This window comes from Morchella importuna, assembly GCF_003444635.1.
Source record: "Morchella importuna strain M04M26 chromosome Unknown Morimp01GS013, whole genome shotgun sequence".
NCBI lineage: Eukaryota > Fungi > Ascomycota > Pezizomycetes > Pezizales > Morchellaceae > Morchella > Morchella importuna.
In genome coordinates this window covers 973976-1096648 of record NW_025763410.1, presented here as the reverse complement: position 1 = coordinate 1096648, position 122673 = coordinate 973976, and the positions used below count along the sequence as shown (strand labels likewise).

The following is a 122673-nucleotide window of genomic DNA, read 5'->3' as shown; positions in this document are numbered from 1 at the left end:
TACAATCAGAGCAGATAAACCCGGGTCCAAGGAGATAAAAAGATGGATTGATCGACAAAAGCTATCCTTACTCAATGAACCAGGCGAATTCACACACTTCCCCAGAAATAATAACAGATCGACTATCATCGATCTGACACTAGTCAAAGGACCAATCCTGGACCATGACGTCCGCTGGAACATCGACCGACATGGAGCAGGATCCGACCACGGGAAAACCATCCTACAACTACGAATAGAGAAGCCCCCTCACATCCCCAGGAGACTATGGCACCGAACGAATTGGGAAAAATTGGAAGAAAATATCTCAGGCCTCCACTTTCCCCCAGAAGCATGGGAAAGCCAGAACCACACAAAGCAATCAGTTGACTTCATACTCGAACATATAGACAACTTGATAGACCAAATAACCCCATGGAGCCAAGGACACCCTAAATCTAAGAAATGATGGACCCCAGAGCTGAAGGAAATTAAATCAACCCTCAACACACTAGAAAGGAAAGCCAGGAACACCCAAAAGGACGAAAACAGGGAATCTTTCAGGAAGACCAGCAGGAAATGGACGGCAGCAATCCGAAAAGCCAAGGCAGAACAAAGGGAAAAAGAACTCATGGAAGCCAAGGGAAGCGCCATTTGGAAACTAATCAACACGGGGAAAAGAAGGGACTCTACAATCCCAACTATACAAGGTGAAGAAACGTTTGCGGGGAAGTGCCAAGCTCTAAGAGCCCAACTCTTCCCCACAAATTGGACGTCCCCCGACAACCCCCCACTCCAAATCAGACCCCCCTCTTTTGACCTTAGTGACGATTTCCAGGAAGTAACAACAGAAGAAATTAAATCAGCAATCAGATCATGCCCGACACACTCGGCCACCGGACCCGATAACATCCCATACCCGTTTATACAGGCAACAATCAAGGCAAACACCCAACTCTTCCAAGACATGTTCTCGGCCATGCTCCGACATGGAGTCCAGCCGGATCGATGGAAAGCGGCAAAATGCATACCGATACCGAAACCAGGAAAATCCGACTATTCGTCAGCCAAAGCCTACCGACCCATCTCCCTATTACAATGCTTCAGCAAAGTACTGGAAAAGATAGTGGCAACAAGACTATGCACCGCCGGATCCATCCTGGAGACCCTCAGCAAAGACCAGTTCGGAGGAAGACCAACAATTTCAGCGAGCGATGCCCTACTACGGACCCTCACGCCCATACAACAAAACCACCTAATCAAACGAACCACAGGAACCACCCCAGACAGACCAGCCCTTCTCACAAACGATATACAGGGAGCCTTCAATTGCGTCAACCACCTCCTACTCGCAGAAATCATGACCCAACAAAAATTCCCGACCTACCTAACCAACTGGTGCAAGGAATTCAACACCAACCGAACACTCCAATTCCAATTTAACCACGAACTGGAACCACCACAACCATATGCCTCAGGACTACCTCAAGGCTCCCCCCTCTCCCCAGTATTATTTATGATATATGCTGGGGTGATAACAGACCCCACCAACTCTCCCAAAGAAACCAACACCACCTATATCGACGATGATGCACTCGTACAACTCGCAAAGACCCCCCTCTATATCACCAAAAGACTCAACGAAAGAATGGCAGAAAGAGTCAAGAAAGCAGCACCCCTCAACATCAAATACGAACCCCAGAAATCCGACCTGGTCTTCTTCAAACCCACATCGTCGAACACTCCAACTCCCAGAAACTCGGTAACAATCGCAAAAGAAGAAATCCAACCTAAAGATAGACTCAAATACGTTGGAGTCTGGCTGGACTCAAACCTCTCCTTCCGACCCCACATCGAAGAAATCATCGCCAAAGGCCTGAAAGCTCTAAGCAGAATCAGAAACATCGCACACCTCCCTGGGACAACGGTAAAATCCATCCACCACCTCATCGTCCAAGGCTTCCTCCCTACCATCCTATGGGATCAGAGGCATGGTGGACGGGAGCCGACCACAACCTCCGATCACTATCCCCACTCTATAACGAAGCTGCCAGAATAATAACAGGCCTACCCCGCTGGACAAAAACCGAAAGACTGCTGAAAGAGGCAGCACTTCCCCCACTTGAACACCTCCTCAACCACAAATCACGAAAATACGGGACGCGCATCCTTTGCCATCCTGCCGACCACCCACTCAACGAAGGACTTATACAGCTCCTCCCCACCAGAATAAAAAACATAAAAGGCACAGGCCTACACCGGATAGCATCACTCATGCTACCCTTCCAAGAACCAGGCAACCGCAGAGAGCGATGGGTCCAAAACGACACCCTCACCAAACGCATGCTGGAAGAATGGAACTCCATCCCATGCACCAATTACCACGAGCCAGGAACCCTTAAGATTCACCCCAAACGAGCAAAACTCCCTCGATCCAAAGCGAAACTCATACATCGCATACGATGCCAAGTCACCAGAATAGACAGACACGCAGCATTCACGGAACCCGAACCCTGCCAATGTGGCTCGGAACAATCCTCCAAACACACAATGATCGACTGCCCGCGATGGGCTCAAATACGAAGGCCACTCATGGATAAAATCCCAGGACCGCACACCTGGGAAAACTGGCTATTCACCAACCTCAACGTAGACCTGATTCTACAATTCGCATCAAAAACCAACCTACTCGACTGGTACGAAATGGACGAGGAGGACCCGGAGGAATGACGATAGGTTTCTTTGTTTTCTCTTTCCTTTTCTGTACCTTCCTTTGACATTCGTTGCTTTCCGTCTTCTTTTCTTTTCTGTTCTGTTCGGTCTCCTTTGTTTTTCCTATGTTTATGGCGGTGGATCCGGCGTGCGATAAGTCTTGTACTTCAAAGCAATATAAAACTATCTATCTATCTTCTGTACTCTCCTTACTACAAACACTTGTTCATACCTGTCATACCATACCAGATTGAACCACTTCGAACTATACGCTATTGCTTCTCTTCTCCACGAAGACCTTCGCACCTCGCTCGACTTCGCTTGACTAACCCGACAGCCACTATTGTCGCACATCGTACCCTGCGGAATATCTGCCATCGCCGCCCCTTCAGAGGTAGCAAGGTCCCTCCATACAGTGTAATGGCCTTGACCATCCAGCTTGCATGGGAGTGCGGGAATTTTGATGCTCCTCTCAGACATGATTGAAAGTGAAACGAGAAAGTGTACTTTGTGGTAAAAATGGTGAAGAGTGTATAAGCGTGAGTGGTCTCCGGGCTCATAACCTAGAGTAAGTGTGTAGGAGAAGTAAAGTAATTGATCGTGTTGATTGTGCTAGCTAAGGGGGAATGCCCCGTATTTATACTAATGAAAGGTAGTACAAAAGAGATACAATGAGTCATGGACGTGTGAGTAATAGAATGACTAATAGGAAAGTGAGTCATACGCCGATGACGAATACTATAATGAAATGATGAGAATCTTCCAGAACTATGAAACGTGCCGAGCGCCCTATTTCAAGAGTGTCGTCATCCCATTCTCTAAGATATTTTGCCACCTCCTCCACTATTATGTTCTTTTCCACGTCTCTTCTTCTCATATGCGTGAAGTCATCATTTACATGGCTGGTTATAATTATGGCTCGTGATGTGCATCCGATTTTCAGTTTTCCCGAAAAAGCAGCCCATTTCTTCTCTTCAAATCCTTATGCTCAGATACACATTTAACTCTATATATTTTATAAAAAGAGAGCGAAAAACCAACTGATCACTACAGTTGTCTTTTTAGTAAACTGTTTAGCACCCCCGGGGTGAACCAAACACAGTGAGGACCTGTAAACAATTTCCAATCGAATCGCAATGTATTCCAGACTTGTACTGGAGTTTTTATCTTTCTTGCAACCAAAGTCAACACACGGTAACTATCACCGTGTGTTCCATAATTGACAACGTGTAGCAGTTGGTGTAACATGCTGAGTCATTCAACATCCTTGTTTTCTGGGGGCCTAACCGAGTACTGACAGTAACCCCATCCTAGCACTCTACAGTTGAATTCACTGCTAAATCTACAACTACAGAAATAACGCTATCAACATGTCAGAACCCGACCTAACCCTGGAAGCCTCAAGCGCAGATGCTCTTCCTCCATCATTGGATGCCGAACTCGACTCGCTCCACTCCCAGGAAACCCTCATTCTCGAGCTCCAGTCAGGCAAAATCTACCGCTACAAGACCCTCGCGACTGACATGCGTCTACTGTGGCAGCATCTCCGGAGTATGCATCTCACGCTCGGACGGCGGCAGTATGTATCCCATCTAATGCTCAGTAGGAAGCGACACAGGTACCGCTGCGGAGGCTACACTCTCGGACCAGAGTTACATAACGGCAACGGCGAAACGGCTATCCGAAGACTTCGCGCGTCTCAGCGAGGAATTAGTGCAGGAAGAGAAGCTGGCCGCGGATCTGGGGCGGCTGAGGGAAGTGATACTCCAGAGGGAGAGGGAACGGCTCACCGAGGAGATACTGAACGAGAGGGAGCAGCTGCGTGCGGATGTGCGGAGGGAGGAGGAGCTTCACCTGGCGACTATGACGGAGGTGGAAGCGCTCCGGAGGCAGCTGGATGAGGAGAAGAAGCTCCATGAGGAGACACGATTGATGAGAGACCAGCAGACCTCTAAGCAGAATGAGAAGGAGAAGGAGCTTCGCGCGGTGACTTCGGAAGGGTTATGGCTTCGCGAGAGACTGAGTGAGGAGAAGAGGCTCCATGTGGAGACGGGACGGGCGAGAGACCAGCTTTCTGAGCAGAATAATAAACAGAAGGAACTCTGTGAGGAATTGCAAACGGAAAATAAAGCATTACATGAGGAAATATTCAACGGCAGGGAGGGCCGCGAAGCGATGGAGAGCGAGATCGAGGAGCTCCGTGCGGAGCTTCTAAAGAAGAGAGAACAACTTCGTGAAGAGATAATGGTCGAAATGAAGCTAGAAGAGGCAGAGCAGGAAAGATCCAGACGGGCGCTACTGGAGCAGCAAGGGAGGGAAATGCGAAGTTTCGAGAAGACAATCGCGCGCGATTGATGAGAATGATGGGGACAACCCGATCCTCCACCCTCCAAATGTCATCCAACTATCTCTCCAAATCCCACCCAACTATCTCTCCAAATCCCACCCAACTATCTCTCCAAACGACCCGGGCCCTGCTTGAATATTCCATATATTACACAGTCATTTTCGATGGTCACTTGCGACGACATTCCCACAGGCGATGCGGCTAAGAAGTGTTGTATTTAACAGCGATGTGCTGCAGTAAAACACATACCATACCATGAGGAAAAGACCCGTGCGTCCTGAACTACATTCTTTGTTTGAAACCTTTCTAGCGATTATCTGGACAGCGCACAAATTGATGTGCTGTCCTTTTACACATGCATGTAGAACTTCCCCGACTCTCTAATTCTTTTGTAGCCTGCTAATTAAACCGCAGAGCCCTGTATAGAAAGTGTTTGAAAGAATTTAGATTTACGAGAATTAATCTAATTGTAGAGTTTATTCGAGTCTAGAGCCTTAGAAAGGAAAGGGAAGAGCCCCTCCCCCCCTTCCTCCTAATTTATTCTCCTCACTTAAAGCCACCTAATCGTTGTCATCCCATCCGATCCCCCAAGATACGCTGCCACTGCGTCCACTACCAGTGTTTTCTTTTCAACTTTTCTTCTTCCATACGACATGTATTACTAGAGTCGATTGATACAGCTACATGCACTCTACATTAAGTAGATAACTGTCGAGTTAAAGTAAGGTAGATTAGAGATGACGTGATCTCTTATCTGTTATACCTGCAGACCCCGCAATGGGTGAACCCGGATTGGATTGAGGCCTCACCCAACCCAACCTGCCATACCCGAGTTACCCACAGTGGATAAATCGGTACAAAAATTTCCCTAGTGATGGATGGAGAGGGCTTTTTTATGTAATGGTTTAGGGTTATGATACCTCTCTTTTGGCGAAATCATCTTTATTCTTCCCTTCTATATGTGATCATAGCGTATCACTCAGCCCATGGGTTACCCAGGTAAGGATCTGCTTGCACCCAACCCAACCCACTCGCCATTTTGGCCTCACCCAACCAAACCCAAGTTAATTCACCCGGGTACACCCGAATAACCCATCGCCCGTTGCGGGGTCTGTATACCTGCAGCTGCAGCGGGCCGGCCCCAGCCGAGTCCAATCATGGCATGAAATTTCTTGGCTCTGATATGTAAGTTCTACTGTCGTTCACGGGGTGTCGGTGGATGCTGGGTATTGGCGAATTGCAGGTAAAGGTTGGCTTAGCTGTCTCTTTTTTGCCCTATCCACCATCACCCAGTATCCGCCATATGCTCGACACCCTTGCCCCTACCCGACTGGTGAGACCATGGCACATAGAAAGCTTATTCCAACCTTATCTGGAAGGGCGCGTTCACAGACCAAACTCAGTACTCGTTGTGAATCCATAATTCATGGTTCCAATAGGGCTACCAAGGACATAAAGGTCATCAGTAAATAGGTCAATAAGGTATTACGTGTCGGAGGTACAATTAAACAAGCAAATCTAGATAGCCTACAACAACCGAATTTTGAAATCTCCACCCTTGAGGAATTGAAACAAAAGACTCCCCTATGGCGGTAACCTCCTGAACGCTGGTACATCACTTAAAAAATTTCAGCGGAAACAAGCATTTTTTCCAAATCCCTATCGTCGGATACACTCCGGATTCTATACGCTTTGGGGAACTGTTCGGCACCCCCGAGGTGAACCGCAATGAGTTCAAATTCAGTGAATACATGTAGTTCAAATTCAGTGAATACATGTAGTTGCGAAAAACCTCCAATGAACGCGCCGTACATTGTAGAGCCATACTGAAATCTCTATGCTTCTTGCGGTCAAAGTCGACAAAAGTAGTACATGCTAGATATCAGGGACGTCGATGGGCCGTGGGTTGAGATGGGCCGCCCGGGCTATTTTTGGGCGGGCCAGGCCGGGCCCTAGATTTTATTTGATGGGCCGGGCCGGGCGGAGGCTAATATTTAGCACGGGCTAAATAGGCAGGCCCGGGCTTCAAGGTGTCCATACAATCTTAGGAGTTGTTCCTTGATATATAGTCATTTTCTACTAGAAGAGGCAAGGTAAATAACATCATATATTTTCTACCATAAGAGGAAGGTTAAATTGTGTTATTTCGATCCTATCTACGATAATCTCAAGAACATATATTCGCATTGTGACGAACACCTCCATTTGCGGGAGCCTGGGCCATAAATATTTAGCCCAGGCCAGCACGGGCTATTTAGCTTGGGCCAGGCCATGATTTGGATAGTATGGGCCGGGCCAGGCCTACCTATTTTCCAGCCCGGGCTAGCCCCTTGGCGTCCTTGCTAGATATTACTGCGTTCCATACCTGACACCACCTGGTGTAACATGCTGAGTCATTCAACATCGTTGTTTTCTGGGGGCCTAACCTATCTCCAAACTGAATCCAGTACTACATCTACAACTATCGCCGACCTCACCGGAAATAACGCTATCAGCATGTCTGACGCCGAATCAACCTGGGAAGCCTCAAGCGCAACAAGCATAGCAACCCCAGATGTCGTCGTTCCCCCGCACTTCCGTGCTGAACTTGAGTCGCTGTCCGCCCAAGAAACACTCATGCTCAAACTCCAGTCGGACAAAACCGATTCCCTACGGGCTCTCCACAACGAAACGGACACACTCCTCACGAATACCAATGGTATGTATCCCACGGTCAGACGGTGCCATTTCAGCTAACCTCGCAGTGAACCGGAGCTCTGCTGTGGACATTTTGCGGTGGGAAGTCTTGAGGGAACGAGAGTTCGACTACGCGACGCGTCTAATGGAGGAATCAGTGCTGCTTGGGAAGATGACAGAAGTTGTGCGAGAGTCGCGGCAGATGAGAGTGGTAATGCTGCGGAGGGAGATGGACCTGCTCACCGAGCAGACACTGAACGAGAGGAACCAGTTGCGTGTGGATGTGCGGAAGGAGAAGGCACTCCACAAGGTGACTATGGCTAAGGTGGAAGCGCTCCAGAGGCAGCTGGATGAGGAGAAGAATCTCCATGAGGAGACACGATTGATGAGGGACCAGCAGATTTCTGAGCGGAATGATAAGGAGAAGGAGTTGACTTTAGAGGTCGTACACCTCCGGGCGCAGCTGAGTGAGGAGAAGAGGCTTCATGTGGAGGCGGGATTGGTGAGAAAGCAGCAGATCTCTGAGCAGAATGACAAGGCAATTCGCGAGGTGACTTTGGAGGTCGTATCGCTCCGGGCGCAGTTGAGTGAGGAGAAGAAGCTCCGTGAGGAGGCCCGACTAGCGAGAGACCAGTTTTCTCAGCAGAATAATGTACTGGGGGGACTCACTGGGGAGTCGCACAGTGAGAATAATGAATTACTTGAAAAAATAAGTAGGGAGAGGGAGATCCGCGAGGAGATGAAGAGCGAGATCCGCGAGGAGATGAAGAGCGAAATCCGCGAGGGGATGAAGAGCGAGATCGAGAAGCTCCATGCGGAGCTTCTGAAGACGAGAGAACATCTTCGTGAAGAAATAAAGGGCGAGATAAAACTGGAACAGGCAGAGCAGGAAAAATCTAGACGGGTGCTACTGGAGCAGCGAGCGAGGGAAATGCGAGACTTGCAGCAGACAACCGCGCGCGATTGAGGAGAACGATGAGAGGGCCCAGTCCCCCACCCCCCAAATCCCACCCAACTATCTCTCCAGACGATCCGGGTCCTGCTTGACTACTCCATATTACGCAATCATTTTCGATGGTCACTTGCGACGACCTTTCCACGTACAGGCGATGCGGGCGCTAAGAAGTGTTGTTTTAACAGCGATGTGCTGCAGTAAAAGACATACCATGAGGAAAAGACCGTCCTAATCTACGTTTTTGTTTATTACCTTTCTAGCGATTATCTAGCCAGCGCACAAATTAATGTGCTGTCCTTTGGCACATGCATGTGAAAATTAAGCCCTGTATAGAAAGTGTTTGAGAAAATTTAGGTGTAAGAGAATCGAATCGTAGAGTTTATTCGGGTCTAGAGCCTTCCTTTCCTCCTGATTTATTCTCCTCGCTTAGAGCCACCTAACCGTACAATGTGTCCCCAAGATACGTTGCCACTGCGTCCACTTCCAGTTTATTCTTTTCAACTTCTCTTCTTCCACACGACATGTATTACTAGAGTCGATTGATATAGCTACATCTATGATAGCTGTCGAGTTGAAGTAAAGTACGACGTGATCTCTTATCTGTTATCCCTGCAGCTGCAGCGGGCCGACCCGAGTCGAGTCCAATCATGGCATGACATTCTTAGCTCAACATTAAGCGCAAGACCGTTCAGATATGTAACTACATGTATACACCTTACCCCTACCCGCCTGGTGGGGACCATGCGCATAGAAGCTTATTCCAACCTTACCTGCAAGGGCACGCGAGAGACGAAACTCAGCGATCATTGTTCCATGATTCATATATCCTCGGATACACTTCGGATTCTATAAACTTTGAAGAAAACTGTTAGCACCCCCGAGGTGGACTGCAATCAACAGAAACACAGTGAGTACGTGCAGTTGCAAAAAATATCCAATGGACGTGCCGTACATAATTGCAGAGCTGTGCTGCGTTCGGAGTTCCACACCTGACACCACTTGGTGTAACATGCTGGCTGAGTCATTCAACATTGTTGTTTTCTGGGGGGCCTAACCTGAATCCAGTACTACATCTACAACTATCGCCGACCTCACCGGAAATAACGCTATCAGCATGTCTGACGCCGACCCAACCTCAGAAGCCTCAAGCGCAGCAAGCCCAGATGTCGTTTCCCCGCCCTTCCTTGCTGAACTCGACTCGCTCATCTCCCAACAAACGCTCATACTCAAACTCCAGTCGGACAAAGAAGATTCCTTACGGAACCTCTACGACGATATGTTTCCAGTCTTCGATAAGCTCAGAAGTGTGTATCTCACGCTCAGACGGTAGCATCTAAACTAATTCTCGCAGGTGAGGTGGGGAGTACGCATGGGGAGTGGAATTGTATGTTAAAACGGCAGTCCGAATGCTCGGCGCGTATAACGGAAGAGCAAGCGCTGCATAGGAAGATGTCAGATCTTGTACGTGATTCGCAGCGGCTGAGAGCGACAATGCTGCGGAGAGAGAGCCAAGAGGACACTGAGCAGATACGGAAAGAGAGGGATCAGCTACGTGAAGATGTGTGGAAGGAGAAGGAACTTCATCATGTGACTATGCTAGAGGTAGAAGCGCTCCGGAGGCAGCTGGACGAGGAAAAGGAGCTCCATGAGGAGACACGGTTGATGAGAGGCAACCCCACCGGAAATAACGCCATCAGCATGGAAGTCTCAAGCGCAGCAAGCCCAGATGTCGTTTCCCCGCCCTTCCTTGCTGAACTCGACTCACTCATCTCCCAGCAAACGCTCATGCTCGAACTCCAGTCAGACAAAAACGATTCCGTACGGACCCTCTACGACGATATGTATCCAGTCTTCGATAAGCTCAGAAGTATGTATCTTATGCTCAGACCGTATCTCAGCTAACCCTCGCAGGTGACTGGAAAGGCTCTAAGGCGGAGAGTGCGCAGTGGAACTGCTTGTTAAAACGGCAGTCCGACTACTCGGCGCGTATAACGGAGGGGCAAGCGCTGCATAGGAAGATGTCAGATCTTGTACGTGATTCTCAGCGGCTGAGAACGGCAATGCTGCGGAGAGAGATGGAACAGGGCACTGAGCAGACACGGAAAGAGAGGGGCCGGCTGCGTGACGATGTGCGGAAGGAGAAGGACAATCACCATGTGACTATGTTCGAGGTGGAAGCGCTCCGGAGGCAGCTGGATGAGGAGAAGAAGCTCCATGAGGAGACACGATTGATGAGAGAGCAACAGATTTCTAAACAGAATGATAAGGAGAAGGAAATTCGCGAGTTGACTTTAGAGGTCGGACGGCTCCGGGCGCAGTTGAGTGAGGAGAGGAAGCTCCATAAGGAGACACGATTGATGGGGGAACAGTTGATTTCTAAGCAGAACAATAAGGACAAGGGACTTCGTGAGGTGACTTTGGAGGTCGTGGAGCTCCGGGCGCAGTTGAGTGAGGAGAAGAAGCACCATGAGGAGACGCGACTGGCAAGAGACCAGTTGTCTGAGCAGAAAAAACAACAGAACCAACTCCTCGAGGTGTGGCGCAAGAAGAATAGAGCATTACTTGAGGAGATATGGGAGTGGAGGGACCGGGGGTTCCGTGCGGGGCTTCTGAGCCGTGAGGGGGTGGGGGGCGGGGTCGAGAAGCTCAGTGCGGAGCTTCTGAATAGTGAAGAGATGAAGAACGAGATCAAGAAGCGTGAAGACATGGAAGGCCAGGTCGAGAAGCTCCGCGCGGAGCTTCTGAACCGTGAAGAGATGAAGAGCGAGATCGAGAGGCTCCGTGTGGAGCTTCTGAAGAAGAGAGAAGATATTCGTGAAGAGATAAATGGCGAGATAAAACTGGAACAGGCAGAGCAGGAAAAACCTAGACGGGTGCTGCTGGAGCAGCAAGCGATGGAAATGCGAAATTCCGAGCAGACAACCGCGCGAGATTGAGGAGAACGATGAGAGGACCCAGTCCCCCACCCTCCAAATCCCAGCCAACTATCTCTCCAAATAATCCGGGTCCCACTTGACTATTCCATATTACGCAGTCATTTTGACCTCTTTGACGGGAGATGTACCTAGTATCTAATGTGATCTCGAACCACTATGAGCGCGCACCATTGAATCAGAGAAGAGTAGTTTCTAGTAGTTAAATAAATGCCTAATTTCTCGTAATTCTTTAGTCTCGTGCGATGTGTACCCAAGTACATGGTGAGTCCTCCTCCTCCTCCCACAAGCTAGGCCCATAGCCGTACTTATAAGTATGGATATTCGGATGCTTGTATGATTCCAACTGTGAATACCGCCGGCGTTCACAGCTTTTGAGGAGAACCAAGTAGCGGAGATAAGGTTAAGGTGCCAGCACAACGCACAGATATTACCACTCGCTAGAGGACCGGAGTGAGTGATGTCTATGCGTGTTAGCTTATTAAAACCCTAAACCAGCCTATCTCCTCGTAAGCGGCATAGTTGAGTACACATATGCGACTGTACTACCCCCCAGACCTCCAAAGAAATCTCACCAAAGCAATTCCTTTCAATTCTAACACAACAAGCAGAAGAATCATAGCAGATCACCATGCGCCTAAACGAAGCTGAGATTCTCAATATTTCAACACCAACCCGAGCTCATCGCCGAACACAAAGGCCACCAGATCGCGCAGCAAAACCACAGCGTGTCTAGCCTACAGAGCCAAAAGTCCACCTTGTGACATGAGACAAATATAAATTTGTTGGTATATATCCCCCAGGCTCCCCTCTATCCGCCATAAACAAGGGAATCACCGTGGGCAGCTTCCCTTATCAGCACACCCATAGCTACTAGCGAGCTCTAGCCTCCGTTGAGTAGGCCCGAAAGATGGAGGAGAAACGATGGATGTCTCTTGATGAAAGGGAGTTGAAGATTTATAGCCGGAGTGAAGGGTACTGGCCGATCCGAGATAGCTACAAGAGCTCATGTGATGTGTTATTTCCTTCCATATCGGTCAACCCTATCCACCGATTGTTCCTTATGCATGCTGAAGGTTGATGATTGGTAGGCCATCCTTCTTGCCCATCCAGCGCGCCTGATGCAACAGAATTACCTAATGTGCCTTATAGCTATATGCTGCCCAGTATTTATACCAATAGTTTGTGCAGCCTACCGTCGACAAGGTACCACTTGGAAGCATGTGTGAGGAACGGAAGATGTAATCATACCGCACAGATGGGCAATTTAAGATGGGCAATTTAAGACAGTACGTATTGGACACCACACAGAAACGCAAGAAACAATGAAGTGAACTAATGAATACTTTCCTAATAAAGGAAATAGTTTTCGGGGAAGAATGTGCCATTCGGGCTTCTCGTCATCCTCGCAAATGCTGTTATCACACTTCCGAGAATGCCTAGAATACAGTAAGAAAAAAGGAGTAACTAGGTGCGGATGAGCGGGACAACAAAAATTAGCAGCATGACCCTTAAACCCACTAAGAAGATACCCTCTATATCCCTCAGCGGCTGATTTTGTATAATTGACAGGCTTCGCTCCCAGGCGCGAATTGACAACGATATACCAGTAATCGGATTCCCGATGTTTACAAATTTTTATATAACGGTACGACAGGTAGCATGCTAACAATCAACTTTTAGTGTCTGAAACGATCGGCAGATTGGACACTCCACCTGACAAGCTTTACGGACAAGGGTTGTTGGCGAAGGGGGAACATCACGATTGTTGACGAAAGACAAGTCCTCCGGAAACAATAAAAGAGCGCACAACCGAGCACTCTGATCTACAACTATTAGACCACTCAAAAAGACTTAGTCCATCTCCTTCATTGCCAGATTTCCCGAAAGACAGTACGATGCCCATTCCCGTTGGTGATATTTAGCAACGTTGCTGAGTACTTTTCGGAAAAACTATGTAATTGTTTCTTCCCATTTACGTTTGGTAATACATTGTTCAAGCTACCCGCATACTGGCTGAGAGACATAGCACACCGCCCCTTAGAATGCGAAATGAAGTAATACGTCTCCTTTGGTATATCCAACGGCAGTAAACTCACAACTGGAACTCTACCTTATTGCGCAAGAGCGCTCTCTCACTTCTACAACAAATATAGTTATCATTTACCAATGTTCCAGCTCAGCAACCCCGACGAGCAATGGCTGGTATAATGGTGACTGCTCTGTGCGAGCCCCCGGCATTTCTCTCAAAACTACATACCCATGTAAACCAAGTCTTACCCACTAGCAAGTCTGTACTAGTTTCCTCATCGCACGCAACTTCGCCCTCTACTTCAAGGACTACCCAGGATATACGGGGACACGTTTACCGGATGATGATCTGAGTTAACACCAAACAAATCAAAGGTATCCTACCACCTACATATACTAAACATAAACATATAGCCCTATCCCACCTTTACGGCCCTAAAGAGCTGACTAAGCTCCTGGATACAATAAACAAACGATTTATCAATTTTCTTCGATGTTTATGATCGAGTGATAGTTCATGAAGCGGTAGTCCGCCAAGAAATCGCCACAAAAGCTATAGTGGGTCTACCCGAAGTCCCTTGACACCAATTTATGTATCCCTTGAGCTGGCAAGAAATGCTGACCCCTCTGTGTGCGTGGCAAGACGGTATGGCGGGTAGTGGTTGCAACCCCTTCAACTATATCTAAACCAATCTCTCTCAAAATTACATGCCTCAATCCACTAGTACACCCGTGTCTAGAAAATTTCCGGATCCCGCACCATAGTAACCAGACCACGACCAAACACCACCACGAAACCCATGGGGTTTGAATAAATCTAAGTTGTGGAAAAGGTAGCACAAGAGGTAGAGAAGGCCTCATAGTATAGATGAGTTATGGAGAGCTTTTTTTTTTTTTTTTTTTTTTGTTTAATTCATTAATTACATGCAACTTTACAGTTATGGAGAGCTTCCATTGAGGAGTGGGGATATTTTCCCCCAAGAGACCTTTGATGCGCTTTGAGCTCATAGTATGCCAAGGGTGAATCAGGGTTATGAGGCAAATGGGGGCCACACAAAATATTTCATTTCTTTACTATCTAATTATGCCACAATTTCAATTTCATGTCTATTCAATCTGTAGTTGTTGAGATATTCGGTGGGTCGCGGTTTGGGTTTGGTTGCTGTGGAGTGGGATCCGGGAATTTTCTAGACACGGGTGTACAATAGTCCCGGCAAAATTGGTCAAATAGGTTTACCACACGACGCACCACCCGCTACAGATCCCACCACCAAAGAAACACCAAATCCTACGACTAGAAAGTCGAATCGATTATACGAATCAAACAATGAATCAAATAACCTAATCAAACCCACGCCTTGATCTAGTGCTCTCATTTGCCTCTAGTAGGTGGGTAAATGCGTCAATGTTAATATTTCCCATATACAAATGTTTGTAAAAGGCATTATTTGATGCGTTAACCGACCTACTCTCTGTTAAAGATATTCCTGTCTCATTACCGATGCGTTTACAAATGTCTTTACCTATTAAAGGCATCTGTAAACAATTTTACTAATACTTTTTCCCTTTCAAAGGCATGTTAAACGCAATAAAATAACTGGTTTCCGATGTTTCCCGTTTTCCACCTGAAAATCAATGTTTTCCGATGAACCTTTTCCTTTGGATCTCGAGATAGTTGAGTCCCCATATAAAATATATATTTCGGTGGAGTCATCAGATCGTATCTGGCATCAACGGGCTTGTAACAGTTGGAGAATACAATTTAATTTTGTGGATCTATTGTTTGGCATATACCTAATGGGTGCGGTCACAAACCGTCACCCATACACCCACAGTTCCTACCATTATTTCACAGCCTTTTTAGTATTTAAGGGTCATTTTCTGTATTTAAAAACAAGCAAGCAAGTTTATTTATTAGACGAACACCACAAATCACCTTGTGACTATAACTATGAAAAAAACATGAACGTATAACTATGAAAACAACATGAACGTCGAGTTTTTCAATGAGCCATCTCAATCATCATTTTCATGTATTTCAGCCTCTTATGAACCATACTTATCTTATCAACCTCTATCCAGCCGGCAAACGTCGTGCCTGGGGGAACGAGTACCACAGACGTCCCCCGGTCATCGACCTGAAGAAAGGTTACCTCACTGTTGGAGGCGACAATGGTGAATCTGACATTCGAAAGTCGCGCATAGAATGTGGCCTGTTCGATGGCATCCGCCTTTGAGATGCCCCATGGCCACAGTCAATGCCTCTTCCCTTCAAAGAGCAGTTTATTCCTTCCGTTTCGGTCGCACACGACAAGATAGGCAAAGCTGACATTAGCCCTTCCGACGCTTGCGACCCTGCTCACCGGCTTGATGGTATAATTGGGATACGGAAAATAATAATGACCAAGGATTGAATTCCAAAGACCATTGACATATTCGTCGTTCGCCAGGCCGGCGAGATCGTCCGGAAGTTCATAGGCCATCTTTAACTAACAAGTGATCAGCAACCAAATTTAGGCTGATAGCAGCAATTATTTCGTCGTTACCTCTCATATCACAGAACGCTAAATAGACCGGAGTGATTGAACGCTTTTCACAAGCAGCGACAGAGGGGCAAAGTATTTAGCTTTGTACTTTAGTCGATTAGCTTCAGGTACATAAGCTAGCTGGTTGTTATTCCACGTACTGTTTATATTTTCGGCTTGTTCGTCATTAGCCTCCATGAAATCAGTTCACACTTGCGTCGGGGAAAGGGATCGAAGACTCATAATTCTTTAGGTTCGATAAGGTCGGTGGTGAGGTTCAGCGGTTAAGGTGGGCGCCGTGTGAACGGAGGGTTGGTGTAATGGCCTGCTAGGTCACAAAGACTATGGCAATACGTAATAGCAGAGAAATATGATTCTATTAAGGTCTCGAAGGTTCGGGAGGGTGAGGGTTAGGGTAATCCGGCTAGCTGTGCCGGCCCTAGACAAAACCCTAAGACCGCAAGCGGTCTCTATGGCGTATTCAATCTCATGTACCTCCGCGGCGCTGCGTCACTCAAGTACCGGGTTTGGGTAGGGCCACTCTGCCATGTATTTTTTTAAAAGAAGATGGGAGTGACTTTCAGTGTGGACAGATAGATGTATGTAACTTTTTACTATCACGTGACTGGAAGTACTAATATTTCCAGCCCCTAACTATGTAGTCGTTTGGCGCATCATATTAAAGAGTGACCTCCGCTACCTCCCACAAATTCCAACAATGTAGAATTAGCGGTGCATACATATTTGGAATAAGGGAAGGAGATGGGCCTACCCGGTGGCCAAACCCCCTGGTTCGATCAATGTTCATCGAACAAGATCCTGAGTTCCCTTTTCTCTCTATATTCCCTAGTCTTATAAGTTATGTACGTAACCCTGAATGTGTCGTGTTCTCATTTGTTCTGTTCTTCCTGTCCCAGCCATCATTTACTTTCTATATATCTACATTTCCATTAAATTATTATATACAAAAGTACATAGACCTGCCGTACATATACGTAATTATGTAAACTAACCTGGATTCAAAGCTATTTCCAATCCCAAGCTCTTCTACTGTAATTCATGTCTACCCTATTCTGGCCTCGATGGAGCCGGCTCGCCCCCTGCTACCCTGTCCTTATTCCTACTCGTGGCGCCAGATTTCCGACGTAGAAGCATAGTAATGATTACGAGCAGTAGGGGCAACGCTGATACCCCTATTGTGATTCCGAGGATTGGTGCCATCCCCAGCGTAGTTGTAGGTGTATCCTTATCGCCGGATACTGCCGCTGTTGTGTAGGCCGGCGTGGTTACTAATTCGACGGTAGTCTCGGAGGTGAAAGGCACCTCAGTACTGGCAGAATTCGTTCAGTCTCTTCGATTGATTGTAGACGCCCACGCCGCTTCTGCACAGATGGCACTGGTCAAGGTGCGGTAACTGTCGATGTAGACTATTTCCGCGCATGATTTGAAGACATCAGACAGGCTGGCGCGATAATGATTAGCATGTTTTCAGAGTGTTCAATCAAAACAAGATTGCTCACCAATAGATGCAGTCATCGTTCTCGCAGTTCGGCTTCCCACTCGGAACGCAAGTCTTTTCATTCGTCGGTCGTTGGCTGGCGGATCTGTGGGATTGTGAGCCCAGGTAACTTGAACATGGGGAAATGCCCTGATGTACGAATAACATCCAACGGTGCTGTCGATGGTATAACAGGCTTTGTTATCTTTACAGCTCCCTACAGTTGATGTTAAGATAGACGATCCCACCGGTGGAAAGATAAAGACTCAAAGCCGGCGTCAGCTAAGCAGCATCGTGCCGATGGTAAACACTGCGCGCCGCAGAGAAAATACCCAGGGGTTTCGCAGGACTTGGTGGTAGTTGTCATCCTTCAAAGTAAGTAGTCACAGTTGATGTGTTGGAGATTCAGCCTCCGGAGGAGAAGGATGTTTAACGGGGGAGGGCCTGGAAGATATATGCGGCAGCGAGCACAGCTAATAGCTCTGGGCATAATTCCTCCAATTGCAGGTACGTACTAACTGTGGTGGGGACCAGCCAGTTCATTCTTCTCTCCGGCTGAGCACATGCACAGCAGCCCGGAGCCTTCCCTTGAATTGCGTTCAGCCACGTTTTCTGCGTTCTTACACTCCATGAATTGACCTTGTGGCTCTATTATAGAGCTTCGGTTTCCTCTGTACACACATATACTATGGCCTTGCACATCATATCATCGCCTTATTAACACCTTGCAAGAGCGTCGCGAAAGTAACTTTGATGAGAGCAAGAGTCTGTACTTTGAAGCTTAAGCCAAAATGCATCACTGTAAATGTATTGCATAAAAAGTAACAAACACGAGTCTATTCGAATTTACCTTGGTCAAATGCGAGCTGTTCTCAAAATAGAGTTGTCGAAAAAGTGCAGTTTTGCAGTCTAGTTGAATCCGTAGTTTTAAAGCTTTGCGATATCACACCTCGACAACGAGGGTTCCGGCAAATCATTGGATCTATAAATTTGCCTTGACTGGTCACGGCGCAAAGACGGTTTCTGAACTACATAAGAGATCCTGAAACTCCGTCAGTCTATAATACACAATTGTTACGTCTAAGCATCTAGTCACAGCCTGCAGGTTTACATAGATCTACTCTAGAAACCTCAATCCATTGCCCTCCCCCGCATGCGAGTGGAAGTAACCTTACTATGATTATTTCTTTACGGTAGCCTTAGGAAGCTGAGGTTATAAGGCACTAATATGCAATACTGGGGATCAAGTATAAAGTAGCCTAAAGCTAGCTGTATATTAGTATTTTTATCATATCGCATATGCGCCAAGGCTGTAAATGCCTGTAATTCACATCTTGATTAGGAAAGGCGTAATTATATCTTGATCTTATCGAATCTAAGAAGATGGGCAATTGGCTACTAACCCAAACAAGGGAAGATCGTGAATCAATAGGTATTCATCCAAGATTTATGCAGAGTGTTCGTATTGAGGGTGCGGCTGTGGTTAGACAGCCTTGGCATTTTAGCAGTGGCTTTCTTCGAAGTTTCGATTGCGTGGCGGAAACGCCACAAACATATCTGTGATAGATCAATTCAGATCAAATAATTAATACAAACCTGTAGCTCCAACTCCGGCGCGTAATAACAGGGTCATTATTTCGGCCATAGAGGAATGCATACCAGGTTTGTTTATAACAATGCTACTTACATTAATTTCAACAAAAAGTACTGTGCCCCGTACTGCACTATTCCCACCCCCTATTCGAACCCAGGTCCTAGGATCAAATACTCGGTGTCTAACCAGGCGAGCGGTCTCAGTGTATTACCCACCGGACCACTCGCCGATGTTTTTTCGTTGCGGGAACCGATACTTGGGGGCAGGGGGGCTAGCGCGGAGACTACTGTATGAGCGGAACGGGTACTATAAGTGTTTGGGGAAATGGCCAGTGCTAAGCGATAATTCTGTAGCGTTTAAACTGATGATATTGTAAACCGGATTCCCTTGACTTGATGGTTGATACCCTCAAGTCTTCGGAGAATCCTACCCTATTTATACAGACTGGAACCTATGCCAAGGCCCGCTTTCTAATACTAACTGATACAACGATAATAGAATAAGATAACGCTCCCGAAGATAACCCAGATAGAAAAAGCGTCCCCACATAGTTCCGTCCTCCATTCTAATTCCGACACGTAACCAGGAACCTTGCAATTGCCAGTCATCGGGTTGTATCATACTATTGTCCTAGACCTACTTCCCTAAGTAGAACAGCCTGCAGCCGTAAGCCCCGCTTCCTATTCTATTTCGGGTGAGACACCCAATAGTAAGCGTGCCGTCACAATAGTATAATTTTAACGGCAATAGTACCGGTCGGTTAGAATGATTGATTGGATCGTGAAGAGAAGGTATTGTGCAGTTGAATTAGGATTTGTAATGGGGTTTCTGTTATGTTCTTTTGGTTTCCGTTACGCGAGGTATGAGTCATTAGCGGACTGGAGGCTGGATATATAAGGGGGTGTTGTCTCGTGCCTTTTCATGTTTTCCTTCCTTTCCTCTTCTCTTCACGCAACTTCTTGTATTTATTCCACAAATACTACTTTGTTCTACGTCTCGTCATAGGCCTCAACTAGTTAGTCATACTAGGCAGAGTCACTCCATAGCCCATAGTCTCGGATACCTATTGCTACGCCTTCGCCTCGGTTGTATTCCTTGGCACCATAGTCCCTACGTCCATAGACCCCCGTTACAATAATACTAGTGTAGTAACACCGCGTACCCCCACACTACCCAATACCTTTCTATGCTTGCCCCTTCGTTACCCGACCATACTTGCATCACAACCCGTCACTCGTATTCCTCACTGTCCTAAGCCTCTAGGACAGCGCTCCGTAGTTCCTATAACAATAAGCCTTTGAGGCGCATATATTAGGTTCTATTAAGGCCCTTTGCAGTAGTGAGACTTCGCAATATGGAAGAAATAGACGTCTACAAAGCGAGAAATGAGAGGACTACTTAAGTAGGGGGGCATAATGTTTGTGGGTTAGCGTTACGATGTAGGCACCTACCTAGCAAATATCAAGCCGTATTCTTGTATCGTTCCTCCACACCCTCTGCATACCACCTCCATTCCCTCTACCAACCCCGTTCCCTCTACTATCCCACCCCTCTACCAAAATACGGGCTAATCAACGAGTTGAGCAGCAAATCTAGAACCGAAACCAATGCATTCAGTCAAGCCAGCAAACCCAACGAACCCAGCAGCAAACCCGAAGCCACCACCGGATCCATCACCGAATCCACAAGCAGTTACGAGTAAACTAGTAGGGAGTTTACTATCTAATTAAGTAGCACCGAACCCACTGCTAAACCCAACGAATCTACTACTGAACCTATCAAAAAACCTGTTTCTGCACCCTGTTAATTCAGCGAATTTGGTCTATAGGTACATGTATGTACGTAGGATGAAAATCGCGCAGACAGGTGAGCGGTAGCATTACCCTTCTAGATTAATATATGTCTATTACCTACTCGCAATTCCAGGAACTGATCGCCCAGCAGATTTCCGTGACAACGGGAATGTGAACCCTCACGCGCCCAACGCCCGCCCGCGCGCCCATTCACCAAAACCCAGTACTATTCGTGCCTGTATATTCAATAGCTTGTAGGTAATTAATTATTCTTATTCCAATTGGACATGGTTTGATAATAGTATGACGTTAGTATGCTACATGACATCTAAAAAAGCCCCCCCAAATCCATGCCAGTGCCAGGGTCTATGCGAGGGCCCATGAGAGGGCGACCAACAGACCCCGTTAAGGTTGGCGCTGTGCTTGCCCTTTACAAGCAAGGCCTTTCGTACAAGGGAATTCAAAAAGAGACTGGAGTTAAACGGCGTACAGCTATTGATCTGGTTCATAGGGCAAAGGCAAATGCGGGGGAGAAAGTTGGGCTGAAAAAACTACTTGATAAAGAAAATGTCAATCCGAAACAAAAATTAGGTTGTCCAGAGACTGTTTCAGCTAGGGAAAAGAGATATCTTATTCATACAGCAGAATAACCTGAGAACTTGAACCGCCGTTCTACTTTAGCCACTCTTGTTGAAGAGGCAGGTCTCAACATTTCGATAGAGACGGCCCGCAAATATCTCAATAAATCCGGCCTGCCAGTGCACTTGTGAGAACCTCGGCGGAAACCTATCTTTACCCGTGTTCAGAAAAGGAATAAATTAAAGTGGTGCAGGGAACATAAAGAGACTGATTGGTCCATTTTGATTTTCATGCATCAGCAAAAAACGAGTTTAGCAACCGGTGTTCGAAAAGCTAAAATAGGCTTTGTAGCCCGCTTTGACTAAAGCAACTTGAATCCAGCCCATATAAAGCGCCGTTCCTTTATAGATTATCGATGGTCACGGTATAACCGCCCCCCCTGCTGAAATAGTTTCAATCACCGTTATCAACTCTCTAACACCATCTTGGACTTTAAAATTTCGCTTTTTCCCACGCCTACAAATTACCTTTACACTTGCAGACCGGCCCATCAGAAAACCCTCTCATCCATGTTGTATAGTATATTATGTGGTAGGATCTTGTGTTTGGCGATGATGTCAAACAACTTTTTGAAAAAGTCCTTGAAGATTGCAGGATTGTTGGCATAACCGCGTTGCTTATCTAGTCGTACAGCGAATTTTGAGTCCAGCTCCGGGTGTCTACCAAGGAAACGGGTGGTCCAGTTTTTCCCTAAATTGACTGAGCATGTCCCTTCGGGGTGATGTGACCTCAGGAAACTGGTCGCCATATCCTTCACGTACTTCATCCGGGGTGGAAAGCCCCAGTCGTCCAACTGTACAATCCTTCGGACAATTGCTTTCTCTTCCCAAAGTGTAATTATTTGCTGATCAACTTGAGCGATGCCCTTTGGACCAATACCACTGGCAACTAATCGATTGCGAAGCTTACCGTAGGTGAGGTCGTATGCAGTCGCAGCGTCCCGGATATTTCGAAATTTCCCGGCTTTGTAGTCTCTAACTGCAGCTGCAGCCCTTGATTCAATATCTAGTAACGAGTCATTCTGCTTTTTGTCCTTACCCCGTCCCATAGTTGAGGAAAGTGTTGCTAACAATCACGCTTAGAGAAAGACCTTGAACGCTGGTAGCGATATCTATCTCGATGTAAATACTTTCCGCAACATGGCAAACGCTCTACTTTGGATGGCAAACGCAAAACCAACAGGTTACCAGTACCGAACCCAACAGCCTGCCCGAGTTTGACCCGTGAACGGGGAGCAAATATGATATATCAGGACCAATCCGCCAATCAGGTTGCGTCCCCGGTGAAACACGTTACGCTCTAATATCTTTTTTTTACACGATGGTTTTTTCGGGGAGAAACCAGCAAAGAATGTATAGCTTGAGCCTGATATGAAGGTCACAGACAATCACTCGTATACCTTGAGAAGTCCCGGGATCGCACCTACCCTGTTTTGTCCCGCTTTGTCCTCCCTCCCCTCCGTTTTGTTTTGCAATTTGTCCCACTACAGCCCTCTGATTACCTCGCAGGAAGTGTTTCGGGCATTGCAAGGGATCCGGGATCGGTCCGGGGAAGCATGTTGATGTAGGGTAGTATGAACAATTATATTTTCTGAATTACGAAAGGAATATCTGAAATGATGCAATATCAGAGTACTAATTTTCAAGCGAGACCGCCAGTGGAGGTCTACAGCTCTTCTACCTGTGAGACCTCCTAGCCTGCCTTAACTTTATAATTTAGTCTAACTACATGTATCCTTGGCCGGCCATCAGTCCAAACACCACCTGATATATCAATGTGCTCCGATGAACTAGTTCTTCTATGATTCCAATGTCGGGGTGCTTTATAGTCTCGTTTCCAGCCTTCTTCTGATTGGCCAATTAATGGGCGTGCACAAAAATATCACCGGGCTCCAATAACAACCCAACTGACCACCCACGACAGCGTCTAAATCCACTAGTAGCTTCAGGTCAGAATAACCCAACAACGGCCAGGAGAGCAATTGAATAATTTTAAATCTCCTAAACGGAGTTAGATGCTTGAAAAGAATGGACTTATCCTTCTGATCTCGAAGGTCTCGATGTGAGGTTTCTTCGTAGGATAGTTAGGGTTGCTATGAGTCTCACGAGGTGCTAATGATCGGTTATTTTTGGAACCCGACATACAAAGAAGCTGAGTGGGCACGAGATACATAGGCATCAAGCGGGCTCGGTCACAAGTCGTCACCCGGTGCACGCACCCACAACCCTTATCCTATTAATTTTCCTCCCCGTCTTTTGCCTGCATGTACCTAGGTACTGAAAGCCTCTATTTTTATCTAGATTAAACTAAGTTCACTTGCCGGACACCACACCTATTCGGCAAGTTAAATGGAGTTTCTAAAGGTCAAATAAAACAGTTCTACACTGTAAATAAATCAATGACAAACTCCGTTGGACCCTGAGTCTGCCACCGCCTGAGACTGTTGCTGCTAAGATTTCCTGCACCCTGTAAGCGCACCTACTCTACTAAGGGCCCGTTCGGACAACCTTAGATTATTTCTTCGGGTTATTGGACAGACTGGATTATCAGGTAGCGGAAGTGATAATCATAATCCTCAAAATAAGTGGATAATCTACATGTCCGGATAACGTTAGCTCTCAGGATATCTGTGTTGTGTGGGGGTAATTACCTCCGAAGGTGATTGTTTTCTTGGCGGATTATTGGGATAATTAGGAGTTCCGAATGTTGGATTATTCAATTGCACAAACAGCATAGATTATTGTGATAATCCAAAAGTCGATAATCCGTCAGATTATCGCCAATAATCTAGATTATCGGGTTGTCCGAACGGGCCCTAAGTCTACTCTAGGTTAGCCGAGCGATCACAAAAGCTTGTTGCCATGCGTCTAGGCCGCATACAGTAGTTAGGAATGTTACCCTGCATGCTTGTTGGTGTTATTCAACGTCAGACGTCGGGAGAGTTAATGCATACTCGTGATCATGAATATATCTCTACTCTGTCAATACTAGAGGTTTTCCCGTTTTTAATTCCCTACCACTTTATATTATCAATTCAAACCAGGTTAATGAATGAAATAAAGCCTTACGTTCCTACCCCCCCTCCTGGAACCATCTTGTCTTTGGAAGTACTTTCCCGGGCGGAGTGAACAGAATAATCATTTCATCGAAGGGCTGTTCTGGCACATCCCAGTACACCCTTATTGTTCTATGTAGGGAGCCTGGGTGCAGGCCGACTAGACTCTCGGATCTTAGGGGTCAATGATCACCGGTATCTTCGAAATTTCGTTTCGTCCTGATCTTTATATATTAGCAGATCGAGATATGCTCCCCCATGTTCCAAACACAACATAAATATGACTAACACACAATGCGTACCATCTAATTACATCCTTAACTAAATCTCGAAGTTCTCAGGCTTAGACACTGTTCGTTGTTGATGTCAATGACCAGAATCATCTATTACTCCACCCCGCCAGAGTTCCCGTGATATTCACTTTCCTTTCAGCGTGATCTATTTGGTATTCTACGTTCTTTCTTATATTTTATTATAAAGGCCCGTGCTCTGCTCATGTCTCATGTCTTGTACAGGATTATCGGAATAAAATAGTATCAAAACTATTACACACCCTACACCTCATACTCCCGAGAATATTAGATCCTCCCCCAGCGAATGAAATCTGTCACTTCGGTGACCCGCAATCACACACGATGAATACCCACGGATATATAGAGTCTTTCTAATCCTAGCCCGGTGGTTTAAAGTCCAATTCAAGACCGGCAAAAACGAAGGCTAGGGAGTTAAATCTCCGAAATCCTGTTTCAATCCAACAACTGCCTATCGCCCAATGAGGTTTGTCATCGGTGCATCTACTTCACCGAGACCTAACTAATTAGTTTCAATAGCTAGGGGAGCGTTCACTGTATATCAATCATTTTGGAAGAAGCTTCCAACACCAACAGTCACCTGTTACGAAAGTCTCAATGTGCAAAGGGATTTCAGAGATAAAACGTTGTAATTCCAGTACAAAAAAAAAAGCAAAAAGGTCATTTACGCTACACGGAGAAAGAAATCAATCAAAAAATCGCATGGAAAGGCACCGGCCAATATAGGAAACACGACAAGATAAGAAACAGAAAAAGAAACACTATCCATACACATCAACCACAGATCCTATGTTTTACAGTCTTTTCATCCTCCCCAAAGAAAAGAAGCCCTCTATTTGTCGAGAACATCATTCGCAACGTGGAAGTACTCAGTAGCAGCCTCGCGCTTGTCCAAGACATCATTGGCGACGTGGAAGTACTCCTTGCCGGCCTCCCTCTTGTCCAAGACATCATTGGCGACGTGGAAGTACTCCTTACCGGCCTCCCTCTTGTCCAAAACGTCATTGGCGAAGTGGATATACTCCTTGGCTGCCTCTCTCTTGTCAAGAACATCGTTGGCGAAGTGGATATACTCCTTGGCTGCCTCCCTCTTGTCGAGAACATCATTCGCAACGTGAAAGTACTCGGTAGCAGCCTCGCGCTTGTCCAAGACATCATTGGCGACGTGGAAGTACTCCTTGCCGGCCTCCCTCTTGTCCAAGACATCATTGGCGAAGTGGATATACTCCTTGGCTGCCTCTCTCTTGTCAAGAACATCGTTGGCGAAGTGGATATACTCCTTGGCTGCCTCCCTCTTGTCGAGAACATCATTCGCAACGTGGAAGTACTCGGTAGCAGCCTCGCGCTTGTCCAAGACATCATTGGCGACGTGGAAGTACTCCTTGCCGGCCTCCCTCTTGTCCAAGACATCATTGGCGACGTGGAAGTACTCCTTGCCGGCCTCCCTCTTGTCCAAGACATCATTGGCGACGTGGAAGTACTCCTTACCGGCCTCCCTCTTGTCCAAAACGTCATTGGCGAAGTGGATATACTCCTTGGCTGCCTCTCTCTTGTCGAGAACATCGTTGGCGAAGTGGATATACTCCTTGGCGGCCTCGCGCTTATCCAAGACATCATTGGCAACATGGAAGTATTCGGTGGCAGGCTCACGCTTGTCTAAAACATCATTGGCGACGTGGAAGTACTCCTTGCCGGCCTCCCTCTTGTCCAAAACGTCATTGGCAACGTGGAAGTATTCCTTGGAGCGCTTGTCGAGAACATCGTTGGCGAAGTGGATATACTCCTTGGCGGCCTCGCGCTTATCCAAAACATCGTTGGCGACATGGAAGTATTCAGTGGCAGGCTCGCGCTTGTCCAAAACGTCATTGGCGACGTGGAAGTACTCCTTGCCGGCCTCCCTCTTGTCCAAAACGTCATTGGCAACGTGGAAGTATTCCTTGGAGCGCTTGTCGAGAACATCGTTGGCGAAGTGGATATACTCCTTGGCGGCCTCGCGCTTATCCAAAACATCGTTGGCGACATGGAAGTATTCAGTGGCAGGCTCGCGCTTGTCCAAAACGTCATTGGCGACGTGGAAGTACTCCTTGCCGGCCTCCCTCTTGTCCAAAACATCGTTGGCAACATGGAAATACTCCTTTGAGCGCTTGTCGAGAACATCATTGGCGAAGTGAATGTACTCCTTGGCGGGCTCTCTCTTGTCGAGGACATCGTTGGCAACATGGAAATACTCCTTTGAGCGCTTGTCGAGAACATCATTGGCGAAGTGAATGTACTCCTTGGCGGGCTCCCTCTTGTCGAGAACATCGTTGGCGAAGTGAATGTACTCCTTGGCGGGCTCTCTCTTGTCGAGGACATCGTTGGCAACATGGAAATACTCCTTTGAGCGCTTGTCAAGAACATCATTGGCGACATGGAAGTACTCCTTACCGGCCTCCCTCTTGTCGAGAACATCGTTGGCGAAGTGAATGTACTCCTTGGCGGGCTCTCTCTTGTCGAGGACATCGTTGGCAACATGGAAATACTCCTTTGAGCGCTTGTCGAGAACATCATTGGCGACATGGAAGTACTCCTTGCCGGCCTCCCTCTTGTCCAAAACATCGTTGGCGAAGTGAATGTACTCCTTGGCGGGCTCTCTCTTGTCGAGGACATCGTTGGCAACATGGAAATACTCCTTTGAGCGCTTGTCGAGAACATCATTGGCGACATGGAAGTACTCCTTGCCGGCCTCCCTCTTGTCCAAAACATCGTTGGCAACATGGAAATACTCCTTTGAGCGCTTGTCGAGAACATCATTCGCGACGTGGAAATACTCCTTTGCTGGGGCACGCTTATCGAGGACATCGTTGGCAACGTGGAAGTATTCCTTTGCTGCCTCTCTCTTGTCGAGGACGTCGTTTGCAACATGGAAGTACTCCTTTGTTGGGGCACGCTTATCGAGAACATCGTTTGCGACATGGAAGTACTCCTTTGATGCTTCCCTCTTGTCAAGAACGTCGCCGGCAACGTGGAAATATTCGGTAGCGGCCTCACGCTTCTCAGCAGCTTCTGCGGAACTGTTAGTATGCTGATATCAATGTATTGAATCGGAGGAATACAAACCAGGAACTGGGAGAGCAAGGACGTGAGAGCCAAGAAGGGCGAGGGCTGCGAGAGAGAGTTGGTAACGCATTTTGAGTGATGTATTGGATGTTGGAAAGCCGGAGACTTCTTTGGTTGAGAAGAGTAGAAAGGAAGCTTGTGTTGGACTGTTGAGAGGATGTGGTTGTGTTGGATGAGGGAGAGAGAAAAGACGGGTGAGAGGTGAGTTTATATATCTTGAGATCCCACAGTCCACACAGCTGTGAGAGTTACTAAGATCAACAAATTTGTTAGAGCTTCCGAGAATACCCCATATCTAGTAAACGGCAGGGCAGTTCCGTCCATCTACCGCTCGCTTCAGGGAACGATACCGGGGTTGTTGAGCATTGGGTTGACATGTAGAGTCATTGCGGTGAAGCTTTACTCAACGATACCCCACACCTGCCTAGCCACAAGGGATGCTGCACTCTGATCCACTTTGAGTTTCGGTCAATGGTACCCGCCTCCTTCCCTGTAGATGCTACTGCATGATTATAGCCCCCACCACTGAATGCCCTTCATCTGAGGGTTACCATATTGCAAATATCCCTATCTCTATCGCCGGATATTCCTATCTTCGGTCCCGGACTGTCCAGACACTATCAGAGCCAACTACTCCAGACTAACGGGATAGCACACCTTCCAAAAAAAAGATCTCTTATTCGGCATCTTTACTATCCATACTTTTTTCAAGGAGCCTGCTCGGTGAATTGATACTCACTAGCGCCTTGCTTAATCGTCACAGCATTTCTAATTGAATTAGTGTTATGAGGCAATTATTACAATATCTCTGTCTTCAGACTAACGAGGGATCGTCAATTGAGAACGTGGGGGCACTTTGCTTCATAATGGAAGGTGCCTTTACTCGTATCATTTGTCCTTGTGAACGGGACTAATCATGCTACCGAGGAGCTTCTTCTACAGTACTAGAGTTAGTCAGCCCTATCTCTCTTAGTAAAGATTACTATCTCTGAAGTGAATCAGATGAATGTTGACCAGTCTTTCTGTACCCATATACGTATTTCGATCGGCACCACCGGCAAATAATGTAGACTGAGGTTTTCTATCACTTGCACCGCCACATCCGAGATTGTAGCAGTTACAATTGACCGATGGTGTCGTCCCAGGATTCTTGCACTATCAGACCCTGGTATATCGAATATACGCCCATCGATTTAATCAGCATAAGCTCAGACAAATCAACCCCCCTTAGCACCCCAGGAGCTCGCAACGTTTCACAACATATATCGAGACATGGGGTGGTCAACGGTCCTACAAGATAATCAAAATACCTTCCAAGTTTCTCACATCACCTGCCTATCATACGATGCCAAGTGCAGCGTTGCAATATATCAAGGCGGCAAGCTTTCCAGCCTTCATCTCTCTCCCTTCTTCCCCCCGAAGGACTCCCTCCCTCCCTCTCCATAACCTATTCCTCTTTACTATTATTGCAATTTTCCTTGTTTTCTCCCACATACACGATGTTTCTTACGAAGAAGGGATACCTCCCCATGACCAAAAAGACTCCCGCCTACCGCGATGAGTCCGCTGAGCATCTTGTGGGCGAAGAGTCCTCGAGGAGCTCTAGCTCGGAGGAGTTCGTGGTCCAGGAGAAGCGTAGCATGTCTACTATTTTGCCGGGCCGCAAGGGACGCATCTTCTTCTTCCTCAATGTTGGGTTGTTCTGCGTTTCTCTGGTTGTCTTTGGGGCCTCCTACAGTTACACATACCGCATGCGTAACAATGTCAATAACGCATTATTGAAGGGGACCAACTACTACTGTAGGCACAACTTATTGCTCGTTTCTTTGCCTGCTTTACTGACCCACCGGAACAGCTCCCCTTCTCAACAATGTCAACATCCCGCTGTATGATGTCCGAGTCAATGGCTCACTACTCGACATGGACGGCAGTATCTACCGCGCACCCCCCAGCCCCGAAGTCGACGCAGCCTGGAACCGTGTTGCCGACCTCCGTCCTACCTGGATCACCACCGAGGACGTGATCAAACTCGGCAAAGGTAGCCCCCACTTCTACCCCCTACCTTTCCACATAAAACTAATCTTACCCTAATCACATCTAGACCCCAGCCGCACAGCCAGATACCCCGACGACTTCGGCCTCGGCCCCGACAAGCACATTGCTGAGCTCGACGTCCTTCACCAGATCCACTGCCTCAATGCCATCCGCCGCGACCTGGACTTTGAGTACTACTTCCGCGCCAAGTACCCCGACGGCCAATTCCCCGAACTTCACAGAGTGCACACCTCGCACTGCCTGTACATCATCCTGCAGCACCTCATGTGCACTGCATCGACTGATATCGTGACTCAGGCGTGGGTCGAGGGCCAGACCCACCCCTTCCCCGACTTCAGCATTAATAGGAAGTGCAGGGATTTCAACGCCATCCTTGAGTGGCAGGATAAGAACGTTGTTGATCTTGATAAGTTCAAGGCGCTGAGGAAGCCGGAAGGTCATGTTCCGTCCAGGATGAGCGAGGAGTTTAAGAGGATGTTTGGTGTTGAAGACTGGGATGGGAGGGATCATGATCATGGGCATGCGGGAGCTGCTGCTGCGACGGGGACTGGTGCTGCTGCTGGTGGACATGGTGAGCATGGTGAGCATGCGGGTCATAGCTGAGCTAGCGGGATAATTGGAGCTGTGTGGTCTGTTAGTGTATTTTAGCTATAGGATGTGTTTCTTATCATCAATATGTTATTATTAGTTTGGTTGGATTAGTAGCAATATTAGCGTCATGCCTACCCATCTTATTGCAGTCAAGCCTTTCGTTCCGTATCTATCCTAAACCAGTGAGATCATTTCAATTAAAGACAAATTCACCCATACATACCTAGCCACCTTCCTATTCTCACCCATACAGCGCCACAACTGCTCTAGCTTACCACTTTTCTCCCCATTTTAGACTGCCGTCGATCACACCCCCAGTGCTGCAGCACCTGTCACCGTAGAGCACCTATGTAATTCCAGATCCCATGCCGAACTCGGCATCCCAGATATCTCAGCACTACACCCACCCGCAGCCGACCCCACCTACGGGCCCCCCAATGCAGAAAGTGCCACACCGCCAAGGATGCTTGCTCCCATGCACGCTATCTCCTGCCAACGCCTGGCGATCATTCTGCTTTTCCCCTCGCACCCCTGCACGCCAAGGCTCGGTACACTTAAGCACATGCAGGTACCGGGGGTGGCGCATGAGGGCGGCAGCCGGGATTGTGGGGGCGGGGGGGTTCGGTGGGAGGGTGTTTGGTTGATGGGGTGCCCGAGTTGTTCCGAATGTAGGTACAGTCAGGAAGGGGAGGTGCTAAGTAATCTGGGCGCTGGGGGGGGGGGGGGGTGGGCGGGTTTTGGGAAGGTGGGTGCTCTAGAAGGAAGATCGTGTACTCTCGATCCAGATACCGATGTGGGGGTTGATTAAGGTCGTCGGTAGTGTACAGCGAGAGGGAAAATTATTGTAGAAACAGGGGCCTAAAAACAGGGTTTCTATGGCTGGGCAAGCCAATAGGACTCTTCCCATACTTCTACAATAATTTTACCTCACGCTGTACGGTACAGGGTAGAGCTAGAGGGGTGTAATCACAATTCATTGATTGATTGATTGGTTTGTGAAGGCGCCACTGGACTGCATTGCACTCTGGCCCTTTGGTGGTTGTGGCACAGCGGGTTCCCCAGAGATTGCTCTCGGCCTACTCGGGCTACTACTAAGCTAGCCAGCTAGTCATGATGGGAGCTCGTATGATACTGTCGCAATCCGCGACAACATGATGATGATAATTATGGAGAATTGGGGCAGATCGACATATTGCAATTGAATATAGGAATAGACAAGTAAGCTAGTTACTTTTTTTCAAAACGCCCGCCCCCACGAGGTATTTGCAGGCCGCTGTGATCAGCTATCTATCCAACGCTTACCCTCATGGAGGTGTTTCAGCAAATAATAGACATTGTATAGGTTGTATGTAGCTAAATAAACGCAATTCACAGTGCGTTGCAGCTCATCTACAGCTAGAGCTGTGATGGTCATACGAACCATCCCTTCTGTTTCAGCAGAGTGATAATGTCATTGCTTACAGATATTGCGCTTGACGATGCATGATACAAGTGGGCAGCATAATTGCAATTGCAATCATAGTTTCTTAATGTCGCTAGCTGCCTTGGCGCTAATATCGTAATTAAATTGATGATGACTGTGTGCTAGCGAGGCCCGGGGGTAGAGAGGGTGAGGTTCAGTCATGAGATAGCACTCGATATTGGCAATTTCTGGTTGTGTTGTCTAGCGATATCTGTACACAACTCATATCGGCCAGGTAATGCAATTAACATCTAGCGACCTGGTAAACACAAAACGCAATCCCCCACTACACCACCGCAATCACACACTCACCAGCCACAACCAACCCAACCACCCAACCTCATTCATCTGCAACCGGGGGACCGAAACAGCCTTACACAGTAGCAACCAATACATCACTACCAAATCAACCCTTCAAACCAAACTTCCCCGTATGCACCCCCTGCGAGAAGGTGGTACGAGATATCGGTGTGTGTGCGAGAACACCGGTAAAGATAGCAGATCCTAAGCATCCGCGCCCATTGCCGGTGCTTCTTTATTTTACCGAACTCACCTATCCCTATCTTCCCTATACACTCTACCACACACTAACACGTTCGTGTCCAAAGATAGATCACGGGGTTTCGCGCCGTTCCATTCCACAGAGAGGAGGAACGAGATGACTATAAGGGATGGGGTGAGGTCTGACCGCAATTAAAGCGCAGGAGATGATGATATGCTCGATTGGCTGAATTGGCCAAGTATCTATCTGCGCTGCCTGAGCACAGAGGTTGAGCTTATTCTGGTTTCTGCAGCGGTTCTGCAGCGGAGATGACTGTGCTGCGTTAACTCTTCAAATCAAGCTTTCGAGGAGGTTCTGGGCCATGCCGGGGGGGGGGGGGGTGCATCAGATGCCGCCCAGAAGAGGGGGTCTGCGGGCACAAATACACATACAAGGCAGCTGTCACACTGCGTATATCCAGGCAGGCAGGTTGCAATTGGTGGCTAGGATTCGAAGGCTGAAAAGTTGGGAGTTGGGGAGTGCTGACAGAAAGCCACCGATGTCTCAGCTAGCCGCCAAATGAGCGCGCAGCAAATATAGATTATAGCCAGGACTACGTTGCGCGCGGTGGATTAGTTGATCGCGAGGGCTGGAAGACGTTGCAAAGTCGACAAATTAAACCAGTACAGTCACATCACGCAATTCCTCAAATAATCACCTATCCCTGTGCCTACAGGTCTCACGGCTTTACAGCCAGCCTATCGTCATCTCAACTACTAGTAATCTAATCACCACAACCACAGCGGTCAGTTGCTTTTAGCCACACCCTAGCACACTACCTGTACCTACCCATGAGCGCTACCTCCGATCCGGCCGTTTCGTTTCCTGGTTACTTTGAGATTAGGACGGGCAGATTAATTATCTAGCCACCCTCTCACCTTCCCTGCGCGGTAGAAGTGGGTGGTCAGCACCCTAAACCAACCTCGGTGGAGAGATTGCTAGGGGGCAATCAGTAATTCGGGAGTTTGTGTGGATACAGGGGTCATGTGGTTGTTCCGGTGGTAGATAGAAGAGCAGAGCTGGATGAATTGATGCCTGTTAGAAGGATATGAACTAATGGCTGAAGATGAAGGGCGATCAACAGTTTTGGATGCGAGACATGGCCGTGCAGCGCAGTAGAGTGTGAGTCTAGTGAGAGAGCTAGAGCTGTGATTACCACGCCACAAAAGCCACAAGAACGATCGCGAGAGTCGCTAAGTAGCCGGCTTCTTAGGGCGAGACATCATGGAGCTACTAGATGTTTAAAAAAAGATGGCAGTTGCAATTTTACTTGTTTGCCTGCTTACTGGCAGATAGGCTGTTTGAAAATACGGGCTTGACCTTGACTAGTGAAGCGTCATAATTATAATATTAACAAACAAGTCTCTATCTAACTCAACACCATGATCACGGGGGATGGGTGCTAATTATCGCGCTCGAGAATCTTCTGCTAAGCAGCCTCACAACAACGAAAGCCCGACATTACCCCTACTCCAAGCGAGCTGTCAATCACCTGCCAATGTAATCAATCAAATCGGCCACCGCCGCGCCCGTTGCCAAGGCAATGCCGATGGCCCCCATCACCTCCCTCGGGGTCGGTTTCAGGCGCACGGCCGGTCGGCACTCGGGCCAGGTCTACTTGGCTGCGGGAGTGGCTGAAATAAGCTCCTGTATGATGATTCAGGCTGTGGCTTTCCGCATTGGCAGGGACGAGGGTACTAGGGAGATTGAGATGGGCAGCGATTGGGACGGATACAGCGTGCGGTACGTATCGTACAGACACAGATAGAATAATCGCGGGATCCGTAGCTGGCCGAGAGAATAATAATCGATTCGCCCATGGACGGCGAAATTCGAAGATACGAAAGCGTTGGAATAATAATCCTGAGTGACTGTGTTTGTGTTGCCTTACTAACTGGTTACGTTCCCTGCTACTCTGGCCCTTCCTCCAATTGTAAGGTCGCGTAATTATCCCCACCCCCAGTTTCCTCTAGTTCCGCAGATCGCTTTGGCTCCCGTTTTACAACTACCGTAAGCTCGGCTTATCGTAACAATCACACTCCCCCCCTAGCTCCCCCGGTGAGCGAGGGAGTGATAGACAGAACCCGGCCCGAGCGCTAGGCAGTCAGCGGAAGAATTTTAATTTTGATGAGCAGGTAGGTACTCTATCATCGTGGAAGCGAAGCCAGGAGTTGTGCTCTTGGCGGTGTGGCCGGAAGATAGAATGATGCGTTATTATCGTCGCTGGTCGCGGAGTCACGCCGAACGACAGCGGTGGCTGGCCAATAGTAGAAGTCCGGATGTGGCCGAGTGCATTGATTTAGTTGTTGTTGTGGCTAGTCTGTTGTTGGAAGGTTAGTAATCACCCCCCCAGTCGACGAGGGTAAAAATAGAGGAGAGAGGTGTGGGAGGACCGAGAGGGAAGGTGGGCAGTATCTTGGTTTGGTGCGGGTGTTTATCGATGGGCGGGTGAGATGCGGAGGGGATGGGGGCGGAGGGGATGGGGGCGGAGGGGATGGGGGCCGAGGGGATGGGGGCGGTGGTGTGGAGTCATGGAGTGTCACTCGGATTCGAGACAATTTCTGTGTGTTGCTCTCGGGTTGGCATTATTGGATTTAGTATCCTCATCGTGTAAATAAGAGTGTACGAGTTGTTTTGTACCAACCCCGAGTAAATAGATCATGTGAAATATCTGAAAACTCGTGATAGACTGGCCGTTGTTTGTACGTATATACATACAATCACGGGAGAATGCGATAATTCAAACTTTACAACTCCCACCGACCGACCCATAAACACCATTGCTCTTTATTACGGCATTCTAGCATCCGCGTGCGGACTCAAATCAGGCTCGCATTAAAAAATTAAATGCCTGTATTGACGTACGCACCCTATTATCCCAGTTTCTCACGGTCGCAGACTGGACCGCCAAGTACTTGCATTAAGAAAAGAAAAAGAACGCTCAGGTGGACTTTTTTTTTCTCCTTTTTTTTTTTTTTTTTTTTGTTTAATTCGTTGGTTACATGCGCTCGGGTAGACAAAACACCCCCAAACACCACGATTTTGTAGGAGACGCATTTTGGGAGATTATTATACCCCACTTCAGCGTAAAGAAACGGGGGAACCAGTGTGCTTGCAATTCCACGCCACCGAAGAACTGCTAGTGACCGAGTGATAATGTGTGTTTTAAATGTCGAAATCTTGAGCTTCTCATGCACCTCCGAGACTAACTATAAGAGAAGATAGCCACCGGAGCATATCGGGTTTAGATAGTTGATCAATTAAAAGGTCTACTAATTGAAGATATATATATAGCTGATGGATGCGGATAGTCGTGAATCGGACGTTTTGGTTTTGGTTGTTTGGTTCTCACGATGTATATATGTGGGTACTGTTGGGCTCGTGGGATGCGGTCATATTGTTGAAACGACGACAACCAACCCCACGACTAGGTAGCTACAAATGATAGTTGGTTGTGTGGTTATATGGGGGAGCTACTAGCTAGCTGAATATCTGGGAGAACGCGCCTGCTGGCTGGCTAGATGGGTAACGTACATACGGTATGAATCACGATCACCGAGGTTGTGAATTAGTTGGTGTTTTGGGCAATTTCTGGAGAGACTTTTTTATCACCTATGGCCACCCGATAATACTATGAGAGAGAGATAAGCTCTTTACTGTTTGCTATATGTTTGTACAAACGAAAACTGGTATTCTTATTGCTAAATTCACATCTACTATATCTAACAATGCACAAAACGCCGACGACACACACCCCACTACTCCCTCTCCCTCTCCACCCTCTCCTCCTCCTCCTCCCCCTCCACCCTCACATACCCCTCCCTCCCCTCCCCACCATCCCTTATCTTCACCCCCATAACCACCCCCCCCACCGCCACAAACAGCCCCGCCGCCACCAAAAACGGCAAACCCACAGCAACACCCCCCACGCCATGCCCACAGCAAAACACCAACTCAGCGCCGGCCCCGCAACAAGACCCCCCACCATATCCGCCACCGCAATCGCAGTATACAACCGCCCCACCTCCTCCCTCCGCACCATCCCCGTCACAAGGCTCCGCGCCGCAGCACCAAACCCGCTGCCGAGCGTATACACACCCAGCCCCAGCACCATCCCTGCCGCACCTGGCGACACGCCGATTACGCCGAAGCCCGCAGCCATCAGTACGATGCTGACCCGCGCGATGAGGAGATCTTTGCCGGCGGAGGTGTAGCCGAAGCGCGAGAGCAGCGTCGTGCCGATGAATGGCAGGAGGAACAGAAGAAGCAGCAGGTTGATCCCTGCCCGCAGCGAGAAGAGGATGTTGGCGGTGGCAAGCGGCCACGAGTACCGCTTCGACACGTATTGGAGTAGGATCTCGAGTGCCTGCCGGCCAATGGTGGCGATCAGGAACGTCAGCACCAGCAGCGCCGTATTCAGGTCCGCCAGCAAGAAGGAGAACACAGCGCGGTAGTCGCTCTCGCCCTCCTTCTTCGGCGGCGGAGCAGTCTCTTCGTCCTCGCTGCTCTCGGCGTCGGTGGTGGTGGGGTGCGCGGACTTGGTCTCTGGGAGGAGGGCGGCGATGGGGATGCCGAGTGTTTGGATTGCGAGGCCGGCGAGGAGGGGGATCCAGACGTTGCGCGACATGAGGAGGGAGCCGAGGAGGGGGGCGACGAGTTCGGAGAGGAGGACGCAAGCTTGCAGGTGGAAGAAGAGGGTGCTGCGTTGTGCGGCGGGGGTCACGTCCGCGATGATCATGAGGATGAGGGCGGAGCCGACGGAGGCGCCGCCGCCGAGGGTGTAGAAGAGGGAGGAGAGCCAGGTTAGCTTGATGGGGAGGGTGAACCAGCCTAAGGTAGAGTGTGTTTGTTAGTGATGGAGGCGGGGAGAAGGATGGGGAGGGAGCGCGGAGGAGGGGGGGGAAGGTACAGATTAGAAGCACCCAGGCGGAGGAGAGGGAGAGACCGAGGAGGGTCAGCATGAGCATTGGTCGCCGCCCATAGCGGTCTGCCATGACGCCGAACGGGATTGCGAGTACCACACCTACACACACACATTAGCACCTACCCCCACCCCACCATTCCGCATGCCTCCTCTCAAAACATACCAGGGATATTCGAAAACAGCGTCTGCATCCCATTCAGCATCGCAATCTCCCTCTGCACACTATCCACCTTACATAGCTCCTCCGGCACACTCCCATCCCCACCAATCAGGCTCGGATCATTCTCGCGGTAGTAGTCCAGACACACGATGGACTCGAACAGCCGCACCTGCGGCGCGGAGCTGAGGTAGCCCGCCATGTCGACCGTCACGATGATGACGAAGCAGAGCAGCGTGGCGCGGAACTGCACATTGGTGAGGAGGCGGGTGAGGGTTGTGCGCATTGTGGAGGGCGTGAGGAGGGTGAGGCTGCGCAGGAAGGGCTTGGTGGGCGTGAAGGGGGGGAGGACGTCCTCGGCGGCGGGGGCAGTGTGGACGGCCATGGTTGTGGTGTGTAATTGGGGTGGGGGGGGAGTGTCTGTCTGTCTCTGACTGTCTCTGGAGGAGGGAGTGTCTGTCTGTCTCTGACTGTCTCTGGAGGAGGGAGAGGGCAGAGAGCAGAGGGTGAAGACGACGAAGCTCGAGAAGAGGATCTCGGTGGAGAGGTGTCTGTCGGTGAGCTACTCCAGCTGTCGTGTCGTCGTCGTCCTGACCGGTTCATATTAAACGCATCCCTGCTATGGAACCGACCGGGATATCATTGGCGCTGTCATTCTCTGATCGCTGATAACGCTTGACAACTGAGACATCGCTAGCCGGGGTTACTATTTGTGTCCGCATTGGGAATCTACTATTCCCCGCGCAGGTGCTAGGCCACATTCGGTTAGCGCCGTGCCGATACTAGTAATGATCGTAACACCAGATTACTTTACCCTCCTGCCGATCACTCGCTCCAGGCACAACGGCTGATAAAACGGAACCCACAGCAGATGGGGAGATATCAACACAGTCAAGGATTATCTCCAGCCAGCTACCTAGCTAGTAATCATCCATCTATTCAATTCATCCTCCAGCCACAAGTCAAACACCCCCCCAAACCCCATGCTGACTGGGTGACTGCACATCACCATCACTCCCGACGACTGCCGGCTCTTGGTCAGCCCGTGAAGAATATCCCAATTGGACCTAGGTCTGGGTGTGAAATTACCTCCTCCTCCTCATCACACTACCTGAAACTTGCCAGCCTCCCCCCCCCCAACTGCAGGTACCAGTGACCCCCACCCCCACCCCCCCCCAAACCGCAACAGCCAAATCGAGCAGCAGCTCAGAGAGGAAGGTCGCACAGCGCCCAGAACACGTCAATAGAAAGCTCGTGCGAAAACCGCCCATCCAGCTCACTCCTCCCCTCCACGCTCTGCACTGACAGCACAATCCAATCCATTCTCACATCACACATACCCACGATCTTCTAGTTCTATCTTCTTCCATCTATCCATCTCTATCACCGCAATGCTCATCCCCGTAGCCATGACCGCCTCCTCCACGTCCACAGCCACCATGACAATCCCCGCCGCTGTGGCCACCACCACCACCCTCACAGCCACCGACGACACCCTCTCCCTCCTCGCCCAAAGCTACCTCCACAGCCCGCAGCACCTCAACACCTACGTGCTCCCGCAGTTCCGCCATCGCCTCGCCCTCATGTCCAAATTCAACATCCCGGCGGGCTCCAAGGTCCTCGAGCTCGGCTGTGGCCAAGGCGAGACCACCCTGGTGCTCGCACACCTCGTCGGCCCCACCGGCCACATCACCGGCGTCGACCCAGCCCGCCTCGACTACGGCCACCCCATCACCGTCTCTGCCGCCCGCAACCACATCCTGTCCTCACCGCTCGGCGGCCGCATCTCGTTTCATGCTACGGACCCGCACACATACCTGTCCACCCTGCCGGCGGGGCACAACTTCGACTTCATCATACTGAGCCACAGTCTGTGGTACTTCCCATCCAAGGCAACCGTGCTCGAGAGTCTGACTGCGCTGAGGCCATACGCCCCGAAGTTGCTGGTCGCGGAGTATAGTTTTGAAGGGACGCTGAAGGAGCAGCAGCCCCATGTGCTGGCGGCGAGGTGTCAGGCGGTGTTTTATGATGCGAAGAACCCGGTGCAGCGTGCGGCGACGGAGCCAAATGTCAGGCGGCACCGGCGCCGGCGGAGGTGAAGGAGATGGCGGGGAGGGCGGGGTGGGGGGTGGTGAAGGGGCGGGAGGGGATGGTGACGCCGGGAGAGGATGTCAAGGATGGCCAGTGGGAGGTGAGTTGGGTGTGTTTTATAAGCAGTTTTGGGACGAGGTGGAGAGCGTCTTGGTGGGGAAGGAGGAGGTGAAGAAGGAGGTGGAGAGATTGAAGGGGGAGACGAGGGTGGAGTTGGAAAGGGTGAATGCGGAGGCGGGGGTGAGTGAGGAGAAGGATGTGAGTAGGTGTAGGACGATGGATGTGTGGTGGGCGGAGTTTGAGAGGGTGTAGGTGTATATGTATGTAGTGTTTAGTCTGTTTTGTTTGCGCTTCAATTCAATTGATGTTTTGTTTTTGGTTACCGTGTCAAGAATTGAGGATAGTACTGTGAAACGACACTTGTTCTCGTTCGTGTGGTGATGTGTTGCGAGATGAGCAGAGATTCCAATGGGACTGCCCGGGACTGAGAAGCAAAAGCCCAACCCAAGAAGAAGATCGGGGACCCTGTCCCGGCCCAGGAGCGTCTGCTGGGACCAGTCCCGGGACTGGTCCCAGAACTACTCATAGCACTGAAATAGTTGGAGACCCCGTTAGGTTACTCAAATATCTTGATGTTTGACCAAATAGTGAGAGAGGCTTAAGATATCTGGGACACTGTGTTCATTTCTGGTCAAGGATCATGGATTTTGGAGATAACAGTTGCCCCAATATGATGTTCTCCTTTCTTCCCCAGAGAACACACGACCTTTTGAAAACATAAGTTCCTTGGGACCAGTCCTAGGACTGGCACATTGCGGCCCGGCCCAATCCCAAGAAGAAAATGCCAGCCCAGCCCCGGCCTGTTACGGGAACTACGGAGCACTGTTCTAAGAGGCTTAGGACAATGAGGAATACGAGTGACGGGTTGTGATGCAAGGACGGTCGGGTAACGGAAGGACAAGCATAGAAAGGTATCGGGTAGTGTGGGAGCACGCGGTGTTACCACACTAGTGTTATACTATTATGACGGCACGCTTACTATTGGGTGCCTCACCCGGAATAGAATAGGAAGCGGGGCTTACGGCTGTAGGCTGTTCTACTTAGGGAAGTAGGTCTAGGATAATAGTATGGTACAGCCCAATGACTGGCAATTGCAAGGTTCATGGTTACGTGTCGGAATTAGAATGGAGGACGGAACTATGCGGGGCCGCTTTTCTATCTGGGTTATCTTCGGGAGCATTATCTTATTCTATTATCGTTGTGTCAGTTAGTATTAGAAAGCGGGCCTTGGCATAGTTTCCAACATGTATAAATAGGGCTTGATTCTCCGAAGACTTGAGGGTATCATCAACCATCAAGTCAAGGGAATCCGGTTTACAATATCATCAGTTTAAACGCTACAGAATTATCGCTTAGCACTGGCTATTTCCCCAAACACGGCCCAGGGAGCTTAGTCCCGGGACAGCCCAACAGTACCCTGTCCCATTGGAAACTCTGGAGATGAGTACTGGAGAAAGAAGCAGAACTGGCTAGCCACAACATCTTCTCCGCTGCCTCACGTGCGCATGTCATTAAAGTTACCACTTCCCACTGCAATCCACGGTTTTTTTTTTTTTTTTTTTTGTTTAATTCATTAATTGCATGCAACTACTGCAATCCACGGTTTTTATTAAGCCAATATGACAACCCTATAGCTAGTAGTACAAAGAGAAGTCATTGCTATATCAAGTTCGTCCGCAGGTAATGCACGGCATTGTATGTTCCAATGGCTATAGCGAGAACCAACCTATCAGACGAAAAGCAAGATAGCCTTCTACGACATCATCGAGAACAGGTTGTCCTGCCACCTATTGGTTCCTCTTCATAGGCCCACAGTTGTGTATGTATATGTAACTAGCAGTAGCGTATTCCATAGAACAGACTGTACATACACAGCTCTCTCTCGACTGTTTCCGCCGGCTTTCATTGCCAACATACCAGACAGTTGTTTTTCTGCCCCTTCTAGTCCATCTAGACGGTGTAGTTCGGCAATCGAGTGGTAGTGCATGTAAAGTATTAAAAGCATGAATAATGGCAAAAGGGTACGTGAGCTAGCTAGCTGGCCCTGGCTATGGTTCAAACCTATGATCATCTTTCCATCCCATGCGTGAATATCGTATAAAGAACTATAATGATGAGTATATCTACTCCGGATCCCAGTAGAAATAATAATGTACGCGAGGAAGTACACAATCACAACCTCCAGTGCCTGAATTTATCATCCGGCGTCGCGAAAGCTGGCCCACTCACTCACTACGCATACCTAGTACAATCCCTTCCAGCCCACCAAGCAAACCTTCTCTCCCTCCCTCCCTATCCTCCTTCTCTAGTGCTCACATCTCCCCCACATCTCCCCACCACAGAGATCATCGACCCAACAGCCCGGCGGCCGAAAAACCCACTCCACATGCAACCCTAACCCTGAACATGCGAAAATAATTATCTCAAAACGATCCCGGAAAGCTCAGACAAAGCGTGTGGTAGGAAGTACCGAGCCTGGCGAGTCGCTTATTACTTGTGTCATGTTGTGGATTCGTGTATTGATGTTGCTTGTGGGGGTGTGGTTGTTGGTTGTGAGGTAGAACCAAACCCTAACCCTGAGATGTTTTTTCGGGGGGCGTTACTGTGCTTTGTCTACCAATGATTGATGGAATGATAGATACACACTTGTAAAGGTACTATTTAGGGGCTTGTGTGGTCTGACTGCTGCTTCGGCTGTGAAAATTCTGGGCGGAGGAGGAGGAGGGAAGAAAGGGTACCTCTTCCAAAGGAGACCAAAAAAAAATATTGTCCTGGCTGAGATTCGAACTCAGACCTCTCTCGGTTTTGCTAATTTTTTTAATATTTTTAGTGAGAATGTGCAGGTCATTACACTACCAGGACTTATATTACTTTATATTCGAGCCAATTAATGAATTAAACAAAAAAAAAAAAAACTTTATCTTCGAGCGGGATATAACCGGGGGATGAATACCGACCGGTGGGAGCGAGTGAGAGCGGGTGATTGGAAAACGAGACGTGAGGTTGTCGGGACGGACTTGGACAATACATGTCGAGAGAGATCTTGCAGTTGTTGACATTGCGGAGGGGATGGGTTAGCTCTTATATAGCGGCCTGATGCAGGTGGTGGGGGTGGGTAGTGAGCTGGAGAAGCCAGAAAGCTCTCATCGTAGTCGATCGTTCTTGAAAGTAAGTATACAGACAGTGGGTATTTGCGCGCCTCCAGTATGGCTGTAAACCTGCAGCTGAGTGTGGAAAAGACGTGCGCGGTCCCGCTTTATCAAGGCTCTATACTACCAACAGCGCCCATCTCCGTCGAATTGTACACCTAAACCCACGTTGACGAGAAGGTAGCGGAAGAGGTGTCACGACACGTTGTGGTGCAGGTTATCTAAATGTATAGGTGTTTCAACGCGTTGTAATTGTGGATGGACTTGGTTAAGAATATGTGTTAGTTTCGCAGAGCCTACAAAGATAAGCTGCGGCACCAACCGACTTAATCCGGACCGGCACTGTCATCCTTCTTCATCCGAGAATGCGTAGCAATCGAGCCTCTGTATATACCCCAGATAGTGAGATGTCGAAAACCACCTGTCAAAACCTCCGAATCATTCTTGATGGGCACAAGCCGAACAGGCTCGAGCCTTTACGTCCACAGTTAGGGCCAACTCGAGCTCTAGGCCAAGCTCGATTGTGCCTATCGGTATTTACCTCCGGTGGAGACACAAATGGCAAGCTTAAGAAGGAATGTCGCAATTAAAGCACAGGGTCATATATAACTAAACTCCCATTGAATCCGGCTGACTTCTTATACATGAGAGAAAGGAAAAGAGAGTTCTATGGTGTACTAGACAACACACATGGAATTTGAGGTTGTGAGAAGGATTGTTTGTACATCCAAGGCCGTCATAGAACACATCCCAAATCCCACTGGTATGAGGGTTAAGTATAAGCCATGCACCGAGGCTGCTAGACTAAAGACATCTTAGGCCTCCATTCAAGAGTGGCTGCACTACAACCACAATATGTTGCGCATCTCAACATGGCTCAAGATATCCTCTTATTTTAATCCGCCAATGCCAACCTGACGAGAGAGTGCGATCAAATAATCGCCTGGGGTACAATATGCGACAGAGATAATGGCAGACCCTATTGGCTTAGTCTAGGGGGCCCTGGTGGTGCGCTGTTGGTGGAGGATGGGTGGGAGGCTCATGGTTGTGAGCTAGCGAGGGGGTATAAATCTAAGTTGAGGGGAAGATGGCACAAGAGGGAGAGAAGACCTTGGGCCTCATAGAATAGACAAGCTATGGCGAGTTGCCATCGAAGAGTGGGTAAATATCCCGTAAGTGACTTTTGATGGTCTGGGTTGATAGTATGCCAAGAAGGGTGAAATCAGTGTTATGATGCAAATAGCAGTCACACAAAATGGTAGTTTTTTCATATTTCGTTTCTTCACTATCTAGTTTTGTTATATTTCTGATTTAATGTTTGTTCGATATGTGGTTGTTGAGATGTTCGCGTTTTTGTGTTGGGTCGTGGTTGCTATGGAGGGTTTTCTAGACAGGCGCTGGCTTGGCTTGGCTTGGCAGGGGACGTGGTATTTCATGGAGTTGCGATCATTGGCCCTCTCCACACGCGCGCAACTCAGTTGAACAAGAAAGCGGAATGTCATTAAACTACATAAACCACATACCTAACATAAACCACATAACTCAAGTACCTAACATAACATAAAATATATAAACCCTAGCTGCTTACACCACCACTCCCCCCGCCCCCACCACCCAGCCTCCCCCGCCCCCTCACCTCCTCCACACTCCCCACATCCACAACCCTCCCCCCCTCCATCACAACAACCCGCCCATACCCCTCCTCCACCCCCGCCAGCCGATGCATCACCGCCACCACAGTCCACCCCACAAACTCCTCCGCCACAACAGCACCCATAACCCGCTCCGTCGCAACGTCAACACTGCTCATCGCCTCGTCCAGCACCAGAACCCCCTTTCCCCCTCCCCGACGCGCTTTGACGACCGCACGGCCGAGCCCAAACAGCTGCCGCTGTCCAACACTTAGCCGTCCCCATTCCAGCTGCGCGTCTAGCACCCCCGCCCCCTCCATCCCTAGTGGCCGCCCAGCACCAACCAGTTCCAGCCGCGTCAGCACGCGCAGCAGCTCATCGTCGCCGCACCTGCCGGCTAGGTCTAGATTCTGGCGGACGGTGCCAGGGAAGGCATACACGTCCTGCGGCACAACCGTGAGCGCAGCACGCACGTCGCGCCGCGGAACAGCGCGCGTGTCGATGCCGCCGAGCGTGATGGTGCCAGAACATGGGTCGAGCAGGCGTGTTAGTGTCGCGAGGAGCGTGGTCTTGCCGCTGCCGCTGCGGCCGATGATGGCGGTGCGCGTGGCGGGGGGGAAGGAGAGTGTTATGTCGGTTAGCACTTGCGGGCCGGTGGGGGTGTACGAGGCGGAGACGCCGCGGAACTCGATTGCTGGCGCAGCACCGGCGGTGGCGGGGAAGTGTGGCGGTGGGTCTAAGGAGGTGGTGGTGTCGTCGTCCTCCCGCGGTGTAGTCCGCGCGAAAGACTCCAGCCTCGCAATAGCGCCCAGCGACGTTTCCAGCGCGGTATACGAGACGACTAAATTCTTCAGCGTCTCTCCCAGTGTCGTAATATTCACCAGCGCCAGCCCCACCGCACTCGTCGACAGCGGAGCGCGGCCCGAGACAGCGATGGAGGTGATTGTGAGCGCCAGCCCGGCAACCATGAGGTCCAGTACGAGATTTAGCCACACCTGCACGCAGTAGAGGAGGTATACTGGTTTCTGGGATGTGTTGAGGGCGGCGGTGGTTTGAGATGTGAGGTGTGTGGAGGCGGCGTGGGCGCGCAGGGTGGGGAGGCCGGTGGCGGCGGAGTTGAAGAGGGTGTAGAGGGGGGATTTGGAGGAGATGTCGAGGAGGCGGAGTTGCTTGGAGGTGCGGAGGTAGAGGTGTTGGAGGGCATATGTTGTGGCGAGGAGGAGGGGGAAGGTGGCGAGGATGAAGGGGGTGGCGGCGGCGATGAGGGCGAGTTGGGTGATGAAGGTGAAGAGCTCAGCGGCGGTGTTGAGGAGGGAGAGGGGGAGGGTGCCGTCCACGAGGAGCATGTCTTGGCTGAACCTGTGCCCGGGGTTAGCTTTGATATTATAATGCCAATTATTTGTAAATACCTGTTGGTCGTAATACCAGTGTCGATACGGCTAATATACGGGAAGGGAGCACTGTCACATCGTTAGCCAATCGACTCAACAGCTAGACGGAGAATATAACATACCTCATGACCGTCTTCAACAACTCCCGGTGCAGGTTTCTGCCCGACGAGGCGACCACGCCGTGGAATAGATGCCTGTAAAATCAAACCACTAGTTAGCACTGCCATGATATGAGCATAAAGGAGATAAGAGAAGTTACCATGCCCAAGCACACAGCGAAATAAAAGCGAGCACGTTAAACATCGCATAGATACCAAGATAGTATCCAACACGCTCATTGGGGTGCGTGGCATTCGAGTTGGACCACCATGTCAGCCACTGGTCTATCTCCCCCCACGACGACCGTCAGCAAACCAGAGGTCTAGACTAGAAAGAGGATTCTGATCATACCGGGAAACTTCAACAACACCCAAAACAAACCCAAAACCCACACATTAACCGGGTACTTTTCCTATTATTGGTACAGGTCACTACCAAGACCCGAGTGCCAACCCATGACCCCCCCCCCCCCCTGGTTTTCAGTAGATGCACACGGCCATGACCTAATATATATATATATATATATATATAACGCACATATACTCTATACGCCATAACTCCGGGGGATTGGCTAGCTTCCAGAGATCAAAATTACTTTGTATGGGAAACTTCTGATATATGCAGATCAATGCCATTCAGCCAATCACTCGAGTGATAATCCCTGGCCGGAGATGGCCATTTTTTTTTTTCTTTCGAGTTTTGGCGGTACTCACCAAAAAAAAATAAAAAAAAAGTCTGGCTGTAGGTGAAACAAGTACCGCAACGGTTGGGACGTGAGTTTTTTTTTTTTTTTTTTGGCGAGTGCCTCTGCGTAGGCTTAGGTGTGTTATTAATCTTACTCCATCTTAAACTATCCTACTATGCTGCCTACTTGATCTAAATTTAACCTAACATTCTGCATGCATGCCTTCAACATCCCCATTGCTGCTGCTGCGTCTTCCGTTTCTGCGTCTGCGTCTGCGTCTGCGTATGCTTTTGCGCCGAGGGTATACTCTGTTTATAGTTAAACTTTACTCAAAGCTTCAGTCTTCAATCATGCTAGATAAAAAAAAAAATTATCCAGCCGTTAACTGGCCCTTTATCGAAAGCATGGGCGACTGGGCGACTGGGCGACCGGCTAGAAAGATCATTGGCTCTAGATACACAGAACAGATGCGGTAGCAAGAGAAGGTACATGAAGGTCTAGGCTATGGATGGATGCTTTTATTTTTGGAATAGTAGAAGATACAAGACGAGACGAGACGAGAAGAGCATGACATACATAGCACAGCACGGCACAGCACAAGAAAGAAAGAAAGAAGAACAGAGGAGACAGACCAAGGACCACCACGACAGTCCCAGCACAGAAAAGAAAAAAAGAACAGTCCACACAAAAAAAAAGCCTACAAAAAAAAACCACCCCCCCTCCCCCTCCCCGTCCAAACCACTAATTCCCACCCCCCTCCTCCCCCTCGTCTTCTTCCCCTGCACCACGGTCTCAACCCCATCCTCCTCCTCCTCCTTCCCCTTCTCCAGCCCCTCCTCCAGCCCCCACGCATCGGCATCATACCAGTCCTCGCCATCGCTCAGCGCCGTGCCCACCACTTCCTCCACCTCGCCGCCACCAAGATACTCCCGCGTCCCCTCCATCGCCCGGCACCAGCCCCACACGCCCTTGCGCAGCCGCTCCGCCCGCAGCAGCCCGTCACGCACCTTGCCCAGCCCGCGCAGGAACTCGTCCTGCCGCTGCACGGCCGTCGATAACAGACACCGCGTGTCCTCGGCCTCGGCGGGAGGAAGCCCAAAGTCCGGTCGACGGAATAGTCGGGCGGGAAGAAGAACGCGTCGATTTCGGGCGCGGCGGTGGCGGTGGCGGTGGTGGTGGAGGCGGTGGGGGGGCTGCCGTTGCTGCCGGCGGCGTGGGTGTGTGGAGCGGGTGGTCATGCGCCGTGGCGGAGAGTCGGGGAGGATCTCTTCCATCTTGTATTCCTGTGTGGCGTCGGGGTCGTCGTCGGGTGGTGGGGGCGGCGCGGTATATTCTAGTGTTGCTGAGGAGGCGCCGTTCTCGTGCTCGTGCTCGTGCTCGTGCTCGTGCTCGTGCTCCTCGGGATCGGCGTCGGCCATGTCTGTGTCGGCCTCGGTGGGCTTGGCGGCGGCGGCGGCAGTAGGATGGGAGTTTGAGGGCCCCGAGACGCTGCCGCGGGCCGAGTCCGGGGCAGCGGGGTCGCCGGCGAGTTCGCGGAGGAGCTGCTGTGAGCGCTCGCGCGCCCTGCGAGAGGTAGTCCTCGTTGTGCCAGGTCATCTTGTCGAGGTTGACGTATGGGTCGTCGCCGAGGAAGACTGTGAGCAGGTTTTTGAGCTTCATGGTGTGGGCGTGCTCCTCGCAGAGCTTGTCGAGTGACTGCTGCAGGAGCTCGTTGAGCGTGGTGGTGGTGTAGATGTGCGCTAGGGAGGGGTGCGAGGGGAGGTCTGCGGCGGATTCGAGTGGGGCGAGGATCTCTGCGGGTTGTGTGTGTTAGTGCTGCGGAGGGGGAGGGGCAGGGGGGGGGAAGTACTGTCGAGCTTGACTTCAGCATAGGGGTCGTCTTCGTCGACGGCGCTGCCGTTGGAGTCGCTGTCGGAGGAGGATTCACTGGCGGAGTCGCGGTCGGCGGCGCGGTGCCGCGCTCTGCGGTTGCGCCAGATTATCTTGCGGCGTTTGCCGAAGTACTCGATCTCCTACATACCACACGCACATGTTCAGCACAGGGGGAATGTGTTGCGAGGTAGGTAGGCAAGTAGGTTGGATTGGGACCTGAAACTGGGGACTGGTGACTGGGGACTGAGGACTGGAGCGAAGAAGACTGACCTCCTTGTAGGTACGCGGGCCCTTTGCGTCGTTGAGGGCGCCCTCGTGCACGAAGCGGGCCTTTCGCTTGAGCTTGCGGCCGCGGTTGGACGGGTACGAGATTGAGTCGTCGGATTCGGAGCCTGGTGGGTGGAGAGGAGGAGGAGGGGGGAACGTGTTAGAGGGGGGTGGTGGGAGCAAGAGGAGGAGGAGGAGGTGGTGGGCGTACCATCGGATGTTTGGGCGAGGGCTCGCTTGAGTTCGCTGTGGGGGAGTGTATGTCAGTCTCTCTCTGTGCTTTCTTTGGGTTCTCGTTTCTCTTGTGCTGTAGGACTGCTGGGAGCTGTGGTGGGCGGGCAGGGGATGAGGGAGGGAGGTGAAGAGCCTACATGATTGCATTCAGCGTTTTCCGCTTATCTTGGGCGGCACTCATGGCAGTGCGTGGACAGACAGGCAGACAGGTGCAGGATGGGGGCGATGGCCTGGGGGGTGATTGGCGGTGGTGGTGGCGGCGGCGGTGGTGGTGGTGGTGGTGGTGGTGAATGTGTAGATAGTTCTGTGCTGTGTGTTGTTTATCTCTCTCGCTCTCTCTGTAGATCGGTGCAGGAGCGAGTGCTTCACGTGACACAGGCACAGCTGCTGCATGCTCACGGGAACGCGGGGGTGCAACACATTACGTCCCCGCCCCACTACCCACGAGAGGACGAGGATTCAATTGAGAGACACTAGCATATATATATTCACAGCTATAACCACCAATCAAAAGCCCAATACACACCAAACATCTAATTACCTCTCTAATATATACCCAGCAGTCACCAGCTAGCTCCAGCCATGGACGCCTACCCCCCCGAACTAGTCACGCACGAGGCGCCCCTCCTCATCGTGTCGGGCCTGGGCTCCCCCGAGCGCCACTCCCCGCCATCCACCTACCCGCAGCTCGAGCAGAACGGCTCGCTGATCGCCTGTGCTGTTGCGCCCGTCACCACGCCCGCAGGAGAGCTGCTGCTCGACTACTTTCTCAAGACGGACTGCTCGGGCATCTGGGCGGCGCGGCCGGCGGAGCGCCAGAAGCCGCAGACACCGGCGTGGAGGATCAGGGCTGTGGGGAGGGTGTGTAGTGCTGCTCTTTTTCTTGTGTTCTTGTGGTTGGCCGTTCTGTTGTGGTGGTGAGAGAAGAGACTGTGCTGTGCTGACACGAAACACAGGACTACACTCTCCCCCCGCGCAAAGCCCGCCCGCCCGCCGACGAGCACTTCACCACCCCGCTCGAAGGCCCGCCCACCCGCATCCAAGCCCTGCACTCTCCCATCTCGCCGCTCTCGCCCTCCTCGCCGCTCTACCCCGACGGCGTGCTCACGCCCCTCTGGCTGCGGAAGCACCAAACACTCCTCCCCGCCGCCTTCTGCGCCGCCTACGAGCTCTACACCGACACCAACGACGGGCCCCTGCAGAACCAACACGACAACACGCTCATCGCCGCAATCAACCACCAGAAGCGCTTCTTCGCGCCGCCGGGCTCCTCCCCGGCCGCAATCAGCAGCGACGACATAAGGTCCCCCGCCTTCCGCAGCCGCTTCGTCGTCGCCCTGCTCAGCGAGAAGAGCATCCTCTCCTCCCCGCGCATCGACGAGCGCCTCTCCTACATCAAGCGCAGCACCGGCCTCGTCCCGGGAATAACATTCTTCTTCCTCCCCGCCCACTCCTCGCCCGTCGAGGTGCACCAGTTCGTCGCCACCTTGCTCACGACACTCCACCCGCACGCAATCGACTACTACCGCGAGCTCTCAAAACACACGCGCCGCAAGCGCAACCGCGGCTCCGTGCCCCCGCCCACCGTACCCTCCTCGCGCGCCCTCTCCCTGCACGCATGGTCCCTCCGCTACGAGCTCAAACTCGGCGTCTTTGCCGAGTTCCGCCAGGAGCTCGACGTTGCCGCGCGCAGCTACGAGGCCGCGTACGAGAAGCTGTTCGCGGAGGTGTTTGAGACCACCACGTCGTGGAGCGAGCGGTGGACCGAGGCACGCCTGCTCGCGGACACGCTTACGCTGCGCATCGTGCGCTGCCACCTGTGGAACGAGCAGTACACGGCTGCCAAGCGCCGGTGGGGCAGCCATGTGGTGCAGATGGCGGCCGTGCTGGACCGCAAGGGGCTGGGCACGGAGACGTATGGGTTCAGCGCGTGGATGGCGCGGTGGAATCGGTGTCTGGCGGAGCTGCTGCAGGCGGCGAATCTGGCCGTGTTGGCGCCGCTGGTGCCGCCCGCGAGGGGGTCCCTGCTGGATGTGGACGGGGCGCGCGAGGCGCAGGCGCTGTATGTGGGTGGCGAGAAGGGGTCTGCTGCCGTGAGCGGCGGCGGCGGCGGTGGCGGTGGGGTGGGCGAGCGTATGGCCGCCGCGGACTACCTGCACCATCCGGGGTTCTACTATCTCGCGGCCGCGGAGCACCTCGGGGAGCGGGCGCAGCGCGGGAAGAGGGTCAGTGTGGGTGCGAAGGAGAGTAGCTATGATACATATCTGTGTCTGCCGCCGGCGGAGGAGGTAGTGTGGGAGGGGGAGGGGCCCCGGATCGCGCTGCTGGGTCTGGCGCGGCGCGAGTTTGAGGCGCGCGGGCAGCGCAGGATGGCGTGTGGGGTTGTGTATAGTGTTGCGAAGCTGCGGATGGCGGCGGCGGCGCGGAGCGGCGTGGGCTGGGGGGAGGCGCTGAAGGATTTGAGGGCTGCCGCGGGCGTGTATAGGCGCGAGGGGTGGTGGGAGGTGCTGGAGGAGGTGCTGTGGAGCGTGGTGGAGTGTGGGAGGATGAGTGGTGATGGGGGGAGCGTGGTGGTTGCGGGGTTGGAGCTGCTGTGTGGGGAGGTGTTTAGGGAGAGGAGGGGGTGGAGGTATGATCTTGGGAGGTGTCTGGAGGGGATTGAGGCGGTGAAGGTGCGGCCGACGATGGTGGTGAGGGGAGGGGATGTTGTGAGCTTTCGTATATCTCTCTTCTTTTTCATAAGTCCTTTTCTTCACGCAAGTATAACAAGACCTACCAGCTAACCCTCCTATCCCTCACAGTAACCGCAACATACACCTTCTCCACCCCCAAAATCCACGTCGGCGACCTCATCACCTCCCAGCTCTCCATCACCTCTACTGCCCACCCCTCCTCCACACCCATCACCTTCACCGAACTCAAGCTCACCTTCGAGGGGCCCCTAAAGCCCATCCACCTGCACCACTCCTCCTCCTGCGTCCCCCCTCCCCCCACCACCACCAGCAGAGTGACAAAACTAGACCTCAAAAACAAGCTCACGGAGCAACACACAACCCCCGACGCACCCTCGTTCCTAGCCGCCGACACAGACCTCACCCTCGCCCCCGGCGAGACCAAGGTCTTCGAGCTCGCCGCCGTCCTGCGCGAGGCCGGCGACGCAAAGGCCGTCTGCGCGACGTTCGTGTTCGTGTCGGACGGGTTCGAGCTGGACTTTATGCTCATGCTCGAGGCGGACGAGGAGGAAGGCGGGGGGGGCGTGCACATTCTTCCGAGCGCTGCCGCGCGGCGGCGGCAGGTCACGGCGAACGGCGGGAGCGGGGCGTGGTGGATTGAAGCGCCCCTAGGGGCGGCAGGCGGGGGGACGACGGAGTTGAGGAGGAAGCCGCTCAGGGCCGTGGAGCCTGGCAGGGTCGAGATATTGCCGAGGCCGCCAAAGATGGATGTGACGGCGCGCAGCGCGGTCGTGGGCGATGTGTATGTGAATGAGATTGTGAGGATTGAGTTTGGCGCGTGTAATGGGGAGGATGAGGAGGCGGTGGTGGGCGTTGAGGTGAAGATCTTGGGGTGGCCGGGGGAGGAGCGTGAGTTTGCCCCTCCCTTGTTTGCTGTTTTTTTTTTTTTTTTTTGCGGGCGTCGTGATCATTTCCGCTGCGAGTGATGGGGTGTGATTGGCTGTATGTAGCATACTGACTTCGGATTGTGAACGCAGCACCAAAGATAACCTGGCTCTCCCCCGACTCCAGCGCCGAAGCAGAACAGCTCGCCACAACCGCGCACTACCCACTTGGCCGCCTGCCACCCGGCGCCTCCGCAAAGCGCACCTTCACCTTCCCCTCGCCCTCCATCCCCGCCGACTGCGCCATCGAGATCACCGCCCACTACCACCTCGTCTCTGACCCCGAAACACCAATCTCAAAGCCCGTCGTCGCAGAAATGCCCGTCATCAACCCCTTCCGCACCTCCTTCGACTTCTCGCCGCGCGTGCACCCCGACCCATGGCCCGACTACTTCTCGCTGCCTGACGACCTCGCCCCCGAGCAGCCGCTGGGGATAACGCAGCGGTGGGCGCTCACCGTCACGATTGCCGCGCAGGGCGAGGGCACGCTGCTGCTCACGGAGTGGGCACTGCCCGTCCACGCGGTAGCTGGCGGGATCGTGGCAACTGTTGTTGCTGACGCCGCCGCCGCTGGGGGGCAGCCGAAGGCGCTGAATAGTGGCGCGCCGGCGACACTGACCTTCTTGCTCGACGTGCAGAAGATGTCGCTTGAAGACCGGCGCGCGGCGAGCGCGGATGTGGCGCTGAGTCTGAGCTGGCGGAGGACGGACACGAGCCCGGAGTGGCCGGAGGTGACGAATACTACGCTGCTGCCGGTGCCAAGATTACCCGTGCCGGGGAGTGAGCCGCGGGTGCTGGCGGCCGTGGTGTCGGCGCCTGCGCCTGTGTCGCCGTCTGTGGCGGCGGGTGAGGAGGAGGGGGGGGTGGGGGTGCCGCAGAGGCTGGGTGGCAGGGCGCGGGCACGGACGACGTCGAGTCTGATACCGACGGCGGCGGCGGGCGAGGCGGATGTGCCCGGTGTGCTACATCTCCAGTATGTGCTTGAGAACCCGACGAATTATTTCTTGACGTTTAGCGTGGTGATGGAGGCGAGTGAGGGGTTTGCGTTCAGTGGGCCGAAGCAGACGGTGGTGCAGGTGTTGCCCGTGGCCAGGGTCGCGCTGGGGTATCGGTTGTTTGTGTATCGGGCGGACGCGGCGGCGATGGGTGTGAAGGAGGAGGATAAGGGGGAGAAGGGGGAGAAGGGGGAGAAGGGGGAGAGAGGGAAGGGGGGGAAGGGGGTGGGGGATAAGAAGGGGATGGGCGGGAAGGAGGAGAGGAGGGGAGGGGAGAAGGGCGTGTGGGTGAGGCCTGCGTTGAGGGTTGTGGATCGGTACTTTAATAAGACGCTGAGGGTGAGTCCGGGCAGTGAGGGTGTGGGGTTGGATAAGAATGGGGTCATGGTGTGGGTGCCGACTGGGGAGGTGGAGGAGGGGGGGAAGGTGGTGGAGGAGTTGTAAGTAGGTGTAGATAATTATAGTGGTGGTGGTGGTGGTGGTGGTTAGGGGAGAAGTAGGTAAAGGTATAGCGCAATAGAGAGCGTGGATTCTGGGCTTTGCGTAACTTTGTAGCTGTAATTCAGGTGTGCTGTAGAGGGTTGTGTAGAGAGGTGATTGTGAGATCGAGATGTTGGTTGCGGGTTGTGGGCTGGTTAGGTGGTCTGGCTTGTAACGTGATAAGTGCGATATCCCATCTGGATCACTCGTCATGTTGTGTTCAAGGGGCCTGTTTATCATCGCCTTGACAATATCAATATGTCCATCTTAAAACCTCCGATAACAGACCAGCCAAATTTCAAGCCTCCCCAAAGACCATCCGTAACGCCTCACAACGGGCCCATCCATATTTTGGCAGAGAATCATCCTTTGTTGCACGCAGGGAATACAAATAACGTATAGACATATCGTCTCATCTCATTAACGGGATAAAAATAAGAGTAAATCATTTCCCCTAGCTACAGAACTAATCATGGTGCATCACTCGATGTTGGCACGAGATCGACTAGTACCCCAACTAGCTGCTAGCGCTATCTTGTTGTTGTTGTCGTTGTTATCATTGACTTATCGAGACGCAGCGCGAAGTCGCTTGGCACAGCTGTAGTGAACACATTCCAAAAACGACATTGTTCGTGTTGAACGCAGCCCGATTATTGCAACTATGCCTGTAGCCAGGCCAAGACAGGCTGAGATCACAGCAGCTCAGAAGCTCATGGCTCAAAACACCAAACCAGCACCCCCGTATATCTAGGTTTCCATACGCGATTTAACATGTAGAGTTTTTCCTCCACTTTGACATTATAGTGCACGACCCTTTATTCTTCGTAGAGCTATTAAATACCCTCTCTGAGTCTCTTCAATTGCATGCAAGCTTCGTTTGGCTCTCTCGTATACATTCTCAACCGTTCGTCCAGGCCTTGGTAAGAGTTCGGTGCCCAGTAGTCGTAGCAAAATAAGTATCCGACCCACGCTGCTCGTGGCCGTGGTATATAGCACCAACCTGGGCCTAGTATGCTTGGGGGTATCTGTGTCGTAGCGTAGCTCATCTTTCCGGCCTACACTGCGGTAGCGGGGGGGAGGGGTGAGGCCAAAATATGGTGTCGAGTATATATAAGGGTTATGAGTTTGTGATGTTTCGGGAATTGTTCAGGGTGCCGGTGGCAGGGGCACACTAAGGCCTAGGGTTCTCTGGTTGCCCGCTTGGATACTATATGCTTGGCCCGTGGCTATCTGGGAATAAAAGGAGTGGGTATTAGCTATCGCTGCAGTCTAGTGCTTTTGCATATATATGTTCCGTCCTAGTCGAGGATGTGGTTTATTGACCAACCGGATAGCCTATTGGCCAACTGAGGCGATTGGTGAATGACCTTTGAGCTTTGTCTAATGCGAGACAGCGTGATCATGAGAGTCCGATGAAACTGCAAAGTAATTAGCACTTGTAATAGTAGAGGAGAACGATGGAAAATAAGGGAACAGTGGAGCTCTTCAATGGTGATTACATGTAGTGAGAAGGTATGAGAGGACACTTATTATGACACGGTTGCAGGCACAAGACTTCAGGTCCTGGTTCGTTCTTTAAGTGTATTTTGTTCTCAACCTACATTTCAGTTCATTCTTCTCAATACCATCAGCTGCGGTTCCAATCAAGAACATGACACAAGACGTTCCAGTTCTCTATAAAATTCTAAATGATTTTTTTGCCTGCGACCACGAAAGTCATTGGGAGCATCGATCGTCTACATGACATACTAAGGGCCCGTTTGGTAGTGGCCCAAAATAGAGTTCTGGCTAAAACTCCGTTCTGAGAAAACGAATAGTCTTTGCGGGTCCAGATATTAAAGCAACGTTAACTCGTTAACTCCATCAAATAAGCAATTAACTCCTAGTACCAGCTTTTCCCACAGTACCCACAATAACCACTGGCTACCAATGCAACCACTAACCCTACCATCGACGTTGCTATCATCTCCGTCTAGGGCCCGTTTGGGAGCCATCCAAAACGGAGTTATGGGGGTTTAAAACTTCGTTCTGGCGGAAACTCCATTCTGAGAAAATGGGCTGTGTTTAGCGACCCATTCTATGGGCCAGAAAACAACGTTAACTCCATGAAAACGGAGATTTCCAACAAGCAGTTAGGGTTTACTTTTCGCTTGAAACTCTGTTTCGAAATTTCTCCGTTTCCCACCCACTAACGGAGGACCACCGAAACGCTGTTTTCTACGAGGCCAGCTCCCAAGCGGACCTTTAATTTCTCCTCGCTAACGGAGGTCAAGCAAAATAAAACAACGAGTTTGGTGAGTGGTCGTTATGCACGATAGAAGACTTGCGTGCCCTGGTGCATGCAGGAGTTAGTGCCAGGTATAAACATATTGATTGTCCTGTAGCGAGAATCTTATCTAATCTATATAATGAAGGCCATCATTCGGAGTAGATCCTTAGAGATGAGATAGGATTCTTGGCACAGGTACTTGCATTCTCACCAAAGGTGTACTCGGTCTAGTATTGGGCTGCTATTTCTCAGCAGGCTATTCTACGTACCCCCCACGATTTCAATGCGTTTTTTATGTATTATGCTTGGCAATATTTAGTGGGGTAAACACTCAACTGACTTAAGCAGCTGGATGACCTCACCAGGATAATGGTAATAGCTATTGGTCCTCTACCTCGCACACACCAACAGTGGCCCTCCTGGGTGTTTCGGATAAGTTTCCGTTTCGAAGAGGGCTTGGCATCATATATTTGATGGGCGACATGGGCGACTCGAAGTTCTAGATAGCTCTTACCCCACATCATGCAAAACTAAGATTAAAGATGAGGCCCTTCGATCCTGCGCGTGTCTGTTGAGCTCACCGCCACCGCCGTCATCGCACTGACCACTAACTACCGTGCATGCACTGTAGACAGCGGAGTGTCGGTATTATCATCTCACCCAGAAAGTGTACCTACATACCTACCTACGCCTTGTCGGCAGTCTTTCAAGAGCACAAATATCGGCCAAATCGCAAAGGGATTCGAACACGCCATGCTCGAGTAAAACGTTTGGTCCCTATCCAACCAATTAGCACTCGCTGCTATTTTCATTGGCCGTCCTTTTGAATCCTAGAAACCAGTGTGAGGCATGATTACTGCAGTCTAGTCTGTTAGTCCACCATCATAGAGGCTGCGATCCCCTTTCCACATGGTGTCATATCGCAAAAGCGAAGTATGTACCTATATATATGTACTCTAGTAATTAGAAATGATTAGAGGTAAACAATCCCAAAGCTTGGCACATACCATACACGCCCGTTGGTTGCTAGCGCCGCGCCTAGTTTTATCACCACCAATCACTCGCCAATAAACCCTAACCCAACCAACCACCGATATCGTATCACGTCACGTGCCGTGTCCAACCCCCTCCCCGCACGTCAACATGCAAAAATAGAGTAAACCACCTCCACCACCGAATAGAGTAGGCTAGAGCACACCACCGGCCGGCCTGCACTCGTTGCATTGCATATCTGTCTGCTGACGCTGCGCGGCGCTTCGAGCTCCCCCTCCTCCCCCTCCCCCTCCCCCTCCCCCGGCCAAGGGTGTGTGTGGGAACGCTGAGGCTGAACCTGAATCACATCATCTGAAAAGAAGGAAACTGGGTAGCCTCTAGAGCGGGCAGCCAGATAGAGTGGATAGGTGAAGCATACGCATTATGATCGCTATGTCTAAGGAGTGTGGAATAGTACCTATATACAACGACAAGGGAGGGGGATGGTGAACGTTTTCCCTTGGCTCTAGAAGCACAACCCCCACCGACCACGCAATCGACAAAAGTCCCTGAGATCATGGTCAACATCGACCTCCCCCTTCCTCAACTTTAGCCCTGGACCGGATTTTTGCTTTTTTTCACATATGAAAAGCGAGAGCTTCACCGCAGGCTGATTTCTTTGTTTTTTTCAGCCGCCGGGTAAGAGTACAGATGGATAATAGTGAAAAAACAAAATATCAAGGTTCTGTTTTACGCGATTTTGAGAAACAAAGGATATCTAGCAAAACAACAGATCGATGAGGCTTCCAGGGAAAAAGAAAAGTTTGCTGATGAGCACCATATCATGAAACCATAAGATATCGACGAAATATGCCTCCCTCCCCACTACCATGACAATCCAACCCCCCAGTACTGAAAAATGTAAAATAGAAAATAAAAAGAACTCCTAGATCCCCCGCCGCCCATAACAAAAACCGGCATCAAATCATCCACCAAGGGTGAACAAATGAAAGAGATATGTGATACACCAATGGTCAGCTATCTCATAAAACCGCAACCATACTCAGTGGCAGCTTCATCGCTATCGCAATCACTGCCATAGCATAACATCCACAAGCCTAGAACTTTGAAGGCTTGAAAATGTCGGACCACTTGATCTTGATAGGGTCAACCCGTTGAGTTTGGCCACCACCGGGAGTCCGGGTGAAAGTCACTGGGAGGGCGATCGGGTACGGCTGGCCAGCAATTTGTACGTATTTGACATAGTCGCCTTCTTTTGTGCGGACAGTGGGAGCTTGGTCTGCGGCTTCTTGAATTTGCCGGTAGTAATCTTTTTGCGGGAGAACGTTAGCTTGACTATATATAAATGTATATTCAAAAACATTCGAGTCACTTACTCCTAATTTCCTTGGTGCGGGCCCAGAGGTAATTCTGCTCGTTTTTGTCGACAACTCTATGAACAAGGAAGTGCTCGGACTATAGGTAATAAATTGACAGATTATTAGAAACGATCATATTGTATCAAGACCGGGTTGGGTCACGCCTTACCTCTTCCGTGTAGCCAATGTTACGCTCATCCAAAGCCTCCTTGCAAAGATGGACTTTGGAGAACTTGGTGTATGTTAGACGCGGCGCGGGCTGCGGGGGCGGCTGCATTTTTTTGATCCGTTCCTCAACGATGAGCCTCATCTTTTCCTCGGCAGCCGCCTCCTCTGCTTTCTTCTTTTCTTCTGCAGCCGTTCGATCTCTCAAAAGCTTCTCGGCCGCCGCCGCGATTTTGGCATTCTCGGCCGCCTCTCTGGCCCTCGCTTCCTGCTCCTCGCGAGTCTTGGCCGCAAGTTTCTCGGAAACCTTTCGCTCGATCTCGGTTTCTCGCAATCGTTCTTGGTGCTCTCTCTGTTTTTGCTCGGCCATGGTTTCGCGGACCCTGGCCTGGACAACTATCTCCCTGCTCTTGTTCTCCTCCTCCTCCCTGTGCTTCCTTTCCTTTTCTAGCTTGACTTCCTCTAGCTGCAACTGTAACTTACGGACCTCCTCAGCCAGACTGTTTGCAGCCGAATGGACGACAACCTGGCTAGTAGTATGATGCTCTCCTTCGCAGCCGGACCCGCACGAATCACAAGACGGGGATCTTGAGTGACGGGCCCTTGAATGAGACCGGGACCCGTACGAGGAGTTGCTGTAAGTAGACCCTGGAGCATCGCGGGTATACTTCTTTCCTCCATCTCTGCCATCGTAATAGTAGCTAACGCTGGGCGAACGTTGACGGCCTCTGGTGCTACCGGTTTTAGCCACGTCAACGTAACGGCGTGAGCGCTCTGAGGCTGAGCGGGACAAGGCTTGGCTGCCAGCCCCATGGCTAACAATCGACAGGTGGCTAGTGTGATACATTCTCTCTCGCCCACGGTCATCCGGAACGTGAATGTACGGCTCCGCCCCAAAGGAGCTGGGCCTTGGCCGAGAGCTATCGCGGGAGCGAGGTGGGGATCCTACTGGTGATACCGGGTACACAATGGGGGAACCAGGTTCGGCATAGCGGATGTCGGGGCTCTGCGGGTATTCGTACTGGCTGGGCATTGGCGCTGGGGGAGGAGCAGCATAAGACTGGTTGACATAGGGAGACTGGAAGGGGGCGCTGTAGCTGGCGCCAGCATGCGGCCAGTCGGCCATATCGGCGTGTTTGTGGGGGGTTGTGGGAGTGGGGTAAGATGAGATAAGGGGGGGATGTCACTGGACAAAAAAGTATTTACTGTTTCTTGCGAGGTAAGAGGGCCGTGTAGTCACGCAGTCACCCCCAAAAAAAACCCTGTTATTGTTGCTGTAGATCTTTGTAGTAGAGTAGACTTTGTGGATCAGTTGGTAGTTGGGCGGTTGGGTAAGCGATGGTAATTAGTTCGGGGCTATCAATCAGTACTTAAGCGTTGCGAAGTAGAGACAACTCCCACAGACAGAACGGAGGGATGATGAGGGGAGAGGGGAAATCAGAAAGCAAGAGGGTGATGGGGGCCTTTTAACGATTCCTGTCACACACACACACACACACACACGCACACACACACCACAGCGGCGAAGCTTCACAGAGAGGGGAAATGTCTGCTGCACTTTGGTAGGTCAGCGCTGGCACGGAAGCAGCGAGAAGCTGCAGCAAAAATACCAAACGGTACCAACCACTGGCCAGCACCCAGTACCCCTCCCTCCTCCGCCCCAGGCCATCTCTACGATGTACCTACTCTAGACCTCCTCCACCCTCCCACCGCCCCCAGAAATTAATTGAAACCCCCCCCCCCCCTTCTCATACACTTGTGACCTCCTTCACACCCTTAAACGTTACTGGTCCTAGGCATAGGTATGCACATACCACTATATGCAGTAGTGGAATCAATATGTAGGTACCCTCATTCGACTCTATGGCAAACTAATCCTTTATGTCTTCTCTCAAATTTAAAATGAGACCCCAGTAAACTCTACTGTTACTTCTACCCAAACTGCCGGACAGAAAGCAGTTTGTTGAGATCCATCTTCTGGGGAGGCTCATTAGCTGATGCTCACCTACATGCTCTATGTGCGTACTAACTAGCTAACTACAGTTTACATGAAGTAGGTAGGTACATAAACTCCTTTGGACTTTGGTGTCACGCTTAGCGGAGGCATAAAAAATAGGCCAAGCATCACAGGTGGGGCGGTACCGTACTGCAGGGAAGGTGGTTATTTATGACTCAACTGTATGCTGGCGCTGGAGGGGCACAGAATGGAGGAAACAATCGCGATCTTGGATCCCCCGCAGACGTCAGTACTGAACTAGATGTGTTCATGCAGCGAATCAACATGCGAAAAATTGATGAAAAATGGCCCCTTCTGGTCCACTGTACCATTCACAATTGAGCCTTTTTTAGCTGTTGGGTTTTTCCGAGAGAGTCGCTGACGGTTGTCACTGCTCTACGCTACACTTTGCATACATACGGTACTGTATTGTTTTTGTGAGTCTACAAATGCCACTGCCTCACATACTGTACCAAATCAACCTACATATCTGCGGGTGCCTTACAGTAACATCTATCATAAGTCCGCCACAAAAAAAAAACGTTGAGAGTAGTTAATACTTTCTATGAAACATGGGTACCTATCATTCTCTCTTTTCAGATCGATTGCCCAAAAAGAAAAACCGGTGTTGATAGATATAGACAGTCGCAGTTCAGCGACAAAGTAAACGCCAATATTGCTTAGACGCCAAAATCGCGCGGGGTTGGGTCTAAATACAGTTTCACACAAGTTTCGGAAAGGTTTGGTGGACCGCTAAGCAGAGCCTCAAGTTTACCGCGCTCCTTAGATGGATGCCAAGGGAATTTCTCATCACGGGCCCTATGTCCCTAGGTGTCTCTTTACCTGCCCAGAACTACATGTACTCAACTCAGTAAAGAACACGAGCCCTGACATATTCACGATAGTTCAAGCACCCGACTCGCCGCCCAAGAATGCCGTGTAACTACAGTCTATATCCATAGATAAGGCGAACTTGAATCTCTCCACACATACAATCTACGTATCTATATGGTCGTAATCAATTGGAACCATTGCATTGAAGTTACAGACAGCGACTCGATTCCCGACTACCAACGTGGTGGCTGTCCCTTTAAAAATTCTTGTTTTTTTTTTCCCCCTTTCCATGTGGCAATGCCGAGTACTGAAGCCTCCCCTTTCTCTGCGCAGTCTGCAGGTGTAGAGCATGGTAGATGTGGTGCTCTATATTTTTCTTCTTCTCATCGGCTCTTCGTGCAGAGGCTACAGCAAATATCCTTGAAGTACAAGGAAGGGAGGTTAAGCCTAGACCAAGGCTTAAACTAGGAACAAGAGTGTGGCGACATTTTGAATGTACGTGCTTTGTTGATCATTCTTCACTTCTGAAAACTCTTATTTCGAGCATCCCAAGTATTTTTTTCTCTCCCCCAAAATAAACTGCACCTACAAGCCGTCCAGCTACTCTATCTAAGTAGTCCGGCCCAGTCTAAGCCGAGGCACGCAGTAGGTTCTAACTGGCTCGTCATTATCTGAAACTTGCCGTCTTGACATGTCAGGCACTGATTGGGAATAGATTGATCCCTTCTTGCTATTCCTTGTGACCGAAAAGGTCAAGTTAGGGCTTGGGCCAAAGGGGGCAGGCATATATGCTGTGCAATCCAATCCAATATGGACTGGACCCGTTGATTTGACCACAGAGAGAAATGGAACGCAAACGGACAAGTACATATCACGAGGGGAATCACCAACTATAATACCGGCTGAGTATTAGCTATGTCACATGTGTAGGTAGTAAGTATGTAGGTAGGAATACCATCCGAAACCCGGAGGCTTCGTCTCCAACCGCTCCTGACTGCAGATGTGCTCTGCAGTGCACTGCAGTTTACTTACACGAAAGTTGGAGTACGTACTGAGGCGATCCACGTGAGGAGCTTTGATCGCACGTAACAATTCCTTGCTTGCCTGCGTGTATCACGGGGAACTGCCGCTGCATCGCTGCCTCAAATATTTCATTCTTCCCTTTGAACCCAAGTTGACTTTATCGATTCGCTCGCTCATTGCTGGGCGCCCAACCAATTGCGGGAGGACTGCTTGAGATATGGAAACAATCTGGGGTCAACCAGTTGGGTTCGACAGCAATCAGAACTTCTGTTTCAATTCATTATTGCACTAGCTGTGATTTCAACGGTCCCCATGGAAATCACCTAGTTGGAAGAGAGAACTATCAAGAAAGCCCCCCCCCCCCCCCCCTCCGGGGCCCCGCCACAAGACGTAACGAATTATGCTTTCTGGCGAATATTAACATTCTCGTGAATGTAGATATCGGAGGACATTATCCTCTGACGAGATTCGCCGACGGATGCACGAACACCTTAGGGTGCTAGTTGACGCAGTTGAGGGATATAATGCTACAAAAACAGGAGGTAGTGTTTGAGAATGATTTTTTTTTTCTTCCATTCTCTTTTTCGTTGTCAAAAGACTACCTGCTTCCTTATGAAAAAGTTCAAGTGTGATAAGATGACCGAACAACAACGGCAATTTCATGTAGGTAGGTAGCTTCTCTTGAATTCTTCCGCCTCAGGTGCGAAATTTACAGATCAGATGATATCTTTGGTACTGCAGCTACCTGGTAATAACCGTGGATGGACGTTCCACATTGCGTTAGCAAGAAATGATCCGACATCCCAAAAGTACGGGAGCTTCGGGGCCAATGATGTCAAAAATACATGTAGTGTTGAACATCTAGTGTCCGGTGTTTTAGCTACATGCATACAGGGTAAACACTTTCCAATACAATCAGATAAACAAGTCACTAAGTTGGAAACATCTGATTTTTTCTTACTTTCTTTTTTTCTTTTTCTCCTTGCGAACAGCTCATCAAGCTTTTTATTTTGCAACTTGTCAACCACAAATCTCTTCTGCTGATCTCCGAAAGTAGAATACCATCAACCAGGGATCCCTCCCACCAAAAAAATTCTACATAGAGCTAAGAGCACTCTACCAGCATCCTGCATGCAAGGGAACAACCTTTCAGAAGCACGGAAGTTTTTCCGAAACATGCCTAGATAGATTGGCCACTGTGATTGATTTTCCTAGGATACTGTGACCTTCTCCACAATCCACATGGCGGTTTCAGTAGGTCTACCTACTCTACGCGCCTATCATAAACAATCCCAACTAAACTTTATTAGCATTTCGACTGCACCTGAACCAAGCGCCAGAAGCGCCCACTCTTTCTGGTCCCCCCATACCACTGGTAGAGTACTAAGAAGGGTGGTCGATCAGGGGAAACGTAATCTATAGGCACGTAGGATATACATTTTTGTTACTCTATGTGGAACTCCCACAGTGTTTCTTCCCCGCCTTATGGCCTGTCAGAGCACGATATCTTAGATGTCGATCTTGATTGCGTCTACGACAATGTCAACCCTACTCTATGCCTCTGGAGTACCTACATAGATATCTGTATTGCCGTTATAATACTTTGCAGGGTCATAGAGTACCTATAGCTACCTAGCAGACAAACGCCACACTTGCAGACTTTTTAGGTCCCCCTAACAATGTGCTAGCTAGCAGTCGGGCCCTTCTGTGTTGTCCGCTTTTCGGCAGCTGCCAAGATTATAATAGTACAACCATCCCTAAACCTCGAACCCTCGATTCGGCTTTTAATTCAGAGAGTCGTCGTTGTCGTCGTTGTCGTCGTCGGTGGTCAAAGAAGAAATAACGAGAAACTCTAGATTCGGACAGAGACCCGAGATCCGAGTTACTCTCTCGTTATCTCTGCATCCTCACAGCAGCAGCATGTCTGGCTGTCTGAGATGCAATAATCCAATGTCGATTTGGACGATTACGGGTAGATGCAGATATCGGTTGGGGGATTGGTTGGATGTTGATTCCCGAGGTTACGCACGCAACGGTCGTCTGAAGCTGGTAGTACTTACCTAGATAGCTCGATGGGCTGTGGTGAGAACGATTCATTTTCTTTTGAGGTGCGGGCCTTCAAGATGGCCAAGTAGTAAGTTCATATCATATTATCGAGGTGTTGCGAATCAGAATATACTGTTTGAAGATGGCGAGATTACTTTTGCGATGATCCCAGATATCCCCACAAAACAACTAAAAAAAAAAAAAGCATTCCGTAGCAAACTTTACCGTATTCAGGCACACTTGCAACTCTACTACACGGCAGGCGGCGACGGTTGAACGTTTTCGATGCTGCGCGGCCGCCGGGTTGTGTGTTGTCAAGACTATTAAATTTTTATTTCCCCTCCTGATCAACAAAGGAAAAAAAGAGAGAAGAAAAAAAAAAAGAGGACGTTGAACGTGAATCCACTTGGCTGGTGAAAGAATATATGTAAGCTAGGATGTGTGAAGGTGGTTGCCACTTGCCCGTCAACGTTACACCTAGCTAGCCCACATGCCCGGGAATTCATGCACAAGAAAATCTCGTGTCCTTTTTATGAAGAAAAAAAAGTCATTCTGCTTTTCTTCATGTTCCCTGTGCATGCGTACGATATTGTTTGGGGTATGTAAACAGTCAGACAGAGCTCAGTCAGACAGAGCTTCCAGAAACATGGATGAGGGAATTCTGGAAACCCAGCAGCTAGTACCTACAGCTGCAGAGTCGACATCGATAATATCAACGACTCGGATGCTGCCATCTGGGTTCCTGGACGTCGCATAGGGCAGGCAAGATGAAGCTGGCTAGGCAGGGAGGTACCTGCTCTAGGCAACCCTATGAACCGTCGTGTTTATCTGCGTGGGTTGAGTGGGCTTGCATACTCTGCTCTAGTGGCCGCTGTCTTTGCGTCGTACATAAGCTCTCTTTATTAATTTGGTGCGCACCAACATCTAACAGCATATCGTATGCACGTTAACAATGCGAGATCACCAACAAAACACCTCCACTCCACTCCATGAGTAAGTACCTACTCTATCATACCTATTGTGCTCTTTGATGGTTTTCTACGTGCTTTCGAGGTGAATATCCGAGGATCGTGTGTTGGCCTCCAGGCCAACCCGGTAGAGCAGAGTAGAAGATACCAGGGCCATTTCTTGCAAGCCACAGTAGGATTTAGAATATGGCTAAGGCTGCATGAACTCTATGTAGAGTACTTTACTCTTCCCCGGGAGCGTGGCTAGGCTACCAACGACACTCTTGAGAATATGAATTACTTCGGGAGGAAGTACTTTGGTGGGATATGTGGGTTAAATATACCTTCATGCTCTTTAAGTAATAAGGAGTACACGCATTCACTTATGCTATGTTCCAGATATATAGCTTGTTTGAAGGGGGGGTAATGATAATTAGGCATTGTCGAAAAAGTCAATGCGTTCTATCTAAGCATTAAGCTTGTACTATTAAGAGTAGTAATTAAAGAGATACAAAGGAGAGGTGGTATGTGGGTAATAGACATCCTCAGAGGAGCAGTGGGGGTGCCAACGTAGCTGCTCTCTCGAAACCACTGCTGTTTCCGCTGTTTGCTCTTCCGGTAGCCCTATTCTCAATATCATGATTCATCTGTCCGTACCACCGATCCTCGGAAGCACCCACCAAAAAACTGCAAACCATTCACTCGAGGGGGGTGTGAGTTTCCAATTTATTCATCAAGAACATTTCAGTTTTTGCTGCCTTTTTTTCGTTCAGCGGCTACTTCAGCCATGTTTCTTATCCCCATCGCCATCGTCCTTAGCCCCTGATCATCACTGTTTCCGATTAACTACTTATGCCTATATTCCTACTCTGCCTTATCTTTTTATCTCCCTCGGTTGAGGATCTGATTGATGTTGTCCTGAGCCTTTTCATATGTGGTCTCAAGGTATCGGAATTTCTTCTCGAGATCTTTGATGTCGCCTTCCGAACTCTTCTTCTCATCCTCGAGGCGCTTCTGAATATCCGAAAGCTCCTCCAACACGAACCTGTACTCGTGTATCGCACCCGTTAGCTTCCGCTCTGCTTATCCACATCTCACCGCCGGGGGGGCTATCTCCGCACGCACATTTTCCCAACGCCTTCGTAAACCTTGGTTGACGGAGGCAGCGTATCGAGCTCCCGGGATGTCAACTGGAGTAATCGGATGTCGCGATGCTTTCCGGCCATTTGCGACTTTACGATTTGGAGTTGCTGCTGGGAGAAGATTGCTCTTGCTTCGATCTCTTGCATCAACTGCGCGCAGTTGTTGGTTAGTCGTTTGCTTTTTTCTCTTTTTCTTATCTATGATTATAACCTTGTTCGGGGAGAATGTCAAACCTTTTGGAGGGCTTCATTGGGCATCGACATTGTTGCGGTTGGTGGGGGAGGCGGTTTGGTGGATTGACGGCGTGACAGCGGGGAGAGACGTTGTGGTGCTGCAGGCCTGTGTAGTTCCGTTGCTGTGTCACTCGTGGTGGGCTGTCTGTCTTATGTAAACATCCATTTGCGTGACCGCCAAGGCGAAACGTTAGAATCTGTCGAGTGAGATTTCATGCAGGCTTGTGAAGTAATTTACTGCGCTTGTTATTCTGGGTAGCATAACAGAAACTAGTTCATGTTCAGAAATTTAAGTTGTAAAATAGGACTCAAGGCAAGTATGTACACGTAATAATGCGCTTTGAAAAGCGATCAGTTTCTTAAATCCGCATGCATGTTGGAAAGGGATGTCATATTTAGATAATCATTAGAAAATACGCTATTTATAGTAATATTAATAATAATAATAAACTCCATCTAAGTCATAGTATCACAGCCGCAGGCTATGGCTAAAACATACAAACTATTTCCCCCTCAGATTATCTTTAACCCCCCTTCCGACGTCCACTAAACCCGCCAAAACCTCTAGCTCTTACTTTCAGCATCAAACCCTCGCCAAAAAAACGCTATAACCAGAGCGAAGATTCCAGCTATGAGAGTCACTCCAAGAGCAGATACCCAGAACACCCATTGTCCCGACCTCATCTCTCTTATATCTACCACATTCATCCCAAACAGATTACTCACAAACACAAGAGGCAAGAAAATTGTCGTAGTGATAGTGAGCACGAGTATTATTTTGCCTATATTTTCCATCCGTGCATCACTTTGTCTTTGGGCAGCCTGTATCAGATGGACTTGTCAGCATTATCAGGTATTTTGCGTTAAATAGAAGGATGCCTTACCAGCGTAGCAAGCCGAGAGCAAGAATTTTGGTATTCACGGAGCTCTGACTGAAACTGTTGCATTTTTTGAAGTGTTTTTGTGGGTGTTTCTGGGGACATTGACATTTTCTCTGCACTCGTACATATTTTTCGCGGGTTCGGTAGTTGTTGTTCACGAAAGATCTTCACCATCTGCTCCACGACTTTTCGTTGTGATTCAACTATTCCACTGATTATATCCAACTCCTCCAGAATTTGATATATATTCCCAGTATGATGCTTCGATGGTTCTTGTTGGATCCATAATTGCTGCTCCGTCATTAGTATAAGAATAGTGCTCGCAACCTAGCCCCGTCGGAGACTTACCAGTCGCGCGATGTACTGAGAATATATATCACTGATTCGGGAGCAGGCTGATTCTGTCGAGTCTCCAGGGGTCAAGGAATCCACAAGGAGAAACATAAGTTGCTCAATCTCTGTGGGTATATCGTGGCGCCGTTCGGTTTCAGACAGGCCAGTAGCTGTCATCACTTGAATATTTAAATCCATGGCCGAGACTTTCCATAAGAATAGCTGCGATTGATGTTTGACGTCTAACCATACTTTACACAGTAGCTCTCTATTTGATGGAAACACTAGAGTAGATATCATTCTAAGTTAGCGTCGCATATACAGGTGACAACTTCAGCTATATGGAGACCTATCTAGGACATACAAAGTGCTATTGTGCTCTTCCTGCATACTTTGGAGAATATGTCAAGGTATATGCCGACACCCTCATAAAGAGACATATAAAGGGATTCCGATTGTAGCTCAATCTCTGCAGACACTGCAGATCTTTCCATGTGCCTAAGCCCTTCAAACCGAGCTCTGTTACCAGCCAAGAAGCTTTCCAATGTTGAAAATCGATGTTGCAGCCTAAGAATCCACTCTGGATTAATGAGCTACTCTAGATATTAGCTCAACGCCCACTTGAGTGTCAAGTTAAGTTTCTTGATCAACCTACGTAAAACATAAATCCCCAAAATCCTGTCAGGGAACCTCCAGAATTTGATGAATCTCCTCCCACCCGATTGGCAAAGGAGGCTGGAAGTGATGTTCTGAACCATCGTTGGTACGAGAGAAGATATTCTAGTTCGTCAATTGCAGACGAAATCCTTTGCTGGAGCCTATCTGCAAGTAAATCCAAAGTCTCCCAGAGATTTGAGGTTCTGCGCTCAGATTGTAAAGAATATGGCTTGCTGATCAACCCCAACTCTGACCAAATATGTTCACCATCAGTTGGTGAGACAGTAATCATTGTTGCTAATAAAGGATATTATCAGATATCGAAAGCTGCCAAGTTTTGAGTCGTAAGCACTTACACTCATTCAACATTAGTATCCATAGGTTTTTGACAACGACCAGTTTACGTGAACCGGGACCTGCCAGTTTTCGAGAAGTCTGTTCCAAATCCCTTTTAGCAATCAGGGCCGACGACTCGCGGCGGTAATGGTATTGCAATAGCGATCTAGTGGGGTACATATAGTCTCGAAGAGGAAGGAATGTGTTGGATATGCTAGAATTGTCACCAAGTGCAATATAAGGCAGTGATATAAACTGGGGGGGAGCCTTAGTATCCGATTCTGTAATTTAGAGATTTATTTAGCTCTGAGAACAAGTATCGTATAGAAACTAGTAATAGCCAAGGTCTAGACATATATCAGGATTAGAAAGCGTCAGTCCTACCTTCAAAGAGCTGAGTCTGTTGAAGACAAGCTGGCTCGAAGTATTTACCGTGATTTGAACTGCGCTGTTGGTTCTCTCGAAACTGTCTCAACAGTTGATACATGCATACCCTGTCTTCCTTTGTGAATTCTTGATGAGTGAGAGCAAAGTTCTGAAACACTGTGAGCTAATTTGATCACCCATGGTACATTATGCCCAAGCCGCTTACCAGAAGAATATCAAAGTCCATGTCGACAGTTCTTGTATGTCTTGAAGAAATTAGTACATCATGGATTTTTTGGCTTTTGGTTAGTTTTTGTTTTTTGCTAGAACTTACATCCATCGAATAACAGTGTCATTGGAAAGTTCCGGTAACGATGACTGCATGCCTTCGCCGGCCACTAACACCCTCGATGTCCCTATCTTTCCATCGGCCGCTCTCGTAACATCGAGTATCTGCACTTGTGTCGGTTTTGAATATAGGTTCGAAGCCTCTGCCAGAGGCCTGTTTAGAACGCGTGCATTCCACAAGTGATTCATCCTGAGCCGATGTGCAAAGAGACGTCGTCGGCTCCCACTCACGCGCTGGTAAGGATCATACATACATATTACGTGCACGGGCCACTCTGGCAGGCTCGAAATTGAGGCGTAGCTAAAGTACCGGCGGTCGTACGAGATCCCTCACCAGGCTGTAAGATCTGATCAAAACAGACCTCATTTGGGAATATGCGGCTGAGTATCTACTGGGGCGCATGATGTAATAGTACATGGGCGCTCTTGGTACGCACGTCGAGGGAATTGTGTGGTGGGAGCGCCTTAAGCTCTATGACCCTTGCAATTCAGTATTTTGAGGATTTGCTTTCTACCTCACTGCATAATTTAACGCAGCTTTATTCAGCCAAAAGTGCGTTACGGATAAAATTTCATTCCCAAATAAAATTTCCCCAAACTTCAACATGGAAACAGTGGATCACAGTTAGAGCTTATAGGACATTTGGCTATAGCTACGTTGTCCATTGCTCAAACTGCTCAACTTTACTACCTGACCTTTTTCACTTTATTTTATGTGACCTTGTCTTTTTATTTTATGTGCTTTAAGAACGCGGAATACATCGGGAATTGTAGCAAAATCGTGGCATCAGCTCTTAAATTAAGTTTATAAATTGAGCTGTAGTTATGTTACCAGTGCACTGCCAACAAATCATTTGAAATCTAATACTACCGCCCGTACTCATATGATCATGGCATACACCCTTCCAATACTCTACTATTTTGGAAAAGTCTTAATCTCCATTGCATAGTTCATCCTAACCTTCTTCTTTTAATCAAGCTTAATAACTAAAGCCAATAAACAAAGTTGGGTTGGAATACGTACTCACAATCGATATTGCAGTAACTATAGTATCTACTAGGAATGGGGAGGATTACGATAAACTTTAAGAGGGTTGAAGCTGTAGAACGGAAAGGTCTTCATATCTTCCTAAGTTCCGTTAATATCAAACCATCACTCGCAAACTATATAAGGTGTAGCGTCGTGCTCATGTTGCATATTGCTTAGCCCATATATACAATTTCGGCCTAACGCAACCGGTCGTAAATTCTCGTGAAGCCTATCTCACAAGGCTCCCTAAGTGAAATTGGTAAACAATAGTAATTACTCTCAATTCATCGTGCTAGTTAACGTTTTAGGGAGCCGGTGGCTTGGTCAGTATCCAACTGTGAAAGTTCTTCGGCTTAAGTGTACGTATGTACATGTAGCCCGTACCGCTGGTACAGCTGCTCGATGGCTTATATTTTCCGATTCTAAAGAAGATATGTATACTATACAAGATATTCTTGTTCAGAACCCTCTACAACACTTCAGGTTATGCTGTTTACCATTGCTATCAATGATGCATAAGACCGAATTTTCACATCTGTGTTAGAGTATCGTCTACGGGCAGCACTAGCGTTCTACTCTACCGTCCCTGCTCTCGGAAGGCGCACAATCCAGCCATTCAAGGGCCCTCGTTAAGGACAACGTGACACATGTGCCGAGTTGCGGCTCCACTACCCCGACAACGCAGCGCCATGCCAAGTAGCCAAGTACTGGCCCGAGCTGAGGTGTGCCTAAACCTAACCCTGTGGTACCAAGACTCAACAATTCAACTCCCAACACGAACACCTTGCCCACCCACTGGCTGAGTTGTCCTCTTTCAAACGGGCTCTATTCTTTTTAAGCAGCTTGATTTCGCCACCCCCAGTTCCCCCCCCCCCTCCATTATCACGCATTCCACGAATCAAAATGTCTACCAAAGCGTTCGCTACTTCATCTATCACAGACCTGGTTGATTTCAACCAGCAAAGCCTGCTTGGTATGGGTTTTGCCCTATGAGGATAATACTTGGGAGTTTTATAACTGATAAATGGTGCTTTTTCAGTCGCTGCTGGATCTATTGCATTCAATCCTATATTCTGGAAGTATGTTCCACGCCGCCGTTGAGAGTAATTGCCTTGTGTTGAACCACGGCTGACATGTGATAATTTACAGCGTCGTTGCAAGACAAGGTTCGTCTTACTGGCCCTTTAAAAAGCGGAGTATGTAGGTAGTTGAGGAAGGCCGAGATTAACGCCAAAAAAATTATAGAATACCACAACAAAGTCCTTACCAAGCTTTTTGGAGGAAACTCGCGGTATGGATGCTACTTCCTCGCGGTGGTGATCTTCGGAATTGGGATCCTCCGTGATACTATGTGAGTTGTTCTTGGGCCCGCAAGCGAGATATACGCGAATTCGATATTAATTGAACCTCTGATATAGTTATGAGCGCGCTCTCCGCGATCAACCAGCGCTCGATGTGCTGCAGACGGACACTGTCAAGATGGCCGCCGGTGGAATGTTCTTGGCCGGGAATGTTCTCGTTTTGTCATCCATGTGGGCATTGGGTCTGACCGGTACCTATCTTGGTACGCACCGACTTCCCCAGTTTTTTGTGCATTTTTTTTTGCGTTTTTGCGGGGCGCGGGGGAGGACGGGGTCCAAGCAGACCACATGATTGATAGTGCTAACTCGATCACTTTCTTAAATTAAGGTGACTACTTTGGGATCCTTATGGACGCCCGTGTTACTTGCTTCCCGTTCAACATCACGGATGCGCCAATGTACTATGGTTCAACTCTGTCGTTCTTGGCGACAGCGCTCTGGTTCGCAAAGCCAGCTGGTATCTTGTTGACCGCATTGGTCTTTGTGGTGTACAAGGTGGCTTTGACCTATGAAGAGTATGCTCAATCCCCCCCCCACAAAGTCTTGAAACCCGCCGAAAGATAGTTATGCTGACATGTGAAAACCCCTCCCAGCCCCTTCACCGCCGAGATCTATGCCAAGCGCGAGCGCACCAGGGCCCAGAAGAGCAAATAAGTGCATGCCGCAATGCAAGGGTAGGGGGAAGAAAGACATGATGATTATAATGGGGAATATTTTGGAGTTACGGGCAGTTCATTTTTTAACAAAAGCGGGCGCATGGGGGAATAAATGATAAAAAACTAAAGGGGAATTCAACTCTCCCGGGAGGAAAAGATATCTATTATTGTAGGGGGAAAGAAGCATCTCAACTTATACCAATGATAAACGTATTGTTATCTGTTCTTATTGTTCCTCTTCATTGCATTCCATTCCATTTCGTGATGACCACCACCACCATATCATATCGATCTGGGTCCTGACGAGGGCGGCGCGACGGCTGGTGAGGTCGGAATAGAGTCCCGGACCGGCGAGACAAGCACGGGCATCCGGAGGTGCCGATCTATCCATCCAAACAAAAACCATCGATTGGGCCAGCACCTGCACTCCCCTGCACTCCCGTGACTGGGGACCGGGGTCAATCCAGTCTTAAAAGCTAAAGTCCGTTCGTTCCGCCCCCCCTCGCCTCGCCTCAGGCGGTATCTCCACGAGGTCCGCCGTGTTTACAAATGCCCACGGAGAAGGCCGCCTGGAGAAGGGAGAGGACTGAGGTTTGTGGGGTACATAAGGGGGGGTGTTGTTCTCTGGTGTTGTCAACTACAACGTTGACGTCGGTCGAATCCAAGGGTTGACTTGTCGTTTTGGTGCCTGTTGCGTCATTGGTTGATACCTAACTTTTTTTTTTTTTTTTGACCCTGCTTCTTGCTTGCTTTGGTTAGGTTGGGTTGTTAGTTGGCTGGTGGTCGACTCTATTTACCTATTTACCTATCTACGATATTTACCTACTGAGCTGCTGCCTACACACGCCTTCCTCTCGGGTGGAGAATACCTATACAACGGAGACAGAGACGGAGTCAGAGAGAGAGAGAAGAGATGTATTGGTCCATCCCTACCCCGCCGAAAAGCACCACCACTGGGGCCCCGAGACGGCAACACTCAAGTATTCTCCCCTCTCCCCTCCCCAATCCTCCCCTCCCCAATCCTCCCCAATCCTTTCCTCCTCCTCCTCCTCCTTCTTCTTCCTCAACCTCAAACTAACACACAACAAAAGCTGGTGCGAAGAAGACTACTACCTCACGCGCTACTGCGCCGAGATTGTCAACAGCGTCACCAACGCCGTGTTTGTGTGGCTGGCCGTCAAGGGGCTGCGCAACTGCTGGACCGAGCGCCACGATGTGATCTTTGCGGTTACGTTTGGCGGGTATCTGTGTGTGGGCGTAGGGAGCTTTTTGTTTCATGCGACGTTGTGGTGTAGGTTTCTTCTTGCTTTCTTGGGGGGTGACGGGGGGGAGGGGGGAAAGGGAGAGAGAAGAGGGGGAGGGGGATTGGGGGAGAGGGAGGGGGGTTTTGGGGAGAGGGAAGAGGATGAGGGCTAATGGGTGGTGTGGAGAGTAGATTCCATGCAGTTGGTGGATGAGCTGAGTATGATATATACAACCTGTTTGATGGCGTGGGGTAAGCTTCCTCCTACTCCCTGAGCTCAATTCCTCCCAAGAACACCATCTAACAAGCCCTCCCCCCCGTAGCCTCCCTCTCCAACGGCAAACCGCCCGCCATCGCAACCCTCTACGGCCTGCTCCTCTCCGCCCTCGCCCTCAGCATCACCTTCATCTACCACTCGCTCGGCGACCCGACCTTCCACCAGAACGCCTACGCAATCCTCACGGCGCTGCTGCTCTTCCGCAGCTGGTACCTCATGGAGACGCGGCTGCGGCGCACGCGCCCGCACGATGTGGACACCATGTGGTGGATGGTGGGGTGGGGCCTGTTTGTGTTTCTGTGCGGGTTTGCGCTGTGGAATGTGGATAATGCGTGGTGCGGCGCGCTGAGGGGGTGGAGGAGGGGGGTGGGGCTGCCGTGGGGGGTGTTGGCGGAGGGACATGGGTGGTGGCATTTGTTGACGGGGGTGGGGGCGTATTATTATATTGTTTATGGTGAGTTTCTGCTCCCTGAGTGTTGGGGGGAGAGTGCTGATTGTGGTGGTGATAGGTATATGGTTGAGGCATTGTCTCAATGGCGACCAAGACCAGTTCGACCTCGATTGGCCAAAAATATGGCATCTGCCTGTGATTCGGCGGAAGCGCGGAGCGGACGGCGCTGCTGCGGTGGTGGTGGGGAAAAAGAAGGCATAGATAGATGGTGAGTGAGTGGTTTTGGAGAAAAGAAAAAAAGGGCTTTGTGTTGTTGTTTATAGACGGAGATTGCTTCAAGCGCTTGTGATTGATGCAGACGAACGTACGCGCGCCGGGTGTATTTATTAGTAGTAGTATTAGCGGGGCCGCATCTTTTGTATTGGAGTTTAGTTGGTTTTTATAGACGCTGTCTCTGTCTGTTGTGGAATGGAGTGGAATACTACATGGTATTTGTTATGTTCTCGTTGATACATGAGCAGTGTAGAGTAGAGTGGAGTGGAGTAGAGTAGAGTGGAGGTTGCAATATGATGTACCGATGCACCGTAACTACATGTATGTAGAGACCGGCTTGCGTATGTCTCGCACGCACGCTCCGAATGCAGCCACGACGACAGCGACAGCTTGGGTGGGGGCTTAAAATAGAATTGGCGAGTGTGCGGTAGAGCAGAGCAGAGTAGATTGAGAGAGGGATTGTGATGGACCACGACAAAGGCCGGGGCAGGGAGAATAGTACAGTGAGAACCGGGGTCGGAGTTCGGCAGACACAGACAGTCAGTCTACAGACTCGTAATTGCGGTGCGGTGAAGCTGGCGAGTCAATCAATCAATCAGTCGAGTCCAGTTGATCGAGGCTGTCAGTCAGTACTCTAATCCCAGCTTGCACAACGAGTACAACGACAACAACGACTCTCATCCCATCCATCCATCCATCCATCCATCCATCCATCCATCCATCCATTCCCCCCTCGCACCCCCGAATACCGCCATCTGCCATCTACAATCCTCTCGTCCTCTCTCTCGTCCTCTCGTCCTCTCGTCCTCTCGTCCTCTCGTCCTCTCGTCCTCTCGTCCTCTCGTCCTCTCGTCCTCTCATCCTCTCATCCTCTCGTCCTCTCACCACTCCCACCCTCTCACCACTCACCACTCACCACTCCCACCCCACTCACCCCCGGGTACACTACATACACTACTACACTACTACACTACTACACTACTCCAACACTACAACACTACACTACACTCCACACACACCCACCCCCCCCCCCCCACCCCACCCCACCGCCACAAAACCAAACCAACCAGCCAGCCAGCCAGTACATGCACCACCAACCATGAACTTCCTCCAAAAGGGCCTGGCGGGGCTCGAGTCCCGCCTCGACAAAGTCCTCCTCGACGACAGCGAGCGCCAGCATCATCACCATCAACACCAGCTTGAATCCTCCCCTTCACCCTCTCCCTCCCCGGCACCGGCGCAAGCACCGGTGGTGCAAAAGGCGAATGGCAGAATGACGATGCAGGAGCGCCTCGCGGCGGCCGTGGCGAAAGCGGACAGTGGCGGTGGCAGCCGGAGGAGCTCGGGGGAGTCGCTGCGTGAGCGTGAGAATAGGCCGCCGGAGACGAGGCCGCCGGAGAAGGAGGGGGAGGGGGTGGTGAATGGCGCTGGCGGCGGCGGCGGCGGCGGGGAGAAGCAGGAAGAGGTGCTGGCGAGGGAGGAGGAGGGGATGGGGAGGGCGAGGGCGAGGGCGAGGGCGAGGGCGAGGGCGAGGGTGAGGGTGAGTTTGCGGGGGTGGGGAGGGAGGAGCTGGTAAGGCTGGTGAGGGAGCTGAAGCGCTCGGCGGCAGAACAGGAAGAGAGGGAGAGGGAGGGAGAAAAGGAAAAGGCACGGGCGCCAGCGAGGAAGACCCCCACACCAGTACCAGGCGCAGGCGGCGGAGCAGCGACGGAGAAGAAGCTCGCAGAGGCACAAGAAAAGATCGCGCTACTCCTCGAGGAGGGCGAGAAGCTCTCCCGCGGCGAGCTAAAGCTCCGCAACACAATCAAAGAGCTGCGCCTCAAGACGCAAGACGAAGAGCGGCAGACCAGCGAGGCGCGCAAGCGCGCCGAGCGCGCCGAGAAGGACGCCGCCGACGCCAAGGAGAAGCTGAAGCGGGCGGCGGAGGACGGCAAGCGCGACAAGGAGCGGCTGCGGGGCGTGGGCAAGCTGGAGGGTGAGCTGCAGGCGCTGCGGGGCGAGAAGGAGGGGCTGCTGGCGGCGATGGCGGAGCTGAAGGCGCGCGTGGAGGAGGGGGAGCGTAGGGCGGAGGAGGCGGAGAGGAGGGTGCAGACGGAGGCGCTGGAGGTGGAGAGGAGACGGAGTGCGGAGCTGGCGGCGGAGGTGGTGAGGGTAAGGGGTGAGGCGGCGGGGGTGGAGGAGGCGCTGAGGGTCGAGGTGGCGGATTTGAGGAGTAAGATTGCGCGCGATGCGGAGAGGGCGAGGGGTGTGGAGGAGGAGCTGAAGGCGGAGCAGGCGGTAGGTGTCGATTGTGTTTTGTTGTGCTGTGCTGGTGTGGTTGTGGGTTCCGGGCTGATTGTGTGTGTGTGTTGTAGGTTATGGAGCGCAAGATGGAGGCGCTGCGGGCCCGCGCGGAGGAGGTGTCGAGCGGCGCGAGCGGCGATGCGCATGCGAAGCTGCTGCGGCAGGTCGAGACGCTGCAGACGCAGTATGCGATTGCGAGCGAGAACTGGCAGGGCATCGAGGGGAGCATGCTGGGCCGGATTGCGGGCCTGGAGAAGGAGCGCGACGAGCTGACGAGGAAGGAGGCCGACATCAGGCGGAAGGCAAGAGACCTGGTGAGTTTCTGAATTCGTTGGTGGAATATATATATATGGGGGGGGGGGGGGGGGGAAGCTAGGGGGAAACGGACTGACAGACGGGGAAAATTAAAAGAGCATCAAGTCCAAAAACCTCGACATGGACCTCGACACTGCAAACTCGCGTATTAAAGACCTCGAGTCCGACCTGGCCATCTCTCAGCAAACCACAGCCACGCTCCAATCCCGCCTCAAAGCCGTCGAAACAGAGCTCACCACCCTCCGCAGCACATTCGAGTCCGAGCGCCAATCGTGGCAGCGCGACCTCGACACCAAGCTCTCCGAAGAGCGCCAGAAATGGGCCGACCAGCACCAGCAGCACGGCTCACGCCCCTCCTCACCGCTCAACCTCCACCTACACACCGCGCCGCCCTCCCTCCCGCTCCGAAAGTCCTCCGGCCCGCTGTCGACTACAGAGTCCTACTTTGTCGGCACACGCAAGCCCAGCCGCTCCCCGGGCGACGTCTACACACCGTCTTCCGCGCCCGGCGGCACACCGACCGACCCATTCTCGCGGCGCGGGTTCAGCACGCCCCCCACTGCAGCCACAGCGCGCATGGCGCCAGCCGCAGAAGAGGACGACAGCGACTACTTCGACAACATCCCGTTCTCGCCGCGGCGCGGCGACATGGTGAGCGTGTCTACTGTTGCGGCGGGTCCGTCCGTGCAGCTCGTCGAGCGGATGTCAGCGACGGTGCGGCGGCTGGAGAGCGAGATGGTTGCGGCGCGCGAGGAGGTTGCTGCGATGGCGAGAGGCAGGGACGAGGCGAGGGCGGAGGTGGTGGAGCTTGTAAGGGAGCTGGAGGAGAAGCGGGCGTGTGGCGAGAGGGTGGGGGCGTTGGAGGCGGAGGTGGGGGTGTTGCGGAGGAGGGAGGAGACGGCGCTTGTTATGCTGGGGGAGAAGAGTGAGGAGGTGGAGGAGTTGAGGGCGGATGTGGAGGATTTGAAGCAGATGTATAGGGATTTGGTGAGTGATTTTAATAAGTAGTGGGTTGGGGTGGGTGGTTGAAGCGGGCGTTTTTTTTTATATAGCTTTTTTTTTTTTGTGCCGTGTGGCTTTGCATGGCGGTGAGAGGGGGGTGTTTTATATAGCGTGCGCTACTGTTCTGTTCTGTGTTCTGATCTGTGGAGTTTTTCTTTCTGTTGTGGCTTGGTGGAAAAATAAACATTGGCTTCTTTCCTGTATTGCATGTAGCGCTGGGGTATAAGGAGGGCTGTGGGCCGGGGATGGACTATAAAATAATTAAAATCGCTTTCTTCCTTTATTATCAGATCTAGATTCTAGGTTCTAGATGAAGGTGGTTTGGGTCGAGTGATATACCGTGATTACGCCACCAAAGTCAAGCGATTCCAGGTGTTGGAATTAATAGCCCTGTTCCCTGCGGGTTGATTCCCATGGCAGGGCGGTGACGGTGATATATAGGCTGGTCCTTGGGACTGGAAATATGGCCTCAGCGTAGTGCTGGTGCCTGCTGGTACCGGGCCGGCCTGGGCGTTCAGCGGCGCGGCGTCTATGGGATCTGGCCTCTTTTTACATCTTTGATGGTATGGACATGTAGATTATGTAGATCTCCCCCACGCCTGCGGTGTGAGAGAACCTGTTATCCTGCACCAGACCACGTTTTCTGGGGGGCGGGCTGAGTGGTGGATCATGGGAGGTCACTCGGAAGTCTTGGCATTCCTTTTGCTTGAGGCACCGTTACTACATACATACATGTAGCTACATATGTTTCTGTGGCTTGAGCAAATCGATAAGCGTTTTTTATCTAGCAGCTGCCTTTTTCCTCTCTCCTTTCCCTTCCCTTTTCCCCCCCCCCGCCGCTGCGGCTAGCTTTGCAATGCCCATGCGCTTGTTCGATCGCTGGGGGTTACAGTGCTTCTACATGTAACTACGTTAACTGAGCTTAGGCCTGGTGTAGGAACATATATATATACATGTATGGCTGTGTATAAACATTTGAGCTTCAACTAGTAACCTACCTACCCGGACCTGTTTTGACCTGAACCTTTCTGCACACCGCGGAGCTAATACAACAACACGAGACTAGGCTTCGACGCACTACGGTGTTCGCATTATAGCTACTTGTATTTATGCGTCCCCAGTCACGTCGGCACCGTCGTGATATAGCGTGACGGCATTAGACTTGTGCTCGTTTTTGGAACAGGGCTTGCTTGTCAGATCTGATATATCTTTGTAACCGCTTTTTGCGGGGCTTTGGTATACAGCATGTGCTTGTGCCTTTGGGCCGGGCTGTAGTTGGAGCCTTTGAGCATGCTGGTTGTGCTTATAGCTACCTGTATTTATGCAGCAGCCCACGTCAAGGAGGGATGGGTACTGTGTCGCCGGGAGACGCTGGCTGTGTGCGTACATGTAGTTACATACAAGTACGTAGGTTCCGACTACTCCCAGCTAGCACAGCTCAACTACTATAGTCTCTAGACCCCCTTCTAGATACGTCTGGGTGGTGTATAGATAGAGGACGCTGCCATACATGTGATATAAGAGCTAGAGCATGCACCATTCCAGCATGCTGCAGCCATAGCTCGTGGAGGTGTTTGGTGCGCAGTGTGCGCATGGCGTACATACATGTAGTCCGGTTGCTCGCGTCGTCACTCAATACATGTACATAGTGCTTCTGGTCTTGTCAGTGTATGTTGGTTGTGTTGATGACTTCGTGGGTCTGGGCCCGGTGCTACATAAGTGCCAAATAGATCCAGGACCCTGTAGTTGGGCCATGCATGTCGTTGGACCCTCGAAGTTTGCTACTTGTCTTCTGCCCGCAGGATACACAGGTGACGGAGGTGATACAGGCATTCGTACTCTGGCGTTAAACGGATTCCTCAAGCGGTAGAGGCCTACGTAGCTCGCGCTTAATGTCTATCGCGCATACTTGTACACCCGTGTCTAATTAAGTAATTCCCGGAGCCCCCCCAAATAGCAACGGGGTCAATTAAAGTAGTGTTTCTTCACAAAGAATTTTGGCATATCCTTAATCTACATACTCTCTCTAGTTATCCTACTCAGTCTTGTATAAAAGTTTACTGTGATTGAGGTAAATTCAGTCGCGAGAGTCCCGTTGCCATGGTGGGGGGGACTCCGGGAACTATCTAGACACGGGTGTATTAGAGTGCATGGTCGACGTCACCCAGCTTGCACATGTTTAGTTACCCGCTCCAATCAATAGCCAACCAAAGGTTTATATACCACCCAGGCCCTATTGTCAGCACCGTGGCGTGGTCGAGGGGTAATAGCCTCTGCTACGTTGCATGACACCACCGGTTCAACCCGGGGTGGAAGCAGAGATGAAGAATGCCCAACATGGTAGCGACGCTCTTGAGTGATGATACTCATCACGTAAGTCTTTTGTTGCTCGGTACTTCTTTCCTTTTTTCTTTTTTCTGCTACCCTATATGGTCTGTGCGAGGAGTGGGGGAAGTTTGGTGAGGGGTATTGCGTGTTGTGTTGTGGCTGGGAGTGAAAATTGGGGATGGGAACTCGAGGATGGAAAATCATGGGGTATCACTCGCTCGGCTGCCAAGGAACCACATGTAGTAAGGTGCGAGAACTAAGAGATGGTGGGCGTAGCTGGACACGCTTGCATATCTCGTCCTGTGTGCACCACTAGGATAACTCTGATTCGTCAACTTCGATGAATGGTCTATCTCATTCGTCAACGTTGGCCAGCGGGCCGGACTGCATGATTGACAAGCGGTGGTAAATACGTTTATGAGTTGGGGGATACCGGGGATTGGACAGTCGGGCTGGGATTGAACACTCTACAGTCTATAGAAATGAATAAATATATAAAACAATTTTATACGTAAATATTTTGGTATAAAATACATCACCGGAAATGTGCTTCCCGATGCCCGCCAAAAAGACCTGTGGAAATGAATCAATTTTTGGTGTAGAAATGAATCAGGAAATGAACTTTAATTTGCACTTGTTACTTTTATTTACACTCTACCGGAACCTGCCTCCCGGGGGCCCTGGCCGGATAAATTGGAATTGCCACATATTAGTAAGACCACTAGTGGATACTTCATGTAACCGTGATATATAGGACAAAGTTATGAAAATAATCTCGTTCAACAATTAAACCCCGTTTTACACATGCAAAAACTTCCATGCTACCGTAGGTTTTGTGATCTCTCTAAAGCTCTAGTTGCTCAAGGGCGGATTTCATCAAAGGTTGAATACCATTAACGATATGCCAAATCCGACAAGTCAAGTTGACATATTAGTAAAAGAGGTGAGACTAGGCGCTCAGATGAATCACAAAAGTATTTGCGGGGTGCCTTTGTGCGTGCGTGTAATCATGCTGCGTAGCCCCCCCCCCATCTGTTGAAACATCAAACGTTGTGCAAAGTTATCAGACTATATATATATCACAACCGCTCATCAATGCTGACCACTGGGCCCTACGAATCAATATCGTTTTTCTCTAGCTCTGCGCATGTCCGCGGGCCTCTCGTACCCTCACGATAGTCAATATTGACGGATAAGGGCGGTTGACACGCGTACACGTACGGATCTGAACACCAAAACATACGCACTTGATTTGCCTATAATATAATCCTGTTCGCATGACTCAGTGTATGATTACACAAGTACACTCTTGGGTTGCACTTGCTCTTACATCATAGACTATCTGGGCTTGTTCTTATCCCTACCTGAAGTAAAGATGTGCCCTACCAGGCTGGAAAAGTTGCCAAGACTCCAACAATATGCCCAACAATATGCGAGTGATATCTTGTGATCATTACTTTCTGTGGAATAATGATATCCACATTTTATAATTGATGACTGCGTGAAACAGAAAAGAAAGAGTTCAAGAGGTATTATTCGAGATGCGGGGCCTGAAACAGAGATTGAGAGTCATGGTCATATAAATTTTAGCGTGTGCAATGACTGACGGAAGTGGTTGCTACGCACCCTAGCCAATGAGCACTCGTTATCCACTCAGTTTTAAGACTCCCATTAGATGTGTGTCCTTCTTCTCATAACTTGTAAAGACCCTGGTTTCGTAGGTGGGACAATATTTGGGGATGTGTCTTCAACACTTGCCAAACTTAGTACCTACCACCTCACTAAGCCTCATAGCTGCAGCAAACTACCGATGTACTAGAGCTATTGGCCTCTCAAGTATTGAAGTGAATGTTTGAAAGAGAAAGGATCTGCGAGAAACAATTCATGTGACCTATATGAACCACTCCGATGCATGCAGCTTTACTGACATTACTTCTGTATGGTCAGCATTCGATCGGCAAGATTGAGATATATAGTATTTGCCTTATTTGTTGTTATGTATCTTATAATTAGCCAACCTGGTCAACAAAAGCAGCCCTCTCATCATATATCACCTTTGGACGGAGGAAACATGCAGTTGAACAGGACAACCCCATTGACGTCCAATTACTGGCTTGGCGAGTTCGAACGGGGCATTCCGTTTTAATGACAGGGCCGGTTGGACATCCCACTGGTCAATTATATTAGCCAGGCCCATGTTTTGAAAATGCCACAAGAAACACTCTGGTTACGGTGACCAATGATCCTCCTCAACTCTATAGCCCTTACCTTGGCACCTGGATCCATTTACCCACACTATTCACCGGTGCTAATACGACAATTTGCACAATTGGAATCGGTTTGAGAAAAGAAGCTCTGATGTCAGTCCAAACCAGTGTGCCCGAGTTTGGTAATAGCTCCCGATTTATTCTCGGGGCCCCTCTAGCCGAGTGCTTACTGTAACGATATATAGCCATGCATGTTGAAACTATATGCCTACATAACAGCACTTGAAGTTCCAGCCGTGGCCAGAGGCGTATGTATAGTACATGTAGGTACATGAATTTTAGGTACATACGCACCCCTGCATAACGTCAAAATAGATCTTAAGATCTAGGTACAATTATGTCCCTAAACCTCAATTGGACGAAAGCATGATAGTTGTGGATTTGTTGCCCGGAAGCTCGACGTTCGGGGTTCGAAAATGAAGACACATGTATCTCAGCGGGGCAGTCAACCGGAGATTAAATCAATCATTTCATGTGGTTCATTAAATACGTTTAGCATTACGTATTGAGCTCACAATCATCTTCTCGCCAAAAATTTGATCTTATCACACTCGCTACGTAAGCCCTCTGGGTTGTTTCATGATTTTCAGGTTTCCGACAAGGATAAAAAAATAAGGTTTCGCATCTTCTACAGGCTCAATTATGGTAAGGTGGCTTTCAACTATCCTTCCTCGTCAACCCAAACACCACCTCCTACGAGGCGTAGGGATATCGTAGGATGATCCTCCTTCCGCGCAACCATCCCACATTCCATCTTCAAGCAGGGATCTCAGCAAATTGTGGAGGTGTCCCGCACCCAGTGCACCGCCCAGCGCACAGATAACGCCCGCCCTTCGAATCTGTTGATAGTAATCCTGACTTCTAAACGCTCCCCCACTTCCCCTGATCTTTGAGACACCACCCGCATGAGTGTAGTCAGTGCCTCCACCAATACCTCGTTAAATGTCCGGTCGATGATGTTTTGTGGTCTCACTATCGTTGACGATGCAGCCCCGATCACGGCCTCCTCCGTAGAACCTCAATGTCCAGATCTCTATTTGGTCTATATCGCTATGGGTGGTATGTTCTTGCCGTTTTGAATGATACTGTTAAACTGCTGTCCGAGCTCAAAGAGAGGCTTTACGCCGTAATATGCAAGTCACTCTAATCAGCAGTATCTGCATACGGAACAAAAATTATGCGAAGACAGTGGAATACTTATCATATCAACCCACGAGCTACACAAAGAGGTCGATGGGCAGCCTCGGTATGTGTCAAGAAAACGTCTAAGAACTGATAGCAGCTAACATGACGCAGGCTCCAGATACGCAGCGACTCTCGACGATAATCGATTGGATTATAACTGGAACAAACTGAATACGAGCGCTAGAAATGTTGGATATAGGTTTTGATAGGTATTCATGCCGGACCACCAACCGATGCGTCATTTCCGGGGGAAGGATTTCGAGAGAAACAGAGACAAAGGGCCGATTTGATCTGATTCTAAACAAAGTCGACAAATCGTGCTACTTAGACAAGGTCTTAGAGGGCTACCTAGGGTATGCCTGAAAACGAACTTGATAAAAGGCCAGTGCTTGCTGCATGAAAAGAGGGGGGAGGACCGATACACGTGGTATGTAGGACAACTTCACTTCTATTCTACTTTCTAGACCTGCCCTGACCGTTTCTCCTTTCCACTCTTTTTTGTGTGCTATGTGCTCGCGTTTTGTCGATCAGACCGAATTACAAAGACGCAATTCCGATGCTTGTACCACTCCATATGCACCCTTAGCTGTCTTAAAAACGACTTGCAGGAAGGCGGTAAGCAGAGCACGACAGACCGCACACCGAACGAACAGCTGTGGGACCCTAACCAACAAACCTATTATCTCTTTGGAGTTCGCGAATCGCAATTGAGCACAAACAAGAAATAAATAAAAATAAATAAAATAAAAACAAAGAGCAACCCCCCCTTTCACTAATCGAGATGGTCCACGCTCCAAACTCTACATTTGGCATACACCCCACCGGCGAGAAGGTCTAGATTCACCACACCCTCCCCCCCAGTATCTAAGACAGGGTCCGGCTATTAAACACGGACGTTCAGGCCCAGGCTCCTCCTCCTCCTCTCCCCGCTCTCTCTTCCTTCTTTACGTTGGTGATACATGCATATGGCTATCTCAGGTGTTAGCGTCATTTTACCCCGTAAGCGAGACACCTGTTATCCTGTTATCCTGTTATCCTGCAGATGGAACATGACGTGCTACAAATAGATATGTGGAGAGGAGGGGTGAGTGAAGGATATCTAGGGCTGAAGTTCCTTAAGAAAGGTACCACTCCCGCGAGCGAAAGATGCCCGAGTGATATACTGTGACGCTATAATAGCAACCATGTTATGATAAGTTCCCCTATTAACCACATGTAATAACTGGTGGAACAATAGCAAGTACCGAGGATCGATAGTCTGGATTTCGATCGAGCGCTGTATATCCATGGCGGTTCGGTAGTGAGTATGTGCAGTCCAGAAGGAGTGAGATTGGTACTGCGGCGTTGTAGAATTATGTAAGTAGACCGATTAAAATCGGCATACCAGTCAAGATAACCCACCCACCCACTCCACTCACCCCACCACCACCAGCACCACCACCCGCAGCAATGCAGCTGTATTTACGTACCTGGGCGGCATTTCATCAATCACGGTACGGTAACAATCCAACAACACTTTCTGGTGCTTCATGTAGGTACGTCGTACATACCTCTTCTCACACCCATTGCGCCTCATTTATTGCCCCACTTCTCGAGCACAGCATGCATATTTCACTGTTGCAAGTACTAATGTAGATAAGACAAGCATATTCTTGTTATATGATAACTTACAGCCACCCAGCACCAACTACCACTAACCAATCCCTCAAAAGGATCGGCGGAAAGACTAAAACTGATAAAATATGAAGGTAGCCACTCCAGTAGTAGAGATGATATATAGAGAGAGATAAGATAGACATAGGAGAGTGAGAGAGTTAATCCTAGACACAGCCTTCCTGAGGCTGACAAAGATAGTAGACTGACTATATGAAACACGGAGCAGAGCAAGGCCAAACTTTTGGCCCTAGATAACTAGAATGCTAGTAGAGTGATAACACAAAGAGAGAAAAGCTCGGGAAATACCGAGTTAGAAATAGGAAAGTTTGCTGGAGAAAAACCAAAGACATGTACCCCCCCACCCCTTTCCCTAAACAGAATGAAAGAAAAACCAAATACCGGTAATAAAAATAAGTAAATAAGAAGACCCAAAAAAAGATGTAATAAACTCCCCAAGTTAAATAAACAAAACAAAAAAGCCAAGAATAAACAAACCCCCACCAAGAAAAGAAACAAAAAAAGTCCAAAATGAAGAAAAAAAGAAGTCTAAAACACATTTTCGCCGGCGCGCGCCGTCGCTGGCTTCGACAAGTACCTCTCAAATGGGAACGCATCCTCCCTCGCAAACAATCCTGCGGTATTCCCACCAGCCAACATTGCCTCCTCCGCCGCCGCCGACTGCATACTATACGTGAACAAGTCCACCATCGTCGTATCCTTCCCGTAGAAATCTCTCGGAACCGATGACAGATCCTGAACACCACAACTAGGCGACGCCGCTGGGTATCCAATGCGAGGCGTGATATCCTCTGGTCTATCCTCATCTTCAGATCTATCTTCTGCTAGCTCCTCCTCGTCCTCCTCATCTACAGTGTTATTGTTACAAGGAGTAGGGGGCGGCGACATCTGGCTCTCCGAGCGGTCGAACTTGATCGCCACGGCCTCCATGGCCGCCTGCTGTACCGATCCCTCCTGCTTCTCAGAGTCGGCCGGGGAAACCGGTGTTGGCGGTGCAGCACCGGACTGGGAGAAGAGCTGTGATAGTGGAATATAGCTCGATCCTGAGAACGAGCCCGATGTACGAGGCCGGATCGTGGCGCCGTCCATAGTGTAGTTCTCTTCGTGGAAGTTATACCCTGTAAGTCTCTTGAATGCAAGCGGTGACGATGGTGGAGATCCTTTCGTCACTCCGCCACCGCGCTTGTTCAGGCTTGCGCCGGTGGACTTGATCCTCCGCATGGGTGTGGCGGGCTGTGACAAGTGAGCTGTTTTCGGCTCTTTTGCGGATTGAGGCAATGTCACGGAGCCACGACGGTGGAGACTAGCAGAGCCGAGTGGTGTTGGCTTAGGTCCTCGGCGCCTAGCGGCGAGAGAGGCCTGGGACTCAGATTGGATAGGCTCTGAAGCGAAGGGCTCTTGCTTGATCTCGACGGATCCAAAGGCCTCAATGAATTCGCCAGGGCAGGAGTCACGACGCATGGGGTAGCAAGGTTCTGGCTCCTCCCAAGGGTTGGTTTGCTTCTCTCTAACAAACCTTCCAGGTGGTGCGGATGGCAGGGCAAAGGTGTTCGACATGGTGTTCATCTGAATTGCTGCTGCAAAGGCGGCATAATCCTCAGCAGGGTAGTCATATTGACCGAATGCAGATGCATGTGGTAGGGTGTGCTGGGAGGTCCCTGATGACTGGGTTAATCCATCATATTCAAAGGGATCCTCAAGTTGGCCCGCAGGCGTAGGTGTGTATAATGGCGTCGCATTACTGGAGCCATAATCTGAGAAGTGGGATGTAGGCCATGGGCTCTGAGTGCCATCCAAGCCCTGGGAGAAGGAGTTTTCTAGAGATTCATTGAGGTAGAGATGGGCAGGTGTCCCATACAAATCATGAAAACCTCCCATGGAATTTGCGCGCGCAGTAGCAGCTGCAGCCTGGGCGAGGGAGCGCTCCAGAGATGCATAGCTTGCCTCAGCGGGCGACTCGTACGGTGAGGAATTCATTGAGTCCTGAAAGCGTGAAGCTGGTGTTTTTGGCAATTCAGTAGTTGACTTTGTTCGTCTTGGTTTTGAGTTTGCAGTTGCAGTGGTGTTGGTTATTGTAGCGCTGTTTGGATTACCTGCCTGGTAGTACGTCGCTGAGCGCGAAGGGTTAAAAGACACCGGTGATGACGGCTCCGTTACTCGCCGTCGGCCTGCCGATTCGAGAATTTGCCTGGTATGCAGTTCCTCCTGTCTCTTTTGTAGTTTTGCCTTTGCACGCCGATTCTGGAACCAATTCTGCAAAGCAACAAAGAGGATTAGTCCCAGTATCTATATAGGGTATGGATGTAGAGGTACGAGGATCGGGGATTTGGGTGAGAGGGAGAAGGAATTAATAGAGAAAAGGAAAAAACGGTCATGCAGGCAACAAAAGAAAAAAAGGAAGAAAAAAGTGATGCAATGACTGAATTGGCCATTTTGCCGGATACCAATCCGTAATAAGAAAAAAGAAACGGACTATGGACGGCTGGGACGGCTGGGATTGGGCTATAATATCAACTTGCATGTGCAACTCACCCCAACACGCTGTGTGGAAAGCCCGGTACTCTCAGCCAACAGCCTTCGAACCTTCGTATTAGGCTTCGGTGTTTCTGAGAACTGCCTCTCCAATGCTAGGACCTGATCGCGCGTTAAACGAGCTCTAGGGAAGTCCTCTGGCTCTGCGGCTCCTGCAACCTCGTTTCCAGTCGAGCTTATGCTACAAGCGGAACCTCTACGCGATAGAGATAAGGGTAGTTGGGATTGTAGTGGTTGTGGTGGTGGCGAGGACGGGAGTAGACAGGATGTTGAATTCGTATATGTGGGGAACAAGGATGCTTGTGCTGATTTTGTGGTAGATGAACCGGAGGATAAGGACGAGGCAAAACGGCTTGCGTTTTCCTGCTGGTGCAGGGGGTAGATGTTATTTGAGTAGTAATTCTGCGGATGCAGGTTCTGGTTCTGTAGGTGGTGGTGTTGCTGATTGAGGTTGTATTCGGGTTGGTAGAAGTCCGGAAACAAATTGGATTGAAGGGAATCCATGTTGGCTGCAGTTGGGTAGTTTGGGATGTATGGATGGGATGGGATGGTGGGGGGGACCTGGCAGGTGACAAAGTTAAATTGCTGGGAATATCTGATTAGGATCTGCTGGGCATGTTAGCATTGCCCAATGAAAGTTTGTGCCGCTGAGCCCGTACCCGGCTTGCAATTGACCCTATGACGCAACGTCCTCGGCTGTGCGCGGTAGTCGCCAGGTACGCTATATACGAAACGAAGATTATAGATGCGGTATGCGGTGAGTGAGAGAGAGCGAGCAGACAAAGAACTCTCTCGAAGCGAGGATAAGCTGTGTGGGATAATGATTATAATATATAAGGATGAGTGAGATGAGTGAGAGATGAACGGATGGTCGGATGGAAAAAATATATGGTTTTATAAAGTGCTGTAAGAGTAGGTTCACTTGGGATGATATAAGACTTGAAAATGTAAGGGCACACAGTCTTGGGTTAAGTGGTGGTGGTGGTGGGGGTATCCAGAAGAGAATGGCCGGATAACTTGCTGCAGCACTGGTACGTACTTGCTGGTTGATCCAATTGAAGGAGGGGGTTGATGTACTGCGCTGCTCTAGCTTGGTGAGGCTGGGCAGTAGTTCAGTTTTTTGGTGAGGATTTAAACAAAGTGCTGTAGGTACCACGTACTACAAAGAATGGACGCACTGCGAATACCTTCCTGCACTGGAGAGAAGAACTACTTTAGAGGGGCGGGGCTGCACGATTTTTGTAGTCCAAGATAAACGCGAAGAAAAATAAAATAATATTAAAACGGGGGGAAAGAAAATCAGTAATTAATTGACCTAGTTGATCGATCATGTTCAACACCATCCACATTATCCCCCTTCACATCCCTTGCTACCACCACCTCCTCCGGCTCCTCCACCACCCTTCTCTCAAACTTTTTTTTGTGAGCGACTGAAAGTGAAGTGTGAGTGACCGAGTGAGAGAAAAGAGAATAGGGACGAGGATGGGCGTGTGCATCATAGTCTCACCCTCCTCCCCACCACCACCACCTGCTCGCCGAATTAGACAGACTGGAAGGAGGTCTGTTCTTCCATCAAATCCACCATCCCTCCCCTCGCACATCGTCACCTCCTCTCGGTCCCTCTGACAGAACGAGATGGGTAAGCCAAGCAAAAAAAAAAAAGCAAAGAGGTCTTCAAACAATATCATCGGCCCCAAAAAGCGCAGGAACCGCCGCGAACGTTAGACACAGACCAGTTTTAAAATACCTATTTAGGGCCCGGCAAACATACAACATACAGAACAGGTCTGATAGACAATGATCTGATGGATGAAAAGATGAAGAAGAACTACATGTAGCTAGGGGTGAATAGAGAAGGTAGAAAGAAAAGTGACGATCGCGAACGGAAGCTGACCTGGGAAAACAATCACCATGCCTCACCCCCCGCGCACACCGATTATTGGCTGAACCGTGCTCCCGGGAATATATCTGGTGAATCACACCCCCCCCCCCCCTCCATCCATCCAAAAAAGGCACAGCATCGACTCCTTCTGGATCTCTCTCTCATCCAAGGGTCACGCCCTTAGCTACTTGTCATCTCGTCTTTTTTATCTCCATTTCAACTCGCTCGCTCGGCGGTCAGGCTTGGAGTGTCAATGACTCTCCGAGAACCTCATTTTGGGAATGACCCACCCGACCCAACGCGGCGGAAAGAGCATCATGGAGTGATATTCCCGGCTGTACTCTACTCTGTGTGGTGATGGTGGTGGCGGTGTGGTGGTGGTGTTCCTGGTTTGGACGATATTTCATTTTTTATTTTATTCTAGCTGAGCTGCCTGAGCAAATAGCTGCGCATGATGCGATTTTGATGATGATGCTTGGCGATTGGCACAGATGTGGTTGCTTGCCTCGGTCGAGCATAGTAATAAAATAAACGAACGAAGCGATTCGCGTTCGGGAAGGCTAAAAATGTGATATCGTGCTAAAATAAAGTGTACCTGCTTCTTCGTCTAACCGTATCAATCCAACCTAAGCAATCTCACGAATTACACAGAACCATGCACGTGGCTCAGAATAGAGTAGCAGGGCACCACAATCTACAGTCACTCAGGTACAAAGTAGCACAGCAGAGAGTATATCTGGTATAGCACTGTATTCAAAATCATACTCTCTAATCTATGTACTCTATGTAACGTTTCCAACAGCCGCAACAGGCGGTGTCTATCTATTTGTCTCCCCTCGGGGACCACGGCCATCCCTCCCCTTCCCAACTCCACACTGTTTCCCCCCCCCCCCCCTCTCTCTCCCTTCCTCTTCTATTCCTTCTTAAACAAATCAAGAGCTGCGCCAAAACACTCAAGAAACATCGTGGGGGAGATGGGATGAGAAGCTGTGTCAGTTTTCCACCTCCTAACGTAAAAAACAAATGTAAGCGCAGGTCAGTGCGGGGGGGCTGACAGACAAGAATGAACTGAACTGAAGCAAGACCTCTTTTTTTCTTCACCATCCCCCAAGTCTTGTGGAGGCGGGTACTTGCGAATGCAAGAGCGCCGTCTCATCTGGCGTGCCTGCTGTCCGTCCGCCGTCTGTCCATCACATCCATCACACATCCATCCATCCCCCTATCACATACATACGTCAAGCCAGCGCCACACACAAGGAAGGAAACCAGACGCAGGTACAGTCTACAAGCACATATCATGATACATAGAGAGTGGTAGAGCAGCTTACATAAACCAGCGAGCGAGCGGAGCGGTCAACAAAAGAAGCAATTGTCCTCCACAATTATCGGGGGGCCTCATCTCGGATTTCTCCAGATGTGGCTGGCCGGCCTTACCTTGCCTTGCTTCACTCTTGCTTTGCCTGATCTGGCTTTCCTTTGCTGCCTACTTTACGATTTTTTTTTATTTTATTTTTTCCATCCCATCTCCAGCAGCGATGCGATGCACATCGTGGGCGGGTGGGTTGTCTGTCCTACCTACATGTACTCACGGGCGAAGTGGGGATGGATGAATGGGGATGGGATAGCCAGGCACAAGGTCCCGATCGATTGTTGACCTCATCCGCGGAATTCGAAATCGGGCCGAGAAGAAGCGAAAGAAGCGAGCGAGCAAGCAAGCGTGGGAAGGAAAAAAAAAAGTTGCCCACGCGACTCCACCACCACCCCCAAAAAAGTAAAAAAAGGCATTTTTTACTTTACAGCGGTATGTTAGGGCCCCACCAAAAGACCAAGCAAGCAAGCAATTGCGCAGATGAACGACTAAAGAGATCGGCCAGCCCGCAGCTCTAGCTAGCTAACCTCACGGACACAGCCAAGGGCAGGCATAGGGCGCTCTTATGCAATGCAACACAAACCCTTTCCTAGCGTGTATGATATCTCGCCAAAGCAATCAAATGCGCCCTACTACTCGACCTACCTCTACATACCCCCTGGCTGGCTAACGGACTACTGAGTGCCCAACGCTAGCTGGGATATCATTCCTGACGTGCGTGACAAATACCGAACCAAGAGGGAAAGAGACACTCCTCATCCTCTCCTTCTCGCCGGTGCTGGTGGTCCGATGTCTGCCCGTCTGGCGGAGGTGGCTTATCGACGACCTGCATTCATTCCCACTCCAGCTAGTTAGAAGTAGACAGGGACGCCTGGGTATTCCAGGAACCAAAAGCAAGCACGCAAGCAAGCCCATGCGCTTCCCTCCTTCCTGCTATGCTCGTCCGATCTGGACCTGCATGTAAAGCACTCCTACATCGAATTATGTATCTATAATCTACAAAGGCACTCCAAAATAAAAATAAGAAAACAACTACCATTCGCTGGAATTCCCTCCCGACGTCCCCCATCCCACCTCATAGATATGATATGATAGAAACCGTACCGGGCCACTGCCGCCTGAACTGACTCTCGGCGACATTTACGGAGGCACGGCATACCCGCGATATTCTCCGCGCGGCCTGTCCTAGACGTAGATAGACGGGAGGGGGGGGGGGGGGAGAGAGGAGGTCCCATTCTAATTGGACCGGCTTTAGTTTCCACAGATAGAGAGAGTATCAGATCAAGATCAAGATTTCAGATGGAACCCTACATAGCCCTATCTAGATCCTCATCGAAAGGAAACTATTATCTAAAGCTACCCCTTCACTGTCTCTCATAACCCCCATCTAGCATTCACTTCCCCAAGACCCCAAGAGGAGAGAGAGATCCTCGGATTCCTGCTTTGGGGCCCGCCGCGGCCTTGCTTGCGTCTTTCATTTCTAGGGCCCCCGAGTTCATACATAGAGCTAGAGATACAAATGTACATGTAGTTATGTAGGGAGGGTAGTAGAGATTCCATCACAATCACGCAACCCCGGAAAAAGCCATGAGGCCCGTTAATTATGCACATGCCGACGACAGACGAACGGGAGGGGGAGGGAGGAGGGGGACGATGGCGGATCGTGTTTGTCTGCTTCCGGAACACCCGTTTTTGTTTTGTTGCAATGTCCACACCCTTCATTCCGAGAGGGGAGGGCAATTTTATTTTCTGGGAGGGAGGCTTGATATGGAACAGGTAGAGATTAGATTGTAGAAGAGTTTGAGTTGTTGTGAGTTGCGGAGATCATGGGGAGAGGAATTGGATCGTGAGTATATCTAATTTGGGTTGGATTGGGGTTGGGTTTTTAGGTTTTGGGATTGGGTTTGGGCAGTTAGGCCCGGAAGAAGGCATAATGCTAATAATACCAAGTGAAACTAAACTACTGAAACTGATGAAACGGGGGGGAGCTTAATTAATATCACGCCCAATCTATAGCCAATCTAACTAGCTAACAACTTGTAACCTTCCTCACACTTACTCACTCACTTCACTTCACTCACTCTGCATCATCATCTCCCACTCGCTCCCAAACCAAACATCACACACAAACAAGCCAATCAAACCCTCCCCTTCCTCTAGCTCCCCCAATCTCAATCTCAATCTCACCCTAGCTGCAAACCTAAAACCAAACCCCATCTAATTCGCCAACTCCTTCGGATCCCCCACAAGCACCAGGATACCCCCATCCTCGTCCCTACTCATAAACTCCACACTCTCCAAATCACCCACAACAAAATCCGGCTTCGCGTCCTCAACCTCGGCGCGGGTATGCGATGTCAGCAGCCCAACGACGTCGCAGCCAGCCGCCCGCCCGGCGCGGATCCCGGCGGGCGCGTCTTCGACGACCAGCACGGCGGCGTCTTCGGGGATGTCGAGGAGCGTGCGGGCGAGGAGGTATCCTGCATTGGCGTGTGAGCACATAGAACAACAACAACAATGATAATAGTACATGTAGTAATGATAGTGATGGCGATGATGAAAGATGTCTACGAGGTACATAGGGCAAAGGAAGGGAAGGGGAAGGGAAGGGGAAGGGTTGAGCGCGCATTTACCTTCCGGATCAGGCTTCCCTTTACCAACGCTGTCGGCCGTCACAAACACTTTTGGCCTTGGGAAGGCCATGATCTTTTTTTTTTTTCAGACAAACAAACAGTCAGCTAGCCCCCAATTGCATGTACTTACTACTGCTAGTAGCTGTCAAGAAACAAAAAAAAAAAAAGATGGAATGAAAAAATAAAAATAAAATAAGACAATAAAACAACCAACAGCCAGCTCGCTGATGGTTCCAAGGACACGGTAAGGGGATCCCCAACACCAGTTGCCAGGCAGACCCTAGCTATCTAGATAGCTAGGGTATGATAGCTAGAATAGAAAACCAACCAACACCCCCCCCCCCCCGGACCCCCGAGCCCCCCCGACCCCGGGCAGCTGACTTGACTGACCACAACCGGCCCCCCCAACAAACCCAGCTCGGAGAATTAATTGAGCATCGGTATTGGGGAGGAGTGCCGCCATTACCGAAGCACCGGGGCCTGTTGGTTTTTTTCTTTTCTTTTCTTTTTGTGGGGGCCGGGGAGGTATGGCTCTTTTTTCATATTTTATTTTTTGTTGGGGCTGAGAATAGAACACGGCCGCGGAGGGGAATGTTCGCGAAGAGATAACGAGCGGAGGGGCAGGTGTCCCAATTGGTTCCCAATTGACCAGCTACCTGGGGCGGCGGAGGCAGATGCCGTTGGAGGGTGTTCGTATTTTGGGTTGGGAGGGTGGGAGGGTTGATGAGGGTGTTTCAATCGGTTTCCCCCTTCCTTCCTCCTTCCTGATACTTGCTACTGCTTACGCTGCTTGCTCTAGCTGACTTTCATCATTTCTGATCCCTCGATTCTGATTCTTCAGCCCTGAGGGATGTTTGGGAATTCGAATTGATGATAGGTAGAGAGGTAGAGCAGCTAGCAGTAGAAACAGCCTAACCCGGGGAACCGCCTAAAACACCCTGCTGGGTAGGACAAAAGCGAACCTGACCAATTCCCACCTCTCACCTCCCCTCGAGATGAGATGAGATGAGATTGAAATTATAGTTCCAAACACCACCCCGTATTCCCCCAAATCCCATCCCCCATCGCAAATCTCATATCTCGTATCGCCTCCAGATTTCAAAGCAAAAGAAGGCAAAGCAAAGAAGAAACAAAACAACAACAACAAATAAAAAAGAGAGAGAGCTAAACTAACCTTCACCCACGGCTCCGCCAACGCGACTGTTCCACTCGTCACAATCGCCCATTTGCACCCCGTTGCCTCGAGGCGTGAAATAAGGTTTCTAGCACCTAATTGATATTGCGACCACCCTAGCTGAGGGAGGAGCTAGGTGTTCTTCATCTTCATTTTCGCTTCTTTTCCTACGCGCACATCGAGCGCAGGTAGCTAGGGGCAAGATTCTTTTTTTTAATTGATCAATTGATCATATCATAGGTATCTTACCCTACCCTAAGCCAGCCAAGCCAGCCCAGGAAAAAGAAGGGAAAACGAAGATGAAGAAGCAAAGCATCGCCCCCAGCTCGCGGTCATGTGCGTTAACCACTGACTTCCTCCACACCATTACTTTTTTTTTACCCCGGGGGGAGGGCCGGGCGAAAAGATGAAATGTGACACCCAAGATGTTGGGTAACGAGAAAACCGCACACCGCCCCGTCAGGCAGGCAGGCAAGGACAAGAACAGGGGGGGCCGGGGGCCGGGGGGGTTGATGAATGGGATGGGATGGGATGGGGTGATGTTGGTTTGGGGTAGCTCAAGCTAGCTTACCAGGCAGCTCCTTTGCGTCCGCGGCATTGTTTTTCGGGATTTCGGCCTCGAGGGCGCGGATGTCTGTTGGTTTTTCGTTAGTTTTTTTTTCCTTCTGTTTTCTTTTTTTGGTTTGTTACGTTTCTTTACGTTTTCCGGGGGATTGGGGGAGTGATATGAAAAAAGAGGCCCAAGATCGAGAGAAAAAGGAAATGGAATGGAATGGATGGGGGGAGTTTTTGCAAAATGATATGCAATAACGTGACGTGACGTGAGGCTGTTGCTAAAAAAAAAAAAAAAAAAAAAAAAAGCCGTTTCCGTTTAAATCGTCCTCCCCGCCCCGCAAAAAAAAGGAACCAACATGAATAAGGCAACACCAAAAAAAAAAAAGGAAAGAAAAGAAAAAAAAGGACTTATGTACTTACGCTCCTCATTGGCCAGCTCGGGCTTATATTGGCGGACAATGTCGATTGTGCGGCGGCCGTGGGAGGTTGCAAGGATGAGGGCGGGGTCGATGGAGTGTTCGTTTCCGAAGCTGTTTGGTTATTTGCTTGTTAGTATTTGACAATATGCATATGTGACATTGTGATATAAGGAGGAGGGGGAGAAGGAAGGTACCGTGTCCAGTGGGCGATTACGGCGTTCGTGCTGTCGATGAGTGTTCCTGGATCGAGCTGTGTTAGCTTTGGGAAGCGGGGCAGCGCGGGGGGCGGGGAGGGGTAGTACCGTCGAGGTCGAAGAGGATCGCAGCGTATTTCTTGAGGATGGGGGCCATATTGAGTAGTATATGATCTAGTTATTAGTAGTAATAGCTATAATAGTGGTGATAGTAGCTGTCGCAACTGTAATAGTAGATTTATAACAGAATTGAAGCAGAAGCAGTATATATATAGAAATTCGAAGTATAGTAGTAGTACGTAGCTGTAGTAGAGATCTATCGTCTATTGTTCAGTATCTAGTACCAGAAAGAAAGCGCAACAATTGCGAGATTTAAACCCCCCTCATGCTTCCAGAACGAAGAGAAAAAAAACCAGGATACCCCCCGGCGCCGGCCGGACAGATACGTGGAAGCTTCTCTCTGTTCTTACCCCTGCATAAACCGCCGCTCCCAGAACGGCATTCTACCACACACGCCATACCACATATGACAACGCATCCGCACGCGCAGCCGGGTAACACCAGCTGCCCTGACGTCGTGCCAAGAGGAGCCCTACACTCCCCGCCAGACTGCACGAGAGAGAAAGAGAGAGCTATCAGACTGCGGGTCTGTCAAGCATAGGCAGAACAAGAACCATCACACACACACACACACAAAAACACATTTAGCCAATATGGACGAAACAGAAAACAAAGAAGCCATCCACGCAGCCTGTCGTGAAGGACGCTGTACACCGCCCCCCTCTTATCTCTCTCTCTCGCCCTCGATCTGGGTCGAACTGTAAACTAACATGAGCGATTATTATCGTGATATCAGTGGCCGCGGTCGAGTCACTCCTGTCTGCAAACCCGAAGCTGGCGCACCGCCGCGACTCGGACGACCGTCTACCGATTCACTGGGCGTGCTCGTATAACCACCTCCCAATCGTGCAGGTGCTGACGCAGGTCAAAGACTTTGACATTGACGCTGTTGACGGCAGCGGCTGGTCGTGTCTCATGATTGCCTGCAGCGTCAAGGATGGCGACGACCTTGTCGAGTACCTGCTGAAGCGGGGGGCAGACGCGGGGCTAAAGAGTGAGCTCCTCCCCTCACAACTGCCCCTCGCATCCTGTCTATATACCATGCTAACCACAGCGCACCAGACAACAACGGCCAAGTACCCCCACCCCACCTCACCCCCTCCCCCAAACCCCACTAACACCACCAGACCCCCCTCCACTTCTGCGCCTCCAAGACCCGCCTCTCCGCCGCCCGCCTCCTCCTCTCCCCACCCTACAAAGCCTCCCCACGCATCCCCGACACGCACTCACAACTACCCCTCCACCGCGCCGCCGCCGTCGGCTCCCTCCCCATGGTCAAGCTTCTCCTCGACCACAACTCCCCCGTCAACAGCAGCGACCGCAGCGGCCTCACGCCGCTCCACCACGCCATCGCCGAGGGCCACGGCGACGTCGCCATCGAGCTCCTACGCAGGGGTGCCGACAGCTCGCGGCGCGACAGCGACGGCGTGCTCGCCATCGCGCTGGCGCCCGATCGAAAGGTCAGGACGTGGATCCTGGCTGAGGCGGAGAAGGAAGGGGTTGAGGTGGTCACGGAGTAGTAGGCATGGAATGTTGTATGTAGGTATGCATGAAATTCCAGTTGGCTTTTTTTTTTTTGCTTTGCGACGTCATCCGTCATGGGGTGTCACTCGCTGTGGCTGTGGCTGTGGTGGTGGTGGTGGTGGTGATCGGCGCGCTCTCACACCTCCTGAAGGGGGAAAGGATCGGTGGCCGGAATCGGTGGGTGGGGAGGGGGGGGGAGTGGTGGGTGGGTATTTGTAGTAGTCCCCGGCCCCGGGAGGGAGGGGGAGAGGTGGCGAAATGAGCTGTGATGTAAGGGGGTTGTTGAGCGCCCGGATGGTTCCGGGTGAGGTAAGGGGGGCTGGGTGGTGTCGTTGGATTGGAATGATGCGCGCGTGTGTGTGCGCCGTTGGGCAGGTGTGTGGGTGAGGCTAGACCGATCTAGACTCTGTGGATTCTTGCGCAGAGTATCGTTGGTGCAGATACAATGTCGGATGCCAGCCAGGTGGCGGATGCAGGTACAGATGGTTTCTACTGTGAATTGTACTGTTCCCTCTCGCCCCCCGGCCCCTAGGATTCATCGTAAAAATAAAAGCCCGCATACATGATATCTACCACCCTCTCATCCCTCGGCCTACTAAGTATAATCTATACCTGTATATATTGCCTTAATACACAGCGCCCACAGTCGTCACAAGCCCAATTTTGCCTTTCTCCATCAGTAGTACAAATAAACCTCTACTCCAAAAAAAGTTGAATATCTAGATCTTGATCGAGTGATACCCCATGACCCTCGCTTCGCTATCACTTGGCTCCTTTGCGGCAATGGCTGCCTTAGAGAGATCGCTAAAAGCGCAATGAAGCTACGGCACGCACCAGTACCCACGCATTATGTCTTAGACTAAAGTAGGACAAGCAAGCCTCAATACATACTATTTTAACGCCAAGCTGGGAGTGGTCACTGCGAGTGATAGTCCATGAATCTGAAACCCTCAGTCGTAACTTAGATATACCGCATGTATCTACAGGAAGATGTTCTTTCTGTGTAGACCCAGATGGGGTGTATAGCTAAGTTCCTAAACCCACGTTGCGGTACGATCCAGTGTATGATATAATGAGACGCGGACTGGTGGTCATGGGGAATCACTCGGTTGTTTTTGTTGTTGTTTTTTTCGTATTGAAATGGGTGCTGGCAGTGTATCAGGGGAGTTGAATACAAGTACATATACATGTAGTTAATGTGGTCTTTAGCTGACGCCTTCGGAGAGCGAAACATGAGGGGGTATGAGCTAATGTGCCTTCCTCCCGCCGTCACCAGCTAGTACCACTAAGTGTAGGCTAGACTACACACCACCCACCTATCTAGAACGCGGAAACCTCCCTCCCGTAGTAGTGGCCCGCTGGTCATATACACATCTAACCAGGACTAGCCAGTATCTTGTGACCCAGCTATTAACACGTCACCCATCCCACGACTGCATGCGCGCGTCCAGCTAGGGGTGCTACCTAGCCTCTTGATATCGATGCATTTTAATATATACATGTATGATAGAAAGCCGGAGTGGGTAGCATAGGGCCTTCCTTTACTTGCCACGTCTTTCTCACTCCTGAGTTTACTTTAGATTTAGATCTATGATTATGAGACATAGATGCCGTCGATCATGAGATGTCACTCGCCGAACACAAACGCAAAAAAAATGCCAGGATAGCCTGGTTCGAGTTATCCTTTGGGGCTGATCATGGCATTCTGCTCTGGGAGAGGATTTTAGGAGGATGAGGAAGTTTGGGGGGGGGGGGGCTAGGGGACTCCTGAATTTGGTGACGTGACTTGATCTGGGCTGTTGTACGTGTTGGCTTTAGAGAGTTTGGTGTTTCGAGCCCAATTGCCATTCATAGTCATGCGTCGACGAAAACCATGGATTTATCGATAATGTATTCTAATTAAGTAGACATTCAGTCAAAGGTAGTGATCATGAAAAATAACACAAAATCCCCTTTTTCACGGCTTTTTATTACAAAACGCCTTAGTATATCCATAAAGGCCATAAATTTAGTATGTACAAGTCGCTGCCGGCCTTCGGCCGGAGAGGATAATCCATCATATATTATATTTTAGTGCAATTCTGTATGAGAATGAAGCCCCAGGAAGGGTATACTCAAAACTTTATATTAATGTAGAAGGATCTAATGAAAAATTAACAAAAATAATCTTTTAATTTTTGATTTCAAGTATACCTGCATTCACATTGGTCTATTAATACTTCATCAGCAAAATCTCTTGCTAATTTTAACGGCTCGGGCCTGGATTCAGGAACAACTTTGAATACGGCAGAGTTGGAACAGGTTCAAGGACGGAATCTGAGGAGGATCTCCGAGCGGAAGATAATACCAAAATCTACTAATTATAGAGAGAAACAAAAATCAATGTTATAATGATTATATCGTACTGAGAAACTTGAAAGCAAATATTGATAATGTGATATTGTATCAAGTAGAGCAAAAATCAATACCCTGATATCGTATACTAGTAAAGAAAAACAAAAATTAATATAATTATAACTATATTGCTCTAAAAAAGGAAAATCAATTCAATCATGATTATATTGTCACAAAAAAAGCAAAAATCAATACTATTATATTCTACTGCCAGTGAGAAAATCAAAAATCAATATCATGATATCATCTCAAGAAAAGCAAAAATCAATATATCAATCAAAAAAAAATCAATGTGTTAGCAACTCAAAAAAAGCAATCTTAATCACCAACTTCTCAAACCTAGCCAATCAAAACCTTTAAATAACACATTGCATATCGGTATATCTATATACTTATAAGATAAGGAGAAGATCAAAGAAAGAAAGAGCTACATGTATGTATGAAGTAATCTAAAGAAAATGACTAAGGTCATGGGTAAAAATAAAGGTGAAGATGAAAAAAGAAAAAAGAAAAGAGAAGAGAAGAGAGGAAAAGAAAAGAAAGGGGGAAAGGGTGGCCCTAAATGCTCCAAATCATGCATTCTAGCCGGCCTGACTAGTTGCAAGCAAACTGAAGCAAAAAGAATGACTAGTTACATGTACATACCATGTAATATTGGTAAACATAAACATAAAGAAAAGGTAGATAAATATAGCTAGGGAATTCTTATGCTTTAGATAAGAGATAGTCAATGATAATCACCAATCTAAGTGTACTAGACCTGAGTCCAAAGCACTATCCTCAACTTCTTCCTCGTCATCATCCTCATCCTCGTCCTCACCCTCGTCCTCATATTAAATTGCGTAGCATCCGGGCCGCGTCTCTTAAGCCATATGCCGTCGCAATATACAATGCCGGATCTCCATCCTTGTCCTTTTCCGACACGTCCGCTCCGTGCTTGAGTAGTAGCTGGACCACGTCTCTTGCGCCATGCCGTGCCCCCCTGTTCAATCAGTAGCTGGGTCACATCTCTCCAGCCCTGCCGCGCCGCCAACTGAAGTGCTGCACGCCCCCCCCCCCCCCCAATCCATTTCCGAGATATTCCCTCCTTGATCAAGTAGCAGCTAAACTGTATCTCTGTGGCCCATCTCCACAGCAAGATGCAATGCCGTCCGTTCATATCCATCCCTTCCCGAGATGTCTGCCCCCAGCTCTAGTAGTAGCTTTACAGCTGCTTCATTCCCATTTCGAGCTGCCATGTGCAACGCTGTTAATTCACTTCCCTCGGCTTTAATAGAGACACTTGCTTTCTTCTCCAATAGTAATTTAACGACCGAACTATGCCCTTTGGCTGCCTTACACACTTTCTCCCATCCAGTATGCTTTGGGTCCGAGAAATTGGCTCCCTCCACCAGCACCCGGATCACTTCGCAAGCTCCCAAGAGTGATGCTACGTGCAAAGGAAGGCAGTCTTTCGGGTATATGTTGAAATTATAGAGTTGACCTCGCCAATTCTCATATTTCCTGGGATAGACGGCCTGTAGGTAGGAGCTGATGGATCCGGGATTTGCGAGAAACCGGAGAATTATGTCCATCCCCGAGTCCCCCACATTTGCGGAGATGAAAATGTAAATTACGGGCAGCATACCCGAAGAAAGGGTACTTCTGAAGCCTATCCTGAAGAGAATGCTTCGATTTACAGGCCCCTAGGGAAAATTCATCGAAGGAGAGGAAAGTTACGCAAGTCATTGCAATTGCAAAGGCCGCATCACTAGGAATAATGGATTTTTCCGGGAGATATTCCTGAATCGTGTAATGGGCAAGTCTGATGGTATCGCCGGTCCCGTGATCATCAATCGCCACTAAACCTGGACATGTCTCAAGCAGTGTAGCTCTATCTAGCAGATCTTGCTCATCGATCTCGTATCTATATAGCTCAACAGATACTGCTGTTTGAGCTTCTTTGACAGTTAAGGTGCGCTGAGCGTGTACAAGCCATGAGAGTATCTTGATAGCCAGTTCTTTACACGATTTAGGCTTTGCATCGATGCTCCTCATAACTCTGTCATAGGTGGGATCTAGCGGCCGCTTTTCGGTGGACGAGCTTTTCAGTTTTACGAGGGCATCTTTGATTTGTTTGCGTGTAGCTTGCTGGCATATATATTCGACATGGAATTTCACGAGCAAGAACCTGTACTCAAGTGCCAGGTTAGATAATAAGGTGCTTGAAGCCAAAGAAGAGCCATCCAGAAACCTATGAACGAACCCTTTCACACACTCCCTAGCTTCGTTGCTTCTTACATCAAATAAAAGGCCATGATCTCTATACTTACATTCCTTTAGCGCAGCTAGAAAGCTCGGATAATATTTCCTCTTTAAAATCATTATCGTCTCCAATACGACGCTTTGACCCTGGGTTCTCATCGAACTTTTCTTGAATATACGTCCTGATATCCATCTCCTTTGCCGCAAGTTCTACCCTTTCTGAAAACTTGAAGGATTCTTAAATATCCTCTGGATAATAGCGGCTAGTTATGAAAATACTAGCACCGTCTGCTACCAGACGATGAAATAGTGGTAAAAGGTCCTTTCTCTGATTTCCTTGATGCCATTCATCTAAGGCATCAAAAATGAGGAATACTCGATTGTATCCGGGCGAGAGATGCTTTAATAATACACGTAGAACCTCGTATAACTCTTCTAAACTGGGCCGTTTTCCTCGGGATCGTAAAACTTCGTGCATTGTCTCAATTTCTTTGGGAAGGCGAGGGCCCGGTAACTGAATCGAAAGCTGTTTTACCAGGCTAGCGATGACGTTTGTTGGAGTCTGGCTATCTTGCTCCTTGTAGTCGAAGTATACATAAGCTACCCCATAATTCTTCGTTGATGCTTGTTTCTGAAGATGGTCAATGACCGCGGAGCTGAAATCGTCAGCGATGCCTTGAGACTTTAGCTAAGCCAGAGACACTGTTTCCGAGGTTAATAATAATAAATCAAATACCTCAAAAATGTTTTCCCAGCTCCAGCTATATTCGCGATTAGCAGTGTTTCGGTCAACGCGACTAAGCTTTGATGGACCCACGAATGCCATAACCCCAAAGCAGTTTAGGGTTCTGAGTATTGAGTAGCTCTTGAAATTGAGGCGTTCTTATGAGCCAATCACCAGTGTTATTTCGCCTTCTACTGTTGATTTCTAAATGTTTTTTTATCTGTTTGGTCCGGATATATCCAATTCAATATTTTTCCCCGGATTTCCACTATTAAACATCTCGGTATCAGTAAAGATCACAAAGAGATTAGGTCTTTTAGGCCACTCACTCATCTGGATAGAATATTGTTTTTATCTCTAAAATCCTGGGCGGAGGCCTCGGCTTCGAGTTTTATCCGAAGTTCTTGTACGACGGTGTTTGTGTCCTGCACGCCAGCTTTGATTTCTTCTGCCGTACGGTCCAAATCCATCACATATGCCTTTACCGCTTAAGATACAGTACTTTAAAACCAATTAGTATCAAAAACAGAGGCTAATATCGCTATTCAACAATTCTCGATACCACTTACAGATTATCCATAGTTAAAGCTAGGATGAAAAGGTTCTTTTGTCTCTGGATTCGTGCTATGCATTGTTGGGTTTCTGCTTCTTTCAACGGCCATTTCAAGTTTTGGATAATTATAATTCCTTTAAGACCTTGTTTCGGCACCAACTTCAATTGGAGCCGCCTGAGTTCCAGCGCACATCCTGGAAGAGGTCCATTTTGGCCATTGATCAGCTGCAAGGCAGTAGACTCGAGATTTCTATCGGCCTGCACATAGTCTTGTAAAGTGACGAGAACGTTTCCAAGAGACTGGAGCTCAACTAGGTCCCGTAAATTCTTTGATGCCCCCTTTACCCCACCAAGGTAAGTATAACCCAAGGTTATCAGCTTTTCTGCTAGTTGAACGATGGCTATAACGCTTGCAGTAATACTCAAATGGTCAGCTATTCCAGGCTAAGCTAAACGGGTTCCGTATCGAAGGAGTATCAGGAAGTACTGTGAGGTATAGAAGTTGAGGAAGAAGTCTGATGTGTATAGAAACTTGAGAGGCAGAAACTAGCTTTGCTGGCTACGAGGCTGTGAATTTGGTTCGAGACCATGCTGACTAACGAATATGACCGCGAGTACCAAATTTGGACCGCATTTTCGGGATCCTCTTGCCTGCCCCGAGTGTGTAAGTACATGTAGTGATACAGCTCTTTTACAATATATCTAGAGGAATTTGGGGTTAACCCGTCATTCTCGCCCAATGCCGCATCATTGATGGTGCGGATTACCAGCACCTCGCATGTATAATATTGATTATGTGTATACGTACAGCCACTCAGCAAAAGTGTTCGTGATATAGTTTTAATGTCAGTGCGCAGTGTGGCGCACCCGTAATACTTGAGATTCAAAACAACGAAAAAATATATAATATACTTTGTGACTATATATAAAAAGAAGATAGGTCATTGATCTTATTCTTCATTAATTTAGGCGCCATTGGTCACTGGGAAAGTCTTCTCTTGGGGGGTTCTCGGTGGTCCGCCACGGTTATATATGGAGAAATGTCTCACTCCGAAATCGGAATCACGAACACTTTTGCAGAGTGGCTGTATATCTACCGAGCACACCACTAAATCCAAGAACAATATTAAACATGAATCTGGCCGCCTTGAATTCGTTTCAAAGTACATGTGCGTATGACTACCCACATATTGATAACACGTATGCACGACAAATCACTCGCACTATTGGTTGCCATCTACTGTCTGGTCAGTCTGCGTATATATATGCTATAGAGGTGTAGATTCAACCAAGTACGTACGTGTAAGCGCACGCGCAGCCTCGTGTTCATCATCTACGAGACACTTATGAGATCTGTGAACAAGTTTAAGATCTAATGTTCTGTATATGTAGGTACGCCCTGCATGTAATTACATAATATTCCGTGAAGGGCTTGGTCCTATATCTAGTCATGAAGGGATCCATGAGCCAAACAGACGGTGCGGGGCTCCGAACCAATCCGAGCTTTGGACTTAGATGTATTTAAAATATACGTACACCTTACTATTCAACAAATCCGAGTTGGAGCCACTCATTTGGAGTGAAATATAATATTGAGATATAACAACGGTAAGGGGAAGGGTTCATGATGCTCCTAGTGACTCCATGTCATTTAAACATACATGTACTTTAGCTTTTTGTTGATTGATGTTGTTTACCCGTACTCCCTCATTCATAACACTTGGCAGAACAATATCATGCTTTCTTGATCATTGACCCTCCGGATCGAGTCTCTGTGCCCAAAGGACTGAGCCGGCTTACGAACCGTACCGGTACCACTGCTGCGGAATCTTACGCACCGTTATACTAGTACATACGTAGCGTGTCCGAGGGATTGTAGTTGGAGTGGGCTACCGCCGCATGATCTGATCAATCAATCCAAGGAAAGAGGAAATGATATTAGTCATGATCAGGATTTGGGTTGTCTGAACAAACCAACAAGCCCGCTACCGCACCCACGAGGACCAGTTCAATACGTATATACGCGTCCATATAGAGAGGACTTAAAATCCATAGCAATCCTAAAAGACAAAACCTCCTACTTGTGTATAGCTCGAATGACTGGGCGAACAAGACCACGCGCATTGATTTGGTCAGTATATATCTATGAAAACTCCTGATACTTCAATTAATAAACGTAAGACTCAAGACCAAAAATCAGTTCAGGTACGTTTATTCGCTGACTAGTTGAGCCGCCATCAGTTTCCAGTCCACATCTTCTTACCCTCTCCCTATGCCCTCGTGGTCACTTCGCAGGCCATAAATTGATCTTATTAGCATTTTTTTTTTTAGCGAGAGGGGGCGATTCGTCACACTTAAACCACGCGCAGGCGCAGTGCTTCCGACCCACAGGACATATATGTACAGCAGTAGGTAATAAGTGATGGAACACAGCGATGCCTGTTTTGGTAAAACGCCACCAACATTTGGTGTTTGTACTCTCGGGCGTTCCATCACTTATTACCTGTCGCTGTACAAGATAAGACACCCTGTTAAGTTACCCTCGTTTAAGAAATTCAAACCAGAGATCAATCTCTTCTATCGAGACCGGCTTGGAGCTTACCATGGAACTTCATGATACATTCACATACCCATCAATATCCACCGCTGCGACAAACTAAAACGTCTCATTAAAAGCCGGAAAATAGTATCCGTTATGGGTTCTTATAACAACAATATGGGCCATGTGGAGTAAAAAATCTTTAATATTATGATCGGCGAACCTTTTCGTTATGGCTTGGCTCACAACCACTCACTCGGCCCTTCAAGCCTGCCGAGTGAGATGACAAGCCAACCTGTGGGAGCGACGGGAGGCTTCTCATCATGCAGCCACCAGAAACCCTACTTCAGCCTTACGCTGATCAAAATGGCACCCAGACCACACGTCATTCTGCAGCTGCTCTTTCCATAACCTAGGATCCTGGCAAGGGTATATCTGCAGCCCAGGATCACCCAGGTGATTGGGGATATGGAAAATTGACGTTCATTCGCTCACAGTGCGCTCACTCTCACTCTTCAAAAGTAAGGATAGAAGTAGATACCATAAAAACAAATACGACAGCTAACTAGACCAGACCAGACCAGACCATATCAGACCAGATCTACAGACACAGTTTGGTACTCTCAAAACACAAGTAGAAAGAAGGAAAAAAGGGAAAAAAAAACGGTATCACAAACCAACCAATATTCCCAAAACCCACCCTAGAAAGTAAAGTAGAAAGAATAGTCCCAAAGAACATAAACCGGGAAGGGGAAAAAAAGGAAAAAAAATCAAATTACAAGAAAAGAATGAAAGGGAGGAAAGAAGAATGATCGACCAAATGGCTGGCTGGGTTGGCCCCTAAACAGTAGAAAGGGAAGAAAGAGTAAGGAAGAAAAACTACATCGATCAAACCAGTCCATTAGATACCGCGGTGGAGGGAGGAGGGGGCTAGGGTATACCAAACAAACAAGAAAGCAAGATAGGGATTAGACGCGGAGATTCTTGATACTTCGAAATAAAAAAAAGGGAACCCGCGCCTTGGGGACGTCATTGAAAAACAAGGAGGAAAAAAGCCAGGATTAAAATAACATCGAAGTGAAGAAGTGGAAAGAGAAAAAAAAAAACGAGAATAGTGAAGACCCAATAAACATGTTGGGGGTGCCCCATAACATCAACAAGTAAAACCATCGATCCATCCTATCCAGCAAACATACAACCACAAACAAAGCGAGGACAAAGAAAAGAGGGGAAATCTGCGCATAGTGCATCGTAATAAGCCAAAGTAGCGGCGGTTGGGAGTCGTAAAAACGTTAATACAACGTCTGGAATCAGGGACTGTGTAAAAGAAAGACAAAGGGAAAATAAACTGAAGCGCATTCCCCACTTGCAGCCTTTTTCAGAAGCCGCCCTATCCATCCGTCCATCCACCGTTTAGCCCGCAGAGTTCCACCATCCGTTCTGAGCGGAACCTTGCTGTCCGTAACCCCGCGGCGGCGGTGGCTGTCCCAGATAATGCTGTGGCGTCGGACTCGAGTACATCGGCGGCTGTTGCCCATGCTGCGTATGCATGGCGGGCATTGACTGGGGGTGCGGCTGGGGATGGTGCGGTCCCGGGTGCTGGTGGGGGTGCGATGGCTGTGGCGTATGTGGCGCCTGAGGGTGGAAGTACTGAGTTGGTGGCATGTAAGGTCCACCACCGTGTGTATGCAGCTGCTCCGGCTTAATTCCCTGGTTTGGCCTTACTGGCGACTGAGAGACCAATTGCTGATGCTGTTGTTGCTGCTGCTGCTGTTGCTGTTGCTGATGATGCAGAGAAGACAGCTGCTGTGGGCTCATCATGTGTGGAGGTGGAGCATGAAGCTGCGGGTGTTGCGGGATAGGCGCATGTTGAGATGGGTGCGGCAATTGTGGGTTGGCAGGCTGCTGCTGTTGCTGCTGCTGGGCCTGTTGGGCCTGTTGCTGTTGGGCCTGCTGCTGCTGGGCCTGCTGCTGCTGCTGCTGTGGGTTCAAGACCGATGGGTTATGCTGTTGCGGCTGCGGCTGTGGCTGCGGGGGGGACTTGGGCTTGAAGTAGTTTTCCTGATACATCCCCCTCCTTGCCTTGCTCGTCTGCCCAAGCTGCTTATTGAAGTCCGCGGCATTGTGCACATGTTCCATAACCTGCGACTGAGACGTGCTGGTCATCCTGTCTTGGTACGGCGGGCCACTGACTTCTTGCCTTGGTCTGGGAACCGAATACAGCTCTCTCAACTTTTCTTCAGTAGGGGCAAGGTGAATCATGGGCAATGGTGTAACCGTTGGAGCGGGGCCACCTAGCCCAGGCTGAACCATCTGTGGCACAGGTTGCTGGTCAATCTGGGCTGGGTCGTGTGTGTAGAGTGGCTCTTGGCCCTGACCATGTTGCTGCTGTTGCTGCTGAGCAGCTTGTTGCTGCTGTTGGGCTGCGGCTTGCTCACTGGCCTGCGCGGCCCTGATTTTTGCTGCGCCTGGTCTTTTCTCACCAGCTGGGTCTTCTTCTGTGAAACCCTGCTTTCGTGCCTTGGATTCCCAGTAGTCATCTCTCACACGTCGGCCATTTACGATCACTCTGCTCCCAAATTGACGGAACATACTCCTAGCAGTCACGATTGCGATCTGTCGCGACCTGTAAGAGTACGGGAGAAGCTCTTGCTGGATAAGGTCATCTTTCTCTGTTTGCGTTGCGATAATCTTGAAGAGGGACCTATTCTTGTTAAACAAAAGGTACGAGTCTCGGTACCCCAAAACCCTGGCACACTCAGTCGCCAACATGAACAGCTTCTCGCCGCGATTCGGCACGTGAAACGTTCGGCATTTATATTCCCTGCCATTGCAAAGATGCCCTGTTGACATAACTTTCTTGTCGCCCTCCTCATCATACTCGCGAGGAATATATTCATCGCCCTCAGGCGTAAGCTGGTCAGTCGTATGGTCGCGTACCGTCGGCAGCGCCTTGACCATCGGCTTGGCAGGTGTCGGTTTCGGCGGTGTAGGCAAGGTACCAGGTTGCTGAGTGGGTGTCTGTAATTGCTGGATCTGCTGTGGCGTGCTTACGGTCTGTGCGGGTAGTTGCTGGTGTTGTTGCTGTGGGGTACTCGCAAGCTGCGGACTCTGCGGCACACCAGGGCCCTTGTTCTTTGGTGGTCGCCCACGCTTCCTGCGGACCGGTTCTTCGGTAGCACCTATAGCACAAGTTTTTTTCCTATTAGTTTTTATTTTTTTATTTCTTTTTATTTTTATTTTTTATTTTTTATTTTTGCGCGGGCGCGGGCGCGCATGAAGGGAATGAGAGGGGGGGGGTTCTCTCTCTTTAGCTGGAAGACGTACCTGCACCAAGATCATCGCCAGCTATGGCTCCATCTCTGTAAGTCTCGGGGGACCGACTTCTTTTAATTCCTCTTGGACTGGTAATACTTGCGAGCGCAGCAGCATTAGGTTTTGTGTCATTCTCGAACTCTGTCGCAGTTGTGGGCGGCGAGAACGGTGTCGCGATGGTGTACGCGCTGGCGGGGTTCAAGGAAGCTGGGTCGATGGTGCCAGAGCCATCGAGGCCCCCGCTGTTCATAGGGGGCGTATACACGTTCATGTTTCTGAATGCCGTTGGTGAGGTCATGCAGTACACAGTTAGAGGTGAGGGGGGTGGTGGAGAGGGTGAGTGGTTCCTTCGCTCTGACAAGCGCGAGCGGATTAAGCTCGGGACTGGATTGGGTGGATGGAGGATGGGATGGGATGGGATGGGAGCGAGCGAGTGGGTGGAGTTTGACGCGAACGTTAATGGATGTATGGGCCGCGCGAGGGACCAAAAGAAGAAGAGCAACCACAGCGACAGCCGTTAGAAGGTCACTTTCGGGACAAACACAGGAGAAGCAGCAGCAGGAGCAGCAGCAGTGGAGATGGTGGGGGTGGGGTGGGCGATGGGGGGGTGGGGGGGTGTGGGCGAGGGAGGGGAAGGGAGGGGTGGGTTGTTGGATAGGCGAGCAGCAGCAGAGCAGCAGCAGCAAGCAAGCAGCAGCAGCAGGCAGCAGGCAGCAGGTAGGTAGTAGAGGCAACAATAACACTACCACTCACTACTACTACCGTAGGCAAGCAACTGTCAAGTTATTTTTTTTTTTGGGAGGTGCGGGAGAGGTGCACTGACTGGCTCGCCGGGTGGATTGTTGACGCGAAGTGGAAGGGGGTGTGCGGTTTCGTAGAGCGTGTGTGGGTTATGGTATGGGGGTGGGGAGGGGAAGGGGAAGGGGTGGTGTGTATGTGTGGTGTGTGTGTGTGTGTGTGCGAGATGGATACAAAAATGGTGTGGTAGATAGAGGTGGTGGTGGTAGTAGCAACAGGAACGTAGGCAAGAAGTCAGGCCCTGTGTACTTCCTCTCCAAGGAGTAGGGATGGATGGGGGGATAGATGTTGGATGGAACTGGGCTTCTTCACTTGCTCTCTCGCTTGCTCTCTGGTTCAAGAGGAGAGACCAAAGGCCAAAATGGTGTGGACACCGTGGGTGGATGGATGGATGGATGGCTGGATAGATGGAATGGATGATGAAGGGGGCTGCAGCAACTTTTAGGGAGGATCTGAGTGATGGGCGCAGCTTGATTTGCTGGGATTGCTTTTTTAGTTCCTTTTGTACTTTCTTTTTGTTTGATTTGTGTTATTTTTCCTCTTTCTCTGATGGGGAAGGGGGAGGGGGTGAGAAGGTGTGGGAGAAGCGGAGCGAGGGAGCGAGGGAAAGGGTGGCTGGATATGCTTTGTGATTGGCTGGAACCGAGGCGGATATGCACGGCAACCAATTAAAAACCAGTAACAGAGAGGTTGGGGAGAGAAAACAAAACCACTGTTCAAAAAATCTATTCCTCCTGTAAGGACGATTCGACTAAAACTTGAGAATCAAATAGACAAAAATAAAAATAAAAAAATAAAATAAAAAAGGAGGGGTGATTGATTATGGACAGGACAGATGTCACCGTGTAGAGTAGACAGATAGATGGATGATAGATGATAGTCCGTCCAATTGAGGGGTGGTCGCGATAGAACTAGGGCAAAAATGGTGTGGTCCGAAACACATAAAAATAAAATATAAATACCTGCTTGCTTGCTTGCTTGCTTAAACGTGCGTGTGTGGGACTGCCTGTCTGTTTTGTGATATGAGGCACTGGTGGTGTGTCTGTCCTGGATATCGACTCCGGACAGAAAGGAAAGAAGTCTCGTCTCGCTCGCTCGCTCTTGCTCGTCTCGCTAGTGTGCGCGTGCGTGCTGCTGAGTCTACCACTAGCTTTGATAGAGTAGGGCAATGATGTGTATCCTGGTTGACTGCAGGTTACGGGCGCTAGGCGTCGTCACGATAGGGCGGTGTGAGAGAGTGGCATGCGCGGATTGAAATTCAATACTTGCCAAGAGCTTGGGTGGGGGGGGTGGACTGCTGCCCTCCGGAAGAAACGAGCCTGCCTGAGCCTGAACCACCCTCGACAACGTGCTTGCTGCTTGATTAATTGCTTGTAACTTCTTCCCGAGCTGTATGGATGCCCAAGTGATCGCTGGTACTCTCTCCCAGGGAACTGGCCGACGTCCGGAACAAGCACGGAAAGGTCGAAAGGGACAAAAAACCAACGGTGAAAAGGGTGTGATGAGGAGGGGTGTGGTGGTGAGGGGGTGTGATGTAGGTGTGGTAGGTGTGCAGAGCAGTCTTAGCAGAGATCAGAACTGCAATCTGACAAAACGGTGTGGTGTGTCTGTGGCGGCGAGCTGCTTCTGCGGGGCTGAATGGCTCAAGCTCTCCTAAAAAAAAATAAAAAAAATTAAACCGAAGCTGGGGAAATCTCCAAAATAAAAAAATAAAAAAAGGAAATAAATAAATCTAAAGGCAGGCGCTGGGAGGAAGGAAGCACGGACGCTGGCCGTTTCTTTCCTGGTGGGTGGTGTGCGTGCGAAGAAGGAAGGATGGAGGGATCAGTGTGAAACGAAAGGGGGGTGGTGGGCGGACCCGCGTATATAAAATCGCGAAGAAAGTTGATATGGTATGCACCTCTAGCTCAGTCCAGATGAAACTCTTGAAATCAAGGTTGGTCCCCCAGATAGATGGATTCATATGGATCTCGATGTGCTGAAAAGCCACACCAATCAAATTGCCTCGTAGGGCGCGGAAAAATCAATGTTTTTGTTCGGATGAAGTGAGTTTTGAGTGAAATATTGACATCTCGGGTACAGAGAGAGTAGCATAGATAGATAGATTACGAAGCATCGCCTCCTCCTTCATGGCAGCATTTGCCCGACATCGGCCAGGGGGAAGAAAAAAAGAAGGGTCCACCGTCCACCCTACCGTGAACAGTCATTCAGGGCAGCTGACGGACAAAGACTACCATTTACTCCTACCTACCTACATGCCCCATCAGCAAACTCAAAAAAAAAAAAAAAAAACCGATAAGAGCTCTCAATTTAACCCCTAATGAACCCACATCCTTTGTTGATTGTTTCGTCTATTTATCGCCAACTTTCACATGACATTTGCAACGGTATCGGTTGGGTATAGGGTCCAGTCTGGTCATTCGGAAGTCTTCCATGACACATCCCTACCGGAACCAGCTTACTCCACATGCAGGCCCCTACTTCAAGATCACCATTCCAGAACCGCAGGCGTCATGATATATGACAAAAGGTATCTATTCGGGTTGTGAGAAAGGGCTCAGGATAGAGTACCTACAAAGCATTCGAGGGGGCGACTTACTAAACGTGCTACTACGCCCCTCAACCCAATAAATCTCAAACGCTCAACAATTTCAAGTTCAAAATGATTGTTTCTAGAGCACACATAAGGAAGTTCACGGAACCTCTCTAGTAAGTAATCATTCACAAATGAGAACACAAAAGGGAACGAAAAGAAAGAAAAAACGAGAACAGCAGCCGCAGCTTATTTACGCGCAAGTTCAAGCTAGATCAACCCGTAAACGGGTGTAACGGCAGTTTCCCTGTTCAGAGTCGACTCGTCGTTTCCGTCTGTCATCATCCTCCATGCTCGCCTCTCTCCTTCCTTCCCTGCACGACTCTGCATATGTGCTGCACTGATCTGACAGGCAGACCACCACCGAGGTCGAAAAGGAAAGGATAAAAAAAAGAATTTTAAAAAAGCAAAGGCGAGGCCCGGTCCCAACAGACTGTTCTGTTCTTCGCCATACCACTCCCTCGTGTCGTATTTTTATGACTCCCACCCCATCATCTATCAATAAACACCCACGACACCCCCAAGTCCCAGACAAGGATATTCCCAGGCCGGTAACTTTGCGAGTTCCCCAGATCCTCGCCGGGGTGTGATATTGGTGTGGTGTGGAACGCGCTATCAATTCAGTCAAGGCATCAGAGAAACGTGCTTGAGTATATGTAGAACTCAATCTAGCTCACGCGCGTAACGATTGTGCCGCGATAAACAAATCATAGAATGCAGAACGGACAAACAAACGACCCATCATAGGCCTGTCTTGTTATCTATGCCCTCCATGGCCTAAGGAGGGGACTTTCGGGGGAGACGAAGTAAGAGAGGGGCAACTCAACTCTGCGATGATGTTTCACTTAGAAGAGGGGAAGGAATGCACGTCCGCAGGAATTCAGAAGTGACGACCTGAACCCGCGGAAGTGGTCTCGAATCGGTAGAGCTCCAGCTTTCTGAGGTTAGATGGAATGGAGGGGAATACAAGCCATCACTCTCTGAACTAATGTAATTATTACCCCGCCATGCTAAGATATCTCGCTAACCTGCTATAGTACTAGCCTTGCCGCAAACCTCTGGTAATACATCATGAAGGAATTCTCCTGGTCTGAACTTTTCACATACATTAGTACTTAATCGCGGTCAGTCGGCATTTTTCGATGGGTCGTTTGCATTAGTGTAATAATTGTGCGGATATTCGAGTGTGGTCATTATCTTCGGGATTCAACTTGAGTTAAAATGCTCACACTTTAAGATAAAAAACCGGAGAGTTAATCCCTGTCTGGATATGCGATGTGGTGTAATGTAGGTACATACATACTCTGTGTACGCAGAGTAATTCTACATGTGTTTTTTCTTTTGGCTGGCATGGAAGTTGTCGCAGATGCAGATTGTTTCGGATACCCAGCAACACCCCCCCCCCCCCCCCAAAACCCTCAGTGATATAAGTAGTTGACTTAGATACAACATCCTTGAGGCGATCATGAAGCAATGGGGCTGACAGTCTCGTAACGTCAGGGTCACCCCCCCTCCAAAATAATACCATAGGTACATCGTGTCATATGCATAAACAGGTACAAAAGTAAAGTACAGTTTATTCCAGATGACGATCTTTAATATACCCGACAAGGTACCTACAGGAGCAGTTGAGAGGGTGGATCAACCTCCATACTAGAAGGGAATACCGAGCTTCTGTGTAACTTTCACAAAAACTTTGAAGTCCACAGAGTGGTCGCGGCGGCCGGAAAGAAACACAGGGGGGAGGATGGGATGAAACAAACAATGGTTCATCTGAAGTTCCAGTCCAACTCCCGAGTGATAATGGATGACTCAGTCAGCATGGCCATCAGTCGCCGTCCCGGGATCCTTCGATATGATCGCCGTCTCGTATGGTCAATCGAGATATCGACGCGTTCAAAGCAGTTGAAAAAAACAATAACTTAAGACAGAAAATGGCAGGGCCGTCTCCGATCGCCCACATAATGCGTAATCAACTCATCAGCCACGAGATGCCCGCTGTACACCCCGCCAAAAAGATCAATTGTATGCAGGGGGACAGCAGATGTTTCAAAATGATAGAGAGAAAAAGTAAAGAAGCAGGGGATGCTGGTAACAGAAATCTTGGGCCTTCAGTCAATCCAGTATCATGGGCGACATGGATCTTAAGATAGGCGGTTAACCAACAGGGCATTATCGCAGGTTATAGGGCTTCCTGCGAGAAGGCCAAGCTGTCAAGTTGGGTAGAGAAATCGATTGGCCTAGCGGAACTTTTGAGCTCTTCCGACTGATGTTCACCTTCCCGGGGAATAGGTAAGCACATCAAAGAATCTCAAAAATAGTATGCTACCGATTGTTGTGAGTATCGTTGATGTGGATCAAGATCGGATGAATTATCATTGGCCTTTTACCTAAAGTCCGACATGTATATACACAATGAGCTAAACATACTCCAACTCAGTTTCTAATACCAGCATGTATTGTCTAGTTTTTCACTGTGTATGGTTTCTATGGACTTGTGGTAAGTACCGAACTATATTAGCCCTTTCTTCTTAACATCGCATGTAATATTCTTCGGAACCTATTAAAACATGCTCCCTGATGCAGGATATGACAGATTAAGCTAGAAATAATTTAAATTGGCCTAAACTGTCGTCATCGGAATAATGAGAGAGGCCACAGGTATGATGGTGCACCAATATTGATTGAAGACGGCGCCCCATTGTCCTCGTAGATCTGTACGGGCACTACATGTACAACGTGACGAGTGCATAAATTGCGAATATTAGCTACTGTACGATATGATATGGGCTAGTTGTGCATTGCATTGTTTGAATGTGCCCTGTAATAAGCATGTGAGCGGTATGTGTGTGTGGGTGTGCGTGGGCTGTGGCACTCCAGCTGTGCGTTCGCCCAGCTAGATGCACATGCGGTTGAATGGTTACATATGTAGTCATGGACGACAAACTCATTACTCGAAATATTCTACAAAATATTGGTTCTCTGGAGCGGCTTGTAGGCGTTGCGGATACCGTATCCAGGCGGATAGGTACGATCTAAAATATTTTGAACTGTTTCAATTCTTCTTTACTTCCTTGGCTTTAGTTGGATGGGGGCCATTTGTGCGTTCATCTCAGCATACGAGGCCATGGATCTAGGACAGTGTGGAGGCGACGTGTATGCGCGCGCCCGCATTGTAGGCCACGGGCTGTCTCTCCTCGTGGGTTATGCTGTCTTGTCGTTAGTTATTGCCATTTCTGGTCTCTTGTGTGTGCTCAGCTCGACGTTGGAGATGTTAACTGGGTAGACTAGAAACCATTTGAGTGCTCCGGACATTTTACTATGAGCTGAGTATGAGCTTATGAGCTAGCCGGTCACCAGCTAGAGCACTAAATTAGAAATACGTTGAGCATCTCTGTCTGTAATAATCTAGGCTAGGAAGATATATGAAGATACCTAGAGCATCGCATCATATCATATTAGAATCGCTTGTAGTCCCACTCGATGCAAGATTAGTTACAAACGGAAAGGCTACATCCCAGTACTACTATTGACAGCTGTGTACGATAACAATCACGTGACTTGCATATCTCACCTGTTAATTTGCAATTGTTTGTTACACGACGTGTACATAAACCGATACCAGTATTTGATCATGTCAGTATTCCTAACATCAAGTAAGTCAACTTGATGTATGTACTTCTGTTATCAACAGTATGTGCTCCCCAAAGGGAAGAAATCCCCGATTGGCAGTGAACGTACGGATTCGACCTCAATTTTGCAGCTCTTTACCTTCCTTACGTATCAAGATATTCCAATGCCCGATATTCTCCGCCCTGATTTAGCACTATTTTGCTCGTACTTATCCTATCCACTACATAGCTTATCAGTTCCGGGCACCTTAACCTGCACAATCTCTGCATAAACCTGCAACATGGGTTCCTTTCGGCTCGCGGGCGGACTGCCCCCTCCTCCCAACTAGGATGGCTAACGCCTTCTGCTTCGCCAGGCAAAATTATGTGGTAACACATAGATTAGCAGTCCAGGCTTGAGTGTCATAACGATTGCTCTATGTACATACCTACGGTTAAATAATAAGGAGCAAACCGTTCTGTTCACAACTACATTCTTCGGCATGCCGGTGCTGCTGCATAGTTAGGTTGCATAGCCTGGCTAGGGGGTATGATAACCATTTCCCCGGCTTCAACCGTTGATTGATGCATAAGTGGGTGACGATCCATTGGCTAACTTCTCTAATTAGTCCCCTAAATCACATAGGTATTTACTTGCGGTCCGGACGGGCATTTTACTATCGATACCGGGTGTTTTATGTGAACATCAAGTCACTCTTGCATCTCTGTTCTTATGCGGACTCCCGTTGAACTATTTGTTCAACTAGTACATACTCTGAACCGTTACTAGCATATATATCTAATTTTCCGGCTGTGTTGAGCGGACTGGTACTTCGGTACAGGAATTAGTATTGATGTTGATGAGCTTGGCCCGTGGAAGCCGATGATCACAGGTATTTGGCGAATACACCCATTTGGCGAATTTGTATGTAGCAACCAGCCAGCAACCAGTAAAACTTCGAGTTTGACTAAGATATCTTGATTCTTATTGGCCTTAATCCCTGTTCGCCAAATGGGTGTATTCAAGAACTGGCCCCCCTCAGGAGTTTTACGAAAATATCAAATTAGGCCTCGGAACATCAGCTTTGATCGCGTATCTTGCAGATGAGATACCATGCAGTACAGTGAATTGGGAAAGGGGTTACGGGGATTAGAGTGGAGATGAGGGGCAAGCCATGGAAGTTTAAGTATTGCGTGAATTTCTATACCCAGTCTACTACAGAATACGCGTGCACGCAGAAGAAAATACGCAATTAATAATTTGTACGTAAGTACTTGTATATATGGGAGTAGCCACCGAGAGGATTTGTATAAAACCCTAAGACTCAGAAATTTTGGAAACTAATCCTTCCCGGTGGCACGGTTCTTAACCCGAAATCAAAATCTTTAGAAACTGCCAAGTATCGGTCTTATTCGGCGTGCAGGATGGTTCGTTCTGCAGATATCACTTTTACCCCGCGGCCCCGCTTAATATGTGAAGATCAGTACTAGACTCACCGGGGATTTCTAGAATAATAGGCTCACGATCAATTACATATTTGTTGACTTCTTGAATCATCGGTTTGATCTCCATACTCTGTTCGAATTCTTATCATAATCTCCCTTTAATTGCACTAGCTAACCGCCACCAATTTACCATGCGCGGCGTAGCTATGTAGGTTTTCCTGTGTTGAACACCCTGATGGCTGCATGCCGCGATCTAGATATGCCAATAACGCTGGATCTATAATCTTCAGGGTACTTATTTTATATCTCTGGAGATGTTTTCAACTGTCATCGGCGTTCGTCCGTAATCTGAGTAGACACCCCGACTATTAGGCTGAAATTACATTACCGTGTTATCATCAACTGTGAGTCGGGTGCAATAGAATATGAAGCAGCTTGCTAGAGATGGACATGTGAGGAGGTAAATTTCTTTGCCCGCCGCTGCCAAGTCAATAGGAGTAGATCATTTCCGGTTGCGTGGGTGATTAACAAAAGTGAATCATCTTTAGGCTCTAGGCTTTGCCTGATGAGGTGGACTACGCCGATAACATTACTTAAAAGATCATTCTCGAGAGATTTCAGTACATCACATCTATTTATGGTGCTAAGTATAAGCAAATGATTCGAAAAGGGTTTATTACGGGACATTGATAGCGGTTGGCTATTATTAGAGACATGAGATATCACATTTGTCTTATGAAGCCTTTATCTTTTGGCCTTCTAAAAATTTTCGTCCTCTACAAAATCTGCATTAGCTTTTAATTCAGCTTTAGCTATAGAGCACCAGATCAGAAAAGAAATACTCTGGCTTCATATATATCTGGCTTTCCGCTAATTATAAATCGTGTGCCGACAAGGTAATTCATCATAGAATATACCTCCCAGAACTCGAAGGCTAGTGGGTATTCTCATGAGAAATACATCAGAATAGTAAAACTAGCCTCTGGTATTCGTTGGCCAGGAAATGGTTCCCGTAGTAGTTCAGCACACACTCTGTGACTACGATATCATACGTGTACGCGATATGTTTCGCCTCGTAACTAAATCATGTGGCGATGGCATAATGAGTAAGAATTTAGCATGAGATGAAGTTGATCATATGAGAAGCTGACAACTATCCTCGTGACAGGCCGACTTATGGGCCCAGAGATTGGTTGGTGAGGGTTAATTCAATTTGAAGGCTGTATTTCTGCATGCAGGGTTATTCCTTTGTCAGTGTCCGATAAACCTAAAGAGATATAGGTAAAATAATAGTTAATATATTATAGCTAGATCCAGATCAAAAATTATCACCCCTCTGGTTTCAGTACTTGTGGCGATTTGTGGTTCACTGCCATTGTCTCGGTCGATCGACATGATTTATTAGACTTATTTTGGTGCTAGGTTCACGATACACATGGTGTTTTTAACTATCACGTGCATATGATCCGTTTTAACAAAAAGTACCCGTCCACTAGCTCTACTACCATATCCATTTACGGGAGCGGGTATTAGGACTTTATGTTTTAATTTAGATAATTATCAGCTATCTCTTCTTATCCATTATGGTGCCAACGTAGTTGGGGCTGATCAAATATTGCAATCACCAAATATCACTCGATCAAGTACGAACCACCCTAATTTATGTATTTATTTATAACTCATTGCGTCTATGGAGCCTGAAGGCTAGGAAGCTGCTGACCTCCCCTTGGTATTTACAATCATTTTCTTTTTATCTTATACAGGTGGTTAGAAGAACCGACGTCAGGAACGACTCCTAGAAAATCGGCTAATAAGTACATGTACATACATTCAAACCGGATTTTCGAGTGTAATACAATTGTACAACTACGTTCTCAAATTCCGATGGGGTCTTCGACCGATCACAATACAGTTTCTGGTGAGACTAAGGTGGGTTTAATGATCGAAAGAATCTGTACGTACGTTACTCTATCTATCCCTATATACCACTGAAGCCTGGTTTCGTTGGTTTTGTGGCGAGGGGTTCACTGTTGAGTGCTCTTTCAGCGGAAGGTTTATGTCTTCTCTCTTGAATTAACTATAAAGTCTCTATAGCCTGGAGGTAACGAACGGTTATGCATCATGTCTCGCCCTCCATCCTTAATTCCGCAGAGAAAGTGCGGACTCTTCGAGCATAAATGCGCTCAGCACAATTACATCTCGAAAGGGTGCACCTTGGGTTGAGAGGGGTAATATGAAATGTGCATGATTATATATATATATCAACGAGATGCGACGAAGTTGGGTAGGTGTATATGTGTATGATTACAAAGTAACCAACGTCAGGGCCTAGAGGTGGTGTATAGGGGTGATGTAAGTTATAATTAGACTCGGAGAGAGTTTGGGTAGGGGTTAGGGGGTTTGGCGTTGAGTATGACTATATATGTTGAAAGATTAATTATAAGTGGGGAAATTAATTATAAGATGTGAATCTTTGCGCGTGTCTGGCCTACCACACGCAGCTGCACTACGAGACTGATACTCAAGCCTTACTGCATCTATTTATACATCAAGAGAAGTGTTTGAAAATGAAGTTATATATGTCGACCGCGCCTGTATATATAAGGCTGGGATAAAGTTCTGCATTAGGAATCGATATTCATGGTGAAGTACGTATATGACTAGTGCTTCAAGCGGTCCTATGCTATAGCTACCAATAAGACTTTGTATACGGTACTGTATGATAGTCGTATGGCGTAGATGAAAAAAAAAAAAAAGGGCAGAAAGCTTAAAGACAAGTTGGTACATTTCTCGGAAACATAGGGTCTCTATCATGCACCTTTTATAATAGGGCACGTGATATATTCACATTTACACGAGATCGGACTGACAGACTAAATGAATCTGGAAGTGGCTAGCGTTGCATATCCTTATAACCCTTGCCCTAGCCACGGTAGAAACACTTGAGTAATTACATAAGAAATTAGTAATATTACCGAGTAAGATACAAACATCTACAGCGGTACCTTAGCGAATAAAAAGAACCGTTTATAACCCCAGTTCAATTCATGCGAATCTACAAACACGTGGGTTTTATTAGCCTTCGGTGACAAGCGCTTTTCTTTCAGCGTTAAATACATTAGCACCTGTAAACAAGTTGGTAGGGACGTCCAATTAAGTATGATAGAGAGCTATCCTCTTCAAATATATGTGGCTTGTGTTAAGCTGGGCACCCATAACTCCACGAAGCTGTAAATGTATTCAGCCTCCAGATGCTCCGTCGTTCGCTTCGATTCTGGAAGGAACAACCTACGAGCGCCCTGTGCTCTGCGTGGAGCCCTGACCTCCCTTGATGCTCCGCTGGGCAACCTTTCCTGATTGGCAATAGCTTGTTGTGTTGGCAGCGTGGGTCTGG

The 122673-nt window shown here is 49.3% G+C and overlaps 26 protein-coding genes across 26 annotated transcripts in view; 13 read left to right on the top strand and 13 right to left on the bottom strand.

Annotated features, from left to right (window-relative positions):
• Positions 1–4061: 4061 nt before the first annotated feature.
• LAJ45_05177 (uncharacterized protein) lies at positions 4062–5046 on the top strand (the record flags this gene model as incomplete). The annotated part of the gene is made up of 2 exons (XM_046114749.1): positions 4062–4242; positions 4298–5046. The coding sequence occupies 2 exons, from the start codon at positions 4062–4064 to the stop codon at positions 5044–5046; spliced, it is 930 nt and encodes a 309-aa protein (XP_045972298.1).
• Positions 5047–7534: 2488 nt separating this feature from the next.
• Positions 7535–8681, top strand: LAJ45_05176 (uncharacterized protein; the record flags this gene model as incomplete). The annotated part of the gene is made up of 2 exons (XM_046114748.1): positions 7535–7736; positions 7783–8681. The coding sequence occupies 2 exons, from the start codon at positions 7535–7537 to the stop codon at positions 8679–8681; spliced, it is 1101 nt and encodes a 366-aa protein (XP_045972297.1).
• A 1102-nt stretch (positions 8682–9783) lies between these two features.
• On the top strand, positions 9784–11605 carry LAJ45_05175 (uncharacterized protein; the record flags this gene model as incomplete). Its single annotated transcript, XM_046114747.1, has 4 exons — positions 9784–9973; positions 10021–10397; positions 10446–10536; positions 10581–11605. 4 exons carry the CDS (start codon positions 9784–9786, stop codon positions 11603–11605), a joined length of 1683 nt encoding a protein of 560 aa, XP_045972296.1.
• Positions 11606–16832: 5227 nt separating this feature from the next.
• Positions 16833–18744, bottom strand: LAJ45_05174 (uncharacterized protein; the record flags this gene model as incomplete). The annotated part of the gene is made up of 13 exons (XM_046114746.1): positions 16833–16854; positions 16931–16946; positions 17087–17097; positions 17172–17208; positions 17283–17488; positions 17534–17620; positions 17679–17762; positions 17816–17873; positions 18176–18243; positions 18296–18327; positions 18379–18428; positions 18507–18522; positions 18724–18744. 13 exons carry the CDS (start codon positions 18742–18744, stop codon positions 16833–16835), a joined length of 708 nt encoding a protein of 235 aa, XP_045972295.1.
• Positions 18745–22172: 3428 nt separating this feature from the next.
• On the bottom strand, positions 22173–22730 carry LAJ45_05173 (uncharacterized protein; the record flags this gene model as incomplete). Its single annotated transcript, XM_046114745.1, has 1 exon — positions 22173–22730. The coding sequence occupies one exon, from the start codon at positions 22728–22730 to the stop codon at positions 22173–22175; it is 558 nt and encodes a 185-aa protein (XP_045972294.1).
• Positions 22731–25880: 3150 nt separating this feature from the next.
• LAJ45_05172 (uncharacterized protein) lies at positions 25881–28217 on the bottom strand (the record flags this gene model as incomplete). The annotated part of the gene is made up of 2 exons (XM_046114744.1): positions 25881–28093; positions 28148–28217. 2 exons carry the CDS (start codon positions 28215–28217, stop codon positions 25881–25883), a joined length of 2283 nt encoding a protein of 760 aa, XP_045972293.1.
• Positions 28218–28304: 87 nt separating this feature from the next.
• Positions 28305–28598, top strand: LAJ45_05171 (uncharacterized protein; the record flags this gene model as incomplete). The annotated part of the gene is made up of 2 exons (XM_046114743.1): positions 28305–28348; positions 28421–28598. 2 exons carry the CDS (start codon positions 28305–28307, stop codon positions 28596–28598), a joined length of 222 nt encoding a protein of 73 aa, XP_045972292.1.
• Positions 28599–29646: 1048 nt separating this feature from the next.
• LAJ45_05170 (uncharacterized protein) lies at positions 29647–30805 on the top strand (the record flags this gene model as incomplete). The annotated part of the gene is made up of 3 exons (XM_046114742.1): positions 29647–29947; positions 30003–30185; positions 30249–30805. The coding sequence occupies 3 exons, from the start codon at positions 29647–29649 to the stop codon at positions 30803–30805; spliced, it is 1041 nt and encodes a 346-aa protein (XP_045972291.1).
• A 5749-nt stretch (positions 30806–36554) lies between these two features.
• On the bottom strand, positions 36555–38262 carry LAJ45_05169 (uncharacterized protein; the record flags this gene model as incomplete). The annotated part of the gene is made up of 4 exons (XM_046114741.1): positions 36555–36641; positions 36707–37626; positions 37706–37819; positions 37884–38262. The coding sequence occupies 4 exons, from the start codon at positions 38260–38262 to the stop codon at positions 36555–36557; spliced, it is 1500 nt and encodes a 499-aa protein (XP_045972290.1).
• A 1006-nt stretch (positions 38263–39268) lies between these two features.
• Positions 39269–40280, top strand: LAJ45_05168 (uncharacterized protein; the record flags this gene model as incomplete). Its single annotated transcript, XM_046114740.1, has 2 exons — positions 39269–39946; positions 40095–40280. The coding sequence occupies 2 exons, from the start codon at positions 39269–39271 to the stop codon at positions 40278–40280; spliced, it is 864 nt and encodes a 287-aa protein (XP_045972289.1).
• A 4473-nt stretch (positions 40281–44753) lies between these two features.
• On the bottom strand, positions 44754–49537 carry LAJ45_05167 (uncharacterized protein; the record flags this gene model as incomplete). Its single annotated transcript, XM_046114739.1, has 12 exons — positions 44754–46167; positions 46218–46268; positions 46322–46393; positions 46459–46582; positions 46650–46656; positions 47170–47291; positions 47723–48527; positions 48595–48776; positions 48833–48995; positions 49126–49247; positions 49334–49368; positions 49494–49537. 12 exons carry the CDS (start codon positions 49535–49537, stop codon positions 44754–44756), a joined length of 3141 nt encoding a protein of 1046 aa, XP_045972288.1.
• Positions 49538–49938: 401 nt separating this feature from the next.
• LAJ45_05166 (uncharacterized protein) lies at positions 49939–54411 on the top strand (the record flags this gene model as incomplete). The annotated part of the gene is made up of 4 exons (XM_046114738.1): positions 49939–50217; positions 50313–52074; positions 52158–52937; positions 53066–54411. 4 exons carry the CDS (start codon positions 49939–49941, stop codon positions 54409–54411), a joined length of 4167 nt encoding a protein of 1388 aa, XP_045972287.1.
• Positions 54412–57226: 2815 nt separating this feature from the next.
• LAJ45_05165 (uncharacterized protein) lies at positions 57227–57726 on the bottom strand (the record flags this gene model as incomplete). Its single annotated transcript, XM_046114737.1, has 4 exons — positions 57227–57341; positions 57402–57493; positions 57574–57579; positions 57724–57726. The coding sequence occupies 4 exons, from the start codon at positions 57724–57726 to the stop codon at positions 57227–57229; spliced, it is 216 nt and encodes a 71-aa protein (XP_045972286.1).
• A 1080-nt stretch (positions 57727–58806) lies between these two features.
• On the bottom strand, positions 58807–60358 carry LAJ45_05164 (uncharacterized protein; the record flags this gene model as incomplete). The annotated part of the gene is made up of 3 exons (XM_046114736.1): positions 58807–59018; positions 59086–59164; positions 59237–60358. 3 exons carry the CDS (start codon positions 60356–60358, stop codon positions 58807–58809), a joined length of 1413 nt encoding a protein of 470 aa, XP_045972285.1.
• A 6602-nt stretch (positions 60359–66960) lies between these two features.
• On the bottom strand, positions 66961–67484 carry LAJ45_05163 (uncharacterized protein; the record flags this gene model as incomplete). Its single annotated transcript, XM_046114735.1, has 3 exons — positions 66961–67123; positions 67204–67370; positions 67455–67484. 3 exons carry the CDS (start codon positions 67482–67484, stop codon positions 66961–66963), a joined length of 360 nt encoding a protein of 119 aa, XP_045972284.1.
• A 534-nt stretch (positions 67485–68018) lies between these two features.
• On the bottom strand, positions 68019–70564 carry LAJ45_05162 (uncharacterized protein; the record flags this gene model as incomplete). The annotated part of the gene is made up of 10 exons (XM_046114734.1): positions 68019–68276; positions 68339–68626; positions 68684–68952; positions 69033–69261; positions 69324–69622; positions 69682–69875; positions 70094–70104; positions 70155–70196; positions 70254–70293; positions 70362–70564. 10 exons carry the CDS (start codon positions 70562–70564, stop codon positions 68019–68021), a joined length of 1833 nt encoding a protein of 610 aa, XP_045972283.1.
• A 1744-nt stretch (positions 70565–72308) lies between these two features.
• Positions 72309–73420, top strand: LAJ45_05161 (uncharacterized protein; the record flags this gene model as incomplete). Its single annotated transcript, XM_046114733.1, has 7 exons — positions 72309–72378; positions 72445–72484; positions 72555–72571; positions 72651–72756; positions 72824–72969; positions 73095–73281; positions 73360–73420. The coding sequence occupies 7 exons, from the start codon at positions 72309–72311 to the stop codon at positions 73418–73420; spliced, it is 627 nt and encodes a 208-aa protein (XP_045972282.1).
• Positions 73421–73971: 551 nt separating this feature from the next.
• Positions 73972–75594, top strand: LAJ45_05160 (uncharacterized protein; the record flags this gene model as incomplete). The annotated part of the gene is made up of 5 exons (XM_046114732.1): positions 73972–74013; positions 74368–74713; positions 74858–74917; positions 74989–75396; positions 75452–75594. The coding sequence occupies 5 exons, from the start codon at positions 73972–73974 to the stop codon at positions 75592–75594; spliced, it is 999 nt and encodes a 332-aa protein (XP_045972281.1).
• Positions 75595–76705: 1111 nt separating this feature from the next.
• Positions 76706–79212, top strand: LAJ45_05159 (uncharacterized protein; the record flags this gene model as incomplete). The annotated part of the gene is made up of 4 exons (XM_046114731.1): positions 76706–77146; positions 77221–77883; positions 77961–78203; positions 78301–79212. 4 exons carry the CDS (start codon positions 76706–76708, stop codon positions 79210–79212), a joined length of 2259 nt encoding a protein of 752 aa, XP_045972280.1.
• Positions 79213–87188: 7976 nt separating this feature from the next.
• Positions 87189–90523, bottom strand: LAJ45_05158 (uncharacterized protein; the record flags this gene model as incomplete). The annotated part of the gene is made up of 4 exons (XM_046114730.1): positions 87189–88913; positions 89193–89798; positions 89852–89913; positions 90508–90523. 4 exons carry the CDS (start codon positions 90521–90523, stop codon positions 87189–87191), a joined length of 2409 nt encoding a protein of 802 aa, XP_045972279.1.
• A 4137-nt stretch (positions 90524–94660) lies between these two features.
• On the bottom strand, positions 94661–97575 carry LAJ45_05157 (uncharacterized protein; the record flags this gene model as incomplete). Its single annotated transcript, XM_046114729.1, has 7 exons — positions 94661–94923; positions 95077–95149; positions 96251–96345; positions 96822–96884; positions 97226–97335; positions 97419–97464; positions 97527–97575. 7 exons carry the CDS (start codon positions 97573–97575, stop codon positions 94661–94663), a joined length of 699 nt encoding a protein of 232 aa, XP_045972278.1.
• A 556-nt stretch (positions 97576–98131) lies between these two features.
• On the top strand, positions 98132–99058 carry LAJ45_05156 (uncharacterized protein; the record flags this gene model as incomplete). The annotated part of the gene is made up of 4 exons (XM_046114728.1): positions 98132–98186; positions 98275–98532; positions 98601–98614; positions 98666–99058. The coding sequence occupies 4 exons, from the start codon at positions 98132–98134 to the stop codon at positions 99056–99058; spliced, it is 720 nt and encodes a 239-aa protein (XP_045972277.1).
• A 9871-nt stretch (positions 99059–108929) lies between these two features.
• Positions 108930–111102, bottom strand: LAJ45_05155 (uncharacterized protein; the record flags this gene model as incomplete). Its single annotated transcript, XM_046114727.1, has 2 exons — positions 108930–110698; positions 110844–111102. 2 exons carry the CDS (start codon positions 111100–111102, stop codon positions 108930–108932), a joined length of 2028 nt encoding a protein of 675 aa, XP_045972276.1.
• Positions 111103–113876: 2774 nt separating this feature from the next.
• LAJ45_05154 (uncharacterized protein) lies at positions 113877–114552 on the bottom strand (the record flags this gene model as incomplete). The annotated part of the gene is made up of 5 exons (XM_046114726.1): positions 113877–113880; positions 113960–113980; positions 114111–114163; positions 114229–114301; positions 114443–114552. The coding sequence occupies 5 exons, from the start codon at positions 114550–114552 to the stop codon at positions 113877–113879; spliced, it is 261 nt and encodes an 86-aa protein (XP_045972275.1).
• A 3632-nt stretch (positions 114553–118184) lies between these two features.
• LAJ45_05153 (uncharacterized protein) lies at positions 118185–119687 on the top strand (the record flags this gene model as incomplete). The annotated part of the gene is made up of 7 exons (XM_046114725.1): positions 118185–118223; positions 118379–118381; positions 118463–118492; positions 119224–119261; positions 119352–119393; positions 119492–119570; positions 119652–119687. 7 exons carry the CDS (start codon positions 118185–118187, stop codon positions 119685–119687), a joined length of 267 nt encoding a protein of 88 aa, XP_045972274.1.
• Positions 119688–122530: 2843 nt separating this feature from the next.
• LAJ45_05152 (uncharacterized protein) overlaps positions 122531–122673 on the top strand; it is a gene marked incomplete at both ends in the record, with an annotated part of 2162 nt that continues 2019 nt past the window's right edge. The window contains one exon of the mRNA XM_046114724.1: positions 122531–122589. Within this exon, the coding sequence (XP_045972273.1) occupies positions 122531–122589 (59 nt within the window). The remainder of the gene's footprint in view (positions 122590–122673) is intronic.